This window comes from Nuphar pumila, chromosome 11 (assembly GCF_984573655.1).
Source record: "Nuphar pumila chromosome 11, dmNupPumi1.hap1.1, whole genome shotgun sequence".
Lineage (NCBI taxonomy): Eukaryota > Viridiplantae > Streptophyta > Magnoliopsida > Nymphaeales > Nymphaeaceae > Nuphar > Nuphar pumila.
In genome coordinates, this window is record NC_143259.1 from 12419358 (window position 1) to 12553572 (window position 134215).

At 39.0% G+C, this 134215-nt stretch overlaps 4 protein-coding genes, 1 long non-coding RNA gene and 1 pseudogene across 5 annotated transcripts; 2 read left to right on the forward strand and 4 right to left on the reverse strand.

Annotated features, from left to right (window-relative positions):
• The first annotated feature begins 22170 nt into the window (after positions 1-22170).
• On the forward strand, positions 22171-24665 carry LOC149821989 (pentatricopeptide repeat-containing protein At5g46580, chloroplastic-like). The gene has a single exon (XM_089980628.1). It carries the CDS (start codon positions 22336-22338, stop codon positions 24472-24474), a length of 2139 nt encoding a protein of 712 aa, XP_089836754.1. The 5' UTR covers positions 22171-22335; the 3' UTR covers positions 24475-24665.
• A 3795-nt stretch (positions 24666-28460) lies between these two features.
• LOC149821990 (protein phosphatase 2C 29-like) lies at positions 28461-34627 on the reverse strand. Its single transcript, XM_089980819.1, has 4 exons — positions 32128-34627; positions 31293-31406; positions 30695-30959; positions 28461-29261 (listed from the first exon to the last, which is right to left on the reverse strand). Exons 1-4 carry the CDS (start codon positions 34228-34230, stop codon positions 29140-29142), a joined length of 2604 nt encoding a protein of 867 aa, XP_089836945.1. The 5' UTR covers positions 34231-34627; the 3' UTR covers positions 28461-29139.
• Positions 34628-57359: 22732 nt separating this feature from the next.
• Positions 57360-64118, forward strand: LOC149821991 (glycine cleavage system H protein, mitochondrial-like). Its single transcript, XM_089979962.1, has 4 exons — positions 57360-57576; positions 61725-61813; positions 62045-62215; positions 63826-64118. The coding sequence occupies exons 1-4, from the start codon at positions 57462-57464 to the stop codon at positions 63949-63951; spliced, it is 501 nt and encodes a 166-aa protein (XP_089836088.1). The 5' UTR covers positions 57360-57461; the 3' UTR covers positions 63952-64118.
• Positions 64119-82199: 18081 nt separating this feature from the next.
• Positions 82200-86543, reverse strand: LOC149821992 (ent-kaurenoic acid oxidase 2-like; annotated as a pseudogene).
• A 9378-nt stretch (positions 86544-95921) lies between these two features.
• LOC149821993 (uncharacterized) lies at positions 95922-98983 on the reverse strand. Its single transcript, XR_016426187.1, has 3 exons — positions 98899-98983; positions 98498-98800; positions 95922-96109 (listed from the first exon to the last, which is right to left on the reverse strand). It is a non-coding gene; the product is annotated as an uncharacterized LOC149821993 (long non-coding RNA).
• A 4478-nt stretch (positions 98984-103461) lies between these two features.
• Positions 103462-116561, reverse strand: BSK2 (BR-signaling kinase 2). Its single transcript, XM_089980847.1, has 11 exons — positions 116247-116561; positions 115556-116160; positions 115206-115426; positions 114928-115063; positions 112804-112937; positions 111344-111449; positions 110852-110937; positions 105897-106085; positions 105645-105803; positions 104826-104939; positions 103462-103715 (listed from the first exon to the last, which is right to left on the reverse strand). The coding sequence occupies exons 2-11, from the start codon at positions 115632-115634 to the stop codon at positions 103464-103466; spliced, it is 1476 nt and encodes a 491-aa protein (XP_089836973.1). The 5' UTR covers positions 115635-116160; positions 116247-116561; the 3' UTR covers positions 103462-103463.
• Positions 116562-134215: the final 17654 nt, after the last annotated feature.

Here is a 134215-nt window from a genome sequence, read left to right on the forward strand (position 1 = left end):
CATTAAGTACATCTCATTAATGGAAATACAAATCTAACTATTCAGAGTTTAAACAGGAAACACTGAAAAACTGAGATCTCTTGACTACTTCCAAATACGACGCCACGATGCTCCAACTATGCATTACCTGAAAAATTTTAATGCAGAAGGGTCAGACTCCCCTATCTGCGTAAGAAGTATTATATTTATATGTTGTGCTCAGTGTCCTGTGTACAAATATGTGCAACATTTGCAGATATCATAATTGTAAAGTTCTAGGCAATATAACTTGCTAAGAAGGAAAATTCCACTGAAATAGGCATGCTTTCTACTTTGCTATGAAACAAGAAAATACCAGGTGTGTGTTCATTATTACACGCATTATATGTTTTTAGCATTTACAAGATCCACTACAAGGATTAGAACATAAAATACTCACAAACATCTACGAGAACAATGTAAACTTTTTATGTTTAACTTTCTATTTCCCTATAGATACACATAGGCATTCGACATCGTATCCGACCCTCTCCAAGGTAGATCATGGGTCCGGTAACATACACCGTTCTCTCAGGCGTACCCAGAGCCCGAAGAATCTAGTAACATACACCTTCTTCCAGGTGTGCCCAGACTCTCAAAGGTTTTTATATTTATGTATACATTTAACATTTCTTTAAAACCAGGTGTGAGTCATCGCACAACGAGGAGTCTGGTAACATACACCGTCTTTCAGGTATACCCAGAGCCTTAAAACTTTATGATGTTGCATACACTTTCATTTTTGTTTATTTTCCCGTGTGAGCCATCACACCATAGGGATTTCCCAAAGTCCTGAACCCGCCATTGGATTCACACGACTTGTATGCACTTTCAAGTCAAGGTGCCATAGCACCATCGAAAATTGATATTACACAGGACTCAGCTCAACCCTAGAGCCATAATCAATATTCTAAACTCTAGCTAGGGTGTACACCTCCGCAACCCATGAGCTATGCCAGTCTTGTGGCTTAATTCACTTATTATTATATATATGTATATTTATATATACATATGTATATGTATATTTGTCGCGTATCTTCGTCTACAATCATAGTGACCTATCACATCATGACGACTTCCCGAGTCCTTACGCAATCACGACCACTTTGTTCCCAATATTGAGTCAGGCCATTAATGTAGTTCTTGTCTTGTCACCAGACTTTACAATTAGAGTCAGGTCACTGGTCCTGCCTGCCGTACCCATGTGAACAGGGACCCACTAGCACCTGAAAAGGTTTTTTTTTTTTTTATCGATGCTGAACCTGAGTCAGTAGTACACAGTCACCATCGGGTCCTTCAGGTCATGACAGACCCTATGGGTCCACCATCCGACCCAAACAGTGGCTTCCACCACCGCTGCAACATCACCAATAACCCGTGACACGCAGTTTAGGTGTGATCGATCCATTAGGAGTTTATCATAATAGAAAAATCAAGTTGGGTCCAGCCGACCCTTGCCCATGCCTTTGCACTTGAAGGTTGGTAACCCAGTTTGGTTGGTCTTCGTTACCTTCAACAACATAAAAACGTCAGCGCCCACACCACTAGCATGTTGTCGAAACTGCGAAGGTCACTCGATTAATTAACAGGCCCTGCCGGCAAACACGCTACGCACCACAACTCCAGCCTAACATAGCCCCGGTGCCCCTGGCACGCGTGATGTCTACAACACCACTGGGAACAGTATATGCTGCCCAGCAAAAAGGTTACAATCCTGGATCTGATATCCGACACCCGAACCCACCAAATCGGGTTAAGACTAGTTGATAACAAGGTCCGCATAGACCTTGTGAATGGCTACTAAGCAACAAATTGGCCCAGCAGAGCCCCATTAGTTTTCCCTTTTTCTTAATTAATATATATATATATATATATATATATTCACAGTACAATCCGTTATGAATTTCCGTTTCAAACGCCACTACTTGTTGTTCACGGTTTGCATACTCACCTAAATATGCTTTATCAAAGTTCTTCCTGTCTGATGAAGAACCTAAGGTAGGCAATGGGTACTAGGTTGAGTACAATTATCAACATTTATTATATCTTACAAGAACATGAGACACACAATACACGGTTTCCATTTTGTTTCAAATTTTGCATCCTCATTTCAGAATACACAACGAAATCACAGCAAGTAGTAGTTTATATCAGTCACAACATAATTCCAATATTAATTCTGGAATAATCTAAATCTGTCATTAAGGTTTAAACTTCCATTAGACTTAAATTCAAGGTCCCTAGCATACATCTATTTTCAAAATTTGTAAAGAGACACAACAAGTAGCAGTTTATATCAGTCAACATAATTCCAATATTAATTATGGAATAAACTAAACCTGTCAATAAGGTTTACACTTCCATTAGAACGTAAATTCTAGGTCCCACTTTTTTTTTTGAACTTACCACTAAGATGTAGGTTCACGATTAATAGCATGTACCTATGCAAGACAACCAATATATTAGTTTGTTCTGCAGTTTAATGTTCAACAACCTATGTAGGTGTAACTCCATGTTTAACAACACATGCAAAGGTAGGAAAAAACCAAAAATCTAATTTCTTTAACATCTAGGATATACACCTAATAATAATAATAAGAACCCCTATCGGTTTGAGGTTCAGTCCAAACTGAACCCGTCAATCCCGATTTTGGTTTCATCCTTCTAGATTTTTTTTTCACAGTGATTTGAGAAGACAGCTGAACACGTATGTGTAATTAGCAAGCTAACCATACTACATGAACAGAAATTTTAAACTTGCAATCTTAATGTAAGCAACCCATCCGTGCATGCACCATGTAACGTCATTCACCAAAATTTTCCTATGCTTCACTCAATGTACAAATACTTGAAATGTGTATTAACCTCATGCTAAACACTAAAACAATGACTGTAACCTACCATATTTTACACCTACGGGTAGGCACCATCCACTGCGTGTGGTGGGAAAATTCTGGGTGGTTGGCTGGATTCATATTAACATCTGTAAGTTCAAGCCGAAAACCCATTTACGAAAGGTTCCAAATAGGCCACATAATGGGGATTTGACCCAACGCTATCAATGGTCGTGACCACCGTAGTAGACAAGTTTTTTTCCACTAGAGTGCAGAAAGTGGGATGCAACATACCCATATCCCAGGGCATTAAACACTCACATATAAAAGCAATACCCCTTACCTCTTGGGAGCTTCTTGCCGGCGATAATGGTGGTTCTCTTTCCTTTACGTTGGAGCCCACTTCGTCACAAGGGAGAAGACCGTCGCGTTCGGCTATGGAGGTCAACCACTATGGTGGGAGAGAAGGAGAAAGAGGAAGAACACGTAGAGAGAGAGAAGAGAGAGGGAAGTCCAGCCGTTTTTCCCTTTTTCCCCCATTTAATTTCCTTCCCTACTTAGGGAAGGTTTTGATTTTCAAAAAGAGAACTAATCTCCAGCCCACGTTTTGTGTGGTTTGTTTATAAATTTCCAATATTGCCCCCCCTTTACCTCTTTAGCAAACTGATTTTCAATGTTGCTTTATGGGTACCCCTTCATCCCATTTGGTGGAATTCCACTACAAATGTGGAAACGTGGAATGAAGAAGCCTAAGTAGTAGGATTGGTTAAGATCCCACGTTTTTACCCTCTTCTTTATTTATTTATCATTTTTTTTCCACTAAAGTAAAAATTATCACTTTTCTTGTGCAAAAAGGAAAAATCTGTGCACAGGGGGTTTTGAATTGGGGTCTTCAACCTAAGGGGTAATGAGCCCCACCACTTGTGCTATGTTGTTTTCATTGCAAAGGGTGTGAATTAAATTATATATAACCCTTTCAATTTTGTTCTGGATTTCATAAAAAAAGTAATGTTTTTCACTTCTATGTGAGCGCACCGTGAGTTTTGAACTTGAGATGTGACTCCAAACAATCATGTGCCCTACCACTACACCACACCATCACTTAGTGTTTACTTTTGCAGGAAATTTCCTTTAATGTCATATTTGGACGTTTTACCTTGTTGATGGATTTCTTTCATTTTCAAGTGGGTTTTTCACCCGTTGGTTCTAAACTTGCACTCTCTCACCATAAATGTGCTTCGGATCTCACGCTATTATCTCGAAACCATCGGATTTCTCCACTTGGCCTCGTGAACCGGGTCGGATCATCGGATCTCGCTAAAGTTCGGATCCAAGTACCCTTTCTAGTATTCATTACCAGGTTTGCTCTACTGGCCCGCAAACCTCAAAATCATATTGAATATTTCATAAACCATATTATTTCACATAAACACACGTTTTTATTTCATTGAAAATTTCTTAAAATTCATGGGTTTTACATCCTACTTTCCTTAAAAAGGATTTCGTCCGCAAAATCACAAACATCAATCGACACAAAAGTTATGGTATTTCTTAGTTAATGGCACATCTTTTCTTTCAATGGAGTCGAATCAGCTTAAACTAAATTTTTAGTAGACTTCTTCGGGCAAAACTTAGCAATATGTCCTAGTTGCTCACATTTGAAACACTTGCCATTATAGAGAGGGCAAACTCCGAAGGGATGATCCTCATTGCACCGTCGACAAATTTGTTGAGCCCTTGGCTGTTGCAATTTTCTTTGTTGTTGGCGGTTCGGGTCGCCTTCCTGCCGCATTTTCTTTTTTGTAGGTGGTGTGAACTCCCTTTCACTAGGATTTTTCTCATTAGTACTCACCTTGATCTGTTGCTCAGGTTTATTCCATTGATTTTTTTGCTCTTTGACCCAGTCTTCTTCCAATAGGGTCGCTACTTCGATGGCCTCATCGAGTGATTTTGGCCCTCGGGTGAACACCTTGGTCCTCAAAGCTGGCTTCAATCCACGAGCAAACTTCATTGCTCGATCCTCTTCCATGGTGTATACATTTGGGCAATATCGTTCTAGACAACGAAACTTAGTGATATAATCCGCAAGTGTTGTTGCCCCTTGTTGTAGGTCTAAAAATTCTTGCATTTTCTTACTACGTTCATGCTTAGGGAAATATGCAGAGTTGAAAACCTCAACGAACTCGTCCCAAGTAACCTTCAGATGCTAGAATGAAACAATGCAAAATCTGTCTGCTAGGGATAAATGCGAAATGAGAATCGGAGAAAATATGAAGGGTGATGCTACGTAACCGGTTGACCAACACCTTAGCAATAATACGGTAGATCCCCCCCAACACGAAGATAGGACAAAATCTGGATATGTCTGAAGACGCCGCATCCTTTGGAATAAGAGAAACAATAGCCAGATGAGAATGAATCAACGACCGACAGTTGCGATGAAATTCAGCTAGGACTTTAAACAGGTCAGCTTCAACTCATTACCAAAAGATGCAAAAGAAATCAACCGAAAAACCATCAAAATTGGGTGCTTTCCACCCAGACAAATCTTGAATAGTAGAAAAAATCTCAGATTCAGTGAAAGAGGCCTGAAGGGATCGGAAAATAGTGCAGCTCATGGATCGAACCAAGAGACTGCCAATAGAGCCACCTGTGGACGAGTTATGGGCGTAGAGATCCTTGAAGTAGCTGGTAATAGCAGGAAGGACATGCTCGGCCGAGTAGAAAACCCCTTCAATGAAGATGGAAGGGATGGCGTGCCTCCGATGGCGATGCGAGGCGAAAGAGTGAAAGAAACGGGTATTTCCGTCACCCGCTTGAAGCCAAAGCACCCTGAACCTTTACTTCCAACGGATCTCATCTTTAAGCCTCCAAGAATACAATAGAAGAGACAGCTCAATGGATCTTGCTTTCAAGCCCTCAATACTGGAATTCGAGGGAGCTTTATTAAGAGACAGTGATTGGTGGATGGCCGACAACTCTGATTCCCATTCACCCAGATGCCTGAATTTGTTAATCCTATTTAAAGAAAGCCACTTACGGATGTCGCGGGATAGGCGAGATAGCTTCACCATGCAACGCATCACAGCCCTAGTCGTAGAGCACGATTTTGACCAAGATTGAAGGATGACCGAAGAGAAATATGGTTCCTTAAGCCACCATTGCTCAAAATAGAAATTTTGAGAAACGAAGGAACCATTTTCCCAGCAAGTAACTGTTTGGCTATGGTCAGAGACGGATTAGGGAAGCAGCCGACAGGAGATGTCCAGAATAGAAGCTAGAAGATCAGTCGATACCAGCACGCGGTCGAGAATCCGATAGCATGGACGGGATCTGCGATTGGACTAGGAGAAGACCTCCCCCATGGGCGGAATCAGGTAAAGCTGGTGCAGTTGGTTGAACGCCTAAAAATCATGCATAGAGGCAAGATTGGAGACCGACATGTTGGAGTCGTTGGTGGACAGAAAGCAGTTGAAGTCCCTCATAAAAATGTGCATGTTTTTGAAAGAATGATAATCCCTAGATAGGTTAGACCAAAAGGCCGCCCTTAGGTGTTGACGGTTCGAGCCGTAGACGGTGGTAACCACAGCCGTAGCTGAGGTATATCTGACATGAAAAGGCAAAGAGATTGAGATGAAGAAAAGGCCAACGTCAACTTGAGAGATACCAATAGAGGACTTGCCAAGAATCAAGATACCTCCGGCAAAATAAATAGCTAGCTTAAAAACAAAGTCAGCACCTCTCTAAATCTTAGAAACAATAGAGCTTAACACCTCGGCATCTTGGTTTCGCAAATGGCGATGATGTTTGGCTTTTCTTGACGGATCCAGTTCTCCAGGAAGAGGCGCTTAAAGGGACAGTTAAGACCTCTGATATTCTAGCAAAGGAGCTTTAAAACTGAAAACCAGGAAAACACCTCATGGTACGCGAATGCGTTGACCATCTCGGAGAGAAATAGGATGTGGGTACTATTAGTTGAGGCTGACGACAACGGCTCCCTCGGCAGGAACCACTCGGTGCAGTATAGGAAGTTGACCTCGTAATGCTAGAAGGTAAGATTACGGATGTCTGATCTTGCTCGAAAGAAACCGACGAAGCCACTAGGTCAGTGAAGGAGCTGATGGAAAGTAGCATGGCATCTTTGGTAGACTGAAGTTGCTCTTGAGAAATAGTGATGCCAATAATTCAAGTGGCTTCACCTACACTGATACCCATTAACGAGGAAATGGGACTAAGCGGCGGTGGTGAAGCAGCATCAACAGTGGATGGTGGGATATGAGAGTCAAAGTATGTTTCAACACTCGGATCCTGGTAGGCAACTGAACCAGATGGTGGGTAAGATGGGCAAGAAATTGCAGGATATGGAGGTGGTGGTCCTAGCATGGGAGAGACGATATAGATCGCAGAAGAACCGCTATGAACGAGGATAGCCATAACTGTAGATGAACACCCGAAATGGCTAATGCATGGGAAAAGAAGAACCTTCGAGACCCCACTACACAAGGAATTTATGTCCCATGCAAAAGAGGAGTAAGTTGAAAAGCCAGGCGATGAGGTGGAGCATGTCCTCAATGATGAGTCTGAATTTTGAAAATAGGGTAGAAGACAGATGTGAGTCTTGGAATAGGTGCCTGGAGCCAACAGATAGAGTTGGAAAATTGAGTCATTGCATAGATATCCCAAGACCTCGGTCAAGCACGCCGCCAATGAGGATTACAGTAAGGGGACACGAGAAATGAGAAGCCACCTCTGAGACAATGAAGACCCACCTGCGTGGAAGAAATGCCAAATGAAGACGCGCCACTGCATGGGCCGAAGGTCATTAAATGAGGCACAGATGCCCGGTGCAGAAACTTGGAGAATTGAAGCATGGCTCGATGATTCAACTTCTTTGAGAGAGCACTCCATAGCAAAAGGCGGCGACAAGCACATGGGAGATACGAGGGGCCACCTTGGCCAACGTAAGGAAAAAATTCGAGGCAAGCACTTGATCAAACTGTAGTCATCAACAAACACACGTTGGGAAAGAGTGCTAGAGGTAGAAATCAGATATGGCAGTGGATTACTTAAGGCGGAAGGCAACCCTCGCGCAGAGGCGACTATGGAAGGGGGTAGAAATGCCTCCCCATGGCAGCCATGATTGGAGTAAGGTAATCCAAGTGAAGGCAATCTGATGGATTTGGCTGACACAGATCTCTAAGTAAGATCCAGTTTAGAGGAGCAAAGATTGTCACGTGAAGCATCGGAGGCACTGGTCACAGATCTGTCGGCCTGAAGGAAGAAGGATTTCCTGGCAAAAGACATGGGCGCAAAGGGCGACAAAGAGGTTGGCACACAGCAAGATTTGATCTTAATACCGAAAAACGAGGATGAGATGTCATGTAGGTTAGCCACTTGCACAGAAGCCGAGAAGGAATCCCTACGCTTAGAAGAACTAGGATGGTTATGCTCTCAGATGATGGAGGGCATTGGTCACTGCGCTAAGTGGCCAAAGCGGTGAAGCTTTCGCTTACAGACAAGATGTCGCCTGGAAAGGAAGGAGGAAGCACAACGATGGCAGACCCTGCACTTCCTAAAATTCAAAGAAATACATACTGAACACCACCAGTTGTCGGGCTTAGCAAGAGAAAGCACGGACCAAGCTAAGTTGTCATTGAAAGAACGCTGCCAGGACAGCTTGATGGTTTGCCAAGCGCATGAGCTATCCAGGGTCGGAGGAAGACGGAAGAAGAAGGGGGCGCGCAATGTAGCACCCATGAAGCAAGCCACAAGAGGTTCTGACCTGGCGGAACGAATGAAGAGCCTGATATCTCGGTGCTAAAGCGAGTCAGCGGCCAGGCAAGAGTTGAGAACCTCAGATAGAGAAGAGAACATCTTGAAATAAAGACAGAAAGGGAGGGCAATGACAATGCCATGCTGGCGTAGGGAGAAAGCCAAGCCCCAGTCGTTCAAAGCGTCCTGAATGAAGAGAAGTGTCTGCTGGTTGACACGAAGAGAGTTGGTGCGACAAAGACCCCATAAATAGCTTGGAGAATAGGACATGACGATAGGAGAGGAAAAGATCCACCAGGCAGAGGCAAGGAGAAGAAATTGACACGGATCTAGGGCAGTTGTGGATGCATCTGGCGCTTATTTGCATCTCCCATCTCCACAAAATGACCTTTCTTTCCCAATGATTATCTCTCAAAATCTTGTCAGACTTTCTGCTCACAACCGAACAATTCAGCCAGAGATTCAAAGGAATCATCGCTTTAGTCCTCTCTGTAAATGCCTTCAGATCTGCTCTGGAAGGTGTTTTTTTTTCTCCTTGAATAAAAAGAAAAACTCTGGAAGCACAAGAAGAAGAAGAAGAAGAAAAAGAAGAAGAAGACAAAAGGAGGAAGAGAAAAACGAATCCTAGAAGAAGAACGAAGAATGGGTGCCTTGTTGCTCTGGCTCATCATCGATCGCTTCCCTATTTAGCACATTCGTTCGCAGCCGGCGACGGGTCTCGATGCCAGAGAGAGGGAAAGGGCGTACCTCATTTGAGGGGGTTCTCGATGACGGTTCAGCCTCTGGTGGTTTCGGAGAAGGAGACGATAAGCCTGATGTACATGGTCGGTTGCAAGGAAGAAGACGTTTCGGCCTCCGGCGGTTGCAGGGAAGAAGACGGTTCGGCCTCTAGCGGTTTCGGGGAAGGAGACGATAAGCCTGATGAACACAGTCGGTTGCAAGAAAGAAGATGACCCGACCTTCGGCGGTAGTAGGGAAGGAGACGTCGCAGAGAGAGAGAGAGAGAGAGAGAGAAAGAGAGAGAGAGAGAGAGAGAGAGAGAGAGAGGTGGGCAGATTAGGAGGTGGTAGGCATTGGCCTCCGGCAATCGTCTGACATAGAGGGAGGGTCCTCCGGCTTTGAGGGGGTTCCTGCTTAGAGGATCCATGCTGATTGAGGGGTGGCTCAGGCGTTGAAGGTGGGTCCGAGGTGGAGCGGTTACGAGAGGGTTGCAGAGGAGAGAGAGGGGGGAGGGCGCAAAAAATTGAGAGAGAGAAAAGAAGAAGGAGGCGTAGATGGGTGTCACGACAGTGGCACAGGGTTGGCCTCTGATCAGCGCCCGAACAAGGAAGAAAAGAAGGAGAAGAGAGAGGAGGGGTGTTGGCTGGGGTTTGGGAAAAAGAAAGATGGACTCGGGCTCTACCGATGCCTCACGTATCACACCAGCCTTAGAATCACCAGCATGAAGTTCACTACTATTTCAAAACATAGAAACTATTGCACTTTTCTATCCAAAATGTATATTGAGCCTACTAATTGCATCATTATCAATTTTGGTTGTGCCTAGCATAACGAGTTCTGTCATCGGCCCATCTTCAGCTCTCTGCGGCATTGACTAAACTCAACTACAAAAACATAACAAAAACTTAGAAATGTGTCCACATAAATCTAAAAACCAACAAAAATGTGTCATCACAACAGAAATTAAGCCAAGTAAGCAAACTTGATGAATGTCAAGAAACCCAAAAAAACCCAACAAGGGTCTGTATAAATTCATCAGTTCATGTACTCCTATTAGGGCATTAGTTCAGGTACTCTTATTATGATTGTTTCTAATTTAAAGTTTAAAAGAATAGGGCAAACGAATGTGCAAAAAACTTAAAACAGCTGAAATGCTTTCAAGCATTGGATCCATTCAAAATTATATTTCAAATTAAAAATGATGTGCTAACTAATAATTCAATGGAAGGAAATCAGTAAACAATATGGTTTTGTATGATATCAAAATGTACTGATTTGCAACGCCATGAATTAAGACACCAGACATCATGACCATCTCACTTTTATGCGAGCACCAACACATCAAAATACAAATCAACCTGAACTACTCCAAGATGCTGCAGAACCTTCCAATATGGCTAGTTAAAAAGAATCCCTCAAGCAAAGAATATACTATTTTAGTGACTTGATAAGAAATTAGTTTAGTATATGCTAACCCATCCAAGGAGTTTTATTCTACAATGAAAAAGGTTGATTTAAAAATGGAGTGTAAAACCACCCGACCATCGTCGGGTGGGGAAGGTTAAAAAAAGGGATAAGGGGAAGACGGTTCCCCTATTTGAGGGACCACCTTCTCCGTTTCCTCGCAGGAGGGGATGAGGATAAACCTCACCCCCCACAATCGTCGGGTGGGGTGAGGTTTATCCTCACCCACTGTGAAGAGCCCTCACGGTAAATCTTTCACCCCTCGATACATAGAGCGAGGAAGCGTGAGGAGAGGAAAGAACAATGAGAAAGAGAAAAAAAAAAGTTGCAGAAAGAGGGAGAGAGGCTTATCGAAACCCAGTGCCGACAACAGGTACATCATCTTCTTCAACTTATTTGCTTTTTCGGTTGATCAGAGGGCCGACAACCATGGCAGCCAGAGAGTTGCAGAAAAAAAATAGACAAACAAGCTAGCAACCATGGTTGCCAGCCTTGTTGCCAAGAGAGAGAGAGAGGGTCGGCTCTGGTTGCCAGTCCTTCTGCTTCAAAAAGTGAAAAAATTGGGAAGGGGGCGTGCCCCTTTCTCTCTCTTTTTTTTTACCCAAGCAAACCGACTTGGGTCAGTCTGGGTGTGATCTAGAACGAACCAAGTAAAAAAAAGGTTGATCGTATCGGTCTGACTCGGTCTTAGCAAATAGGACCAAACCAGTCTGGGTGTGAACCATACCAAGTCGGGTCTGACTAGGTCTCAGTTCTCTGTTTGGATCTGGTCTGATCTGAATTGGACTGAATTTGGGTCTAGTTTGATCCAGTCAATTTGAACTAATCTAAATTGAATTGGATCCAAACAAATGTGGGTATGGATCCTGTCTAACAAATTTGGATCCTATCTCATAAATCTAGATCTAGTTCAGATCAATTCTGGATCCAGATCAGAATTGGGTCTGGATCGAGTCTGACAGTTCTAGATCCAAATTAGAGTTGGGTCCCGACCTAACTCATAGCTGGATAGATCAATTCTGGATTCAGATCAAAACTGGGTTTATATCTAATCTTACAGCTTTGGATCTAGATCAAAACTAGGTTTGGATCCAGTCTGATAGTTTTGGATCCAGATCAAAGCTGGGTCTGGATCCAGTTTGTAATTTGTTATGAATTTTGAGAATCCCTTTGGGTTTTTAAACCAAACCCAGATGGGTCAAGACTAGGTTCGGTAAACCTAATACTCTAAATGCAGACCGAACCTATTTTGACCTAGGATAAGACAAGTCAAATCATAAGAGTTGAAATAACTAAATTACCCTTGTGTGTACCCAAATATCTGATTAAGTAAAATGGACATAACTGTGCACTCTAAACTCAGAATTTAGTGAGGTTTGGTGTGTTGGACTTATATCGTAGAGGAAAATCTTTTTGTCCTCTGATTTTGGTCAAATTAGTGACACAAAAATTAAGGTCTAACAAGTCAATTCGGGAGAGGTATTTTGATAATTTTATCAAAATATAAAGAATGTATGTATATTAATATGAACATGCTTGTGTGATGATCAAATTATATTGTTAAAGCCACTTGGGACTCGATTACCACTAGAGTACAATATTCGTATTCGAGGTAAGGGATATTATAAATAATCTTAGTTGTAAACAAACTATTTTATGTTGCATATTATTATTGATGTATATTAGCATGTTTAGAAATGTAGCTCTTGAGTGTAAGCATGATATGCATAAAATGACCATGCATGAGATTATTGCAATGAGATGATTATATGCACACATTAGTCATGATATGTCAAGCATATTAGAATGAGATTATTTTTATGATAACATATCTATGTTATAATCTATAAATAGCATGAATTGTGATTAGCTTTGAGTCCCTTGAATCTAGTCATGTCATATAAATTTTACATTGAGATAAACATGCATAACTCCTTAAATCTCAAAAGTGGTGACCTTTAGAAAGGGCTATCTGGTTCACGACCAGAGTGCAACCATCATGGAGAGTGGGCCGCTAGTGATTTAATGACGTAGAGACTCTACTTCATTGTATGCTTAGTATGATATAATGTGTGAACCCTAATGTCATTCTGAAATTGAGAGTGAGATCCGTCATGATTATTTCACGATATCACTCATAGGAAAATGAGTGAAACACAAACTTGAGAGTAAGGTTCAATGTAATGAACTTAAAATATGACTTAAGGTTATATTCACACAGTATTTGGGACTCTAGACAACCATGGATGGTTGAAAGCCATTATGATTAGGATGTAGTATGAATCATGACGAGATTGAGTTTGAGCCTAACTTCCCAGCTAGTTATCAGTGGGGCCTCTCTTATTGTTTCATTGTAGTACCTGGTGATCTGAGGATCACTAAGAGTGTATGATTCATAGTCTGACCAACATTGTAGAATTGGGGTAATATATGCGGTTGATACACCCATAGATAGATATGACTGGTATAGCTAACCTAGTATTATAGTTTGGTATGAGTGAGTGTTTGATTGAGAGAATTAAGAAGAAAAATTAAAACATACAAACCTTATATGGTGTGTCAAAAACTAAACTCGGAATAGAGGCTTAGAGCTCACTATAGTTGTAAGTTAAAGTCATTGTTTGCTTATAAATATTCTTTACTGAGTTGTAGACTCACCCCTTGTATAATTACAATTGTAAGTTATAGGCACACTAGTATAAGCAGGACGTGATCAGTTACTCCGACTTTACAGTAGAGTACTTGTTAGTTTATTTTTTGTTATTAAATACTTATGTAATCATTATTTCTACATGTTATGAATGATAAACTTTATGAAATAAATTAAGTTATTAAAAAAAATAATTTAATCATACTTTCTCTATGTGAACTATGTATGCTTTCCTTCTGGGAAGTAATAAGTCTCAGATCAGGGTGTTATAAAATGGTATCAGAGTCAGGTTCACACAAAAAGGTTCATTATTCATAACAAGTTCAATGACATAGAATATAGTATAAGTCTATGTTCGCTAAAAACGCAATAGTGACTAAGTTGTTTTGTGAGTAAGAATGGCTAGCAAGCGCGATAATCACGAAAACCCTAGGGTGTTAGAACCTTCTGAGCCATCAGTCGTAGGGAGAGAAGAATTTATCGCTGCAATGGCGATGACTACTGGAGTCATAACAAGTATGACTCAAATAGTGCGAGAGTTGACACCACAACCCCCGTTGATCTATATTATAGCCGGAGAAAGAGAGACATACCGATAGAACAACACTACTTAGGGGCAACGAAAAACTCATCAAAAAAAGTTTATGGCAGCAGGAGAGAGGGAGAGAAGAAAACCATTGTCCCCTTCTTGACGTTCTCTCGAGGAACTAGCATCCCCTTCCTGAGGGTGATGAGAATAACAATGCTTCACATAGCCCAGGTCCTCCGTCCAATCTGAAACATCCAACCAATTCATGGGCTAGTGTGGTTAAAGGCAACAAGTCCTCTGGAGTTTCTCAAAAAGCGTCCTTGGTGCAGGAAGGTGATGGCATGCGTTTGGAAATCACTCCTGAATGCCATGATGAAAAGATGGTGTCATTCAAATGGATCATGTTGGCAATGTTTTCAGGTGGCAACCCTCAAAAGCATATCGAGTACCCATACGCTTTCCAAGAACTCTAATCTTTATGGAAATGGGCATTGCCTTTGAAGTTTTCTTCACTTGGCCAAGGGCTATTTCTGATCCGCTTCAATAGTATGGATGAAATTATGTGTGTGTTGGATGGCAGACCATGAAAAGTGGCTGGAAAACTCTGTGGCACATCAATGGTTGCCCGGTATAGATTTAAAATTGAAAGCCGCCAATCAAGTATCACTTTGGATTCATCTCCTGGGTCTTTCAACCCAGTGTTGGACTAAAGATGTGTTTGAAGAAATTGCTAAGTATCTTCAAGGCACCCTATTAGAAATCGATACTCATACCTGTAGGATGGAACATAGCACATTTTCAGGCATATTTGTCGGTTCCATTGGATTTTATTCCCAAATCATCAATAGAAATAGCTATTCTCCAAGGGCGAACTTTCTGTCAGGAAATAATTTATGAACAATAGATATGCTTTTGGCTTCATGGATCAGCAAACCATTCGCAGTGCACATGGCCTAAACAACAATCACCTCTTTAAGATAAGAATGTTAGTCCCCCTGTGGATGGTTGGCAGCAGGTCAGACTCCATTGCAAACCCCGTCCAATGCCAAAGCGAGTGACTCCTAATTCTGCTTCAAACTGATTCTCAGTCTTGCAAAGCCAGGAGACGATAGGTGATGCTTCCATCTCAAAAATTACTTCAAATGTTGAAGGAAAGGATCCAAATCAAATTGTAATTGAAAAGAAGGTGATTGAGCAATGTAACACCCTGATCTGGGACATCGCGAGTCTGGGTTCGTAGGTATTACTTCCCAAAGGGAAGAGTACAAAGTGAGCACAGTATAAACATGATATAATTTTTTTTCTAAACTCTAAATTCATATCATAGTATCATAACTCAAAACCTTCTCAGGCTACATTATTCATTCATATCATAAGTTCAATAAAATTAAAATATAAACTAAAATCTCATCTTCATCTATCCGCCTAAGAATACCTACTAGAACTGTGGCGACTGTTGTCGGTCTCTGATCAATTACCTGGAACCTATAGTTGTAATTATAAAAATGGGAGGGTGAGTCTACAAATCAGTAAAAAATATTTATAAACAACTGAAGACTTTAAATTACAACTGTAATGTGCTCTAAGCCCCTAGTATTAGTTTTGTTTTTCACACTACATAATACATATGTTTGTTTCTTTTAACTTTTTTCATTAATCCTCTCAAAACTCATAAGTTAGCACCCACTTGATGCTAACTGCTATACTAAATTGGATATACCAGTAATAGCCTACTTTAGGTAAAGCAACCTGTGTAAAATACCTCAATTCTACGATATTGGCCAAACTATGAACCACTATTAGTGCTCTCACAAGAGTTACGATGCATTGCAGTGAAAGATGGCACGTTGGTAGCTAGCCAAAAGTTAGACTAGAGCGCTATACCAGCTCTCAAAGGTTTGTGGTTTATGCTACATCCTAGTTTGCATAGAATCCAAAATGTTGTGTGAAACATAATCCCTAGTATATATTAAGCAACTCAGTACTTTTTTACATGAACTACCTCGAGTTCACTATTTTCTTTGTAACATAGCTAAGTTTCTCAAGCTCTTTCTAGGGTTCTGATATCACCAAGATCTAAGCACGCAGATGATGTAGTAACACTATATCAATAAATCATCGACGGCCCACGATTATGGTGACTCTTACTTTGATAGCCATCAGGTAGCCCTTTTCATCTGTCACCTCTTACGAGAATTTATGGGGATAAGTTTAGCATGCTAAGTTGACTTAAGCTTCAAGTAAACTAACTGAAAGTAGAGACTCTTAAGACTTTCCTCAAGTAGTTAATTTTGTTCTTATGCATGTAGTTGTACATTCTTTGTATGTATTTTTGTCTAAAATATAATATCTCATTAACATGCAACTTGTGTTGAGAACTTATAAATACATGAAATCATTCTTGGCATTACAACAAACTCATATGCATTCATTTTATCTCTCATGTAACATGAAACACATTCTACAATGCAACTGTATCAAATACAAGATACAACTATATTCTCAAGCATAAATGATTTCATGTAAGCTAACTCATACAAGTAACAAGTATACTATGTGTTATTAACTAAACATGTTTATAATATCTCTTACCTCAAAATGTAGATATTGAACTTCTAACCTAAACTTGAATCACTCATTGAGGTATTAAGATATGTTCAATACATAAAACTTACTTAATTTCCAAACTGATATTTCTCATACTTTATAAAATTATCAAACTACCCTTCCTCGTAAAGGTTTATCGTTATTCATTTTTCTATGTTATGTGTATGGAAACAAGACAGTCAGATTCTCCTGTGTTCCGGATCCAACACACCAAGATTTGTCCAATTTTTAGCTTAGAGTGAAGGGTTATGCCTAGATTATCGACAAGAGCAAAATGGTCGTTTCACTTCTTAAATGGGCTTGGATACCTCAAATCTAAACTTCTCACTGACCTAACCCAACACTTGTCTAGTCTAGGTTTAATCTGAAGCTAAACCTTCCTAATTCAGTTATGGATTCCTTAACTTGGATCCAGATGCAAGTCCTTTTTATTATGGATCCCAAACTGGATAAAGATCCAATCTCTGTTTTATATACCGGATTCAGATCTGATAGAACCAATCTGAACCCTAGTTTGCTTCAGGTTTGGTACAAAATAGAACCAGACCGTTCTAGTCTGGGTTTGGATCTGAACTGGATCCAAACCTGCTCCATTCTGATTTGGTCCTACTTGATACAAATCTGACTTCCTCTCGATTTGCTCTAATAAGATCCAATCTATGGTGGAAAATTGAGACAATCCTTGTCTCGATTTTCTCTATTATATTATATTATATTATATTATATTATATTATATTATATTATATTATATTATATTATATTATATTATATTATATTATATTATATTATTATACTTAAACTGCGATTAGAACAAAAACTCACTCAGACTGAGTTGCTCTAGGTGTGAACTCATATGACCCAGTTTGAATTGCACCCAAGTCGAGGCCCATATTGACTCAGTCCGATCAAACCTGAATAGAGTTGGTCGTAAAGCTCAAAAATTGAGACAGAGCTACTCTATCTCATCTGTTCCGTTGACCAGACTCGAACTGGTGTGGACAGAGACAGAGGCACTCCACAGGTGACCAAACTTAGTTTGGGTGAATCCAGACCGAGTCAATCCATTTTGTATACCGAGACAACTGATGCAACAGGCCGAGAGAGAGAGCCTGACTCTCTGTCTCGCCTTGCACTGGAGACTCTTTGGGCTGAGATAGAGAGACTGAGCTCTCTATCTTGCCTGACAACAACCAGACTCGGTCTGCAATTGCTAACTAAGACATGGAGATTTAGCTCCATGTCTTCTACTTCTTTTTCAAAGTGCCTAGACCGAGTTGGGCTTGATTTGGGCCCGCCAAAACCTGATCGAACTCGGTCTGGGCTATTCCAAATTGAGTTGATCCTTTTCCATTTCAATGGAGTTGGCAACCTTTGTGGTTGTCGGCCCTAACTTCGTAAAGATTGACGCCGACAACCACCATGGTTGTCGGTGCCCTCTTTCTCACCACCTAAACAAAAAGGGAAGCATAGAAGGGGGATTTGCTAACCTCTTGGCCAAATCGTGCTCGCACGTACACGATCTCTTTCTCTCTGCTCTCCTCCTCCTCCTTATCCCTCTTTCTTTCTTTCTCTACTACCCTCTTTCACAACTTCCTCTCTCTCTCTCAATCTATCACTCGATCCCCCCTATGGAAATGAGAGAGAATGTAGGGGGTCACCCCTTCCCCCCACTACCCATATTCAATGTGAGAATTATTTCTCTATGAGGAATGAATTCTCAGTGTAACTTTCTCACTCTCCCACTTCTTATCATTGTGAAAGAGTGGGGCAGTTATGGTGGTTTACAATTTTACCCTCCTAAAAAGAAGATTTATCCCAAATCTTACCTAAAATAGATATGCGAACTGTGCACGGATGTCTACCTCATACTCTCAGGTAGCTTCATTTTTATTATGATACTTTCATCAGAGTAAAACCATAGGGTGACTTTCTTCCTTAGTCTATGTTCTTTAAATTCTAAAATCTTGATTGGTTCTTCACTAATACTTAGGTCTTCATGAATGTTCAATATTGATTTGATCATATCTAATAGATATGAGGGATTTGACACCTATTTTCTTAGCATCGATATGTGAAACACATTATGTATTCTAAACAATGATGGGGGTAATACAAGTCTATAGGCAGTGGGGCTCACTCTCTATAAAATCATAAAGGGCCCAATGTACCTCAGACTCAATTTTTCTTTCTTTTCAAACCTTATTACTCCTTTGAAAGGTGATATTTTCAAGAAAACATAATCACCTTGTGTAAATTCTAACTGTCGTCACCTCTGATCTGCATAACTTTTTTGCCAACTTTAAGCTTTTATTTTTTTATCATGAATAAACTTGACCTATTTTTTTCATTTGTTAAGCTAATTCAGGTCCCAACAACTTCCTCTCACCTACCTGATCCTAACATAAAGGTGTTTTGCAATGCCTTATATAAAGAGCCTCATAGAGGGGCATATCAATGCTAGCTTGAAAGTTGTTGTATGCGAACTTCATTAGTGGTAATATCTCATGCCATGAGTCATGATACTTCAATACACAAGCTTGTAACATGTCCTCTAGCGTTTGGACGATTCTCTCTGACTGTCCATTTGTAGGAGGATGAAATGTGGTACTTATCTTTAACTGTGTCTCCACTGCTTCTTAAAAACTTTGCCAGAACTTGGAGGTAAACTTCGAATCTCTGTCAGAAATGATAAAATCTGGCACTCCGTGCAACCTTACTATCTCTTAATATTTAAAGAAACAAGTTGTCTTACATGTGAGGAAATGCACATATTTTGTCAATCTGTACACAATAACAAAATTGCATTCAATTCCGCTTTGGTCTTTAGGAATCCAGTGACAAAATTCATCGTAATATTTGCACACTTCCGTACTGGAATGGGCAATAGTTGCAACAATCTTCTAGGTCTTTGATGCTCGATTTTCACTTGTTAACATATCAAGTATCTGTTGACAAACTCAGCAATATCCTTCTTCATTTCATTCCATTAAAAATTTTCTGTCAAATCCCTGTACATTTTTGTATTGCAATGATGGATGGAATACTTGGACTGATGTGCTTCTTCAAGCAATAATGTTCTAAGTCTTTTGTTTTTAGGAATGCATACACGGTTTCAAAATTTTAAAATTTCTTAATCATCCACCTTATAATCTGAAATTTTCTTATCTTAAATTTATGTTCTTATCTTTTTCAACTCTAGATGTAAGAGTTGTTTCTCCTTAATTTGATCCTATAATTCAAATCCTAAGGTGGTTTGCATGAATAATATCCGACCTAGAAAGCACTGCACCTTCACTTTCTGGTGAACCATTGAGGAAAATAAATTCATCCCACTAATCTGGCTAAAGCTCCTGACTTTCTACTAAGGGCATCAGTCACCATGTTTGCTTTATTTAAGTGATACTTTATTTCAAAATCATAATCTTTTAGGAACTCAAGCCATCTCCACTGTCTCAAATTAATTTCCTTATGTGAAAATAAATACTTTAAGCTTTGATAGTCAGTGAACACTTTAAATTGTTTGCCATATAGATAATGCCTCCATATTTTTAGAGCAAAGACTACAACAGTTACTTCCAAGTTATGTGTGGGGTAGTTTACTTCATGTATTTTTAGTTTGCAAGATGCATAAGTTATCACCTTATCATTCTACATCAGAACGCACATTAACCCTTGATATGAAGCATCACTATAAATGGTGAAACTGCATGTACCAGAAGGCAAAACCAAGACAGGAAAGATGGTCAATCATTTCTTAATGTCCTCGAAGCTCTGCTCGCACTTATCATTACACTCAAACTTACAAAATTTTTTGGTAAGCTTAGTCATTGGGGCTTTGAGCATGGAGAAACCTTTGACGAATCGCTGATAGTATCCAACCAGTCCTAAAAAACTATGTACCTTGGTAGCATTCTTAGGTCTAATCCAATTCATGATCGCTTCAATCTTTGCTGGGTTCACCACGATTTCATCATTGGAGACAATATGTCCCAAAAAAGACACATGTTCTAACCAAAAGGCACACTTTGAGAACTTGACATACAACCGATGTTTCTTAAGTATATGTAGAACCATCCTTAGATGTTCTTCATGTTTCTTCTTCGTAGCCGAATAGATAAGGATGTCATCGATAAACACCACTACGAACTTGTTCAAATATGGCCTAAAGATTCTATTCATTAGATCTATGAATGTAGCCAGTGCATTGGTCAGCCCAAAAAGCATGACCAGGAACTTGTAATGGTCATATCTTGAACTAAAGGTTGTCTTAACTACGTCCTCTTCTTTGATCTTTAGTTGATGATATCTCGAACACAAATCCAATTTTGAGAAATACATTGCGCCTTGCAATTGATCAAATAGATCATCTATTTATGGTAATGGGTATTTATTCTTGATAGTCATTATATTTAACTCTCAATAATCAATACACATTCACAGTGATTTGCTCTTCTTCTTGACAAATAGTATTGGAGCGCCCCACAATGATACAGATGGTCGTATGAAGCCGCTCTCCAATAGTTCTTGAAGATGCTCTTTGAGTTCTCTGAGTTATGCGAGTCCTATTTTGTCACAAGCCCTTCAACGAAGGAGTCGATGCTACTTTCGTGGTAAATCTCTACAGCAAGCATTGTTAGTATGCTTTCAAATCAATACTTGGAAGCTCTGGAAAATTCCCAATCAGGTTATTTTTGAGGAAAAAGTTACACAAATAACCAGATTCTCAAGTTCAGTTTCTTATCAGCAAGAGAACATGTTTTACTGATATGTAAGGGTGCTAATAACCCAGTTGCATGTAGATGGGGCTATGCAGGTCATTGGTCGCCTCCTCCTTACCAATGGATCAAGATCAATGTGTTCGGCTTATACAGGACTTTCTGGAAAGTGAGATATGTGATTAGAGATTCGTATAGCAGAATCGTTAAAGCAGGATGGGTCTCTGATCAAGCAGGAGTTTCCGATAAGTATAGATGCTGGTTTAAAATTCTGAATTACATCCCTATGTCAGCAAGGGTGATCATAAAGGCTTCACGCAAAGACTTGGTGTGTCTTATTAATAGAAAAATGGAAGGCAGGGGTCCATCTCATGAACAATTAGATGTTTTAATAAGGTGCCTTCTTAGTTTTGATAGATGTGTGGTAAAGTATGTATCTAAAAGTTCAATCACATGGTTCAGCCACTTCTTTGGAAGAAAGGCACTGGTCCCATATGAACCCAGATTGGGTTCCTCCTTTGTAATTTTGTACAGATTTACTTTTGTTTTCTCATAAACTGCCTAACCCTAGCTTTTTTTGTCGAAAAAAAAACGTGTTTCCTTTTTCCCTTTATATTTTTATTGTATTTTTTTTTAATGAAGCGTTTAACGGCGTAACGCTGTTAGCTCTGGTTGACTGGGAGAAACTGTCGACACATGGCACGATCTTAGAATGTCCTTCAACGGTCAGGATTGTCAGATGAGAGTTCAGTTCATTTGCCAAATGACCTGAACTACTTCAACCCTACTACATGACAGTGAATTGTCTCCCTCAGATATTTCATAATTTTCATTCATCTGTTCTTTGCCTGCCTGATGCATCACACGAAGATAAGGTTCTTCTCTCTCTCTCTCTTGAATATGGGCCTTCCACTCTACACCCTATAGTATAAGAAAGGGTTGAGAAGAATTTGGAAAAGAAAGAAGAGAAATTCTGTAAAGGGGGACCTCTCTAGTCCTCTGCAGAACTCCCAACTCCAACTAGTCATGGCTTCAATCCCAACATTCAGGGATACCCATTTCCCATCTTCCTTCCACTCACCCATAAAACCCTCCAAAACCCCTCCAAACCCCCTCAGTCCCACCATCCTCTTCCCCTTCCCCTCCACTGCCTCCATCAGAGTACTGTGTCAAGCAACCCCAAGTGAGTCGCCTCCAAAACCTCCTCCAAATCTAGCCGAGCAACTCCAGCCCCTCTACCACAGCCTCCTCTCTGAGAACACCAACAGCCCACCTCCCCAATCCCTAAGGAAACCCAAGTCCACATGGGTCAATCCCTCCAGACCCAGGCACTCTGTTCTCACCCTGCAGCGCCACAAGCGCCTTCCTTATGCGTGGAATCCCCACCTCAAGGAACTCAAGGCCCTCGTCAAGAAACTCAACGAGTGCGACCTCTCACAGGCCTCTCTGGACGAGTCCCTTGCCGAACTCGAGCACCCACCATCCAAAGAGGACGCCCTCTTGATCCTCAATGGCTTGAGGCCATGGCAGAAAGCCCATCTCTTCTTCAACTGGTTGAAGACCCACCACGGAGACTTCGCCGCGGAGACCGTGTTCTACAATGTGGTGATGAAGAGCTTGAGGTTCGGGAAGCAGTGGGAGATGGTGGAAGGCCTCGCCCGAGAGATGATCCAGAGAGGTATTGCCCTTGACAATGTTACTTACTCTACCATTATCACTTGTGCTAAGAAATGCCGCCTTTTCGATAAAGCTATTGAATGGTTTGAGAGAATGTATCAAACTGGTTGTATGCCTGATGAGGTCACCTACTCTGCAATCCTTGATGTTTATGCTAGACTGGGTAGGGTAGAGGATGTCTTGACTCTGTATGAGAGAGGTAGAGCAGATGGGTGGCAGCCGGACGCCGTAGCGTTTTCGGTATTGGGGAAGATGTTCGGCGAAGCCGGAGATTACGATGGTATCAGATATGTCCTGGAGGAGATGAAGAGTCTTGGCGTTCGGCCCAATGTGATTGTGTACAATACGCTTTTAGAAGCACTGGGTAAGGCTGGAAAACCAGGTCTTGCTAGGAGTCTTTTTGAAGAAATGATTAGTGTAGGATTAACGCCGGACGCGATAACGCTTACCGCCCTTGTCAAGATCTATGGGAAGGCAAGATGGGGTAGGGATGCTCTGCAACTGTGGCAAAAAATGAAGTTGAATTTGTGGCCAATGGATTTTATTCTTTACAATACTTTGTTGAGTATGTGTGCTGATCTTGGGCTTGAAGATGAAGCAGAGAAGCTTTTCGAAGATATGCGCCAATCGGAGATCTGTAAGCCAGATAGTTGGAGTTATACTGCTTTGCTTAATATATATGCTAGTGGTGGTAAAGTTGAGAAGGCTCAGCAGTTGTTTGAAGAGATGCTGGGCTCTGAAAATAAGCTCAATGTGATGAGCTCTACCTGCCTCATTCAGTGTTTTGGCAGAGCAAAGAGAATTGATGATGTAGTGAAAGTGTTTGAGGTTACACTGGAAAGAGGAATAGTGCCTGATGATAGGATGTGTGGATCCCTCTTATCCATCATTTCATTCTGTGAGAATGATGAGGTAGATAAGGTTCTCTCTTGTTTGGGAAGGGTAAATCCTCGGCTGGTTCGATTTGTTGAAATCATCGGTGATATGGATGTTGCTTTTGATGGGGTTAAAGCAGAATTCAGAGCAATACTTAATGAAGCTGCTGTCGAAGTGCGTAGACCGTTCTGTAATTGCCTGATAGATATATGTCATAACCGCAAATTCACTGAGAGGGCTCATGAATTGTTCTATTTGGGAGTACTCTTTGGGTTGTACACTGGACTGCACACAAAGTCCAACAGTGAATGGTCTTTAGATCTCAGGAACTTGTCAGTGGGCGCAGCTTATACTGCACTTGAGGATTGGATGAGAGCTCTGTCAAAAGCCGTTCAAAGACGTGAAGCTTTGCCCGAGTCCTTTGCAATTCATACAGGTGTTGGATCTCATAAATTCTCAAAGGGTTTATCTTCTATTTTTGACATGCACTTGAAGCAGATGGCTTCACCTTTCAGTCTGAATGAGAAGAGATCTGGGTGGTTCATCGCTTCACGAGATGAAGTGGTTTCATGGGTACAATCTGCAGACTTGTCCATCTTAGCTACCTCATAATAGACACACTTACATCCTAAAGTAAAAGCTGTATCACTCTTAATGTCAAGTTTATACTTGTCCAAGTGCTTATTTTCTTTTGGTATTGTAAAAGTATATTGGAGTAAATTTTGAGTTACTCAGTCGAACACTTTGTACCATAACGGGGCCTTATTCTTTCAAATTGTATTTCTCCATAACGGCCTTTCAAATTGCATCCATTCTCTAATGTGTTTGTGTTGCTACCATGCATTTGTCTGTTGCATTTTAATTTTTCCAGATCCACAGGTAGCTTAGTGCCTTGAAGTCTCTCTCTCTCTCTCTCTCTCTCTCTCTCTCTCTCTCTCTCTCTCTCTCTCTCTCTCTCTCTCTCTCTCTCTCTCTCTCTCTTATACAGTAAATAATCAGCCAACAATGTTATGTATTCAATATGTTTTTCTGTTTGGCTGCTTTTAATGGCAGTTAGTGATGGTTGCAAGTATAGTGTTGAATCACACTATACATGTGTATGGTGTTCTTGAATATATGTTCCATGATATCCAGTCAATTCACATCACTTCTATGTTATTTAGAATTGTCATAGCCTGCAAGTATGCTGCGACAATGGAACCTAGCAATCTCTATCATTTTACATGTATTTGACCAAACTGGGGATTTAGCTAGCGGTTGTAGGTGTGGGTCCTTTGTTTCCCAAGAATCTCTGCTGGCATTATTGAATTTTTTTATCCTGTGTTTTATGAACAATATTTGATGTACAGAAGCTGGCAAAACAAAATTGTAAAATCATGTGGACATTTCAAGAATGAACCTATTCCAGCCTCTTGCTCTTATGCGGTTATCCTTACCTATGGAGGGGGCACCCTTTTGTGTATTAATGTTTGTAATTATCATTTTTCAAGGACATTGTTCACTTTCTTCTATTTCTGATATGCAAATCTTTTGATCTCAGGTTTGCTTCATTATTTTTCTCATGTTCATCTTAGAGTCACATGTTTGACTGTGGTTCCTATTCCTACATGGTTAGATACAGGTTTAAATTCATGTGCTTTGTTCTTAGTTGCATGCCTGTTACAGTCACTAATACACATTAACTAAGTGTTAGTGTAGCACTTCAGTTAGGGCTTGCATGGTTATACCTTCCACGTTTAGTTATTTTTATGTTATCTTATGTTAGGATTATTGAGGAAAAAAATCTTAAACATGGCCAATATTGCGCCTTGAACATAGAGTGTAGCTTTTGGTTTTGTTCTTCCATGCTCATGCCTTATTTACTAATGTTTATATTCTGCCCATGACTATACATTTTTCAATCTCTCTATGCTATGATCCCTATGGATAATCTGCTTGATTTCGGTGCTTTAATCATAAATAAGGTTTTGAACACTGTGTGATGGAGCAGCTTGTGCACGTCACCTTGTGTTGGGACGTTGCAAGTTCAAATCCCAATGGTATCATTGTATAACTGGTAGGGGTCTGCCTAACCCCAGCTTGCCTTTGAAAAAAAAAAGGTTTTGAACACTGGTAAGTCTCAGTCATTGCATTGAGATTGTGCCCCTTCTTATCACTTGGATGTTGACTGTAGCTCATACTCACGTTGAGGAAGAAGTCATCTTTCTTCCATTTCATGAAGTATAATTCATGTTCAAAGAATGAAAAGTTTCATGTTCTTTAATGGTTGTTCAAGGGGATTGAAAGAAAAGACGAATGCTAGGCCCATCATTCTAGGACATTGATGATCCCTTTGAGTGTGGCAATTGAGATGAATGCATTTGATCATCATCAAGCCTTAACCCAACTTCATGGGATCTGCTTTATAAGTCCTGTTTCTTTATGATTCAAATTTCATACTGTAGGACGTTGTTAAAGTTTAGTGGTCATCTGTCGTTGATGTCAACCCTCCTTTATCCAGGCTTGGGAGTTGGTAGGGGTGGCAATCGAATCGGGTTGGCGGGTCAGCATACCTCAACACAAACCCGACCCGTTTATTAAACGGGTCGGCTGTGGCAAACACGAACCCGACCCATTTATTAAGTGGGTAACCCGACATGACACGGTTAACCCGTTTAATAAACGAGTCGGGTCTGGTCGGGTAAACGGGTTAGTGGGCGGGTTGGCGGGTTGGGTTCGGGTAACCGGGTTGACCCGCCCGCCTAACTTCTCCCTCCAACCAAAACCCTAACCCCTAGGGAGAGCGAAAATGGGGTGGTGCCGATGGTTCTCCATAAGGAAGGGTGATGCGCCGCAGTCCAAGGACGGCAAGGGGAAGGAAGGGTGGAAAACGGATAAGCCGGCGACAGACGCGGCGGCCGGAGAGCAGGAGGTCTTGGGGATGAATGGCTCCATGGAGGTGTCGAGGCTCGACATCGTTACTGTCTTCGAGTTCGGCTCCGTCGCCGCCTTCGACGACAAGATCACAATGTCCGGTTGCTGCCCCGTCTCCAACGAGCTCGAGGCGTGACACTGGGAGATCATGTCTTCTGCGGGGTCGAATGCTCCGCAGTTTCGGGTGGTCTTTTGAACGGTCGATGTCGCTTCAGGGTGGGTTATTGGTTCTATACTCTTTTGTATGAAGGAGATTTTAGGGGTTTCTAGGGTTTTTCGGTAAGGATTTTGGCCGGAGAGCAAGAGGTCTCGGGGATGAATGGCGCCATGAAGGTGCTGAGGCCCAACGTTGTTACCGTCTTCGAGTTTGGCTCTGTCGCCGCCTCCGATGACAAGATCATACTCGCCGGCTAATGCCCCGTCTCCGACGAGGTCGAGGCGCGCTAGTGGGAGATCGAGAGAAGGACAATGAGGAGGGGCTGCTTCTGACAGGGTTGGTGCCGATTGCCGATGGAGAACGCCAACCTGTGACTAAAATATTGCGATAAACCGATCGGGTTGGCGGGTCGGGTTCGGGTAAATGGGTTGACCCGCCCGCCTAACGTATTTATTAAATGGGTCAGACGGGTTGGCATACCCCTAACACGAACCCAACCCGTTTATTAAACGGGTTAAGCGAGTCAACCCGTTTACGACACGAACCCGTTTAAGCCAAACCCGAACCCGGCTAAGAAGCGGGTTGGCAGGTCGTGTCAGATTTTGCCACCCCTAGGAGTTGGGACTGGCACTAGTAAGGTCATACCCTCCTGATGGTGGAATTGGGATGAATGCATTTGTTGTCATGATTAAAAGTAATGAACACCCGGGTACCATCAGAGGTAACCCTGACCTGATCTGAACTCATGCTTAAAATTGAGTATGGTCCTCAAAGTGACCAAGCTTATCGGTTCACAATAGATATGCTGTGTGATGGAAGAGATAAAAGTATATAACCTTTCCCTTTTACATAATCAGATGCGAGAAACACTAGTAAGCCCTTTTTAAAACCAAAATAGTGAAAACATCCACATGGAGGCGTGGTTAGGTGATCAGGCCGAGTACTTTACAAAGTACTCAGGCCACACAAAGTGACAAAACACAGAAAATCACTACCGCGTGCAGCCATTTTTTGTGTACAACACAGACACAGAAAATTGTTACGCAGGCAACGATTTTCTGTAAAACACAAAATACAGAAAATCACTACACCTGAGTACTTTGTAAAGTACTTGGGCAAAAAAAAATAAACAAAATAAATAAAATAAAAAAATAAAGCCTTCCAAAAAAAAAGTACTTGTGCCCAATCACTAGATCTGCTCCCAACCCACATGAGCCTTCCAGCTCAACTTAAGAACATGAGAGAGGAACATTAAAATCTGACACCAAAACAAGATTACCCGAGTGTAGATGGAACACCTAAGAAAATCAATTTTCAAAGCAGGTGAGCACCACCAAAACGTAACGGTAAGCAACCGAAGCAGAAGCAAGTTTGCCAGTTACTGTCTTGTCCATTGATCCATGCATTTCATGCCAACAGACAAATTTCATACAGAAGCTCAACATGATTGTTGACTAATAAGCCATTTCAGCTCAAAATAGCCCAAAAAGAACAGCAACAACATGATGAACAGAAACAATACCCGGTGGTGGAATTCATTTCTGTATGAATTGAAGAATCCTCAGTACAACGGTATATAGTAAATTTTACCTTGATTGGTTAGTATTCATATCATATCATTTTTTCCCATTTTGTACATGGGTGAACAGTGTTCTTCATCCCTTCATATAGAAGCTTTATGGCCTTGACACACAAAGGAAGATTCAAAAAAGAAAAGGAAGACAAAATTACATCTCTGAAAGCCGCCTGCCTTGGTGCTCATGCAGTCGTTCAATAAACAGGAACCCACTGAAGATGTGCATTACTCTACATTCTGAATCACTCAACCAAATAGAATAACCAAGAGCAGTAACCATATATCATTCATCACCTCTTTGGATTTACAGAAAAACTTCATTCACCGAGTGGCTCAATGAGATCAATACACACTCTGCTTGAGTTCAGACCTGAACCAAAAAGTTTTGTGAGTTACAAGTCTCAAACCTGTAAAGGTGGGCACCTGTACTGGTTAGCTTTGAATTCCATGGAGATTTTTCTTGCCACAGGTGAATACTTCGAGGGTACTTCAGCACCACTCTGAATTCTGAGGATCACAGATCAGATTTTTTTCTCGGACATGAAGCTGGTCACACAGCCAAATTAGTGATGCCAGTCACTGAACCCTGAACCCTGAACCCATTAGAAGAAGCTGTCTGCTGATACGGTCACTAGTATTTCCCTGAGGACTTCCATATTCTTCCTTCAAGAGATATGATCATGACTGTAACATCATCATGATATTTCCTGCGGTCGCCTTGTGGTATATCCAATAACTCATGGAATTCCATGCCTGAAAGAGAGGATGATTAGTACAGCAGGTTACCAGGACCAGTGGTTGAAACTAGGAATTCAAGCCTTTGGCTCCCATGGCAGTTAAGACTCACTCATCAATTAGAGACAAAAGCTGTGCCTTTTAGGATGGGTTGGATTCAGATAATTTGGTGGAACTGGAATTTAATTCTACTGAATCCTTTGGCCATCTTCCAAGCACAATAGAGATGCAGTTGAGCCAATTCCAATTCCACTGAATTCTCCAAATCTGAACACTCCTTTTTATGAGAAATCGGAACACACTCTTACTGACTAGAAAAGCAACACAAACTTGACTTGGACTGTGCAGACATCAAGTAGCCAAGTCTTGAGTCAATAGAGACTCTTCAATTCATCTGTTACTCAACCAAAGCCAGACCATCTAACCCATGTCAAGTCTTCAATGTCAAATCACAAGATAACAATCATTCTAATTGATGATTTAACTTTAAACTTCATAACAAATTATCAAATGTGTGTTGCACTGTGGTAGACCAGAGAACTGACAAAAAAGATAATTTCTTGTAAAAATTAATTTTGGCCCATGAAGTTCAATCAGACTTTTGATTTGATCTGAGCATGATCCAATCACATTGGAGCATAAAATCCTTTGTAATTTTGCTGAGATCTGCATAAGAAATTGCAAAATTCATTTAAGGTACTCAAAAGCATAATTTGACAACTAAACAAGCGTGTGATGTAAGTCTAACAGTGAAGCAGATTCAGTCTGAGTACTTGGATCTCATCTGAGACAGATCCAACCAGCTTGAATACAGACCATTTATAATGTAGAAGAGGATCTGCATACAGATCATAGCGGATAATAGGTTGGAATCTTATACACAGAAATAGGCACCATTAAGGGGTGTTTGGTTGAACCCTAAAAATGCACTATGGATGAAACACAAAATTTACTATATTTTGCAAGTTCTCCCCATCTAGTAAGTTTTGTCAGCTGACATACACAAACATGTTGTCATGTATATGTAGTATGTACATCTATTTTGAGTTTAATTTCAAAAAGAACATTATAACACTGATCTCTCATGTTGCTGTGAATGCATGCATGTCAAATCATGGTCTTCCATATCTTTAAAACTCCCATGTTGTGAAGAAGACGCTAGCTCATACATGATCAGATAATCTGAGGACATGATATTTGTATTTTAATTCTTAGAATGAAAAATTCTTACCGTTTTAATTTAAAAAAAAAGGTAAATTTTGAGTACAACAATCCATGTAAAATGATTAACACAGAGCTCTAAAATGCATTTACTCCCACGAATAAAGCCATATCCACATTGATTTCACGTTCCAAAGCAACAGAAGAAGAGATGGAAGAGATATATACATCAAATTACCAACAGAAATAAAATTTAGAAATTTTCGCATGGGGTAACATGTTCATCTTACCAGCTTTCTTTGCAGCCCTGAAAAGAAGTTCCTCAATTAAATACTGTGCAGGATCTCCATCAGGAAACTTCTCCATGAAATTCTCAACATGAGAAACCACTTCCTGGTTGCTTAAATACTGATACAGTCCATCAGATGAGAGGACCAAGAATTGGTCATTTGGACCAAGTCTATGATGGCAAAGAGAAGGTGAACAGGAAATGTATGGTGCAGTACCAATATATTCATTCCGAAACATTCCAAGCAGTGTGTTATTCCACTTTGGCTGAAAATATATTAAGTAAACAGTAAATACTAAGCCATCTGATCTCGATTGTTAATTTGAAAGCATCAAATAAAGGCATTCAGCTTCCTTCTCCTAACAGACTTCAAAAACTACTTATGGATTAAGTCGTACAAAAAGTGATGCATTGATAGCTGAAGCCACTGGAAAAGAATTTTTGCAGCATGAGAAATTGAGATAACATAATTTACAAATAAATAGGGCAAAGTATTTTATAAAACAAGAAAAAATTGCTTTAGTTTTCGAAAAATAACCTTGACAAGAGGCAAGGAAGGAACATATATTGTCAGGGTAAAAGATTAGCACTGAACAAACCTGTTTGAGAAAGCCAGCACCAAAGGCCCGAGTAACCTTCAAACGACCTTTCACTCTGTCATTGACAATGCATTGGCTGTCATCCGGATGTTCTTTCTTGATTCTCATTACTTCCTAAAGAAGTCAGAGGTATCAAATTTTCAGATAGATGACAGTTAAGGCGAACCACAGAAATTAATGAATTGCCGACAGTAACTCCATAGATAATATTCATACTGGAAACAACTAAGCTTGGAATTGCTAATTATTACCACTGTCATACTACTAGGTACACATCATTAGAAAAAGTAACGCATATGATCAAATTCAACAACAAAGAAGATATCATGCTCCAATATCCAAGACACATGAAATAGAAGTCCATAATCAATAAATCTTAATCCCTTAAAGAGTGTATCAAAGGGTAACAAAATCAAGCCCAACTAAGAACTAAGTAACACCAGTACCACTTTGTTCTACGAAAGAGAAAACTTTTGATGCCAATACTGTTCAGCAATAAAATATTTCATTTTATGGACAGTTCAATTTCACAAGTTATAAGTCCATAGTTACAAATTTAGGCTACAAGAACTATCACCTCCCATCCGCATTTTCATGAGGAAGTGTTTGAGAGCTTGGCTCTCAGATACTCAATCTGAGCTGGGGTCATGCTGATCGGCCATGGGTCCCAAGGCAAGATCCGAGCTCTTCCAAATGCCAGAATTCAGATCCTCACTTTTGAGGATCTGGGTGCATTTGCAAGGGATAAAGATATCCAAACAGTAAATGAAAGTGTTAAAAATTCAACTGAATGCACAAACATAAGCAATGTATTATGTTACTCCTGAATTCCTACTTCGTCCATGCTGGTACTGTGATCAGTGGACAACTGCAAAGCTGTCAACTTCATCTGTTGAGCAGGAAATTCAACCTCTCCATAGCATTTGCTTCCACTACCATCAGACTCCGAGGCTGACGCACCATTCTTCCTTTCCATCAGTGTCCTAATGGAAGCATCTGATTCTGGTTGATACTGCGCCACTATAGCACGGCTATCACCAACATTCATCGCATACACATCCTCGTCCTTCATTAAAACTGCCAATAGACAAGAACCAATTAACGCCAGCTCAGGATTCTGATCAAGTGCCTTGTCGGTCATATCCAGATATGCAAGCTCAGTGGTTTGAAGTGCCTTGGAAAGAGCCTTCAAGACAGCTTCATGATCAGTAGGACCAGTTTTATATTTTCGGCAACTATGCTTTGATCTTTCGTCAACTTGGTTCTCAACCTCAATTTTCTCCTTATCGAAATCGCATGACCAACTGGATGATTTCCTCTGATCCTCCTTGTGCTTCGTAAAACTAAGCTTTAGCTTTGAGAAAAGCAATGACCTCCCTTTTCCATGCCGGTGCTGTGAATCAGAATGTGTGATTAGTGTAGGTGCAGATACACCATTCCCATCCCCCGCATCTTCTTCCTTCAACTCCATTGCTGCTAATGATAACCCCTCACAATCATCATCCTTAGCTATCGGCCGACCCGCAATGGCATCACCTATACGAAAACCACCACCAGCCCAAAAGTTGAAGGCATTATCGTCTTCTTCAGCAAGAAGTTCCCGCAAGAGCTTCCCTCTTTTCACCTCCACTGCCTCATCTTGGAAGGTCACTCTTTTCATGGACCCATGAACCATATGTGAATGAGGTGGTCTCTTACTGCACTCTGTAAACTCAGAATCTTCTCTAGCCACCCCATTTTCCTGCCTCGCATCAATTCTATCCCTATTCTCAATCAGATTGCCTTCTTCCGTCATTGAACCGCTGCAAACATCATCTTGCAGCCTCTTCTCATCGATTTCCAAATATGGGTCTTGCTTATTACAGCCTAGAATCAAATTCTCCGTCTGTTCACCCATCCTTTCACTTACCTCCACACACTTTGAAGAAGAATCCTCTCTGATCTCCCAAAATAATCCCTCGAGTTCGTCGAAAATTGCCTTGTAAAGGTTAGACATCAGAAATTCAGGCGCATCCGGCCCATTGAAACCATCATAAATCCCAACAAAGAGCCACCCATTCTCCTCCGAGACGACCACATGCACCCTATCTTCCCCTGCTTTCCCATGAGCCCATTGAAGATTGTCACCAAGATCCCTACTCCCACATTCTTCTTCCATATAATCACAGTACCTCCTATTACCGTAATTGTCGTTACTATTCACGGTACCACTACAACTAACACCATCTCTAGATTGATGAAATCCTACAAAATTCAGCACGGGGAAGACCCACGGTCTCTTCTTCTCCGATAAGTTACTATAGAACGCCCTCTTAATCGTAACCCCAGGTAAACCCCTCCTCTTCTTCTTCTTCTTCTTCAGGTTGTACCCACCTAGAGGAGCTGAGAAGTGGATGCTAACCGAATTCTCCAACGGCCCGGAGAGGGCCCCTCTCTCCAATGGCCCAGACATGAAGCCCCTCTCGAACCTACCGGAATTCCCCAATTCCTGGCTCTGCTGAACAAGCACTCTAGAGATCGGCTGCAGAGGAATCGAGCTAAAGAAAGAGCTGCCAACGAAGAAATTATCTCCATTCTTACCGCCCACATTGAATCCACAATCTCCAGTGGCGGCAGAGAAACCTAGACTGCCACCACCGTCGTGGTCGGGGCGGCCTTGCGAGAAGACGGCGATTGGAGCGGAGGAGTTGGCACTCACGGAGGCACCGGAGATCGAGCGGAAGGTCGTCTCAGCGGCGGCGGGGGCGGCAGCAAAGTGGCCGGAGGTGGAGGGGGAGAAGCGGCCGGAGTCGGAGGGGGAGAAACGGGGGGCGTGGCGGACGTAGCAGAAGGAGTGGCCGAGGGTCTCGTCAAGGGGGTCCTCCGAGAAGATGAGGTCGGGGTGGCTGCCCGCAGAGGCTCTGATGCAGGGGAGGAGGGCGGAGACGCCGTTGCCCATCGCATTCAGGGGTTGCCTCCAGCGTCCTCCCCTCTCTCTCTATCCCTCTCTCTTTGTGGGTAAGGTAAGCTTCTGGAGGTCCAATGGCGAGCTAGGGGTTAGGGTTAGGGTTTTTAGAGAGAGAGAGAGAGAGACAGAGGAGTTTTGTTTTGGCTTCTGTGTGTTTTTGTTTCGAACTCCAAAACCGCTCCTTCCCTCTTTTTTTCCTCTCTTTTTTATTTGTTTTCTCTTTGATGGGTAGAGAGAAAAATTGTCTTCTCTTTGATGGGTAGTAGACAGAGAATGGGAGGGAGAGAGATGTTTCCTCTCTCACTCTCTCTTCTTTCTTCTTTTCATCGTTTTCTTTGATGGGTAGGTAATCAGATCTCTCTCTCTCTCTCTCTCTCTCTCTCTCTCTCTCTCTCTTTCTTTGATGGGTAGGTAATCAGATCTCTCTCTCTCTCTCTCTCTCTCTCTCTCTCTCTTTGATGGGTAGGTAATCAGATCTCTCTCTCTCTCTCCTGTTTGCTGTGTTTCCTGCGATGGGTGGAGAGAGTGTCCAGAGAGAGAACTTGAGACGCGGGTTGCCTCTTTCCTTCTTCCACCGCTGCAGCCATTTTTTTTTTTTTGTCCTTTTTAAGTATTGGGTGGGGTCACGTGACACCCACTAGGATCCAAGTGCCAGGTCATCTCCATGTCAGTGTATGAGTCTGAATGCCACGTTGACACGTGGTTGATAGTGCGGAGTGAGACATTCGGCTGGCTTTGCTTCAGCTCAGCTTGGGGTTTAGTAACAGTTTTCTCAGCCCCCCAAACCCGGCCGTAGTAACAAGTGCCTTCCCGCAATAAACATAATCACAAATCTCATCCTCCAGAAAAAAAAAATTAGAAGTGCAAAACTCATGGTATTTTTTACAAAACTTGGTTTTTTGCAAAAATTATTGGTTGACAATATATATATATAGAAAGAGAGAGATATCACTTTTTTTTGTATAGGAATGTTAACAGGTCAGATATAATCCGGAACCAAATCCCAATAGTCAGATTTGGATTCGCTATTATTTTGCATTGAAATCCGAATTTGAATTCAAATATGATTTATAAGTATCAGGTTTTTAGACTAGTTGGATCCTGATTTGATTTTATCTTTTTTCATTGGACTCCTAATCTGATTAGGTTGGACTGTAATCAACGCAGCAGGGTTTTTGTGTCGTGAGAGTCGGCTCAAGCCGAGGACTCCGTGGCAGCGGCTAGGGGGCGCCGGAGAGGTTCGGACGGCCTGGATTCCGGTGTTGGGGACCGTCGTTTTGCTCAGCGGTCAAACCTCTCTCTCTCTCTCTCTCTCTGTTTGTCCTTATGTGAATGAGTGCTCAGTGGGGGTTATCCTTTCATGACCAATTACTGCTTTTATATCAAAAGTCAAATTACACTTTCGTCTTCGCTCCCTCATACCATTTCTGGGGTTTCAGTAAGTCAAATAAGTTGGTTCTCGGATTGTGAGTTCCCCACGTTACTTTCTTACAAATCACAACAATTGACAGCCGATTCATACTTTCTCTCTCTCACACACATCTATATATATATATATATATGACTGACCATTAAATTTATTCTCAAAATTTGATTTTAAAAATATTTTTTTGTCCAATATGACCTTCCATGATAAAAAAAAAAACTTAAGAACCGGCTTTTGTAGTAAACTTTTTCGATGTGTACGATAAGATTTTATAACAGGCTAAAAATCAATGGTTTGAAAATTTTGAAGTTTTCTATATCGTAAATAGGATGGCAGTGGACGGGGGGAGCGGGGCCCCGCCTCGCCCCGTTTGGACCGGGGATGAAGGGTATGAAAAGGGGATGGAGGCGGGGACGAAGGTTAAAATCCATCCCCGTCCAGGGGTGGAGGAGGGGATGGACGTGCACTTTTCCCCGCCCTGCCCCGTCCCCACCACGATCCCCGCCCCGACCACTTTTCCCCGCAATATCCCCGCCCCGCCTCATCCCCGTTTGAACCGGAGATGAAGGCGGGGGTGAAGGATAAAATTCATCCCCGCCAGGGATGGAGGCGGGGGTGGAGGATAAAATCTTGAGGCGGGGCAGGGGTGGACCCCGCCCCAGTGCCATCCCTAATCATAAAAGTCTAAACCTTGCATAAAAAAAGTTTGCAATAAGAGTGGGTTCTTAGGTTTTTTTATCATGAAGATTACATTGCTTTGATTGGATTTGCCAAAAAATGGTTTTAAATATGATTTTTAAAAATGATCTAAACAATTTGTACCTTCTTTTGATTGGCTGATTTTGCTTTTATATTATATACATAGAGAGAGAGAAAGGGATGGTCTTATCATTTTTTCGTTAGGTTTCATTAGGACCTAGAAATTATACCTTGAAGTGTTTTTTTTTGCTTGATTTGAGCCTTTAGATGTGTTTATCATTGTCTATTTAATAGAGAACATGTATCTAATTAAGATGTTTTATGCTCATGTATATTTTAAAGAGGTAAAAACAAATCAACTGTTGATATTAAAATTTGATGATAAAATATTTATATTTTTACATTAAATCAATTTCAAAGAAAGTTGTTTCTTAGTAAATAAGCAATGATAAACACATTCAATGGTTTAGATTGAACAAAAATTACATGAAAATATAATTTTTAGAAAGTTTTAACTGAACCTAACCATAAAAATGGTAGGACCATTCCCCTTCTTTTATATATATATATATATATATATATATATATATATATATATATATATATATATATATATATATATATATATATATATATATATATATATATATGACAATTGAACATATTAGGCTGTCTTTTCTCATTATGCCTCATAGTATGAAGTGTTTTATTAAAGATTTGAACGGTTAGATGTTTTTTTTGACAAAAAAAATGTATTTTTAAGCACCAAAAAATTTGATGCCTTCATAGCCATTGATTTTGGATTACCATAAAAACTTGCATATAGGTCAGATTCCAGTGATCCAAAAGCCTGTTTCCACTGAACAAAACCTATAGATCATACCTATGGTGTTAGATGTGAGGAAAAAAATACCAACTATTATTTTGAAGGGGCAGAACAAGAAAGTGGGCAAAACCAGCGCATTATTCTCTCTATATATATCAAGTCATGTGCTTTTGATGAAAGGAAGGATATTTGGAGCCTCAAAATGTATGAAAGTTTAGAGGCATCCATTTTTCAAACCTTATAGGAACCTATACATGCATCAGAATCATGTGCTCTAAGAGCTGATCCCTATACAATCAAACATGTAGATCACAATTATTTAATCAAATTTTAAAATTAAAAAAAAGCACAAAAAAAAACATTTTGCATGTTTTATTTAACATATTTCATTTAGCATGTTTGCATCACTCATATATGATATAGTGAGAAAGTGTGGTTCTATAAAATAGGTTGAAATGGCTTTTTCAAGACCTTTTTTATGATTTTAACTATGTAAATGTGTTCAACATGATCAATTTGCTCAAAATTGACATTGCATCATGTTTTAAATGAAAAAAAAATGAATTTTGAACATCAAACATTTAAGAAAATTTTGAATTCTTTATTATTTAAACCATATAAAAACCTATTCACAAATTCACATGTCGGAATAGAATGATCCAAAAGTTGATTCCTATAAAATCGAGCACATAGATCACATATGAATGGTCAAATTTTAAAAAAAGATGAAAACTCTGAAATACTCAATTTGCATATATATTTAATTTTGTATGTTACTATCTCTCTCTATAAGTAAAATCCATTAAAGTAAAAAGTTGGGGAGTTTTTAAATGTAAGATAAAAGAGGGGAAATATCTAAGAGGAAATGCGAGCCACTGTATTAAAGTTTTAGTGAAAAGAAAAATGAGGAGAAGCACTAAAAAGAACAAAAGGGACGAATTAGTTTGGAGTTGAGGCACCAAGGGACCAAGTTTTTCAATGACAATATTTGCATAAGACAAAAAAGGGCAGAAATACCATAAAATATTTTTAAAAAAAAAGGCTAAACAGGGTATAGTTATATTTTGTGACCCCAATACCTAAAAATAATAAAAATTGAGAAAAAGAAAAATTATTATAACACAATGTTCTCAAACATAAATTGCTGAACAAGAATGAATATAATGAGAAGAATAGAAAGAAAGAAAAAGAATAATAATAATTTAAAGTTCTAAAAAGAAATGTGTATACATTGGTGGCCTGCATGAGTGGAAGGAAACACGTTTCACCGTGAGCATTAAAAAAAAAAAAAGGAAGAGGCAAACACCAGGAAAGACAAACTCATTTCTCACATTTCATGTCTAAACATTTAAACCCTAACCCTAGGTTCTTCTTTTCGTAACATATTATATTCATTAGATGCAATGTCAAACCCTAACCCTAGTTTCATTCTTTCCATTTTGTTCTGCCATATATCTAAAAGCCATGATAGTTTAAACCCTAACCCTAACTGCATTATCTTTTATCAGGCGAGCGTACACATTCATCTTTCTCAGTTCATCAAGAGTTTGAAACTCACAAAATGTGTCTCTCGGCGTACAACTGAGGCTAATAAGTATTATCTAGTGGACAAGGGAGAGATGAGATTTTGTGCCCACAGATACTGGGATTAAGGAGCTACACAATCAATTGTACTTTTTTCTGAGGAATGGAAAAATCACGCCAGGATCAATGACGTAGGTTATATGTCCACCCCCCCCCCCCGAACAGGGCAGTTAGCTACATCTCATGTTCGGGGGTCCCAAAGAGCACCACGTATGTAAGCATGTGCGTCTCGTATCCCCATGTTTGTCAGCATTAATTAGCGTTGGAGTTTGATGCGATTGCAAAGACTTAAGTACCCTCTCTTCCATTGGTGTAAAAAAAATGACGATTCTTGAAAAGGAGTGGTTGTAAAGACTTAAGTGCCCCGAAGATGATTATTTAAGACCCAGTCTCTGCACTGCAGGATTATCCAAGAAAGAAATCTCTCCTGGAGGAGGCCATGAACATCAACCCTCTAACTCTCTCTCTCTCCCTTCTATTTCTGCTTATGTGCACATCCATTAGAAGATCATACATTGCTCCATCAAGCACCGACTGACCTGCACATTGACTGTTGTGGAGCCTGATTCAGAGTTTTTACCCTTACAAGAGGAGGGTTTGGGGGCTCATCCCAGCGTGGGTAGCATCATTCAACTAAATGAGTTGTAGATCCTGATTCAGAGTTTTTACCCTTACAGAAGAGGGGTCTGGGGGCTCCTCCCAGCGTGGGTAGCATCATTCAACTTGAAGAGTTGTGGAGTCTGATTTAGAGTTTTTACCCTTACAGAAAAGGGGGTCTGAGAGCTCCTCCCAGTGTGGGTAGCATCATTCAACTTGAAGAGTTATGGAGTCTGATTCAGAGTTTTTACCTTTACAGAAGGGGGGTCTGAGGCTCCTCTCAGCGTGTTCATGGAGTTTGATTCAGAGTTTTTACCCTTACAGAGTTTTTACCCTTCTATTTCTGCTTCTGTGCACATCCATCAAAAGATCCTACATTGCTCCATCAAGCACCGACTGACCTGCACATTGACTGTTGTGGGTCCTTACTGATGTGTTGCCTCTAAATTTATTCGACTCTGGGTCCTTACTGCACTTGAAGTTGAGTCGTTGTATTTTTTGTTGTTCAGTGGATGGTGAGGCTCTTCTCTACTCTCTCAAGACTCTTAGCTTGGGCAATCTTTCTTTTGATGATTGTGGTTGTAATGTATCGTTGAAGTTAAAATAGGGAATAAAATGACAATAGAAATCGCTGAAAATTTACAGAAATAAACTAGACTCAATAATAAAGACACCACTTTTTACGGATTTGGAATATGACCTCCGGTTAGGGAGATATGGCCCTAACAAGTTGGTCCTAATTCGGGTAGCGATTTGCTTACTGGATAACACTACAAATCGCTATAGCGATTTGCGGAAGACACTAAAAATCGCTATAGCGATTTGCGGATAGCGATTTGCGGAAGAATCTACAAATCGCTATAGCGATTTGCGGAAGACACTACAAATCGCTATAGTGATTTATAGTGTCTTTCGCAAATCACTATAGTGTTTCGTTGGAGACCCGAAAATACTACAAATTGTTGTAGGAAAGCCCGATAATACTACAAATCATTGTTGGAATGCCCCAAAAAATTTGGTTCGGAGGGCGCTGCCCCCCGAGCTCCCGTCAGGGGTGCCCCCCCCTGGACCTCCGCCCGCTGACCGCGCAGCGAGATCCGCACCGGGGGGAGCCCCCTGACCCCCCTCTTGTAAGAGCAAAAACTCTAAATCAGGCACATAAATAGAGAGAGAAGGGAGAGAGAGTGAGAGGGTTGGTGTTCATGGCCTTCTCCAGGAGGAACTCTTTACCTCCCTTGATTTCTTCTCTAGAGAGAGAGAGGGTTTTACAGTGTTTTACGAAGAAGGAAGAAGAAGAAGATGACGATGGAGCAATGTAGGATCGTCTGTTGGATGTGCACAGAAGTAGAGAGAGAAGGGAGAGAGAGTGAGAGGGTTGATGTTCATGGCCTTCTCCAGGAAGAACTCTTTGTCTCCTTTGATTTCTTCTCTAGAGAGAGAGAGGGGGTTTTACAGTGTTTTACGAAGAAAGAAGAAGAAGACTTTGAAGAGTCAACATCATCCTCGACTTTCTGGATAAAAGACATGTTTGTCCTTTTTTTGAACAGAGAAAGAAGAAGACTTTGAAGCGTAACATCATCCTCGACTTTCTGGATGAAGAACATGTTTGTCCTTTTTTTGAACTGTTTGTTTTTTCTTTTTTGAATGAAGGGCATTTTTGTCATTTTCTCAAACCATCACTTTATGAGAAGAATAGCAAGAAAGGGTACTTAAGTCTTTACAACAACACCAGAGTCTGATGCAAAGTTATGTCAACATACACGGGAATACGAGCCCCATGTGCTTGTATACGTGGTGCTCATTCAAAGCCCCGAACACAGATGTGGGATTCAGTGAATCATCGGGGGCGAACATACACCACCCTCTCCAGGATCAAAGACCTAGTCGCGCTGGTATTGTCATTTTTCCCATCTGTGTAAACTCATTGCCGGAGGGGGAGCCAGAAATTCAAATTAGAGTGGGCACAGATGTATGTGTGCACACAAACATATATATATATATATATATATATATATATAAGAAATCCAAATTAAGGTCCACAGATATGTGTGTATACATGAGCATATATGTATGTGTGGAGAGAGAGAGAGGTTGGGCGGGGAGGGAGGGAGGAAGGGACAGACCACCCTAACCTAAACCCTGTTCTTGTGGATATCAGGGTCTGGGTGGGCAGTTGCCTTTACCTACTCTAGCCTGTATGTAGCTCAGCCATTCCTCGTGGTTCACACCATCTTTTTGTGTGCATATATATACACACCTAAATCAGCTTTATTTATATATTTGTTTTACTATGATCAATTGTAAGTGCAATCTAGTTGACGATTTTATTTATTTTAAATTAAATCCCATATATGCGATTCTATGTTATTCTTTTTAGTAAGAACCAGCTTTTGGAAACAACGGGGGCTCGGGTTGTATGGTAAGAGCAGCTAGTGCACGTCACCTTGTGTTGAGACGTTGCATGTTCAAAACCCAATGGTATAGACGCATAACTGGTAGGGGTCAGCCTAACCCCAGCTTGCCTTTCAAGAAAATAAAAGAACCAGCTTTTGGTTAGAACCTGTGTATAAATTTTTTGCAACAAAAGCATTTGCATTAGTATTTTTTTTTTCAACTCAAATAAATATATTATTTCATCTACATAACATGATCCTGTGGCTGATTTCTACTAAATCAACCATGTTAAATACATCTATAAGATTAGATTAAGTAAAACCAACACAGAGATCACAACTAGATTGCAGGCATCGACTGTGGCAAACATATATTCACTTTATACAAGGGATTTATTGGTTCAAAGCATATTATTTATTCCCCTAAGCTTTGGTTAATGGAAAATGACTCGATGGCACACCAACCACTTGGATGCAGCTCATGTTACCATCAAGTTTGAAAAATGGAAACAGTGGGACCAACCCCTTTTTTTTGTTCCATATAAGAACGGGAAAACCAGCCAGGGGGTGACCCCAGAGAGCCACAGCCTTTGGCTTACACAAGGGGAGTAACGCCCACAGAAATCAAAAAGTTTATGTAGCACCAAACTTTTTTTTTTCTTTTTATAATCTCCATTAACACCAAAATCTAGTGGCACACACTAGGGCATCTATCCCCATGATTTATTTAATTATGTTTCCTCGTTGATTTGGAGGGCCTAAATCCAACAATGGGGGCATGGCTTAGTTAGATCTACTGTGTATCCATATGAATGGAGAGATGGTGACTGAGGGTCAACTGAAGGACAGCAGCTGTCAGAGGAGTTGGCTGACCATAAAAATTGGGACTTGGGAGTTGATTCCATCGTTAGCCTTTTCCTTTTATACCTTTCTTTCTTTTTATTTCTCCTAAGTTTATACTATTAGACTAGTTGAAGGTCATCGGTTTAAGCATTGTTTATTTGGATTGTTTCATAAGGTGATCAGGTTTATTATTTGTTTATGTTATGTGGATTTAGAGATCATTGATTTGTTGATAAAATATGGTGATGCCACTAAAATAATTGGTTTTAATAAGAAAAAGAAAGCAATAAAAGGAAAGTTGGGTTCACACCGGTTCACATTGATCGATTGCAAATCAAGGTGGGAATTCTCAAAACCCACTTTCCTCTGCTCGTTTCTAGATTTAACTTGGACTTTGACTTTGACTCTCTCTCTCTCTCTTGTGCAGTTGCGTTCATGTTTCTGACCCCCACCACTTTGTTTTTTTCTTCTTCGTAGCAAACTTATTCCCATATATAGAATGTGATCTTTACCAACGGGGTTTCCGTAAGAGCAGCTAGTGCACGTCACCTTGCATTGGGAGTCATGATACAAGTTCAAAACCCAATGGTATAGTTGTATAACTGGTAGGGGTCTGCTTAACCCCAGCTTGTCTTTAAAAAAAAAAATGTGTTTCTACCTAATTGGCAATATAATACCAATGGGAGCTCCGCTTGTCTGCTAGGATCAGCTAGTGCAAGTCTCTGAGTTTTGGAACAATGCAGGTTCAAAACCCAATGGTATTGTTGTATAACTGGCAGGGGGTCTGCCTAACCCGTGCTTGCATTTGAAAAAAAAAAATGGCAAAATTAAGGGTATGTTTGGGAGCCTTGAATTGGAGGTTGTGTTATGGTTTCAGTCGTACCCTCGTGTTGTTTCTGCGAGAAGTGGCATTGCTGAAACAATGCCTTGAGATTAGTGTTGGCAGCAGTGGCGGAGCCAGGGGTGGGCATGGGTGGCCGGTCGCCCACCCCAGAATTAGAAACCGAGTTGAAATATGATACGACTCGGGTCTTCTTCTTCATTCCCCACGATTTGGAGGTTGCATTCTTTCCTTGCGAATGCTTGTCGAAGAAGATCAGAGCAGGGTCGTGCAGTAGTGGAGATCACGCCCAGGGCCGGACCTGTAAAGAGGCCAATGAGGCTTGGGCCTCAGGGCCCCTGGGCCCAAAAAAAATTTAGGGGCCCATTTTTAAGGCCCGAGCTCCCCTATTTTTATTTAATATAATATAAATATTTGTAATATTATATTTGTTTAATGTGAATGCAAATTTTATTGTTATTTTGATTCTTTAAAAAAAATTCGGAGGCGCTGCCCCCGAACTCCTACTATTAATAGGGAGGCCATTTTTTCCCTCCGCCTCAGGCCCCATAAAACACAGGTACGGCTTTGATCACGCCTCCCTGCGATACGGAGTTGCTCTGCCTCGATGCTGTGGCGAGGACCGTCCCCTCCGAGAGAGAGCTGAGGAGGCACCTCAGTTGGAAGACCTTCGGCTTGCCGCTGGATCACCACTGAGAAGGAGGTGGCTCAACTACCAAAACAGGCTTTCGATCTCGATGTATGATCTTCACCACCATGGAAGCTTCGTGCCACTGCGCCACCGACAGAGGTCGATGATCACCACCCGAAATCTGCCCACCCAACAAAAAACTTCTCGCTCCGCCACTGGTTGGCAAGCCTAACACAAGAAAATGTTTTTGAGAACTCCATCTCTCAACATCCAAAATAGATAAAATGATATTTTGATAACACTGAAATCGCGTTTTCATCCCATTGCAAGGCTTTCAAACATAGCCTACAACTAGGAAAGGAAATCGAAGCTGATGGTTTTTATAGAAAATGTACATGACAGAAATGTTTTTCTTTTTGGTTCATATCGCCGACCCTAATTGTTTGGTATGAAGGCGTTGTTGTTGTACATGACAGAAATGTTTTTAAGTTTATGTTGAATGACACCTGCTTCGCTACGTCATGGGGACACGCCACGCCGTCTGTCCCTATCATGACACTACCACGCTATGACATGCCAAAACAGTCATCGACATATTACTGAGATTGTTAATAAATTTTAATAATGTTTAAATAAAATAAATTTTAAATGTTAAGATATCAAAAACAATTTTTATTAATTAAAAATAAAAATCTATTCTTATGTCCTATTTTGAAAAAAAAAAAATTTGAACTCACGTGTCAGGTCGTATCTGTATCTTTGTGATACACTGCTTAGACAATGAACAAGAAAGAAAGAATGGTTTAAAGACACTCATGACAGAAATGTTTTATGAAAGTTTCTATTGAATTACCACCGAGGTGGTATCCCATGTGGTAAGCGGGGTCCTGTGCCAAGCTTAAGCCCAGGTTCGAATCCCTCTGCCACATGGGGCTTAAGAATTATATATTAAATATGATAAACTTGACCTTTCTTGATTAGGTAGAATCTTGCAAACGTGAAGTTAAGCCATCGCCTCCTTTTGTTGACAATTGGTTTTGTTTCAAGTACCTGTAACTAACTGCCTGTATATTTCTTTGCAATAAGTCTTCTTTTTTTCTTTTTTTTTTGTAATGTCTTGAAGGTGGTGGAGCTGGAGAAAGATGGACGCTCTACCATGTAACCTATCTCCAAATGTTGTCCGTATCGTTGCGTTCGGCCGGTATGCATCGTATCTGGCAGAAAATTGACACGCTTCACTCTTGAATCGGTTATTTTTTAATAAATATAAAAATACATAAAAATATTTTTTATATTATTTTAATAGCTTTAGCATGTGTCACCTTCTAACATGATATTTTTTAGCCAATTCAGAACGATTCACTTGAGTATCGGTATTGGTCGATTCACCTGAATAATTCGCCAAATGATAAGGAGTCGATTCCGATGCTGACATTGGTTGATCACCTCCCTTGCATTGCAAGGGATGTGCATCTTAGGGCATGTTTGATGGCTCGTCTCGTGCATCACACAGAAACAGACATTTAGAACATCTTTTTTAACAAACATTGGACGCGGCAGACGGCGTTACGCATGTTCGCCGCATCCAATATACACGGTAATTGTTGATCCATCTCCCCCCCTTTGTTACGAAAAGAACGGAGGGAACAAAAAAAAATGTGCATCGATAAGCATGCCTATTTGCAGTCAATATTTTTATGCTATGTTTTATTTCAATGTTATGTAACTGTTCAAGTTGTCCGCACATTGTCATCAAACAACGGACATTTAGAACATAGCATTTGAGTACTTGAACCAGTTACTACGGAACGAACAGAACATCCGTTCTTTTTGTTCATTTCGTTCAACCATAGACAAATCATCAAACATACCCTTAACGTCCAATTAACATTTAAAACTAAAAGCAACCCACTAACCAGGTATCTGTAGGCCTTATACCAAAAGAGCGCCATCATCATTACCACCACCACTACGGCCATCGTAATCACCATTACTCACTAATATTCTTTTCTTATTCACTATAATTTAAATAATTGGTAATCCAAAGATTCCAAACATTCACTTAATTAAGATTAGACACATATCTTTTTTATAAAATATGCTTTAATATATTTTTGTAAACAATAAATAAAAACAGATCAAACAGGTCTTCATTTTCTTTAAAAAAACAGCATTTTTCACCTTACTTCTCCTTCCACTTTTTCTGTTGGTGGTCCAGACCAATGTTGTAAGTAGCATTCGGCCAATACGATACAGAAAATCAATACGCTTCACCCTTGAATAAGCTATTTTTTAATTTAATAACTTTAACATGTGTCAAGTTCTGATTGACATCGTAATAATTTTTAATTATTTTTTACCGATTCAGAACAATTCTATTGGGCCGAACTCACCTGAATATTTGGCCAAACGATAGAGGACCGATACTGACAACATAGTCAGCACCTCTAATCATGAAGCATGATTTCATGCATTATTTGTGACAACTTCAACATGCACATCCATAAATGATACAGAAATACCCTTTAACGAATATTTAAAATTACAACATAACACAACTCTTATATGAATACGGGTCTGGATTGGATCCAGATCCACAAATGATTCTTTTCACCCTCTCTCAAGTTGTACATAATCTTGGATCACGAACAACTTGCCGTTTAACATCCAAAACATGTTTGTTGTTAATCCTTTTGTGAATATATCTGCAACTTGTTCTACTGTTCGAACAAAATTGGGTTCAATTTTTTTTTTACCTTTTCCCTTACAAAATGTTGATTTATCTCAATGTGTTTTGCTCGACTATGATAAATAGGATTGAAGGACATATTGATGGCACTTTGGTTGTCACATAGTAAGAGTAATCGAGCAATCGATTCTCCTATCTCTGTGAGATGTCTTATCCATGTATCCTCTGCAGTCGCGGAAGCCATCGATCTGTATTCGGCCTCTGTGCTCGATCTAGCTATGGCTTTTTGCTTTCTACTGCTCCAAGCGACCAGGTTTGACCCAAGAAAACTGCAATAACCAGATATCGATCGGCGTTCATCTGGATCCCCTACCCAATCAGCATCAACATAAACAATGATCTCATGTGTGCCTTGATTCAGCCCACTTTTTTTGTACACAAATCCATCGCCGACAATGCCTTTTAGATATCTTAGTATTCTCTTAACGGCCTCCATATGTGATGTACAAGGTTCATGCAAAAATTGAGATACCTGATTGACAGAATACACTATATCGGGTCTAGTGAATGTTTGGTATTGTAACATACCTACTATATTGCGGTATCTAGTAGGATCTTCATATAAGTCTCCATCTTTAGAGCTCAGTTTCTGATGTATGACACTTGGGGTTGTCAAGGGTTTGCAATTCATCATACCCGCTCTACTGAGAATATCCACTGTGTACTTGTGTTGAGTGAGAGTAAGTGTATTGCATGTCTTGTCGACTTCCACCCCAAGGAAATATCGTCGATCTCCGAGATCCTTCATTTTAAATCTTTGATTCAACAATTTATTTACTTCCTCAATATGAGTTTCGCAGTTACCCGTAATGATGATGTCATCTACATATATCAATAGGAGTGTGGTCACACTCTGCTTCTTGTAGATGAATAATAAATGATCAAGAAGAGACCTAGAGAAGCCATGTCTCTGTATTTCAAGCGAAAAAACTCTCGAACCAAGAACAAGATGCATGTTTCAAACCATATATATATCGCTCATTTCAATTTACACATGTATTGATTAGTATTTTGTTCTGTATATCCTGCGGGCTGCTCCATATAATCTTTCTCCTTGAGATCTCCATGCAGGAAGGCATTTTTAACATCTAGCTGACTTAATATCCATCCATGTTCAACAACTAGATCCAGCACAATTCGAATGGTCCCCATTTTCACCACAGAACTAAAAGTTTTATCAAAATATTGCCCTTGCTCTTGTGTGAATCCTTTGGCAACAAGTCTAGCTTTTTACCTTTCAATACTCCCATCAGGTTTATATTTAATCTTGTACACCCATTTCGATCTGACTACATTTCTATTTGGTGGTCTGGGAACAACCTCCCAAGTACCACATTCATGTAGAGCTTCAATTTCTTTATTCATCACTTCAATCCACTTCTTTGAGTTGGCAGCTTGATAAAAGGTGAGAGGTTCATCTTCTTTGGTATAGCTGTCAAAAATAATTAAAAATCCAGTGAAATTTTTTTGTAGCTGACCCATTTGTCAAGTGGGTGTCGAGCCCGAGTAGACCTCCTGACAGGCAACATTCGTGAGGAAGTAGGAGGCATATTAAGGTCCGGACAGAGAGTAGAGATAGGTGGAAGTTCTTTCTCACGTTGAGTGTAGACGATGCCCTTACACCTTCCTATTTCCAAGGGTTGACCATCAACCTCTTCTGATTGTGATGCATCTTTCGACTCCTCACATGCTTCCTTCTAACTGCAGTCCGGAGGGCATTCAGTATTAATGTTGGAGAAGAGTTTGGAGCTTAGCCATGGATAATATACCTCAACATTGGATCTTGATCCAGAGAAGTTAGTTGGTTGATTATCAAAGTTCATCTTATAAAAAATAACGTTTTTCGACACTTTGATGCATTTACTTGAAGGATCATAATACTTGTACCCCTTATATTCATCCGCATACCTCACAAATCTATACTTCAAGGCTTTGTCTTGAAACTTATGCCTTAATGAGCTGTCAATGTGCACATAACAAACAGATCCAAAAACACGTAATTCATGGTAATTAGGATGAATGCCAAAAAGTGTAAAGTATGGTGATCTGTTTTCCAACAGTGACATAGGCAGGCGGTTTATCGCATGCACTGTAGAGTGAAAAACCTTTGTCCATAAAGTAATAGGAAGATTACTATCATGCATCATGCTCATTGCACTCTCAACAATATGTCGATGCTTCCTCTCAGCAATCTCATTTTGTTGAGGTGTGTGTGGGCAAGACACTCTCTTTCTTATTCCATTATGCTGGAGAAATTCAATAAAATCACTAGAGGAGAACTCTCCCCCTCCATCACATTGAAAATGTAGAATGTGTCCCTATTAGCAAGGGAAAGAGTGCAGTCAACGGGTTGGATATTCGACCCATTTAGGGCACCCAAATTCGAACATATTGTTTACATCTGGGTTTGAGATTTTGATCATTTCTAGAGGAGTGTACGAAGCTGAAGTCAATCCGTGAAAATCTATTACTTATTTGGCATTGAAAGTATGTATTTAAGTTTAAATTATATGAGACATATTTGGATCCAGTGGACACCCATAAGAGATTGCAGCTCAAACTGCAACCATGTATTAATTGAGATGAACCAAGTCTCATCCAGGTATTATTTGGGTCTTCTCTTTGTATCCATATCTGAAGACCGTAGTATTGGATCTAGTCGAATAGGGTACCCAAAATTGAGTCGAATGTGACAGCGTTTAGATTAAGTAAAATTGATCGGTAACAACGGGGACTATGCTTGACTGGTAGGGGCAGCTACTGCACTATTTTGATAATCCAAAAGTGTTGCTTGTATCGCAAGTTCCTATAAGAGAGAATTATTCAATATAAAAGTGGGTGATGTCTATGGTGCTTAGTGACAAGAACAAGATGGGCTTCATCAATGACACCATCATAAAACTCGTAAACCCACTAAAAATGGTAGATGCCTGGAAGAGGTGTAACGATATGGTCCTCTCCTGGATTATTAATGTCATTCATAAAGATTTATCGAAATGTATTATATATGCTCAAAACATCACCCAGGTATGGAAAGACCCAAATGATCGATTCTCTTAATCAGACGTCTCAATGATCTATCAAATCCAACATCAAATAATCAACACAAAGCAAATGCAATCTTCAGTAGAAGAATGCTTCACAAAACTAAAGAACCTATGGGATGAACTTAATTCACACACTCCCCTTCTTGAATCGCCTACGGTACCATGATGACCATGCACGATTATCAACAATTAGATCGCCTCATCCAGTTTCTAATGAAACTAAATGACAACTATAGCACAATTCGTAGTCAAGTCCTTCCCATGCAGCCACCTCCGACCGTATCGAAGGCTTATTCTCTAATCATGCAGTAAGAGCAACAACATAGTATATGCATCGTTCCTAATGTTGTTATTGAAACCCCTCTTATGCGGCAATCAAGATACAAGAAAGATCACATCAAGGACAGCCTCTACCACACTGCGATCACTACAGAAAAGTCAGTCACATCAAGGCTAAATGCTTTCACTTACACAGTTTTTCTACTTGAGAAAATAACAAGGGCATGAATCAAGTGAAATTAGGAGATGGGACACCCAGTGCAAAATAGAAATCCTTGGCCTATGCAAGCATAGTCAATGAAACCACACCAAACCCGTCGTTCACCAAAGACCAGGTCGAACATTTTTTGGTATTTATCAATCAAGGTAATCGAGCAGGTCCACAAATGAATTTGGCAGGTAATGTTTCAAACTTCACTACCATTGCTTCTCTTTCACAACAATGGATTCTTGACACTGGTGCAACCAATCATATGACCAATTTTTTTCATAATCTCACCTCACCTATATCAACATCTTGCACTCCTGTTAACCTTTCAAATGAAATTATAACCCATGTCTCTCATATCGGGAATGCCACAATCTCTTCCAAAATTAATCTTTCAAATATTATGTATAATCTTGAATTTAAGTTCAACCTAATCTCCATTAGCAAACTCACTCAAGACCTGGATTGTATAACTATATTTGATAATGACCATTGTTTGTTGCAGGATTGTGTCTCGAAACGGACGATTGGAGAGGATAGGAGGTGGAAGAGACTCTATATTTTTTAGACTACTTGTAAGATAGCCTTGGTTGCCCTTACACTTGTCCACATTTGGCATTCCAGACTTGGTTATATTTCTAATAAATGTTTGCAAACTTTTGTTAATTCCAATAAGATAGATGTTTGTTCATTTGATGATCATTGTGATATTTATCATTTTGCCAAACAATCTCGTTTACCATTTTTCATTAGCTCTACCTCAACTAGTGCTCTTTTCCAATTGATACATTGTAATTTGTGGAGAGGATACCAAACCCCTTCTACTTCGGGTGTTCATTATTTTTTAACCATTGTTGATAATTTTTCTAGAAGTACTTGAGTTTATCTAATGAGATATAAATCTGAAACCTTACAGCTTATGCAAGATTTTTTTTTATTTTCAAAACCTAATTTGGTATCTAAATACAACATCTTTGAAGTGACAATGAAACTGAATTTTTTTCTAACATGTAATATTTCCTTCATAATCAAGGGATAGTGCATCAATATAGTTGCATCTATACACCACAACAAAATAGAGTGGTAGAACGCAAGCATCATGATGTCTTGAATATGGCACGTGCCCTACGGTTCCAAGGTAATCTTTCTATAAAATTTTGAAGAGAATGCATTCTCATGGTTGCATATTTACTTAACCGAGTTCCTACCAAAGCCCTACTTGGTAAAACTCCTTATGAGGTTTTTTTTGTCAAAATTTTTAGTTATAAGCATTTACATGTATTCAGATATTTATGTTATGCTAACAACATTCATCATTTGCATAAGTTAGACACTCGTGTGAAACGATGCGTGTTAATTGGATATCCTTATGAACAAAATGCTTATCGGGTATATGATCTTGACAATCATACCATTTTCACTAGTAGGAATGCTATTTTTCATGAAAATACTTTTCCCTTTTACAAAATTCTTGATGCACCAAAAGATGATGGTGGTGTGGTTTTACCTATACCAATTTCTGATGTATCTCAAGATCCCAATAGAGACCAAATTTCCTAAAGTGATACCATGATCCAACTCTAGATCTAAATAATAATGTGCTATATGACCAAGCCCCTGAGCAAGATTCACCTCATGACCCAATCCAAGAGCCATATACTGATTCATATCCGAACCCAAGGCATTCGACCAGGCCAAGATCTCAACCTGGGTATCTCAAGGATTAAAGATGTTGCACCGTCATACAAGCTTTTTTGTCCAGGATGGACACGTCCAAAGGAACTCGATACCCTCTCACTCATTTCTTGTCTTATGATAATTTTTTGGATTCTCATAAAGCCTTCTTAGTAGCCATCACCCAAACCATTGAACCTAGATCTTTTCTTTAAGCGATTCAAGATCTCAAGTGGAAAGATGTGATGACAGTTAAAATTCAGGCATTAGAAGCTAATAACACTTAGACGCTTGTTACATTGCCTATTGATAAAAAGCCCATCATCTACAAATGGATTTATAAAGTCAAACATCGTTCAGATAGATAAATTGAGCGATATAAAGCCTGCTTAGTTGCCAATGGTTACACTCAAATTGAAGGGCTCGATTACGATGAGACTTTTGTACCAGTTGCTAAACTTGTCATTGTATGTTGCTTCTTAGCCCTTGCCGCCATTTTCAAATGGGCTATCTACCAATTTGATGTCAACAATGCATTCCTCCATGGTGATTTAGAGGAGAAAGTCTATATGAGTCTGCCTCCGGGATTTTCGAGTTAGGAAAAGTCGAAAGTTTGTCGCTTGAACAAGTCTATTTATGGACTCAAGCAATCTTCAAGTAATTGGTTTGTGAAGTTTTTATCATCTCTTAAATATCTTGGTTTTACATGATCAAAGGCAGACTACTCATTATTTTTTAGAACCACTCAAGTTTGTCGTGTGTTCATCCTTGTTTATGTTGACGATATTATTATCATCAGGGATGATATTGCATACATTGAGAGCCTCAAAGCAATCTTAAACAATTTATTATTAAACTCGACAATGAGCATGACAATATTTTGTATGATGCCACCACATACCGACGACTTGTTGGACGACTTATTTATCTCACCATCACCAGGCTCGACATTGTCTATTCAGTGTATATTCTCAGCTAATTCATTAATCAGCCAAGAGTACCACACATGCAAGCAGCCCTCCATGTGTTAAAATACCATAAAGGGATGCCTCGCTAAGGTATACTCCTTTCTTCTTTTTTGTAGATTCATCTGACCGGTTACTGCAATTCAGATTGGGCCTTCTGCCTGATGACCCGGCGATCCGCATCAGGTTATTTCATTCTACTTGGAGAAAGTCTCATCTCATGGAAAATAAAGAAGCAGACCATAGCCGCTCGGTCTTCGGTTGAAGCAGAGTACAGAGCCATGGCCTTAGCGTATTGTGAATTAACTTGGCTAAAATTGCTACTTACTGATCTTGGCATTTGTCATTCACAACCCATGATGTTATATTACGATAATCAAGTTGCTCTATATATTATAGCTAATCCAATGTTCCATGAGCGGACGAAACACATTGAGATTGACTGTCACATCATTCGTGACAAGATCCAGTGTGGTGACTTATGTACTCAGTTTGTTCTATCTGCTTTATAATGTGCAGATGTCTTCACCAAGCACCAAAGATCATGCTCTGTTAGGAAAGCACCAAATCAAGCTAATCTCTTTCCTTATCTTGAGGATAAAGATAAGATCCTATCATAACCTTTTTCACACAGTTTTGTTTCCATATATAGTGTGTACAATGTAACAAGCAGGTCATGTAAAATCAAATATCAATTAACCTTCTTCACTGATCTCCACATTCTCTTTCAATCTCCAAAGGGGTTTTTGACCGCAATGGGCTGATTTTTGGAACCAATAGAACTGGTCATAGGCTCCCCCCTCCCCCCTTTCAACTTGTTAATGCTTAGATTACTACTAAAGTTGGGTGAAGTTAAAAGGAAAATCTTGAAGTGAAGCAAAGAATTAAATTGGAGATCTTCCCATAGTTGGTGTTCTTCAAAACAGACCTAAAATGCAAAAGCAAAAATATAAAACGGTAGACGCCATGGATGAAACTAGTATACACGGGTGTTCGGCATTCTCCTCAGCCTATTGACGTCCACGATGAGCCTAGGTTGTCAAATAGATGGTGAGCAGAACCTTGAACCCAAATGAAAGAAAGAGGACACCCCTTGGTTGTTCTTATTAAGCAACCATGCCCCTTCTTATAGACTTTTGAGAGAAGCCTGTAGTGGGTGGTTACCCTACATGGGTAGTTGTACTAATTGTCCTGTAACTCCCATGAGTTAAGTCATCCTATAATATACACATGTCAAACTGAGTCACATCAAGTTGGTTATGATCCATATTCCAACATTATCCCACTTAACCCATTGACATAGAAAAATACTTCATCAAGGTTTTATTGTTATCTTGATTCAATTTTCATGTGGCTTCACAAGCTTTCCTGTATCACAAGAATGAATCATACGAGTCATGGAGATGAACACCCCTTTATGAAATATCATATTTTTATGCACTACAATATTATTCGTTTTTAGTGTTTTAGCATGTTAAAATTACCTTTATGAACATGTTGATCTCTGGCCCATTTTATTGGTCCTTTAACATTGTTATTATGTTATTCTCTCTACCCAAATGAGAGATCCTTTATAAAGAATCAACAATGCACAAAGCCATAGAGAATTAATTTAGTTTTACAAATGTAATCACATATAACCATAATGTATTATCATACATCAGAAGGAATCAAACAAACTCATCCCCTTTATATGTTGAGAATATAATATCAGTGCTAGCTCTTTAGTAAGGGATCCATAGTCATTTCCTTTATACTAATTGTATCAATACATACTAAATAATTCTCAGTCATTTATTTAATAATAAAATATTTTTAACTCCATGTGTCGACACGATGTTGGCTACTTGTTGTTATTTGAGGATACATCAGCTTCATTATCAGAGAAGATCTTTAGTAGTCTCTTAATAGAGTCTATAGTCTCAAGACCCATAATGAAGTTTCTTATCCAAATGACCTGAGATGAAGTCTCGTATAGAATAATGAATTATGCCTCCATGGTATGAGTAGCAGTTGTAGACTACTTTTCGCTTCTCCATGAGACAACACCACCTGCTAGTAGGAAGATGTATTCAGTAACGAACTTTCTACTGTCGAGACATTCTCTCAAGTTCGCATCAGAGTATCCAATGACCTCTAGGTGGTCAACCTTTTTGTAGGTCAGCATATAGTACTTCGTTCCTTGCAAATAATGCATGACCTTCTTTGCTGCATTTTAATACACAATACCTAGATTGGACTGACATCTACCAAGCATTCTCAAAGCAAATGCAATATCTGATCGGGTGCAGGTCTGCGCGTACTGTAAACTCTCAACTGACAAGGCATATGTGACAGTTGCCATTAGAGTCTTTTCATTATCATCTTGAGGAGTCTTTTAGACTCAATTTATTCCCTTTCACTATAGGTGTTGAACCAAGAGAACATTTTTATATCCCATATCTTTTAAGAACTTTAAGGATATAAGATTTTTGAGAGAGGTCAAGGGCACCCTTTGTTCTATCATGACGGATCTCAATTTCAAAGATATATGATGCCTTACCCATGTTCTTTATGTCAAAATAAGAGGAAAGAAAATTTTTTGTCTCATATAATATGATCAAATCATTAGTTGCAAGAAGAATATCATCAACATATAAAACTAGAATTATAAACTTACTCTCACTAGCCTTAAGATATATGCATTGATCAACAATATTTTTACTGAATTCAAAGTTCAAAATTACCTGATTGAACTTTTTATACCATTAGTGAGAGGCTTGTTTAAGTCTATAAATTGACTTCTTTAATTTGCAAACTAAATGATTTGAGTCATCTACATTGAAACTAGGACATTGTTGCATATATATCTCCTCTTCTAGATCCCTATTCAGAAAAGTAGTTTTCACATCTATTTGATATATTTTTAAATCAAAATAAGCTACGAGAGCTATGATTATCCTCAATGATTCCTTAGTTGATATAGAAAAAAAAATTATTATAATCAATATCCTCCATTTGTGTAAAACCCTTTGCAATGAGCCTAGCCTTGTACCTCTCTACATGCCCTTTAGAGTCTCTCTTGGTCTTAAAACCCCACTTATAATCAACAGGTCTTACTCCATTAAGTCGAGATACAAGATCTCACACTTCGTTCTTTGTTATGACATTAAACAGTTTCTTCGATTAAAAAAATAACATGGGTGCTAATAAAGGTCTTTATTGACTTTACTAACGGCTAATTTAAGTTTGGCTTCCTGTAGTGAATGTAAAAAGTAAAAAATCATAAATGAGTAAATATTAAATAAAAATGCTTTAGATTAAAAGTGTAGATTTCACAAAAAGAGTGACAACAATTTTAGCACATGATCGTACGATTATGATGTAATATTATTCACTGCTAAGGGTTTTTTAACAAAATAGTTCCTGCATTATTGGCTATTTACAATTTAGTTCCTGCCTTATGAGATTTTGCAAATTATCCCTTGCCTTTTCATTAACCCTTGCAAATCGGTCCAGCCGTTATTCTTTCTTGATGGAAACCATAAATTGACAGGTCTACCCTCACAAGAGGACCACTTTGCAAAAACTAAATAAGATAGAGACTAAGTTGCAAAAAAGGGTGTAAATAGATATAGATAGAGAGATGGGTTGAACAAATGAAACAAAAGTAATCATCGATAACCAATTTACAACAAAAGATTATGGAGCTGTAAATTGCAAGAAGCTCACAAACCCAAATAAGAAATTTCACCACAAAAAAGAGAACACATTAGAAAGAGAAAAAAAAACTTATATCTCCTCCAAGAAAAAAAGAAGTTTTGCACGTAACACTATCATGTTTTTACATGCACTCGAGTCTATGGAGCAAAACCCGAAGAAAAGGAGGGTTGGGGTAATAGGAGAAGAGGGGTAGGACGTATATAAATCATTTTGTTGAGAGGCATTTTGGGTTTTTTGCCATGCATTTAACCATTGTCAAGATCTGGCCCCGGTTAAATTGACGGCATCAACCATAGAAAAGGCAGAGACCAATTTGCAAAATTTCATAATTAAAGCAAGGACTAATTTGCAAATGGCCAGTAGGGTGGGGGACCATACATTGTGCTCAAAACCCTACTATTAAATGAGGTAATAAGAATGAGTGTGTACATGGGATTTAGCCAAGGTACGTAGGTGAACAGTTAGATATTATCGATTTATTGTAAAAAAAACAGAGAAAAGGGATAAAAAGAGCTCCAAGAGCCTCCAGAGCATGTGGAGTCACATGTTGTAGTTTTGCATATGACAAATACTAAAATGCTGGTTCCTTTGGAAAAATCAAAGAGAGAGAGAGAGGATGGGATATATTTGAGGATGAGGCTCTTGATATCCACCAACCATCCATCCAAGCCAAGAACCAAGCACAACTTTGAAATCTCAAAGCTATTTGTGGCCCATCTCATCTCACTCCATTGTTTTGCTTGTAGAAAGAGAGAGAGATGGCACTGAGGATGTGGGCATCTTCAACAGCCAACGCACTAAGAATAAGCTGCGGATCTAAAACCATTTCATCTGCATTTCCTTCTTTCTACCTCTCTAGATATTTCTCAACTGGTAACTCTCTCTCTCTCTCTCTCTCTCTCTCTCTCTCTCTCTCTCTCTCTCTATATATATATATATATATATATATATATATATATATATATATATATATATATATACCTATCCTTTGTCGCAATCTGGGCAAGCGGCTCCGGCGTGAGCCCATTTTATCTGTCTACTGTTCTTTTCTCTTGTGCTTTCTTTTTGTTTTGGCTTTTGTTCTTGTTCAGTTCATGGTTCAACATTTTGTTGATCTTCATGAGTGGTAATGTTGAATTACTTTCGTCTCTCTCTCTCTCTCTGACTTTCCGGATGTGGGGAGCTAAGAATAGCAGAAACTCATGATACTGCTTTGTAACAATCAGTGTATGTTACCTCAGAAAATCTTTACACGTCAATCGCTTGTAGAAAATGGAAAATTTTAGTATCTCAGTAGTACGTGTTCCTTAGTTAATGGCTTCAAGTAGATAGTTTTCAATAGGTTATTTTTCTTTTTGGAAATAAGCATCTTTCTTGAACAGCACCTAATTGTGAATTTAAGGGAGGGGCGCTTTTGTTAGACACCGTGGGATTAGAGTGCTTTTCTTAAGAAAGGGCGAAAGTTTCAGAAAATCACCGGGTCAGGCGGGGAAACCCTTCCCCGGGGGGGGGGGAGGGGTGAAGCTCCATTTTCGCAGGTAATACAGCATTTCCTACGAAAACGGGTGGGGCCCACCCGACCGTTGTTTGTTCACCCATTGTGACAAATAGCCGGTTCACACAATTTGGGATGAAAGTGTTAAACAACCGCTCAGGGGCCATTTGTTACCCACAGGGAGTTGGGACGCCAGTTACTTGCGATATGGAGCTTCATGCAGGAAAGTCATTCCCCAAGGGAGGGGTATGACCCACTTTTCACGTGAAAATGGGGGAAAGGGCATATTGACAAATCTCACGAGATATATGGAAAATATCACGAAAAATATAGTGAGAAATTACCTGAAAGTTAGAAATGGTAATTTCTTGCGATATTTTCAATTTGTCATGAGTTTTTGTCAAAAACATAAATATTGTGTTTTAAACGCGATATTTATGTTTTTATCGACTATTTATCAAGAAAAAACCGTGTGTTTTTATTTTTAAACATTTTTATTTATATTTTCTTTTACATTTTTTTTTTACTTTTTAATTGCCGAAAAATATGAGATTTAAAAAAATCAATTTCTCTTAAGTTTTTGGCTGCCGATATTTTTTGGTTTTTAACTTTTATCGCAATGGGAAAGGGTTTTGCGTGGGCCCTGCACACATTTTCCTGAGAGGGCTGAAAGAAATTAAAAAGAAAAAAAAAAGATCTCAGCCTGGATCTGAGATCCAGCATTTGCTAGACCTTGGATCTTGGTGTGGGGGGCCATGCCACATCAGCACTCCCACACCATCTCATATCCCAAAAATATGAGGTCCGAGGTTGTCAAGGGCAAACGCAAATTCAGATGTTTTCCCTTAGCTTTCAAACCAAAATAGGAAAATATTTGCATATATATATATATATATATATATATATATATATATATATATATAGAGAGAGAGAGAGAGAGAGAGAGAGATTCTGTGGTGCTCTCCCACGTACTAGAAATCATGGCTGTAAGTTGTATCTTCTCAATTAAACCTTATGGATGATACTCAACATAGTTTATTTGATATGAATTATGATTTAGATCAATTTTTTTGACATAAAAGTAGGATTGTTTAAGTCATAAAATTTTGATAGATTGTGAGTTGTTGATTTTTAAAGGTCTTAAAAAACATACATATATGCTATAATCACATGATCCAAAACTTGTTTTCTACTATAGATCATATGATCAACTAAAACAGTTTAAGAAATTTGATAATTTAAAGCTTCTTTTAGGTGGGAGTAGGTACTCCGGCAGCACCAGTATCATTACTAATATATATACTCCTTTTTTTTGTTAGGTCACATTAGGACCCTCCAAAAATCATAGTTTTAGGTGTTTTATATTAGATATGAGCAGTTATATGTGTTTATTATTGTTTATTCATTAAATTTTTTTATTAAACATCTTTATTATCAGATGTGTATTTAACAAAATAAAAAAATCAATGGTTGGTATTATACTAAAATTTTATGATAAACTATTTACATTTTTGCATCAAATCAATTCAAAACAAAGCTTGTTTCTTGAGAGAGAAAGAGAGAGCACCTCTATTGTGGTATTGCACCACTACTACCACCATAGCGCATATTACCACACTTGATTTACATAGATCTAGGCTCTAAAAGCAAATTTTAACGCTTAGACCATTTTTAACATATTTTATTTATTATTTGCATGTGTTAAAATTTACTCAAACATAACACTTTATGTCATTTTTAAACCAGCTTTATTTTCATGATTTGTGAGCCATTAATTTTTACTGACTCAAAAATGAAATCTTATCGTGTATTAAACATGATAAAACCTTCTTTTATACTAAATAAATTATGGTTAACACATCTGTATGGTTAGATTTATCATTTGGTCGCTAGATCTATGCAAACAAGAGTGTGTACTGTATGGTATCATGTAATAGATTTAAAAACTAGGGTTGCAGTTTGGATATGTAACAGCCAAAATCCGCAAGGCTTCCATCCTAGATCCGACTCATTTGCATTTTTAATATAAACACGATCTGACCCATTTGCTTTTTTAATATAAATACATCTAGATCATCATAGGACGGGTTGTTTTTTTTTAAATAAGAATGCTTTATATTATAGAATAAAAAATTACAAAAGATCACTCACGGGGGTAGACAATCCGAAGGCTTATGTTTTCATAGCAAATTATTACAAGATCGAAGCGAGAAAAGAAAGACCCTTTACACAATATCTTCATAGAAAAAAAGATTTGTCAGAAAAACATTAGATTTGAAGTTTGACGTCCTTCAACAACATCCTTTACGGTTCTTCACCACCGCTAGTTATTTGAAACCACGCAAACATGAGTACCATGTTGAAGGGGCGACAATTGGTGCAGACACTCAACTTCAACAAAAATAGAGTTTGGAACTCTGTTCATACCCCTAAGTAAATAAATTTGTCTTTGTCATAAACAACAAAGGAGAGAAAATCCCAACCTCTATAAGAGCACATTGCAAATTTGATCACATGTGTAATGGATTTCAATAGTAAAAAATTTTCTACCATCAATCCAGTTTTTACAAACAAAGAAATAAATTTTACCTTAGAAACCGGCCACCTTATCACAATTGCAGTTCTACTTGAAAGTACACTCGTGATAAAATATATTCCTCAAGGCCTGAGCCATAGGGGTGAAAGCACGATGTTATCCACCATTTAAGTTTCTAAATAAAATCAGAATGCAGAATCCACTTCTTTATAAAAAAATCTGCACATATGTTTTCAAATCAATTGAGCAATAAGACACAAAAACAACAAATGAGATTGTGATTCCTCATGTTTGAAACATAGAAAGCATCTATTTGATATGAGGAATTCGGCATGTTCAAAATAACAGGAATCAGCTTTAGAATTGTGTTTTTCTGACTAAAAAGTCAATTTTTAAGGGAAAGCACCACACATTATAACCATTGATTTTTTAAGCCTTATAAAAACCTGCTTGTGTTATAATTTTAAGATCTAAGAGCCCATTCTCAGTAAGAAAAATATGTAGATCCCATTTGTAAGGTTAGTTTCATAAAAACAACCAAAAAATAAAAAAATAATGGCATTTGTACCTACTGTAACAAATATGCACCCACCAAAATATATAAGACAAGTTCAAAGTTTAGTTGGTGAGCATGTGTCCCAAGTTACAGACTGAAACACGCATCTCCCTGTGTGTCTACGCGTGCATAGAGACACAAATACACACATGTATTAGCATGTTTGTGTGGATGTGCACGCGCAAGCATGGACATTTTACTATTGAAGTACATGAAAAAGAGCCTGATTGCTGATAGGACCATCCTCGCCATTTTTTCGGTTTCTCAAGCTACTTGGCATTATTTTCAACTGAACAGCAGCCCAGAATTACGAGACCTGTTTTTCTTTAGTCTTCCAGCTTTTGTTCTAGATGAGGACAATAAGAAGGGCCCTGATCTTCCTAGTAACCTGGCATCTATGATTTGAAGTACTCATTTTGGTTGCTTCTTTTCAGTTCTTGATGGATTGAAATATAGTGAGTCACATGAATGGGTGAAGCATGAGGGATCAGTCGCCACTGTTGGCATCACAGACCATGCTCAGGTTGCTCTCCAGCCATGGCTAGTAGACATGTTTTTGATCAAGTAATCGATAATTTAAGTTTGTTCAGATATGCCATTGACTTACTTTCTAGTTACCGGCTTCAATTTGTTCGCAGTTTAGTTTCGTATCTGCAGACTGTTTTCTTTTCTTAGACGACTCTTTGTGTGCTTTAAGATTTCTCACAATTAAGCTCAAAACTGGAATTGCTTGCAACTTGTGCATTGTGCATAGGATCATCTTGGGGAGCTTGTTTTTGTGGATCTCCCAGAAGCTGGTGCTTCAGTTTCAAAAGGTGCAAGCTTTGGAGCAGTAGAGAGTGTTAAAGCAACCAGCGACATAAATTCACCTGTTTCTGGAGAGATTGTTGAGGTCAATACCAAGCTGAGTGAAGCCCCTGGTTTAGTAAGTGTTCAAAACTTCAAATCCTATGAGTTTCTTGCATTTACTTCACCAGATCAAAATACTTATGCTTTGCATGCCAGAACACAATCATGAATAATTACCAAATAGTATGTCAAGTTTCTTTTATCTTTTGTTCTTCTGCTCTTGCATATAGTCTGTTGATTCCCAATAAAACAGGCAGGTTCTATCACAGAAATGTATTAGTCTAAGATTTACACTTGACCAAGGTGCTGAATAGATTTACAATTTAGAAGTGAACTGATTATTCAACACTAAATCATATCCACGTAGTTTTTTATTATGCATTCATAATATGAGAATTTTGATTGCTTTGTCCAAACCGAAGAGCATATAACAATCAGATCCTACTATTATGGGGCTGCTGTGGGTAATGAAAGAGAAAAAATTTACTTCTGTACTTAAAAGGAATATAAATGAGATGCTCATAACATAAATATCAAAACAATTCTGGCAGCTTCAGGAGCTCTGTTCTATTAATCTAATTAATAAAAATATTGATTTCATAGGAGAAAAGGTTTACTCCAATGATATCAGAAATTTAAAGATTACTATTCAATTGTTCCCATTATATATGCCTACTGAAAACCGACTCATGTTGTGACCCCAAACTGAGATCAAGATTCGGTGTCCAACACTCTCTAGCCAGCTAGTGCACCCCATTTAAGGAAAATAGCAGGGGCGATCCTAGCTCCTTGGCTGAGATTGACCCCTTCTGGTGGGCTTCTGATGTAAATCAGAGGTCGGAATTATGATAACAAGACTAAGTTACGCCTACTCCTATGAAAGAAAGCTTATAAAACTAAGAATAATGAAAAATATCAATTCAAATTATAAAAATTCAGAAAAAAATATAAGGGTTCAATCATCCAACTCTAATCCCCCACATAACAAGTATTTATAGTAAAAACAAAACCCTAATTCTACTTTTGGATCTTGAATATATCCAGTATCCAAATATGACTTCAAAACCAGATCCAATTGGATCCCAGATCATCAGTAGTTCTGCAATTTCTTCTTGCCCTTCTTCTTCCAGGCGGATCATCCTGGATCCGGATCCCAGGGTGCATTAGCTTCGGACCCTAGGACGCCTTTTTCAAGTTGTTGAGATGTCCGAGAAGGGTGGCAGATGCTGGAGGTACCCCTGGTGGCTGGTAGGACCGCCAAAAGTGCTAGGATGGGCCTGTGGAAAGTGACCAGGTCCAAGGAGGGGCTCGGCACCCTTTGCTCGGTTTGGGTGAGCTTGAGACTCCACCCATGAGCAGCTCCTCAAGTGTTGTTGAGCCAAGGTGAGCTCTGCAACTCAGGGATGATGGTGGTGATACAAAAAGAAGTGGACATGGAGGAAGGAGGAGAAGAAGAAGAGAGAGAGAGAGAGAACGTCAACTCCCTTATTAACTAATTGAGCCAAGTGGAAAAAAGGCCCAACCAAAGTTGGAGCGAATTATGGCTTGACCCAAAAATGCAACGTAGGAAAATTTCAAGCCCGTTTGAATTTAGGCATGCACCACTCATGTTCATGGTTGTACTTACATTTTCATTTCTGCTACCATAACATCCTGTAACACCATCTTTCTACCTTTCTTTACCAGATCAACTCAAGCCCATATGAGGAGGGATGGATGATCAAGGTGAAGCCCAGCAACCCATCAGAACTGGGATCCTTATTGGGACCTAAAGAATACACTGAATTCTGTGAGCACGAGGATTCTCACTAGAATCAAAGCTGCGTTCATCAATCAGTGGTTCTAGATTAATGATGCCACGGCAAATCTATGGTTTGCTGTTGAATTGGCTCTCAGATAAATTGAGATATATCAGTGTTTTGTTGTATGTTGTGCATTTTCAATTGAATGGTCGAATCCCGTTTTTTTAACGAGCTAAACATGTCAGTCTTTTCTTTTCATTTTCTGTGACAACAAATAAGTTGTCTTTGTCGTTGAATTTGCTCAAGTAACAAGTTGACTGGGACAGCTTTCACTTACATGGCCATGTTTGGAACTGCCTTGACACACCGAAACTGGGGAAACTGTTTCAGTGGGAAGAATGGTCCTTCATGATTCATTACGGCCATCTTTATAAAGTTTTCAATATAACTGGTATATAAAGGGATACAGAACGAGTCAAAATGGAGTACCAGTGTGACATAGGGCAGAATAAGAATTCACACATACAAGAAAAACAGACAATGTATTAAAATCCATTAAGAAAAAACAAGGAAAATTAGGCTACTCTCATCATGCAGCCCTTCCACTATTTATTGTTTGTGTGTGTGTGTATGGGGGGGGAGTTACATAATGTGAACACTTTCACATTCATGTAACCCCTTCCCCACTAATTGCCCACTAATCTTTCATTAGTGTCAAATCAGGTTATACTAAGGGTTGGACCCAAATCCAAATATTCAACATTCTACCACTTAACCTTTTGACACTAAAAAGATACAAAATCGAAGTTTATATTATTATCTCGACTTAATTCTTCATGTAGGTTCACATGCTATCCTGTATCACAAGAATGAATCATATGAGTCATGGAGATGATCATTTTTATAAAATATCATATTTTTACATACTATAATATAATTTATTTTCAGTGTTTAGCATGTTAAGATTATCTTTATGAATATGTTGGTTTCTAACACATTCTATTGGTCATTTACTATTGTTATTATGTTATTCTCTCTAACCAGATGAAAAAACCTTTATGCACAATCAATAATACACGAAGCTATAGAGAATCAATTCAGTTTCACAAATGTAATCACATATAACCATAATGTATTGTCATACATCAAAAGGAATCAAACAAACTCATTTTCTTTACATGTTTGTAATACAATCCTTGTACTAGTCCTTTAGTAAGGGGATCCACAGTCATTTTCTTTATACCAATTGTATCAATACATATCAGATGACTATCAGTCCTTTCTTTAACAACAAAGTACTTTAATTCTATGTGTCGACATGAGATTAAGCTTTTGTTGTTATTTGAGAAAGACACTACTGCTTCATTATTACAAAAAATCTTTAGTGGTCTCTCAAGAAAGTCTAAAATTTCAAGACCCACAATAAAGTTTCTTATCCAAATGGTTTGAGATGAAGTCTCATATAGAGCAATAAATTTTGCCTCCATGGTATAAGCAACAGTTGTAAATTGGTGCCCACTTCCCCATGAGACAACATCACCAGCTAGTAGGAAGATATATCCACTAGTAGACTTTTTACTATCAAGACATCCTCCCAAGTCCACATCAGAGTATCTAATTACCTCTAGGCGCTCAACTTTTCTATAGGTCAACATATAGTTCATTGTTTATTGTAAATAGTGCATGACCTTCTTTGTTGCCTTCCAATGCACAATACCTGGATTTGGTTGATATCTACCAAGCATTCCTACAGCAAATGCGATAACAGGTCATGTGTAGTATGTACGTACTACAAACTCCCAACTATTGAAGCATATGGAACAATTGTCAACTGAACTTTTTTATTATCATCCTAAGGACAATTCTTTAGGTTCAATTTTATCCCCTTTCACTATGGGTGCTAAACCAGGAGAACAATTATTCATCCCATATCTTTTAAGAACCTTTAGGATATAGGATTTTTGAGAGAGGCCAAAGACACCCTTAGTTCTATCATGACGAAACTCGATTTTAAGGACATATGTGGCCTAACCCATGTCCTTCATATCAAAATGAGAGAAAATAAAATTGTTTGTCTCATGTAATAGGCTCAAATTATTAGTTGTGAGAATAATACCATCAATATATAAAACCAAAATTATGAACTTACTCTCACTAGTCTTAAGATATATGTACTAATTAATAATGTTTTCAGTGAATTCAAAGTTCATAATTACCTGATTGAACTTTTTATGCTACTGGTGGGAGGCTTGTTTAAGTCCATAAATTAACTTTTTCAATTTGCAAACAAAATGATTCAAATTATCTACACTGAAACTAGGAGGTTATTGTATGTATACCTACCCTTCCAAATCCCCATTCAGGAAAGAAGTTTTCATATCCATTTAATGTAGCTCTAAATCAAAATGAGCTATGAGAGACATGATTATCCTCAACAATTTCTTCGTTGAGAAAAGAGAAAATTTTTCATTATAATCAATGCCCTCTATTTGTGTGAAACCTTTTACAACAAGCCTAGCCTTGTACATTTCTACTTGACCTTTGGAGTTTATCTTGGTCTTAAAGACCCACTTACAACCAACAGGTCTGACTCTATCAGGTTGAGGTACAAGATCTCATGCTTGGTTTCTTGCCATAGAGTCAAGCTCTTCTTTCATAGCATTGATCAAATGTATTGATCTTTCACTTTCAATAACTTTTGCAAAAGCGAATGGATCATCATCAATGCCTATGAAATTATTGGGTTCTTGCAAATACACCACATAGTCTAAATGGATAGCAGACTTTTTAGTTCTCGTAGACCTCCATACAGGTGCTACAGGTGATTCAAAATAAACTTTTGTATCCTTTTGTTGTTGTATATCATTATCAACACCTTATTCTATTTGGGATTGATGCTCGTTAACCGAATTTTTTCTGACATTATCCAAAGGAACAATGATAAAAGAAATAAGGTTTTTATCCTTCACAAGTATGAAACTTGAATCCTGCATTTTCTCAAATTCAATACTTTGAGATGCATCTATCCCAATAGAACCATTTTTAAGAAATCTTGTTTTATCTATTTTCACTATCTGTGGTGTATGAGATGGACAATAAAACCTAAAGTTCTTCGATCTTTCTAGATAACCAATGAAAAATCTACTAATCGTCCTAGGATCAAAGGCTTTTATATATGGGTTATACAATTTAGCTTTAGATAAGCATCCCCATATGCGCATTATGACAAAGAAAGTTTTCTACCAGTACATAACTTGAAATGAGTCTTTTAAACAACATTCGTAGAAACCTTATAATATACACTATTGTCCTAAGAGCTTCACCCCACAAGGTCAAGGGAAGGTTTGAATGATTCAACATCACTCAAACCATTTTTTTAAGGGTACAATTTCTTATTTTAGCTACATCATTCTGGTAAGTACTACCAGACATAGTATACTGAGGTACAATACCTTCCTCTTTTAGAAACCCCACTAATGACCCTTCATTTTGTCTCATCTTTATGAAATGATCATAATACTCATCACCTCTATCAGACTTGACCACTTTAATAACTTCACTGGTTTATTTCTTGACTTCTTTCTTGAAGTTCCTAAAAACTTGAAAGACTTCTGATTTTTCAAATAATAAGTAAAGATATATATACCGTAAGTAATTGTCTATAAAGATAACAAAATATTTTTCACCGGTATAACACGGGGAAAAAGAACCGCAAACATCTGTATACATTATCTCCAACTTTTCATTGTTGCGTTTGACATCTTTCTTATACGTGTTAAATTGTTTAGCCTTTATGCAATCGACACATAGTTCTATATCTGTAAAATCAAGGGATCCAAAAATTTCTTCTTTCACAAGTCTTTAGACTCTCTCTTTCGAGATGTTTCCTAACCTTTGATGTCAAAGCAAATAGGATTAATCTTTCTTTAAGCCATGTTTATTGTCAATCATTGTATTCTCAACAGAGTGAGATTTTTGAATTTGGTTCATAAATGATACAAACCATCACACACATATGCAGAACCTATATTAATAGAATTTGTAATAATAATAAGCTTGTTAAAAATAAAACCAAACTTATCAAGTTTAAAAATTAAAATTAGGCTTCGACTATAGGATGAAACATAAAATATATCAACCAAATCCAAAATGAATCTCGATTCCAACACAACTCTATAGGTACCAACGTTCTTGACATGTGAACGCATCTTATTTTCTAAGAAGATGTGTTCACATGCTCTGTTGGTTTTCTTTTGTTCAGAAATGCTTGCAAAGAGTTCATAATATACATCGTAGCACCAAGATCAGTCCACCAACTATGTAATAGAATATGGATCAAATTGCACTCGTAAAAAATGAATGACTTATTATCTTTATTTTTGAGTCATTTCTTATGCTTCAGGCAGTCCACATTCTTATGTCTCTTCTTCTTGCAGAAAAAACACTTTGCGAGCCTCCTGCCTGAGATTTGGCTTTCGTTTGAGAGTTTAGACTCTCCCCAGAGGTTTTCTTCTTGTTATTCTTTTTTAGGAATTTTTTCTTTACCCCCAACCTATGTTTTTCTCATAAGAGGTTATATACGCACTCAACACTCTCTCACATTTCAGTCTTTCTTCTTCTTCAACACACTTAGTCAAGAGGTCATTAAAAGATCATTCATCATTATGTGTGTTGTAGTAGATTTTTAAGGGTCTATATTCAGTAAGCAATGAGGTCAAAATCAGATGGATCAAGAAAGAGTTAGAAATGATGAATTTCATGTCATTAAGCTGAGATGCAATATGTTATCGGATGTGACTCTCATCAAAATATTTCATAGACACCAATTTGGATATCAGTATACTGACCCTTGCATTATTAGAACTGTCAAATTGAACCTCAATGACTCTCAGAAATTCTTTCATTGTTCTATAGTAAGGAATGTCACCTCTAATGTTTTTAGTTATTCGAGATTGCAAAAGCAATAGGTAAGTCTATTCGAGCGCTCCCACTTTTCAAAGGTAGCATTCTGTTCGACTGTACTCTGCTCTGTAAGAGTGGGAGGTTTGTCAGTCTTAAGGGCTAAATCCTGGTCCATGTAACCTAGAGTGAACAACATTATTTCTTTTCAATCCAAGAAATTTAATCTGTCTAACAAGGGAATGTTACTAGAATCATCAATGATGAAAGAACCTTATATAACAAGAAACGAAAGAAAAGACATTATTATTGCTCAGACGAGACTCGTGATAAAAAGGTAAACATTGAGACTCTTTATTATTCACCTTTCTAAGACAAGTATAATTGAGTCATTATCGTTCTACTTTGGTAAAAATGATAATACTTATAGCTGTTTTGTCTCCTCAATTCATAAGGAATTAACTTCAATTGGTAAAACTAGCAGATCATGTAACCATATGCAATTCAGCATTGTACCTTTGGGTACGAACATGCTTCATAGACTAATATACACATATACTATTATACCCTCTATGAATTTGGAGCACAATGACCTATCTTTGGGTGAAATCATTGTTTTATAAAGTCACACACAATTATAATAGAAAATTTTAACACAGTCTAAAGAATCCTTAATCAACACAACTCAAATCACTTTGGTGATTGCATGAATCAGTCAATTAAGATCTTTTACCAAAAATATATTTGTATTATGAAGCATGTTCATGCATACATAATAATACATGTATATTCATGATGAAATATGCATTCTATCATCAATTATATGCATAAACTAGTTTTGATAAAAACACATTAAAAAATATCATGAATTCATGCTTAAAACATTATGCATAACTTAAATAACATAAAACATATGTATTAGACATGCATAAGTCATGCTTCCTTAACAATAAGTACTTATAAAGCATGAAAAATAATAAAAACTTACTTTTATGGCTAAAACCCAGGGTCCACAAGCTGAAACCGGTCTAAAGTACCATGAACTAGTTTGAAACGGCCTCAAACGGTTTTGAAACTAATGAACCAATCCAAAATACAAACAAAAGCTCATAAAACCCTATAACCGAATGAGAAATCATTATTCTTTCATGGATTCATGAAAACATGATCTCTAGATCTCAGAACCAGTAAAAAACTAATAGAAACCGGTTAAAAATGGCTCTAAACCGATCCCACGAGGTGTTGTATCGGTCACAGAACTAGTTCAGGTGTAAATAGTAAACATACCCCTTTTCAGATCTGATTCGATCTGATTCGATCTAATCCGAATCCATATCAAATTTGAATGAATCCTAGGTTGGATGCCCCCAAGTCCGAATCCAATCTAGATCCAAACCCATAGAGATTGGGTCCCGGATTGGATCCAATGATCCAAAACCAATCCAGACCCATATCTGATCCATAACAAGATCGGGGATGGGTCCATAAGCCATACCTGATCCAGACTCGAATTTTGTTGGATCTGGATGTCGGCCCGGTCTAACCAGATTAGACCCAGTACATGTTTGTAACCGAATTCAGTTAGAATTGGATCACGACCCGATTCATTCGAATCGAACCAGACTCCAAACCCAAATGGTTCGATTCCGATCCAACCAGGTCAGATCCGATCACTGACCCGTTGTTTGGGTCAGACCTAGACCCGAAACCAAAATAGGTTTGGGTCTGGTCCTAACCCTCACAACGAGTCCGGCCCAACTTAGGGATCGGGTCCAGATGTCGGGTCAGGATCTGGGCCTGATCCGCCCGAACCAGAGAGCGATAAAGATAAAAGGGGCTTGTTTCTGTTTCTAAGAAACAGATCGTTCAGTTTCTCAGAAATCGAAATCCACAGAAAGGGTAAAAAACCCTTCATTTCAAGGGATGTCACCGGTGAGGCCGCCGGTGAAATGGCGACCACCGGCGAAGGTCACCCCCCTCCCGGTGACGACCCACGACGGAAACCCCCCTTCCAACGAAGGAGCTCCAGCTTACGTCCATTCACTCCATAGGCCGGCCGAAACACCACCGGCAATGGCGGTACTCCAGCGACCGTCCACTTCTGCCAGCGGCGTCGACGATCGTCGCCCCCCCTCACCTCCCTGGCGTATGCCACCAGCGAAAGGTAAAGGGTTTGCTCTTTTTTCTAGGGGGGTTGTCCTCTCCACCGGCAGTCGATCATGGTTGTCGGTCATCGACCAAGGCAACCTACCTCTACGGTCGATCGATGGAGACAGCGATCACCGTCAACCATCACTGACCTCCCAACGTAAGCAAAAAGGGGGAGAAACCCCTTTCAATGTTAAAATAAAACAGAGCTGCCACCTGCCACCATGCCATTTGCAGAGGACGGCTCCGGCAAAGGCCGACAGCGACGGTCGCGGTGATCGACTCCCGGCTCCCACTTCCTACCTCGGCGAAAACCGTTTCTGCGAAGGGGACCAGTGAGGTCGGACCTCCCCTGCGATTCAGAAATCAACCTTTGAAGCAGGGGAGATACCGGTACTGAAAACTGCCGGCCATCGCGATTGGCAAGACAGCCAGTCACCAATAGCAGACAAGGATTTCTGCATGCAGGCCCAATTCCTGCTACCCGCCATCACCGGTACCTGCGACTGGCTGTGAAATGCCACCGGTGATGGTGACTTCCTGTTGCCAGTCTACTTCCGTCGGCAGCACTGGAAGGGGTCCGTTGGCCAGAGCCAGCCATCGCCAAAGTTGCACCTACTGAAAACAAGCAACCAGTGTTGATGTGGAGAAAAAATGCCGACATCAGCGTGTGTCGAATGAACTCTCCCGACGCACCCACACGTGCAACGTTTCAGCGCTGTAGTGGGCCCGTATTGTAATGAAATATGCGGAAAAGCAAAGAGTGCACTAAGCACTTACAACATTTACTAATGAACAAACAAAGAAGGGATAATACCCAAACCCACAAGAGACAACACAACATAAAAATATAAATGCCTCTTATTGAAAGAGAGAGAACTCTCAAGAGTGAAAAATACAAGAGGGGTTCACCCCTATTTATACACAAGAGAAGGAGAGGGAGAGGGCCAAGAGGCCTTAAAAGGAGAGCCACCTAGGGGGCTCCCCATGTAGTCGTTGGGAGCCCCCAACGGTCACAAATGTGACCGTTGGGGGCCCCATCGACTACATGGTGGGGCCCCTTTTGTGTGAGCAAAAAAACAAAAAATAAAAAATATATTTTACAAAAATTAAAGAGAAAAATAAAATAAGAAAAACAAGTACCCCTATCGGGTACTTGTGAAATGACAGAAATACCCCTATCGGGTATTATATATATATATATATATATATATATATATATATATATATATATATATGAATTGCATATATTTTAACACCCTCCCTCAAGCTTTACGGGGATATAACCGAAAGCTTGTTAAGGAGAAACAAAAACCGAGGAGCCGCAAGAGCCTTAGTGAAGAAGTCCGCCAACTGGTACTCTGATGTGACGTAAGTGTTAAAATATATGTAATACCTATATATATATATATATATATATATAGTTCTCATTCACTACCCGATAAGGGGTAGTTTTGTAATCTCGCCCAATAGGGGCATTTTAGACTTTTTTCTTTTCTTCTTTTTTCCTTTTTCTTTTTCTATTTTTTTCTTTTTCTTTTTTGTTTTTTTTATTTCTTTTTTGTGCATTTAATGCACAGCCATTGGGGGCCCCAACAAAGAGTCGTTGGGCCCCCAACGGTCACAATTGTGACCGTTGGGAGCCCAACGACTCCTTGTTGGGACTCCCAATGGTCCCTCTCTCTTGCTTTTCTCTAACTCTCCCTCACTCCTCTCTTGCCTATAAATAAGTGGGGTCTCCCCCTTTGTAATGTGTGCCTTCTTCAAGCCCTTTTGTGCATTTATAAGATTTTATGCTTTCTAGCCATTATTGGCTTTTGTGTATGTCCTCTTTTGGACTTGTTCTTTGATTTCTATGTGTGAATGTCCATTGTAGGACATACATTTCTTTTTCGCATATTTCATTACATGGTATCAGAGCCTTGGTTGTGCTCTTGATTCATATTGCTAGTTGTCTTGTTTTATCTCTCTTTGTTTATCCTCCATTCTTGATTATATAATGGAAGGAGAACAAAAGATTGATCTCTCCTTCAAGCTCAATGGTACTAACTACATGATGTGGGCCGCCGCCATGGAGAACAACCTCAAAGGTAAAAAGCTTTGGGGATACGTTATGGGCACCATTAGGGAACCTCAACTTCAACTTACGAAAATTGATGGTGATCAAGAAAAAGCTCTAGAAGGAAATGCTCGCATGAAAGCTATTGAAGATCACCAATCCAAGGTAGAAGATTGGGAAAGTAAGCATGCAAAAATTCTTGCATGGTTCATGAACAACGTGGAGTTAAAGATTTGCGCCAACATTGCTAAATTCCGCCTAGCAAATGAAGCATGGTTCTTTATGAAAGGTATGTATACTCAAAAAGACCTTGCTCGTCAATTCTTCATCCAAGAAAAAATTCGTACCATTAAGCAAGGTGAAATGAGTGTAAGAGATTACTATAGCACTCTTGGCCCCTTGTGGGATGAGCTATCCCTTCTTGAACCCAAATGGGTATCAAGTGAAGATCTTGAAATGAGGAGAGAACAAATGGAGAAAGAACACTTTTTCCAATTTTTACATGGGCTTAGGCCCGAATATGAACAAGTTAGGTCCTCCCTCCTTCATAGATCCAAACCACTTCCATTGGAAGATGCCATAGCCGAAATATGCCAAGAAGAAACACGTCTTGGCATGATTAAAGGAGGAGATGAAGTTCTTGCCGTGTCTAAACCCGGCAATCATATGAAAGCATATAAGCCTCCACACTTTGGGAGGCAAAATAACTATAATGGCAATTATAGGAAAGCCATTTGCCATCATTGTCAAGAACCGGGTCATATAAGACCTAATTGTCCAAAGATAAATGAACCTCCAAAAGGTAAAGTTGCTATTATTGAAGAAATCCCATAAAAGGAGGAGACAATGAAAGGGAAAGAGTCATTCTCCCTTGCTCAACTATCCGAAGCACTACAAATTCTACTCAAGTCGCCATCAACTTCGGGAGCCGTCATTGCCTCTTCTTCTCCTCCAGGTATGCCTTCTTGGATCCTTGACTCTGGAGCATCTTTTCATATGACCCCTATTGAAAATGGACTATCCAATGTATGTAGCAACTCCAAAAATTCCTTTGTTTCCACCGCCGATGGTACCTCTTTACAAGTTAAAAGTTTTGGAACCTTAGATTTTTCAAAAGATTTTTTTGTGCCAAATGTAAGAGTTGTACCTCAACTTAATTTAAATTTTTTATCGGTCTCCCAAATATGTGATCATGGATGTGAAATCTCCTTCTCAACCAAGGATTGTTCTATACAGGATCTCCAGTCCGGGAAGCGGATTGGGCAAGGCCATAGGAGGGGAGATCTCTACTACATGACCCACTTGAAACTTCCTACTAACTCATTTTGTAATCATGTCCAAGATAAAAATATAGAAACTTGGCATCAAAGACTTGGACATCCAAGCTTCTCAAAAATGTACTCCTTTCCCTTTGGAAAGAAATTTTGTAATGAAAAACATTTTGTTTGCAAGAGTTGTATTTTTGGAAAAATGAAATCCACCCCATTTCCAAAGAGAACATTTGTGTCAAAAAGACCCTTTGAATTAGTTCATTCGGATGTTTGGGGTCCTTCTCCGGTCATATCAAAAGGAGGATACTCATATTATGTTACTTTCATTGATGATTTCACTCGATATGTGTGGATCTATTTTCTCAATCTAAAATCCGAAGTTTTTAACTTCTTTAAAAAATTTCATATGATTGTCAAAAATCAATTTTCAACTAATATCTCCATTCTTCGATCCGACTCCGGTGGAGAATATCTATCAAATGAATTTCAAGAATATTTGGAAACCAATGGAATTTGTCATCAAAGGTCATGTCCTAGGACTCCCCAACAAAACGGTCTAGCCGAAAGAAAGCATAGACATATCTTGGAAACCACTAGGACTCTTCTTATTTCCAAAGAAATTCCAAAATGCTATTGGGTCGAGGCCGCCTTAACCTCTACTTATTTGATAAATAGAATGATATCATCATCCCTACAAAATATATCTCCATATGAAAAACTTTTTAAAAGAACACCCGATTTTAATAGATTAAGAATTTTTGGGTGTAAGTGCTTTGTCCTTACACATAAAAGAGATAAGTTATCTCCCAAGGCTATCGAATGTGTGTTCTTAGGATACGGAGAGAATCAAAAGGGTTTTAGGTGCTTCGATCCCAAAAGCAACAAACTATATGTATCCAAAGATGTTACTTTTTTAGAAAATGAGAACGGTTTTGAGAAAAATAAAGATATTGATGAAAGCGAATATGCTTTCTTATTTGATCTTCTCTCTCAAGAAGATGTGACTCCTCATGAAGAGGATGTTCCTAATGATTTAGAGGATACTCCTCTTAGTAATGTTGAAAATGCAAGTAATGATGTTGAAAATAGGTCCATTCAAACCTATGCTAGGCGTGGTCAAGAAACTCCCATTAGCGCTTTAGAAAAATATTCTCAAAATTCCAACATAGAAGAAACCTCTTTAAGGAGATCTAGTCGGATCTCCAATCCTCCTAATAGGTTTGTTTCCTATGAGTCCCTAACACCTAAATATAGGGCATGCCTAATTGCATTACACTCTTATCATGAACTGTCACACTATAATGAAGCCAAAAACATTCCTCAATGGGTTGAAGTCATGAAACTTGAACTTAGTGCCCTTGAAAAGGCTAAAACTTGAGAAATAACCTCATTACCCACTGGAAAGAAGTCTATTGGATGTAGATGGGTCTTCAAAATTAAAACTAAAAGTGATGGGTCATTAGAACGTTATAAAGCTAGGTTGGTAGCCAAAGGATATGCTCAAGAGTACGGAATAGACTATGAAGAAACCTTTGCTCCCGTAGCTAGAATTACTAGTGTTAGGACTCTTATTGCGGTTGCATCCGTTAAAAAATGGCCTATCTATCAATTGGATGTTAAGAACGCTTTTCTTAATGGCGAACTAAGTGAAGAGGTCTATATGGATCCTCCACCAGGAGTATCTATTGGTGAAAACAAAATTCTTAAACTAAAAAAGGCACTATATGGGTTAAAACAAGCTCCGAAAGCTTGGCATGACAGATTTAGTACTGTAATGACTAGCTTAAATTTTCGTTCATGTTATACTGACACTGCGTTATTTGTGAAAAGTGCAGGGTCCTCTGTAGTTATTCTACTACTATATGTTGATGATATGATCATCACTGGGAGTGATGAGCAAGGAATCCATGATATTAAGAAAATTTTAAAAGAAAATTTTGACATGTTTGACCTTGGTTTCTTAAGATATTTTCTAGGTATTGAAGTTGCATATTCACCTCGAGGGTACATCCTCTCTCAGATGAAACTTGCTGCTGACATCTGTGCCAAGTCTGGAATTTCGGATGATAAGAAGACAGAAACCCCTGAGGTTATCAATGCAAAGCTGAGACTGGAAGATGGGACACTTCTTGAGAATCCTACTCCCTACCGTCAACTCGTTGGGTCTCTGACATACTTATCCATCACTCGGCCAGACATAGCTCATGCAGTTCACTCTGTCAGTCAGTTTCAACATGCACCTACAACTGTGCACATGAGTGCAGTCTTAAGAATTGTCAGATATATTAAAAACACTATAACTAAGGGAGTTTTTCTTTCCTCTTCATCATCCCTTGATTTAATTGCTTATACAGATGCTGATTGGGGAGGAAATCCCAATGATAGAGTCTCAACCACTGGTTTTTGTGTTTTCCTAGGTGACTCTATGATTTCTTGGAGATGCAAGAAGCAGCATAAAGTATCATTGTCCTCAACTGAAGCCGAATATCGTGCAATGGCCACTACAACCATGGAGCTTGTGTGGCTTAGGAGTCTCCTCTGTGATATGGGCATCATCATCTCAATTCCTTCGAAGATGTGTTGCGATAACAAGAGTGCTATCTATATTGCAAGCAACCACACCTTCCATGAGCGTACTAAACACATTGAGATGGATTGCCACTATGTTCGAGATGAATACCTAAAAGGAACCATAGCACTGCCCTATGTCACATCCGAGTACCAGTTGGCGGACTTTTTCACCAAAGCTCTTGCTGCTCCTCGTTTCATGTTTCTTCTCAACAAGCTTTTCGTTGTATCCCCGTAAAGCTTGAGGGAGGGTGTTAAAATATATGTAATACCTATATTTATATATATATATATATATAAATATAGTTCTCATTCACTACCCGATAAGGGGTAGTTTTGTAATCTCGCCCAATAGAGGCATTTTAGACTTCTTTTCTTTTCTTCTTTTCTTCTTTTTTCCTTTTTCTTTTTCTATTTTTTCCTTTTTCTTTTTTGTTTTTTTTATTTCTTTTTTGTGCATTTAATGCACAGCCATTGGGGGCCCAACAAAGAGTCGTTGGGCCCCCAACGGTCACAATTGTGACCGTTGGGAGCCCAACGACTCCTTGTTGGGACTCCCAATGGTCCCTCTCTCTTGCTTTTCTCTAACTCTCCCTCACTCCTCTCTTGCCTATAAATAAGTGGGGTCTCCCCCTTTGTAATGTGTGGCTTCTTCAAGCCCTTTTGTGCATTTATAAGATTTTATGCTTTCTAGCCATTATTGGCTTTTGTGTATGTCCTCTTTTGGACTTGTTCTTTGATTTCTATGTGTGAATGTCCATTGTAGGACATACATTTCTTTTCCGCATATTTCATTACAGTAAGGTAGTGCTATAGTTCCTCTTAGGTATTCATCCCGAACGTAATGGCAGTCCATCTCAATATGCTTAGTACGCTCATGGAAGGTGTGATTACTTGCAATATAGATTGCGCTTTTGTTGTCACAACACATCTTCGAAGGAGTAGAAATGACAATGCCCATATCACTGAGGAGGTTTCTTAGCCATACATGTTCCATGGTTGTAGTGGCCATAGCACGATATTCTGCTTCCATCGAGGACAATGATACTTTGTGTTGCTTCTTGCATCTCCACGAAATCATAGAGTCACCTAAGAAAACACAAAAACCGGTAGTTGAGACACGGTCATTGGGATTTCCTCCCCAATCTGCATCAGTATAAGCAATTAAATCAAGTGACGAGGCAGAAAAAAGAAAAACTCCCTTAGTTATGGTATTTTTGATATATCTGACAATCCTTAAGACTGCACTCATGTGCACGGTTGTAGGTGCATGTTGAAACTGACTGACAGAGTGGACGGCATGAGCAATGTCTGGCCGTGTGATGGATAGGTAGGTTAGAGACCCAACAAGTTGCCGGTAGGGAGTAGGATTCTCGAGAGGTGTTCCATCTTCCAACCTTAATTTTGCATTGATGACTTCTGGGGTTTCTATCTTCTTGTCATCGGAGATACCCGATTTGGAACAGATGTCAGCAGTCAGTTTCATCTGAGAGAGAATGTACCCTCGAGGAGAGTACGCCACTTCAATTCCTAAAAAATATCTTAAGAAACCAAGGTCAGATATATCAAAATTTTCTTTCAAAACCTTTTAATATCATTAATGCCTTGCTCATCACTTCCTGTGATGATCATATCATCAACATAAAGTAGTAAAATAACTACAGAAGACCCTGCACTTTTCACAAACAAAGCAGTGTCAGTATAACATGAACGAAAATTTAAACTTTTCATTACATTACTAAATCTATCATGCCAAGCCTTTGGAGCTTGTTTTAAACCATATAATGCCTTTTTAAGTTTAAGAATTTTATTTTTACCAATACATACTCCCGGTGGGGGATCCATGTAAACTTCTTCATTTAATTCGCCATTTAGAAATGCATTCTTAACATCAAGTTGATAGATAGGCCATTTCTTTACAGACGCAATAGCAATAAGAGTCCTAACACTAGTCATTCTAGCAACAGGTGCGAAGGTTTCTTCATAATCTATACCATATTCCTGAGCATATCCTTTAGCTACTAATCGTGCTTTATAACGTTCTAATGAACCATCACTCTTGGTTTTAATTTTGAAGACCCATCTACATCCTATTGATTTCTTTCCAGTGGGTAACGAAGTTATTTCCCAAGTTTTTGCTTTTTCAAGGGCACTAAGCTCTAAGGTCATGGCTTCAACCCATTGGGGAATATTTTTTGCCTCATTATAGTGTGAAGGTTCATGAAATGAATGCAACGCAATTAGACATGCTCTATATCTAGGAGTTAGGGACTCATAGGAAACGCAATTAGACGGCTCCCCATGTAGTCGTTGGGAGCCCCCAACGGTCACAAATGTGACCGTTGGGGGCCCCATCGACTACATGGTGGGGCCCCTTTTGTGTGAGCAAAAAAACAAAAAATAAAAAATATATTTTACAAAAATTAAAGAGAAAAATAAAATAAGAAAAACAAGTACCCCTATCGAGTACTTGTGAAATGACAGAAATACCCCTATCGGGTATTATATATATATATATATATATATATATAAATATATATATATATATGAATTACATATATTTTAACACGTATCCCAGTGATGGCCTATTTTAAAATTAAAACCGAAATGTAAAAGCGATACATACTGATAAACAAAATGACGTACAGGTGCTCGGTGTTTTCCTCAACCTACGATGAGCTCAGGCAAATAGATTGTGAGCAGTACCCTGAATCAACTGAAAAATAAGAATGAAAACAATTAAGCTACTTTCATCATGCAGCCTTGCCTCCAGTGAAGGGTTACAAAACCTACTTGAACCCTTTCATATTCAGGTAACCCCTTTTCCAGTGACTCCCACTAATTACCTAGTAACCAGTGGCCGAGCCCGGGGTGGGAATGGGTGGGGGGGTCGCTCACTCCAGAATTAGAAACCCAGGCAAGGGCAGTGGGCATGGGTGAGCCAAGCATTTCTTCAATTCCTTGTTTACCACGATATCTTAGACTTTCTAGTCCTCATTATAATTTGCCTAATTTACAATGACAATCTTCTCATTTGCATAAACCAACATTGAGAAAGGTCAATATCTTAAGAAAGGCATTGTGTGTGTGCACACACGTGTTCTAACTTGTCAGTCACCATTCATCAGTATTGCTATCAGCAACATTCTTAGTTGAAAAATAGTCACTCTTTTCCAAAGATCTTGTAAAAGTTTTGGCAAAGAAAATTTAAAGAGAAATACCTTTTGTCTGATTGAAGTATAATGCATCAACAGCACAAAATATTTTTTAAAAATAAGTAAAAACCACACACAAAATAGATACATGGTACAAACTACTAAATATGCAATTTGGGTACAAACTGGATATTTCCTATACTACTTTCACAAATCTGGCCGCACAGATGTGTTCCACATAGCACATTTGCTAGGAACCAACACATTCCAGACAAAAAAATATAACTTTTCGAGGCTTGAATATTAATGAAAGTTCTAGGTCATTTATTTTCAAATGCTAAAAAAACTTGCTCTGCGAGCCCTTCCCGACCCCCCCCCCGTCCCTCGATTGTCGGCCGGGACTCTGCTTCCCCTGCCTCCTCTGATTGTCGGTCTTGTCCCTCGAATAAATAGATCATCCTTCAAGACCATAGCATTGTCCCCGAGACCCAAAGTCTGCTCACCCAACGAAAAACTTTTGGCTCCGCCACTGCTACTAACCCTTCGTTAATGTCAAACCGAGTCATATTAAGGGTTGGACCCAAACCCAAATATCCAACACAAACAGTCAATCTACAAAACTTTCTTCCAATGGTTTAAGAGACAGAAAAACAGGGGCTGCAACTTCATCCATGTCTTATGGTAAGGTGCCTAGTGAATTCTCTAGTTTTTTTTTTTTTATATTTTGGAGAGGCCAAGGGAAAACCCCCTCCATCATCACCTACTGCATATTGGCTTGCCCCTGCCCACTGGGGAGTACACCCAGCTTCAACCTTATGTCAAGGGTTCTCTCATGGGTGCTACTCTTGTATGACCTTTTGGTATTATGTATGTAGGATGTAAACGGTTTGGATTTAGGTTGGATATGACCAATACCATATCCAAAACTAATTTAATGTTGGCTAAATGGATTCAGATGGTGAAAAGCTCATACCAGATTTACATAGGGATGAAAGTGGACCGGGGAACAATGGGGCCCCGCCCCATTTGGACTGGGGATGAAGGCATGAAACGGGGATGGAGGCTGGAATGAAAGTTAAAATCAATCCCTGTGCGGGGATGGACTTACGCTTTCCCCTGACCCGTACCCATCTCAATACTTGCCTTACCCCGCCCAGTTCCCAATCCTTCAAGGGATGACTATAGATCGAGAGGAAACGGGGCCCTACCCCGTCTCGCCCCTGTTTAGACCGTGAATGGAAGACATGAAACGGGGATGGAGGCGGGGGTGGAGGTTAAAATCCATCCCTGTGCAGGGATGGAGGTTCGGATTTTGAGACAGGGTGGGGTGGATACCTTGTCCCCCACCCCGGTCCACTGCCATCCCTAGATTCACATTTTCACGTGTAAACGAATTCAGATATTCTTCGTAACAATCAAAACCATATATGCATCCTATTATAACCAGATATGGTTTTAGCTTACCTGGTGCAAACAAATGGAGTCGAATTCAGTCAGATATTGCATAAAACCCGATCCATTGATATCCCTATCTGTATAATGTATACTAAGAAGCAACACTGGGTGGGCACTCAGGTTTGATCGAACTTGTTTTCAGCTGGTTTGCCAATCTCAAACCAAGCATCGATCCGGAACTTCCAGCTTGATTAGGATTTCACCCGTCAAGATCTGCTCATGGTTAAAAATCTTCACCAAGTTAGTACTGGCTACAGAGAAGATGGATGCAATATATATGGCTGCCGATAAATACTTCCATCTCTTCTGTCAAAAATTTGGGCAGTAGGGCTTTTATGATAGGCAAGATGGGGGATAACCCCATGTGGGATTCGAACTAGAATGTGCCCATCTTTTTAATATCTTTCCATTCAACAGATGGATAAGCAATTAAAATACCTCAACAATTGTAAGAATTAGTTTTCCTACTCCATTGTAATTCATATGGCAGGCAGAGCCAGCGCAGCTAGGTCTCTGATCCTGGGGGCGGTTCCTCCATGTAAATATCAAAAAACATCTCATTAGGTTTGTATATAACAGTTATACATCATTAAGATGCTAAGAAAGTCGGCTCTTTTTCATTAATTTGGCAACTTTACATGAAAGCCCTAGCCCAACGGGAGGCATGCTACTCATGCAATTACATCATGGTATTCATGTATACATAAAAGCAAGCACTTATTTTGTACTAACAACAGAAAGAGCAATATAGAATAGTAGGCATCTAAGACAGCTTGCTTATTTTTGCCATGCAGTTGTCCACAGGCAGAGGATGCGGTAAGTGCATAAGTATGGAGTCAGGGTTAAGCCTCTCAATACAGCACATCGAGGAACATCAAACAAATGATGTATATCATTAGGAAAATGGAAATAAACACACCTTGAACAAGTCAACATAAATTGAAAAATCTCAAATTTCAGAAATTACCCGACTATATTTCTTAACTACAGATGTGCATGCATGTCTTAAGGCAGACAAATGTGCAGAACAGCATACCAAAAAGAATACTGAGATAAAATGGTGAGAACTTACCGATAGCCAAGAAGAAAATAATGGAGGAAAACAGAAATCTCTTTCTTGGCAAGATCATTTCCAAGGCATAGTCTGCTTCCTGCTTCAAATGGAATGAAAGCTCCAGCCTTTGGTGTGAACCCCTGAAGAAGAATTATCATTAGATGGATACAAATAGTGGGGAGTTGTAGGGCTTAGATGTTTAGGAGACTAGCGGATGCCAAGCAGATAGGAAAATTTCTAATGCATAAACCAAACATATGGAGAGACAGAGAAGTCCTCAAGACTGTGAATCCCTGACTTGTGGATCAAAATAGAAGATTTGATCAATTTAAACCAGTTTACTTGGTCCAAACAGGGCTACTTGTCGATCAAGAGCCAACGGGCTCAGCCAGATCGTTTGAGTCCACAAGCCACTCAAGTAGTGTACTAAAATCTTTCGTAAAATATGTATGTAAAAAAAACGGAAATGTAGATGTTTTATGGAAGCACATTGCTTACATCCCATCTTGATGGATCAAACCAAGTTGGTTCTGCGTAAACGTCCTGATCCTTGTGAACATTCCTGAGCCAAACCTGCACTTTCCAGCCTTTGGGTATGGTATAACCTGAGAGGGAAATAATGGAGGTTATTAAACTTTTGTCAGTGGTGATTACCTTCTCTATCTCTCAATGCATTTCTTTGCAAGCATTTCTGAACTACTACTATTCAATTAATTGTGCACAGCATTGAAAAACTTTTTCTGGATGTACTTTAGTCTTTCCTGCAGAAGTGACAACTTTCAACAATAATCTAGCATGATTGGTGTACGGTACACCAGCCTTGTTCCAGATTAAACTAATATTGACAATTAACAGTTGACCAGTCCAAGTCAAGATTACTACTGACAATCCGGTTAATGAGTGCAGACAGTAAGCTAGCTCAGCAAGTTGACATTAGCAATGAAAGAACAGCAAGATCCAAAGGAAAGAAAAGGAAATACCATTAATTTTCACATCATCAATTGCCTCCCGGAAAACTAAAGGTGAAAAACTAACCCATCGGAGAGCCTCATCAGTCACCTGCAGACCATCTCCATGAGCCCAGTTTTAACAGCTCAAATAACCATTACAAAAGAACAAAAGGGTGAATACAAACCATATTTAGATATCCCATTTGTTTGATCTCATGCATAGTCAACCCCTTCTGCCCAGTTGGCCTGCTTTTTATGACCTTCTCCTGCTCAGCCTGAAATTAAAACCCCAAGCTTAGCAACTGAATATTCAAATTCAACAGCTTATGGTAACTGGCAATTTGGAGGATTGAGATTTGACCTTAGCTTTTTGGTAAACATCAGGGTGCTCTTGTAGTAGCAGTGTACTCCACATGGTGACATGAGCAGAAGATTCATGACCAGCATTCAAATACATGACTAGAATATCGATGATCTCTTCATCGGTTAATTTACGACCATTTTCATCCTCAACTTCCATCAGTCTATCCAACATATCTTTCCTTTCATGATTTGGACTCCCAGATTTCCGCTCTCTCCTTTCATCAGCAATAGATTGAAGAACTGATAACTACCTTCTCCGGGCCTGGAAACAATCACAATTTTATATATCAATTGGTTGCAGCAGACAGTACTTGACCAAGGTTTTCCACATTTTTGGATCTTTTTGATAGCCAAGCTGTGGCTGTGGTATAGCCCCTTGTGGGACTCAAACATGAGACTCTATGATGTGAGTCCAACAGTCACGCTATTGAATTCCACCTATCCCTTTGATCAATGAAATGGAAGAGAAACACAAAATTTTCGTACTTGCTAGTTGCTACTTGGCAATATGAAATTGAAAACAAATGCTAAAAAAATTGAAAATGAAAAATAAAAACCTTAAGTGCTTTGTGATAAGCAAAACCCGGGAAATTGATCGCCATAGCTCGTACACCATGGTTCAGACTGGTGTATTCACGTTCTAAAGCCACAATTCTAGAGTCACCCTCCAAGCCGAGGAAAATGTGCATAATTATCTTGAATGTGAATCTTCTAAGTTCAGTGAGGAATTCGATTGGTCCAGAATCTGTCCATTTCTCCAAAGAAGATATCACAATCTTTTCAATAAAACCCAGATAAGTGGACAACGCTTCAGGTCCATTCACAGGTGAAGCTGTTAGGCGCCGTAAACGCTTGTGTTCTTCATAGGAAATACCAACAAATGACTTTTTTCCAATGAGTTCAACAGTAGAAACAGGCCATCCAGGCTTGAAGTGCTGATCGTCCATTAGAACTTGTTTGCAGGTTTCAGGAGTTGTAACAAGAATCGTTGGGTTACCAAACATGAAAGATTTATATATCCCAGTTCGCCCAAATCTGAAGTTCACACACACAAGAATACCGAGTTCAGATGAACAGCATATTAAGAAGCACTTCAACTGAAATCTTAGAACAAGAAGGAATAATTTAGGTGACCACATGAATAAAAAATTTTAAAACATAAAAATCAGGATACTGGGTCTGACTTACACTCAAAGTTAAGGATGTAGGAGAGTACTGATGGTACACAAAATAGGGGAACGATAAAAGTTAGAAGGGAAACAACTGAAAGCCAGTAGGGGATCTTCAGAAAAATGTAATAGAGCTTGCAACATCTTTGACGATGAAATTTTGATATCTCTGTCAAGCTGGAAACGATTAGAAAATATGAAAAATGTAGATAATAGTGACATTTTAACTGAATTTGAAAAAGTATAATAAATCATCAAACAAGCGCGGAAAGCAGCTTATAATGATAAGAAACCAAAGTCTGCATCCAGGAAAAGTTTCCAATTATTTCTTGAGAATTTGAAAAAGATTATTTCAAAAGACAAGATCTCAATGAAGAAACCTGAGACAGACCATGCAACCCATGACATCATACTTAAAAATTTTACACACAAAAAAAGAAAATTTTATCAGATGAAAAGTTTCCATGATTTCAACGGCAGAAGACCTGCATGTAGAAATTACAGCGATCTTTTCTTTCTTTCTTTTTAATTCCCCTTTGCAGGTGTTGAAGATAATAGTTGCAGCCACACTAGAACGGAGTAGCATACTGCATATGATTGTCAAGATAAAAAGGAGGAAGAACAGATATAGTTTTGTACAAAGATGTTCAATGGACAAATAAAAATGCAATTTTAATTTTAATGCAGCAATTTTAAAATGACCAGAGAACAAAAAACAGGTATGTTATCTACCACTAAAATTAAGAAGAAAAGAGGTGGTTCAAAGGTAAACTTCAGCACTTCTAATTCTAAAAGCTTGAAACATGGGAAGACCAAATTAGCAAAAGTGAAAGAACTAGCTTCCTAACTTAGCCATTATTCTAAAATCATAGAGGTGAACATAGGAAATTCCAAAGACTGCCGCTTTTTTATAATTTTCCAATATGATAATCATTCGATGCAAGTGTTGCTGTCGTTCCCTATTAGTTTATATCAGCCAACGCATCCATTTATGGGAAAAAGAAAAAAATAGATGAAAAAGCGTACCAGAAAAAAAAAGAATGTATTTTCCACAAGAGGTATCCATGGTTCTAATATCAAATTATTGCAACACAGAAGATACCATTAGTGACCATCTTTCCTTCCTTCCAAAATTCCATTTTCCTAGTAACAACCATCGTTACAGAGAGAGAGAGAGAGGAGAGTCGTTGATTTGATACCAAAACAAGACAACAGACAAAAGAGTCCCTCCCCATCACGACCATCCACAAACCGACCATTCCCACTACTCCAAAACAAACCATAAGAAAAAAAACATTTGTTTTTCACAAGTGGTGAGATGAAGAAGGTGGTCACCTTGAAACAAAGCTGTTAATGAAGGATTCAGGATTCTCAGACTTGAAACACCGGAGAAAGAACCACATGTTCCCGACGAAGGGCCAACCCATGTCCCCCGGTGGGAGAGAGGACCGGGCTGCACCGACCCTTGACTCATAGTACCACCCGTTGAAGCACTTCAACCACTTCAGGACAGCACCAAAACCGACCACCACCAACGAGACCACCACAGCGAGACCGCTCCAGTTCTCCATCTGGAAGGCAGCAGCAGCAGCACAACACCAACTTGGGTGGGACTAACAATGCATGGTACGGAGGAAGGGAAGCAGCACAGGCACAGTTAATACAGAGAGGCACGAGAGTAAAAGGTTAACAAGTATAGGGGCACCACAAGGTCGGAGTCTTCGAGACAAGTGTGGAGGGATGGAAAAATCTTTGTGAAATATGGAAAGGCATGCCGGCCTAGATTCACCACGCTTTGTCGTTTTGGGGTTTAATGGAAATCTTAAAATGAAGTGGTGCACTGCAGATACCCAATCTCTCTCTCTTCCACTTTTTTCGATGAACCTGTGCTCCAGTTGGTTCAAACTAAATCCAGGATCGAATTTGGATGTTTATTAAAAGAAACCCATCTCTCTCCCTCGAGCTAAACTTGTGCTCGAGTTGGTTAAAACTCAATCCAGTCTCGAGTTTGGAAGAGTCTCTCTCTCATCTCACTTTTGAGCTCAATTTGTCCTCAAGTTGGTTCAAACTCAATCCAGGCTCGAGTTTGGAAGAATATTTGAACTCTCTCTTTTCTAACAGGTAAAGATAAATACAATTATGAAAAGTTTGGACTTTGTTGTGTAAGACTAATGCCTTATACATATCAACGGGAGGTCTCCGTTGATGGGAGCTGTCAGTGCATGTCTCCGTGTGGTGGGTCGTTGCTGGTTCAAAACCCCAGTGGTACGTTGAATAGTAACGGGTGGGGGTCTAACTAACCCCAACTTGCCCTTAAAAAAAATAACTAATAACGCATACAAGGATCAAAACTCAATGGAGAGAGAATCAACTCAAATGGCATTTAACAAGGTTATTGTAAAACGCCAAACACAGGATATGACGTCTTTTTAAATTAGCTGGAAGGTCCCACTGAATAGGACCTGTCACTTTTTGTATGTATGTTTTACGTCCCCTAACTAGACTAGAGCTGGTAAACAAAATGAACTAACTGAACAGGGCATGTTTAAGCTCGGCTCATTTACTACTAAACCAAGCTCGTGAGTCAGCTTGTGCTTGTGTTTAGTGGAGCTGAGCTCAAGCTCAGCTCATCCATGAATAGACAAGCTGAACACAAGCTGGCTTGCGTAAAAAAATTATTCATGTTTTTTTATATAGAATATATATATTTTTATATATTGCACTTAAAATATATATATTATATATTAAGCTTAATAATTCATATTTTACATGTGTATTTTTCATGCATCTTATATATACCAGCCGAGCCGATCTGATCGCCATGTGTTTGGGGTCAACTTGTTTAAAATAAATGAGTTGCATGTAGGTCGACTCGCCAACTGAATGATCACGAACTAACTGAACCTAGCCGAGTCACGAGCTGTTCTATATATTCACCAGCCCTACCCCTGACATCTCTCTCTCTCTCTCTCTCTCTCTCTCTCTCTCTCAACTGAAATATTAAAAGAAACTTCAAGAGCAGTGGCTGCTCTTGCTATGAGTTTGACACAGATTGGGGGTGAGACGCAATTGGGTTCAAAATTCAAAGGATCCATTTCGATCCATTTTGATATTTGGATTTAAGTTGGTTGCTGAATCTATATTAAGTACATCTTAAGATTAAGTTTTTTTTTTCCTATAGACAGTGGCTACAGAGACTTTTCAAGGGGTTCTGAGCTTGAATTGACTATTCACGGTTATTTTCTATATTTTTTGCTAATTTTATTTTAGTTTTTAGTGGATAATAGGTTATCTTATAGTGCAAATCTAAAAGCCAAGCCAAAGTGAAAATGAGACATGAAAGTGATGTGAATGAAAATATGAAGCCTTATTATGGGGTCACAAGGAAACACCATGAAAAGGAATTGAAAGCAAATGGGGAAAACAATTTTTATCATATAGGAAGCCTGTTTTCTACCATTAGGATCATGGCTTAGCATTGACTATAAATCTCTTTGACAGTAGTCCTAGACCGGATGGATCTGTGACTTCATCAGAAGTTCCAAATAGTAGGGCAAGCATCATGATCTCTATATCAGAACCACATCTTGTGAACCCATATTTAGTGCCAAAACTGGATCATATATGAATGGGTTCAGGCCCGGTACAGTCCACATTCACATCCCTATAAGAAAGAAGGATGTGGATACAGATTGGTTATACACTTTCATAACCAATTAGGTGAAACCATATTCGACTTCATATATTGCATAACTGTATATGTAATAATGCAAAAGATGTGAGATATAGGTGGATATGGATTCGGTTAGAATTTCGGCCAATATTTCTTGTCTCCAAGTCTATATCCATATAATCACGCAGTGCATCTGACATCCATATCCTTTTATGAATGCTAATATAATCAACGTCGCCCTTAAAAATTGAAGATGGTTTAGATGGGTAATGGATTCATGTCCTACCTGTTTCAGCCTAAAGTTAGAAGTGTGGTCAACTCCTTACATTAACAAAACAGCATTTATACTGTATCATGCAAGAATGAACCAAGATCTACAAAAAACAAAGTAGTTAGGTAGCTTCTTCTTTTTTTTTTTGCAAAGTTACTTTCAACACTTAAAAATAACAACAAACTTTCAATAATACAATTTTTTAATGCTCCATTAATAATTTAAGCTAGTTGAACACTTCTAACTTTAAACAGAGATAGTTAAACTTGTATTGGCGTAGTTTTTTGGACATTGAGGAAAACTAAAGGCCTCATTATTGGCTTGCTTCCTGTTCATGAACATTGATATGCCAACTAGATGGACAGACATGAGATCTTGAAGTGTTCACACTATATGCAGCGTCTTTCTCGAGATCGGTGTGGTGTCCATCTTCAAAAATGTTGAGATGGATGGTCATCAACAGCGGAGCTGCATGCCAACGTCGCTGCATAAAAAATGACCTTTTTTCGAGAGAGAAAGCTGGGGTTAGGCAGACCCCTACCAGTTATACAACTATACCATTGTGAGTGCACTGACTGCTCCTGCCAGACAAGCGGAGCACCCGGTTGGTAAAAAAAAAAAAGTGACCTCTTTTGGAAATAAGAGAAATGCCCTTTTTGCATTAAGTTTCCTTTATGTGAAAAATTAAATACACTAGACCACTGGTCTTGTAATGTGGGGTTTGGAGACAAACTAATAACATGAAAGACATTTTGGCTGTCCCCAGTAAGACAATGCACTATGCATAAAATTCGTTAGTTGAGCAATCAACTTTTTCATTAGATCCCAAGAGGCCATTGAGAAGTCCCATTTGGTATCTCTCATGCTTCAAGTTGAGCAATTTGGACTTGGGACCAATTATACGCCAGTTTCAAGATTCACTAAACTAGAGCATGCTGTTAAACGCTGAGTGATGGCATTTCATGGGATCTAAATTGTGCCAAGATTGGACTTACAACAATTACATCTAGAATTTGCAGGTTTATGGGTTTAGTTTGGTATTCAATGAGTATACCAAATATTCTACTAACAGGTGCTGTATCAAAGGTTTTCCATCAAGCGATGAACATTTCCTACCTGGTATTCCTTCATCTCATATCTGTGATAGGGCCCAAGGGGGGGATTTGCATACGTATCCATGAGTGCCCCCGTGCAAGCCGAATTGCTGTTCATGGGACATAGGGGTGGCCTTGCCTAGTTCACCTTGCCCACTCATTTCAAAAGTCCCCATGGCGAGCTGGGGAATGTATCAGGCCCACAGTTTGCAAAACTCCATTTAGAACATGTTCCTTTAGATAAAACTTTGAAAATGAAAATAAAAAAAAAAAACAGCTGAAACTGTCTTTTTCAAAAAATCAGCCAAAAAAATGTGTTATTTTGAGAGATGCTTTTAAAATACAAAAGTTTATATTTAAACAAAGTATTTTTTAAGAAAACTCATGTAAAACCACCTGACGAATTCATCGAGTGGGGAAGGTAAAAAAAAGGGGCCAACGAAAGAGGAAGACGGTTTCCCAACCGTCTCCCTCAATCGCCACGCCCTCCTCCACCCCCCACCCCCCTTAATACATAGAGAGCGAGAGAGAGCCGGAGAAGAAGAAAAATGAGAAAATGAGAAAGAGAGTTGTAGAGAGGGGGGGAGAGAGAGTACCATAGCACACCGCTGGCGACCATCGCAGGTACACATTGTTTCTTCTTCTTTCTTTTCGTTCGTTTAGAAGGCTGCCAGCACGTTATAGAAAAAAAAAAAGAGCAAACAACAAAAACCGGCAGCCATTGTTGCCGAGAAAGAGAGAGAGGGTTGTCAACCTCTACCGCAAAGAGGGAGAAGGTCATAAAGGGGTTGTGCCATTTCTGCCTTATACCCAGCTATTGAGCCCTAGGTCGGTTTGGGCGCGACCCAGATCGTTAAAAAAATGTTTGACCGAACCGGTCCAGACTGAACCAGTCTGACTCGATCGTATCGGCTCAGATCGAACCAGTCTGAGTGTGAACCCAGACTATGTCGGGTCTGACCAAGACTGACTCAGTCTGGTTCAGTCCAAACCAAGTATGGTCAACGGTTTCAAACTCGACTCGATTGACCGAACCGGTTCTGACCGAATCAAACTGAGTCGGGTCCAACATGTTCTCTATTCTTGAATCGGTTCTGACCGTATCTGGTCTAGTTCGATCAAATCAATCTGAACTAATCCAAGTTTAACTAGATACAGAGAAAAAATTGAGTCTGGATATGGTATAGGATAGATAGATCAGTTTTGGATCCAGATAAAACATTGAGTCTGGATCCTTTCGAAATTATACAGATCAATATTTGATTCAATAAGTAACTGAATCTAGGTCCAACCCATAGTTGTTTGGATCAGTTCTAGATCCATATCAGAACTGGGTCTAGATTCAGTCTGACAGTTCTGGATCAAGATAAGAGCTAGATCTGGATCCAACTCATAGCTGGATGAATCAGTTCTGGATCCAGATCATAACTGAGTCTGGATCCAATCTGACTGTTATAGATCTAGATCAAAATTGGATTTGGATCCAGTTGATGATTTATTATGAATTTTGAGAATTCAGCTCAGTTTTAAACTAAACCCAGACGGGTCAAGACTAGGTTCAATAAACCTAGTACTCTAAACTTAGACCAAACCTGTTTTGACCAAGGATGAGTCAGGTCAAGTCAAAAAAGTTGAAATAACCAAATTACCCTTGTGTGTACCCAATATCCGAATAAGTAAAATGGGCATAACTTTGCACTTCGAACTCGGAATTGAGTGAGGTTTAGTGCATTGAACTCGTATCATAGAGGATAATCTTCTTGTCCTATGATTTTAGTCAAATAATGGGTACAAAAATCTAGGCCTGATGAGTCAAACTGAGAGAAGTATTTTGATAATTTTATCAAAATATAATAAAGGCGTGTGTATTAATATGAACATAATTATGTGATGATTAAATTATATTGTTAGAGTCACTTGATACTTAATTGCGACTAGAGTACAACATTCATATTCGAAGTAAGGGATATTATAAGTAATCTTAGTTGTGAACAAATCATATTGCATTGCATGTTATTATTGTTGTTATATATTAGCATGTTAAGAAATGTAGCTCTTGAGTATAAACATGATATGTATAGAATGATCATGCATGAGTTTATTCCAATGAGATGACTATATGCATACATGAGTCGTGATATGTCATGCATATTATAAAAAGATTATTTTATTATAACATATATATGTTATAATCTTCAAATAACATGCATTGTGATGAGATTGTGATTTACCTTGAGTCTCTTTTACTTAATCGTGTCATTTGAATTATATATTGAAATTAGCATGCTTAATCCCTTAAATCTCAAAAGTGGCGACCTGTGAAAAAGGCTACCTAGTTCATTACTAGAGTGCAAACACCATAGAGAGTGGGTCACCGGTGATTTAACGATATAGAGATTTTACCTCATTGCATGCTTAGTATGATACAAAGTATGGACCATAATGTCATTCTAAGATTGAGAGTGAGATCTGTCGTAATTATTTCATGATAGTACTCGTGGAAGAACAACTGAAACTGTTGAGAAACTCGGTTTGATGTCACATAATATGATACACTGTCTCATTTGATTTTATATGATATGATAATATGTTCTCTTGAAATAATGTTATATTATGACTGAATATGTTTTGCCATAAATCTAACGAGTATTTGATGCAAGGATATCTCACCCAATAAGGATGGAGACTTCCTGTTCAAGTACAACTATGGTGCAATCATACTCCTTGAAGAAAAAGCTTGATGAGCCATGCTTTCCTAAAGTTCAAATGAAGAGATCGGCTACCTCAAGATGAAGATTTTTTTCTTCTTTAGAGTCATATGTAACAGAACCTTCAGGAACTTGCATATTGCATATTACATACTCATTCATAAACACTATATCATAAAAGTATACGATAGTTTCAAAAAGCTCCTTTTTGAAAACCAATAAGTGTACCTTCTTACAACCTTTTATGAAAAAGATATTTTGTCATATAATAATTGTACCTTCTTACAACCTTTTATGAAAAAGACATTTTGTCATTGTACCTTACACTATATACAAGACAACATAAAAAAAAAAGAATGTAGGAAAAAGACAAACAAACATAACATCGACTACATGGAGAAAACAAATAAAATATGTTTTTGAAAAGACTTTAGTTATCTTCTTTAATGAAATGTTTCTTAATACAAGAAGAAGACAAAAACATAAATCGGCTACACATAAGAAAAACAAATAAAATATGTTTTTAAAAGGACTCTAGTTACCTTTTTGTATAACCATAGAATGTCGACTTACTTGAAGTCATCATTCTCTCTACAAAGCATTAAATGCCTTCTGTAACAAATCCTTGTTAAAAATCCTTCTCAAAGAATGTCGACCTTCTTTTGGTCTTTATTCTCTCTGGAGACTTTGAAATACACAACATAAAGAAAACACTTGACATGACTATGTACAAATAAATATCTCAAAGCACTCATAGTACTTACACTCATTTAAAGTAAAGAAGTACTAATGTACCTCAAATCATTAATTAGAATAAAGACAAAACTACAACCCAACGTTCAATGTACTATTGTAAGAAATAGACTTTTTACATAAAATATGTATTACCTAAAATATTACAACGACTAGTGTACCCTCTATTTCACCTTTATGGAAAAAGGCATTCTCGAACTTCTCTAAAAGATGTTTTTGAAATGACCTAACATTTCACATTTCAAAAAGTTACAATTCCAAAATGTAACGACTACTTTTTATAAGCTATATAAACACACACAAATAAACTATTCAAACAATGAAATGAAATAGACGTGTGAGCTTACAAAGAGAAAAATTTCTATTCGTGATTTGAAAAGAGAGCCTTGAAAAAGAAAGAGAAAAAGAAAAAGAAAGAAAAGAGAAAAAGTCAAGTCCAGCTCTTTGACAAAGAGTATCCTCTGAGTGACAAACAGAACATTCTTAGAATCCTTCATTCGTGCATTCATATCATTCTGAAGGTTCTATAGGAAGTATTGTAACTCTGTTATTCACTGTACTCCTTCTTTGTTTAAAGAAGTAGACCTCTGTGAAAGAGGGTGTTGCCCTTCTCTGTTGAGAGAAGAAGACCTCTTGGGAAGAGGGTGTGTCCCTTCTCTGTTGAGAGAAGAAGACCTCTTGGGAAGAGGGTGTTGTACTATTTATCCGGTAACTCGGATGTTATAGTGGAATCTCAAGTGGTTTGCTTGGGGACTGGATGTAGGTCTGGATATTGACCGAACCAGTATAATTTTTGTGTTTTATGTGTTGTGCCTTATTGCTTAATTATTTTATTTTATCGATCATTATCATATTTCACTATTCACCCCCCCTCTAGTGGAATTTCAGAAACACGAGCTTAAGAGTAAGGTTCAATGCAATGAACTTAAAATATGACTTAGGGTTATATTGACATATTATGTGGGACTCTAGACAACCATGTATGGTTGAGTCATTATGGTTAGGATGTAGCATGAAACATTCCGAGTTTGAGTCTGATCTTCCGGGTAGCTACCGGTCCCCCCCCCCCCTTTGTTGTTTCATTGCAGTGCCTAGTGATTTGGGGATCATTGAGAGTGTATGGTTCATAGTCTGACCAATAATATAGAATTATGGTGTTTTATCGGGTTGCTATGCTCATATACCGTTATGACTCGTATAACTGACCTAGTATTATAGCCTGGTGTGAGTGAGTGTTTGATTGACAGAGTTAAAAAAAAAATTAAAACATACAAACCTTGTGTGGTGTACCGAAAACTAAACTCAGATTAGGGGCTTAGAGCTCATTACAGTTGTAAGTTAAAGTCATTTATTACTTATAAATATGTTTTACTCAGTTGTAGACTCACCTCCTGTATAATTACAAATGTAGGTTCTAGGTATGCTAGCGCAGACAGCGAGTGATCAGCTACTTCGACTGTGCAGTAGAGTATTTGTTAGTTTTATTTTCTTGTCATTAAACACTCACGTAGTTATTATTTTTATATGTTATAAATGATGAACTTTTTTTAAGAAAGTAATATCAACCAAACTTGGATTCTCGAGATCCCAGATTAGAGTATTACAAAGTAGTATCAAAGCTAGGTTCACACAGAAGGTACATCATTCATAACAAGTTCAATGACATAGAATATAGTATAAGTCTATACTCGATAAAAACACAATAGTGACTAGGTTGTTTTGTAGTTAGAAATAACTAGCGAGCGCAATAATCATGGAGGCCCTAGGACGCAAGGACTTTCTGAGCCACCAATTGTAGGGAGAGAAGAATTTATCGTTACAATGACGATGGCTATAGCTATTGAAGTCATGGAGATAATGACTCAAATAGTGCGAGAGTTGACACCACGACCCCACTGATTTATATCATAGTCAGAAAAAGAGATGTATACTGACATAACGACCCTGACACTACTCAAGGGCGACAGCCACAGCCCTACAAGCAAAGAACTTATCAGTCCCACCATCAGAGATCTCGGTCAGTGAGTGGGCGAACAGTGAGAGACTAAATGGTAGCTTGAAAATGAGTTGTAAGGAGAGCATCCTTTATCGCGAACTCTGCATCTCAGGAAAGGTCTAGTATGGCTAGTGCACGAGAACGACATATGTCTTGGACCAGATATATGGTTGCCATGACTACAGCCATTAGATGAGCTTCAAACCTGGCCATGAAGTTTCTTACTGAAGAAACCAGGAGGGCGACAATTCAGACCGCAGAGGTAGCATGGCACACCCAGGACTAGCACAGGAATGAGAAGTATAACGCCCCAATTTTTTAAACAAAAAATTGTAGATATTTTTTTTTAATCCCTTTACACAATTTTTTTTAACACAACGAAAACTCTTTTTAAGAATGGTTCCAGCCTTGGGCGTATTACAGTTACCAGCACACACTTGAAAGACTAAAATAATATAATCAAATCATCAATTAAATTGCAATCAATCAAATACTAGTCTTCCAAATATCAAAGTTTACAAGACTAAAGGAAAAATAATAATGTAACTAAAATCAGTTAGTCCATCCAACAAGTCTAAAGGAATGTGACATTCTCGACGCCACCGCGAGCCTTTAGTCATCGCCTTCTAGCTTATTCGTTACCTGAAATATGAAAATATAGGGGCATTAGCCACAGATCCAGTAGAAAAACACACTACACATAAGCATGGAAAGAATACAAGTACATAAAACATACATCTTTCTCAATGCAAATAAATCATAGCATGTCATACTAGGGGTGGCAATCGGGTCGGGTCGACGAGTTGGCGGGTCAGAATACCTCAACCCGAACACAACTTGTTTATTAAACAGGTCGGATGTGGCAAACATGAACATGACCCGTTTATTAAACGGGTAACCCGACACGACACGGTTAACTCGTTTAATAAACGGGTCGGGTCGGCACCCAATTACACGATGTCGATAGGGGTTTTCGAGTTTTTTTTTGTAGCTGCTGACAAAAAACCCCTTTTGTTGGAAAGGGGTTTTCTGATAGGATGCTCGTCGGGGCTCACTGCCTCGCCGGCGATGTCCTATGTCTCACCAGGGTTCATCGTCGTGCCAAGGAAGTTTGCTATCGTCAAAGATGCAGAAGGAGCTTTTCCTCTCTTCGGTCTCAACGATGGTCGGCCATCAGGCTGCCATCGACAGAAGGCTCGAAGGACCTCTTTCAAAGGCTGCCATCACAATGTTGTCGGATGGTCGCCGGTAAACGATGTGGGTCACCAAGCATTGGCCGACATTTTCTTCTTTTGACCTCGATCATGATACTAATGGGGGACAGTTGCTATCGTCAGTGGCCTTTCGGCTGGCTGGCGGTGCCGGTGACCTCTGGCTGCCGCTCAGGCAACATGGGTTGGCTATTGCTCTCTTGCAGGTTGACGAGTTCGTGTAAACGAGTTGACCCGCCCGCCTAACCCGTTTATTAAACGTGTCAAACGGGTTGGCGGGTTGACATACCCCTAACACGAACCCGACCCATTTAATAAACGGGTTAGGCAGGTTGACCTGTTTACGACAGGAACCCGTTTAAGCCAAACCCTAACCCGGCTAAGAAGCGGGTTGGCGGGTCAAGTCAAATTTTGCCACCCTTATGTCATACCATATAAAGTCAACATAATCAAATATCAAAACAATAATAATTTAACCATGCAGGATTCCACAATATTTCATTTTTACCATCAAGTAATATATCTGCATAATAACATTAGTATTAAAGATAATAATCAAAAGGATTCATGTATGCCAATAAATGCAAGAACTAGAAGTTATACATGACATGTATAGAAATTTATGCCAATATTCAATGAGTTATTTAACCACTGGTGAACCTATTTAATGCATTATTTTTTCTTTTCTTTCTTGAAGAGTACACACTCAAGACCGAATCCTGACTCAGCAATCAGATGAGGGTTTATTTTTAATTAACCCATCGATACGAAGAGCCAAGTCAAACATCTAGTGAAGTAATCTTTAACCGAGTGAGAAACTTAATAGTAGTCCAAGGAATTGATTCCTACTCTGCAGAGCCTGACTATCTACATAGGATAAATTGACAACCCCAGCCCCCTACATTAACGACTGAGAGACCAAGAGGTAGCAATGCTCTCAAAAGGTTTCAGTCGATGAGTATACCTCTTACTTTCTCCAAGGTAGGTCACTAAAATAAATGAGTGATTAGGTGTTATTTACAATAGGTTCAACTACACATTAGATGCACTTTGTACCAGGCTCAACAACCCCAAGCTCCACTATGACTGGCTCAAACTACGGTCTCACAAGGTAAGAACCAGCACCCCTTATAGTCACTCAAGTGTCCTAACATAGCTCATTTGAACCCAACTCAAGGCACGTGCTCTCTAATAAAAAGCAACCAAGAGTCCAGTTAAAATGTGTGTATATTAGCATGTTTAACATAACCAAACCAAGTACTCACAAACACTTCATTGGTTCCACTAAACCTGACTCGCATTCGAGCCACATGTATGCATGCTCATGTACTTGCTGCCAACTAGAGGTGGAGGGGAGAGATGATGCGGGTTGGGTTTCAATGCCTGATGGATTTTCGTAGACAAAAGTTCATTCAAAACAATGCAAGCCAAGACAAATCACTATCTATTGTGGCGTTTATCGTAGACAGCACACATTAATTCTAGTATATGTAAAAACCAGTGGAAAAACTTGATGGATAAAATTAAAATGTGTGCAACCATATATTTGCGTAAAGTTTATAAATTCGTGTACATCTATATTCATGTAGATATCAAGATTTGCATATGTATTTAAACAGAAGCTATGCATTCCAGTATACAACTTTAGAAGCTATAATTTAAAAACTTGCATTTACAAGCACAGAAGAACAAAAAAAACTAACATTTTATGCATGAATAAAAAAAAGAACTCCAACTCACTCACAATAGCTATGTAGGGCACACAGAAGCCTTACACTTATTTATCACAGACAAAAATAGTGAAAAGACTGCATATTACCAACTTTGCAGCCTTAAGTAGTGAGGCTTTCAATTTGAGAAGGTATGTTGATGACATCTGGTGAAATATAGGAAATTGATATCAACTTCATCCTATATTCTTCAGCTTCACGGCTGTTTCCAGTCTCCACACCATTAGATTGAGTCAGATCATTGGATGTTAATTTTGAAGTTATGCCTTTAACTGGATCTAACTGTGAGATTTGGATCAGTGATTGACGAGTTTCTTCCTCAAAAACTTCAGAATTAGGTAGCTTAGGATCCATGTATTGATATGGCTATGCTTGATCCAAGAAATGCTTCCCTGTAGATTTCAATATTCAGAAAAAATCATCATTGAAACTTCAAAGGGTAAAAAGAAAAAAGAAAAATGACAAAAAGAAACACAGAGAAAGAGTCAACCTGTATCAAAAGTTTTGGGCTATGGTGTCTATTACTGGCTGTAACAAATCAATTGAAAATTGAAATCAATGCCAAAAATGATGACTCCCTTGGAGTCTATGCAGGAACTGGCCCAACATGAGCAATATCCAAGTGTCAGCTCGTGCATGATACTAAACTTTCACATGTACTTTTTAAACTAAAAGATCAAAGGCATTTGTTTCCATGATAATGAAACAACAGAATTAAGAAACTTAAGACAAATGTAATAGTTATGGAAACTAGTGAGTTGTGAGATGAACACTTGCTTGGTATGTCAGAGTCGACAACCCAAATTTTAATGCTAACAACAAATTTGCTTTTATTCCAAGAGTTAATCTCATATTATGAGAAACAAAGAACACTCAACGTGTATGAGTTAAAAACATAGTAGAAAGATGCAAGATATTGTTTTACAAGCAAAAAGACAATTCAGCTAATAGGCTCATCATGATAGTGCAACTTAACCATTCAGCCATCTCTTTCGACCCCTGGGGTTGGATTACATCTTAGAGACCAAATTAAACTTTTATCCATGAACTTTGAGAGGATGGATCATGCACATAAAGTCTCACCAAAAACCAAAGAAAACTACAAAATCATAGATTTACATGGCCTAATCTGGACAGAAGTATATAAAGAGAAGGGTCAGAACAAAGCTGAAGAGTCATAATTGAGGTCAGGGTTTGAAAATCAGATCTTTTACAGGCAAAAGCTCATAGCTTCAAATATCATATCTTGACTGTTCAACCTTTACCTTCACTGATTTAGATTTGTTAAAATGGAGCAACCGAATAATGAAGGAGAGAGAAGGAAAAGAGAAACAAAATAATTAATGTGGTTTGTCATCATAGCTTACATCCACAATGGAAAATCTCACCTCTCACTAATTTTACCATTGCTTCAGGTCACACACACACAAAAATACATGATGAGTAACTAAATGGAACCCACCCAATGAGGAAAGATACGGGTTAATCACATACCCTCGGTATTGAAAGATAAGGATATTCACAAAGTAATTGAAATATAAATATAACGCTAGCATCCCAAGAATCACACTAATATGATTCAACAAAATAAGTCATCTCTTAAAAACCTTTGATAATTCAGATGGCATTTTTATTCTTAGCAATAGTTTTATATACCACTCAAAGGTCGAGCTGTGGAAACTACAGTGAAATGCTTGGATTAGAGAGCACTCCTTATATTGAACGTCATATTGAGGTTAATTATTTTAGATCTCTCATGGTTTCTAAGTTTTTCCTACAACTTGTGACTTGATTGTTATCTTGAGGGAAGATACTAATAAATCTAGCCAATGTTGAGTCTTTCTGTGTTTTCAATTAGTGACATCCAAAAGAGTTACCTCTTGAATATAGAAAGACCATGTTTCTTTCTTCAAGCTCTACATAAATCATCCAAAAAAAAGGCAATCCAATTTCTGTTGTTAAGACAGAATTCACTTACTACAACCAAACAGTCAGGTGTGCTATCACTTTAATATGAATTGTGAAAATAAATACTAACATTGGCATTTATATTATCACCAACCTAACGTGGTGGCTGGTGTTCAGTTGCACATGTTACATGTACATAATAAATATGTAAAAGAAAACAATTGGTCAATGATCAATTCAGTAGCATATTATACATATTGAGGCAAGATAGAATTTGATGCTCATATATAACAGAGGAAAGTTTTCAGTGGTGGCTGTTGTTCAGTGCACATGCTACATGTACATAATAAATATCTAAAAGAAAACAATAGGCCAATGATCAATTCAGCAGCATATTATACACACTGATTTAGGCAAAATGGAATTTTATGCTCATATATAACAGAGGAAAGTTTTGCTAACCAAATAATGGAGGCGCCTAATTATTATCATTCTCATATATAATTCTCTGAAGCAGTTCAGTTTTCAGTTCACTCAATTTATCTCTACACATTTAGCAACCAGTAGGATAAGAATCATATGTTGGTGAATGAGCCTCACCTTCAACACGCATTTTGTGCATGACAGATAATTTCTGTTCACAAGTAACATTCCAATACTAAAACTTGATGTACCAAGAGCCAGAATGACTTGCATTCAGTAGGTTCAAAATCTCAAAAGCTGTCACTATGCTACCAAGATACTCTGTCTTGCTTCTGGTGATATGCATCTTCTCAAACACCATAAGAAAACCATTAGATATAAACTCTCAGGTGTAGCTTTCTGCTATATAAACTTCTTCCCAACCCATATCCTAGTGAAATAGCTGCTTACACACCAAATCCAGAGTCTTTTGAAAAACAAATCAGCTGTCTGAAAAAAACAAATAAATCTCTATTTGTCCAACACACAAAATACGATATCGAAGAACAGTAAAATCAAGAAGGGGAAGCGACTTCAAGTCTACTAAAAACAAAAGACTGCTAACTGAAGAAACAAAAAAGTACCTAAAACGAACAACTCGAAGAATCATGAACCCAACTCAGGACTGTATACAGAAGCCATAATCAAAACACCCATCAGAAGCCACTCAAAAGAATACCTCACCGAACTAAAGGACTGCAGAGATAAATCATATCAAAGCAATAGCTATCACTGAATCAGAAAAAACCCAACAAACAGAAAGAAAAAAAGGAAAAAACAAATCAAGTTCCTGGCATACAGTGTTACATATGAGTGAAAGAACCTGAATATGCACAAAGAAAGGCAAAGAAAGGCAAAGAAAGAATGAGAAGAACACCCAAAGAAAACTCACACAAGAAAGAGAGAAAGAGAGCCAACTGAAGCTCCAGGATATAACAACTATGGCCTTTCAAGGGTGTTCTGTTGTTATAGTCTTCCTGTGAAGAGAGGTCATGTCAACGATGGGAGCCATCTTGGAATAGTAGTATCAATTAGTATGCACTGCCACTCATGGTCATGGGTCACCAAACTATCCTTTGTCTGAGAAAATGACACAAATATCCTCACCGTCTGACGAGCAACTTTCTAAATCAGTTTAGTCATTTAGTATGAGATTTTTATAAGCAAACAATAGTCGTCGCTGTCGCTGTCGCTGACGTGGCTGATGACCAGCTTCGATGGTGCCCTGTCATCATTCTCCAATCAGGACGTGACACGTCGGTTTGGTTTGGCGGGTCCCGCGTTTTGGTTGTCAACGGCGAGCTAGAGATGTCTACGGTCTGGATTTGGGTCGGACATCCGATCGAGTCCGAAACTGTTTGTTTGGATTCGTACGACCAACTAATAATCAGATCCAGATTCTGTTTAGAGCTTTCAACTCCAAATTCAAACAAGCTAAAAACTGAATCGGATTACATTTAGACGGCATATCAGACCAGCTTTCTCCATCCAAATAGAAGCCAGACTCTGAATTGATTCGATTATGAAGGATTTAGCAACTCCTACTTTACCCAAACTGGGTCTTACTCGTCCACATCCATATGAATGGCCCGGAGGCATATATAGGCTCACCAGACTCAGCCTGATCGTGTGTAGCATTTGAGGCTGGGTTCACGGCTCAACCGGATAGGATCCTCTACTTGAATATGTTTAGGTTTTAACATGTTGGGGTTTGAAAACTCAATAGGCCAAACCTGACCCGTTTTATCCAATAGGCTCCAACTAAGATTACCAAATCTGAGGCGGATGGATTAGGGTTAGGCAGATTCAAATGGTGTAAAGAGTGGAAAAGGGAGCTGAAGACGAAAAAAAGGATCACAACCTTTGATTGTCCAGCAGAAGCATCTAGACAGCCAGGATCAGTCCACATCCAGGTGAAAAATGTAAACCAATACTAGCCATTGATTGGACAGCTAGGATCGAATGTAAGATGAAACCCATCCTATGTCAAATGATGAAACCCATCGGATGAAGATGGGCCATTTTCAACTGCATCCTCCCAATGATGTAATCAGAACTCCAGGTCCATCCCCCATTTTTTTTCTACTCCCATCACCCCTCTCATCTAGTCTCCAGATACCAGACACCGGCTCCCAAACAGAGCCCAAATCCAAGTCTTGTTTAGAGATTGATTGATGATACTGTATGGGAATTTGGGAAGAAAAGGATGGGGGGCAGGAACTGCCTGGCCTAAATGATGGACAATGCTTGGCCCCAAGCCATAGCTTAGTGGGTTGGAGATGGCCCAGTACTGATTATTTTGTTATTCATCAACCCTGTTAGAGGCTCTCGTGAACCCTAACCAAGACTCAGCACGTCCACCCCTAGCCACAACCCCTCGAGAGCAACCAAGTTGGCAAACGTCCACACTTAACCTGTCCTGGAGAGAGAGAGAGAGAGAGAGAGAGAGATCCTTGTAGTAGTTGTAGGTTATTGATATTAAATAGTTGAATTTGTACACTTCCCATGTTTCAAGCCAAAGGATGGACCCGCCACATCTTTGTAGTTAAGTCATCGCCAGGGAAAATTTTGCTATTACCATCTACCAGCCAAACATCCCCTCAGTCAGAATCATGCATTTTCTTCCAAACCCCCCGAGTGCCGGGAACAGGCAAAGGGGGCACTCATCTACTGGAAATGGGCTGATTAACTGCGCCAGCAGTTCTGCTTCTTCACTTCAAGGGCAGCCCCATCATTAAGCATGTCCTGGGCATCAACTTCCATCCCCAGCTTGGACAGCGCAAGTGCCTGCATGTAGAAGGCTGTTGGCCATTCTTGCTGGCAGACCTGTGCTTGCATGGCATCTCGTAAGGCCGACTCCAGCTGCCCGTTCATCAAGTACGACAATGACCGACGCACGAATAAGGTAGGAGATGGAGCAGACATCAATAGGAAAAGCTGCAAAGCATTGCCATGTTTGAAATAAGCCAAGGAGTTAGCTGTGTCAGTTTTATCTTGTGTGACATGGTTGCTTTGAAGTCTTCACTTGCAAGTCTTCACCATGCAGATATGACCCCTTCTAATAGAGACAAAGCTGTCAAGCCTATAATGCCATCTCCCTAACTTCCCTAACTTCACCTACATCTTTTCTTGATCTTGGTCATTTATTTTGTAATTAGTTGAGTGCATTTGTGTTCTTAATGGACTTAGAGTTTTGACCAAGGTTACAGGAAAACTCTACTTACATGTGGGTAACTCTCCTGAGAAACCATTTCCGAAACTGGAAACCCAGCATTCCAACAATTTGTGGGAAACTTTTCAAAATGCATGAGAAACCCATTTACATCACATGGAAAGCCTACTTACTTTACGGGGGGAACTTGTTTTCTTTATTTAGGAAACATGTTTTCTATATGTTTTTTGCATGTTTCCTTTAAATAAGAATTTTTCAATAAAAAGTTGAAATAATATGTTATTCAGAATTGTAATTATTTATTTTAAAAACTGAATTTTTTATATATTTCTAACAATAAGAAGGGCATAATGTTCAATGAAATTAAGAAATTTCAAATTTTAGCATAATGCATTATTTTTTTATTTACTAATTCTATCTAAACATGTGTTGCATTTAAAGACTTTATTTATGATATTTAATATTTTATTAAAATTAAGTTGATCGTGCACTTGTTTATATAAAATAAAACCAACTCTGTAGTAGTTTTATAGTTATAATCAATGTAATCATGTATTTTATAAAAAAATAAATTTATTAGTTCTTCTTAGTTATCATAATGTCAGTAAAAAGTCAAGAATGTAAACTTATAATAATTTTCATGCATATTCTCAATATTTGCACCTTTGCTCCACACACACAAAACACTATATATATATATATATATATATATATGCATGGATTTTGGAAAGCATCGGTTCCCATCGTGGCAACATTGGTTTTGACAGTGGTAATTTGTGATTATGCAATAAGCTTGGTGTTTGTGTGTACAGACTACTTTGAAGAAAGCTAGAAACCCTAATTTAAACAAATATGAAGGGGTAAAGAGAACACACCTTAGAGTAACAATCAATGGCAGTCTTGAAATCCTTATCTCTGAAAGCAATGTCTCCAAACTTCTTTGTATTTAACATCTCTTGAACTTGCTGAGTCCATTCTTGAAATGATAGCTATTACCATCACAAAATTTTGATTTATCCAGAAAAAATTGACAGTCAAGTAAATATTGGGATGCACCTGCCTATCTAGCAAAATAGGCTAAGTTGCAGTACAAACCAATTCACAAGCTTTAGCTTGATTTTCTAGATAAATCAAGCAATCAAAACATCAAAAGTAACATTTCAGGGGCACCATTTACACAAACCTTATTTGTATTTGAATCACCACAACCATAAATGAAAAGTAATTTCCAGATAGGGCGGATGAGTGTTTAGTCCAGCAACAATCAAGTTGACTTGGGTATATTAGAGAAAAAAATAGGCTTACATAGCAGCATCAATTCTATCCTAGCCTGCGTGGCCTATCCCCATCAAGTTTCCTGGTTAAAGTTCTGAAAACCTATGACTCAATCAAGACGAAGAAAATCCTACCAATGGTAAAATCCTGGAAGAATATCACTCAAACATTCTTAGACAACTCCACTGCTAACCAATATTTAAAACAAGTCCATGCAGGAAATCTTGAAATGGGCCAGCAACTCCAATTCATCAAGTTTGAGATGACTCCGGTCAAGCCTAAAAGAGGAGCAGAAGTAGGGGTCTAGGACTAGGTATAAGTTGGCTTAACAAACCAGATTACAAAGTGCTCATCATTATAATCCTTCAGAATCAACACGCACACACAAAGCACTAATGGAAAAGATATAGCAATAGTACCTCATTTTCTGCTCCTTCATCATCCTTATAACCGATTTTAAGCAAGATATCATGTACAGCTGTAAGATCCATTTTTGCACAAGCCTGTCCAAGAGGAGAAAGGAAGGTTGGCAGCACTGGTATCGATTTTGCAAGGCCCATAAGAACCTGTGATGCCACCTACTCAGAGGGAAAAGGCAAAAGCACTCAAATTATGCACAATAATATGTACAAAACAGAAACTCCAACCAACAAACTTGACTATTTCCATACATCCGCTTGTCTTTGAAGAGGTGCAAGGGATGTAAGAAGGAACTTATTGTTTGGTCGCTCTCTAGTTTCATACTGAAGACATTTTGAAGCCAGTCCAACCAGCTTGGTGGCATCTTCATTAGCATACTGTCCCTCTAATGATGAATCCATCAACACTAACACATTCTTACCGCGTATTAAATCCAATGCCTGCAAAATAATAGAAATTGATTGGAATGCTGGATCTAATGAACACCAAATGTCCACAAAGCAAAAAAAGAGTGTTCTTTCTCAACATGATTTACTTGGAATATACAAAATAGGGAACTTGATTAAGGCTCTGTTTGGGAGCTGGTGTTGGAGAGGAGATGAGAGGGGTGATGGGAGTGGAGAAGAGGTTGGTGATGAGAGTGGAGTTGTCAACTACATGCTTGTGAGGATGTAGTTGAAAAAAAGCCCATCTCCACTCCCATCACTCTTCCCATCTCCCAAAATCTGGCTTCCAAACATCAACGAGGCTAAATGTGGTAGGTAGCGTTTATTAAACCCCCATCTCCAGCTCCCAAACAGAGCCTAACTGGCTCCCAGTAATCCACAAGACCAAGATGATCTTCCACAAAAACAGCATAGAAGGGAAGCCAAGGGTGTCAAACGAGTGAAGGTATTGATTCAGAAGACATAAAGCCAAAGAAACATGACAACGTGTGAAAGGCAACCCTTTTAAGAAAAGAAGGCATACTATACTATAATCAAGTATGCGGAATTACAAAAACAAAGTATGCAAGAACATACATAAGTCCTACTAAGACACAACACAAGAGCACAAAGGCACTACACAAACACAAAGTGAATAATAATGACTATAAAGAGTCAAATAGGAACACAAGAACACAAAAATATATCTTTTATTGATAAGAATGCTTAGAGAAAAGCATTAAAAACAAATGGGGACCAAAGGTCCCTATTTATAGAGTACAAGTGAGAGGAGGGGTTCCAAATAGAGTCATTAGGAGCCCTCCAACGGTCATATTTATGGACCGTTCGGAGCCCCAACAACTCTATGGTCATTTTGACCATAGAGCCGCTAATCAAAACAGAAAAATGCAAAAATAAATAAAATATAAAAATAAAGTGTAAAAAACTCCCTAGAGGACAGTACCTATTATAAATGGAAAAGACCAAAATGCCATTGATGGGCATGACCTATTACAAAAAGGTATACATGTTAAAGAATATATATATATATATATATATATATATATATATATGTGGATGAAGAGGTAATTCAACAACAGTCCCACCTCATTTATTTTGTGCAGGTTCATGCAAAATGCAAAGAAGACAACAGAATAATAGCAACAATAAGAGCAAAAATTGTAATGAAATGGATTAAATCCAACACATGTCACTTATGGACTTGCAAGAACACACTTCAATCAAGTATAAGACTTTATTGAATAAGCCACACCACCCACACAAAGGTCAAATATTCTTGTTATTGAATAGGAAAGCTCACTTGAGAGAGTTGGAAAATACAAGGCCTTGAATGGCCTATTTATAATACATGACAAGTTTTTGCCTTTTTTAAGGCTTCTAATTCAACATTCATTGCCTTAATCCATTCTTGATGATTTTTAGCTTCATAGTAGGATGTTGGTTCTATATATGAATATATGGCCGGACATGATCTATACCTTGGTTCAAAAAAAAATCATAAGATACAAATCTACTAGGAGCTTTTAAAATTCTTAGGGATTTTCTAATACTAGAATAATTTATATCTTGATTTTGAGAATATCTTTCTAAAGCACATGGTAGACGATCTTCGGTACGTCGAGTATAGGTTTGTATGTTATTATGAGATAGGTCAATATTATCAAGACTTTCATCTACATTTCCATTTGCATCATGAGTGGTTTCATTTTCACTCTCATGCACATCGTGAATATTTTCACACATTTCATGTTCATTGACAAGACAAAAAAGAAATGAATAATCACAACTCTACTGGTTTTTTTTAATAAAACCATTTTCATTTTCAAGAAAAGTAACATTTCGTGAAACACAAATTGTTTTTTTCAATGTCATAACATCTATATCTTTTTTTATTTTCGGCATAGCTTAAGAAAATACAAGGAGTTGCTTTTGGAGAAAATTTGTCATTTTTATTAAGGACAAAACATTTACATCTAAATACTCTTAACCTAACTTTTCAATAGGAGAGACATTTTCAATATTTTTTGAAGGCATTCTTTTTATCAGATAAACTATCGTAAGGGCAGCTTCGGTCCAAAAACTCTTAGGAACATTTTTTGATACAAGAAGTGTTCTAGTTGTCTCAATGATGTCTATGCTTCCTTTCGATTAGTCCATTTTGTTGAGGAGTATATGGGCAAGATTTTTGATGAATAATCTCATGTAGACCAAGGTAATTTTCGAACTCTTTTGATACAAATTTTTCTTCAGAATCGGTTCTAAAGATTTGAATATTAGTTTTAAATTGAGTCTTTGTATAGCAATGAAACCTTTTAAAACAATCAAATACTTCTGATTTTGTTTAAGAAAAAATATCCAAAAGTGTTTATTATAGTCATCCACAAACACAACATAATAAGATACACCTCCTTTAGATACAACAGGAGCTGGTCCCAATACGTCGAAATGTACTAACTCAAATGGATTTTTAGATATAAAATGTCTTAGCCCAGAGGGTAAGGATTTCATTTTACCAATAATGCAATCTTTCACACACAAAATCCTTTTATTTATAACTTGTAAAAAATGAAAACAATTGTAATTTGGACACACTAGGATGTCCTAGTCTTTTGTGTCAATCTTCTATATCTTTATTTTCCACAAAATTACAAAAAGTATATTTTGATAACTCAAGATTATCCATTACATAAAGATCTCCCTTCTATGGCATCGCCCAGTCAGCTTTCTGAATTGGAGATCCTGTATTAAACAATAATTAGATGAAAATAAGACTTTGCATCCATGATCCTTAATTTGATAAACAGATAAAATATTTAAATTCAATTTTGGTACTACTCTAATATTTGGTATATGAAAAGTTTGTTGTTTTTTAAATACTCCAAAACTTTTGATTTTCAAAGATGTTCTGTGGGTGGTTGAAACATAAGAATTATTTGAGTTAGTTTGACATTCGGATAATATAGACTCATTTGGAGTCATGTAAAAAGAAGCACCAGAGTCAAGTATCCAAGAAGTCTTACCAGAGTCACCACTTGTGGATACGGCCGCTTCCGAAAAGAAAGAAGTTTGAGCTTTGAGCAATGGTTGTAGTGTCTCCATTAGTTGAGCCAAAGATAGTGAGCCGATACACTTGGAGTCGTCTACATCATGGCTTTCAATTGAAGCAACTCTTTTATCATCTCTATGATCTTCTTTCTTTCTTTTGGGACAAAAAAGTTTTATGTGTTCCGGTTCATAACAATGATAGCATATGATTTTGTCGTCCTTTTTGTATTCATGATCACTTCTTTTCTCGCTTCTTTCATAACTAGAGTCTCTTCCATTTTCATTTTTCACAAAGTGAAGAGGTTTATAACTCCTAATGCCATTACCGGGCTTTGACATATCAAGCATGAATTATTCTTCTTTTAGACCGGATGGTTTCTTCAATCTATTTTCCTCCATAGTTAACTCAAAAGTTTCGACTATGGCTGGTACATCTCCTCTACGAAGGAGAGGAGACTTGGTCCTTTCAAATTTGGGTCTAAGCCCATTAATAAATTGGTAAAAATGCAACATTTTTATTTGGTTTTCACGAAGTTCTACATCTTGGGGACAATGTCATTTTGGCTCAAAAAAAGCCAATTCATCCCAAGAGAGAGAGAGAGTGCATTGTAATATTCAGTAATGCTTATCTCTCCTTGGGTCATAATTCTTACTTTGTTTTGAACATTCCGTGAGCAATATCTTTAAGACAATACGTGTCTTTAAGATATTTTCATGCATCACTAGCGAAATTAAATTTTACTAGGCTAAAGCACCTGTAAATGTCCACACTATTGATGAGTCATCCAATGATCTTGGAATGACCCATCCTCCATTCTTTTCATTTCTTTTCATAATCAGATTTGGCTTTAAACATTTTTTCTTCTTGAAGAGCAACTTCTTTTCCATTCTCAATTTTGGTGAGAATGAGTTTAGGCTCCTTTTCAGAACTATCCACCAAACCCCATAGACCTTTTTCCCATATTTTGTGTTTTACTATGGATGCCCACATCACATAGCTTGTATCATTTAGGCACGGGAATAGAGACGATTACTTCACTTTTATTTTTCATTTTTTTACCATGAGAAGAAAGGAGAGAGAGAGAATCAAAAGAGAGAGAAAGAAAGATAATACACAATTGATTGAGAGGTAGTGCGCTTCTCGATGCAATGATCCACGCTTTGATGTTTTACGAAGCCCACGATTCTCCGCTTGGTATTATCAAGATCCTCCTCTTGATATTATAGGAGTGTTGCCTCAAGAGCACCAAAGCTCAGATACCATGTAATGAAATGGATTAAATCCAACACAGGTCACTTGTGGACTTGCAAGAACACACTTAGTTGTTGGGGGTTGTCATATTTATGACCGTTGAGAGCAGATAATTATAAAAAAGCAAAAGGACTAAAAAAGTACAAAAAATAAAAAGAATAAAAAAGGTGGTCAGCCCCTAATGGGCTGACGCCTATTACTGTGAAAAGACCATGGGTATTTCGGGTATATATATATATAAACAAAAATAACAAAAGAGTAAGAGCCAACTAGATGGACCAACTAAATCATGTTTCTTCACACAATATGCTTATTAACTCTTTAACAATAATTTATACCAAAAAGAAGTTTGTCCATGTAAAAATACTTGTTTTAGGTTAAAAAGGAATACAGAACCAAGATACTACACTAGATCAAATTGATTAGCACCTAGCAACATGATCTGCAGAAAAGATACTCATACATGGCTGGGAGGTATATGCTTTCCACTCAAAAGATCCAGGAGAACAGTTCCATAACTGTAAATCACACTTTCTGGGATTACCCTGCCTGCAACAAATGAATGTCCATATCAATTTTGCTGAAATGGCTGAAATAATTGTCTTATCTATGAAAGATGAGCAATAAACAACATGATATATACCTAAAAAGAAAAATTCTTGGAGATACACATCCAAGTTATCAAGGAAATTAAATCATGAAATTATACAACTAGAATTTCTTTGGAATTGCCACAATCTTGCAATTACTTTTGCCTGGAGTTATGCTTAGAGGATAGATCAATCACAAAAAAAATGTAAATAGAAGAATAACTCTATTAACCAGATAAAAATGCACAAGACAAATATTATGAAATTTGCTTGCTAGAATCACAGACATAAAAATACCATGATAAACAGGATTCAGTAATTTTGAATAGGCAGCAAAGTGCCAAAAGCAATGAGAAAAAATCTACCCGTCCGCAGAAATTCTGGTGGTGTATACGCCAAGTTAGTACTGTAGCTTTTCCCATCTCTGCTGTTCTTCATAAGACCAAAGCTTGACAAACGGGGATCACCATCCTGTGAACGAGTGAACAGATAAATGGCTGAACTAGGAGAAAATGGGCAAAAAAACAAAGCCTCGATTATGTTTCGTAGTGACTTCAAATGATGCTCAGAGTAAAAGTGGTCATCAATAGTCTATGACCTACAACATCAAATTTCAAAGAATCTGCCTAAGCTCGCAATGCAAGAAAAACAGAGGGCTATGTGAAAATGTGCATCTCTTGGTCAATATGGGCAAGGGGTCATTACTTTGCCTACGGATAGCCCAGGGGCAAGTCGAGGATGGTTCTTGGTTGAGGAATCAAAATATCCCAACAAAAAGAAAAATCTTGTTGAGGCTATCCTACAAAATTTTGAAATCAAATAATTCTAGAATATCTCAAAGCAAGGAATAAGCATTGATAGAATTGTTGATGAGTATGAAAGCTTAGTTGTCAAAGGCAGCACCTAGGCGACCTAGGCGCGGCCCCACCACCTAAGCGACCAGGTCTGGGCGGTATGGCCCTATTTTGCAGCCTAGACTGTCAATGCCTAGGCTTTTTTTTAAAGCTTAGGCTTTTTTCAAGTTTTTTTTTGTTAAGATTTTGTTTTCGAATACATCATTTGTTTTCTTCTTCGAGGAGGAGGAGAAGACGTGTTATTTGTTTATTGTTTGCATTATGTCTATTGTTGAGAAGAAATTGAAGAAGACATATTATCTGTCGATTGTTTGTATTATGTTTATTGTTGTTAATTTTTTTGTATACATGATTTTATTTTTTGTGTATTGTTCATTCACATTGTTAGTTGTATGGTTTGTTTATTCAATTGTTAATTTATTCTTAATTTGTTTGACAAGGTTAAGGTTATGTAATATAATTGTTTTACAGTGTTCAATGACATATTATTTGTCTATTGCTTATTATCGATTGATTTTATGTTGTATACATGTTTCTTATTATGTTTTTTATAGCTTTTTAATTTTTTTTTATTTTGGGTACCGCCTAGGACTTTTTAGGGGCTCACCGCCCAGGCTCCACCCTATAAGAACTAAGGTATGAAGTCACAGACTGATGAATTTAGAAAAACAATTTATCATCCAGTTTAACCCCAAGAAATTTCTGATAGTGGACTAGTCATATCAAAATACCCAGTAGGGGCATAAAATTCCACAAACAAATCTGCAAGTCACAAAACAGAACTGGACAAGCAAAAAGTTTTAAACCTCCATTGATACAATGTCATTTTTCTGGAACAATGGGCTACAATCAATAAAAGATATGTGGCCATCGTGTGAAGCAAAAACATGCATTAAAGAATTTAAAAACACATGGTCGGACATCAAGGAATAGATATTTTTAAAAAAACTGACAATGATATATCAGTATACCTCATCAAAAAGAACTCTATAGGCATTCAAATCGTGATAAATTCTTCTATTTTCAGTGTTACAGTAATCTAGTGCCTGAGCAATATAATATGCAACCCTCAAGCGCATCTCCCATGGCATCGGCTTCTTGTCCCCTATGACAAAGCATAAAATCACAATAAAAAACATTTACATTAACAATAATTTTTTTATTAGCAGCATTTTAGTTTGTCCCCAAAAGATAACAACCTTCAAAAAGCAATACATGTCACCATAAACATCAGTACTGCTGTGACAACAAAGCCAAATTTCACACAGCTTAAAGGCAGTTTGTTGCATGTGGTACATGAATATTTGCTGTGAGTTTATTTCCTTATGGAGAAGTCAGACAATACATGCCTGCATTGCAGAAATAGCATCTATGCAAGCCCACTTTTTCGCTGAAGCTTTTCCATGTTTGTACTCAGAGGTGGATGACAAAATGCCCAAATGCCACATATTTTAGCATGGAAATGCACATTCCCCCACATGCAAATTATGCTACTAAAACATAACTGAAAACAACACAAGCACAAACAAATGGACAAGGAGGGGCAAAGGTGAATTCCCATTTATTGGTAAAACGGAAGGGGAAGAGACCGGTAATCGCTTCAAAAAGGAAGAATAAATGCTGCAGAGTAAATACATAAACTGGACACTGGCCAAACGTCATACTATGGGCCATTAAAAAATTACATGACAAATTTACCGAGATTTAAAAAATATTAGTAATTTAGTACATTTCACTTTGCAAGCACATGACAGACATTTGAGAGATCTAGGAAATAACAGCATTAACGAAACGTTTATAAGACAGATAATTTCACATGCAAGTCCTTCAAAACCTAAGTACAAAGAAAGAGGACTTGAGGAAATCATGTTTCTACATTTTAAGATTATGTGACAAAGTCATTCCAGAAAATAGGACCCAACCATGTGATGGTTCTATCATGACTGAAAATTGTAGATTTGGAGTGATTCCTCCATGTTAACTTGTTTCAGACATGAGCTTGGTGATGTAGGTATTATTTTCTTTCTTCTGCAAGTAGAAACACACCAAACTACCTATATGTCATGCCTGAGATGAGGTCCTAAAGTTTCTCTGGAAACATTATAGGCATAGATTAATAGATTCTTAAAGTTAACACAGTCATTGTCTGAGCTTCAAGAAATTGGAGAAATTCCCCATGTTGACATTTGAAGCTTCACAGTAACTCTGCAGCATCTTCAGAATGAACATGAATCCAAGTGTTGCGAGCAGGATATGTTTATGTTCATCAAACACCCCACAAGTTTGATGAAGTAAAAAAAAAAACGCAAAACATCAGCTCAATGATGTTAACATTTATTAAAAATACAAATAAATCAACATAAATCATGTTTCTCCATATTAATACACTGATTTCCAGGACGCCATTGAACATTTCCCAAATATCTGACCTCCAATGCCTCACTGATTCAGTACTCATTTCACATGTATCACTCTTCCAATGTTGTGAGACTCGTGACAGAATAACTCTGGATTGGAGCATGTAACTGTGGTTTGATGTTTCAGAGCAAAATTCAGAAAATTCTTCTCCCCGTTATTTGAGAATACATGGTGTTCAACTGTACAGTGAATTAAATTACAAAAATCTCCCAATACCAATTTATGTAATACAACAAATCAGTCAAGCAAAAACTGGATATCAGGCAAACGTCAAGATCAACACCATTTCGAGAGTATGCATCAAAATTTTGAAACGCTTGGCAATGAATCTTTGATTATTTGCTGGTTTTGCAAGTGATCTCAAAATCAAAGAACCCAACAAAGTTAGGCTCCCGTCAGAACGCGATTAAGAAAAAAAGGGTCAAGTGAACACCAAGAAGACATTTATTTACCACATTAATCACACAGAAATATGCACATGGGAGGAGAGAGTAACGTGATACTCTCGGTCTTTCTTTTTTTTGACGACTTATTAGACCAGTCCAACAATCCAACTCATTTTCCTATTTAGAGTATCTAACATCACTGCCGTGCGCTAAGTAGCTTGACGAGGACAAGTCTGTATGTTAAAATTTATTAACAGAAAAAAGGAAGCACTACAATACTGAAACGCGTACAGTGAAAAAGGTGCTTGGATAGCGTATCATTAGGCATATATTCCGCAACCAAGAGCCGTTCGTCTCCCTCAGCGCAGCACCCAATTAGATTCACTAATCGTTTATGCCTTAGCTTTCCGACGCCCGCAGCTTCCGTCTGCAACTCCAACGAAACCCAAAGAAGAGAGAAGATCATAGCTTTAGGTAAGCAGCATCAATAATTATCAACATTGAGAAAATATTCCTGCACTACGAATGAGAAAAGAAAAAACAAGACCGAAAATCTACTGTTTGCGTACCGCAAATTGTTGAGGATCAGGCCACGATTGCTTAGAAAAGCGCTTGACAGCAACCCACCGATTGTTCTCCAACTTCCCTTTATAAACTACATTCGGGGCCTTCTCTCCACTCTCAGACACAATAAACTCGCTGCTGAACCCGCCCGTCGCATTGCGAAGCTCCGTCAGGCCAAACTCCTTGTAGACGGGGACTCGATCTTGTTCAACATCGTCTCCGTTAGCTAAGAACAATGAAATACATATATATACACGAAAAACAGAAAGAAAGAAAAATCAAAGGCTCCAAAAGAAGAAAGACCATGCACCACATTCTCACAGAAGTATCTTCTATAAATGAGAGAAAGCGTTACCTTGATCAGGTTTTTCCATTTCCACCGACGCCTCATCTGGACTTTGGACATTGCTAGTTTTAGACTGTAAGCACCCCATATCGGAAGCTTAGGCCCCAACGCCGCGGCCGAATATGCGCCACCAAACCTTGCTATATCAGCAGCTTTCTCCAAACCAAAGTTCAAACCTTAAAGGCTAAGGTTGAATAGCTCTGATCGCCCAAAAGCAAGAAAATGTTTTTTTCTACCTCATCCTTCAACAATGCACGAAAGCAGAAAACAGCATGCAGCTCAACAATCAAAGTTTCTCTTCGATAACATCACCGTCGCCCCTTTTCCGGCGATGACTCAATAAATTCTCATGAAGAAACCGATCCCTTGCAATCGGCTGCAAGAAATGTGTTTCAGATGGAAGAAAGAGAGAAGAAAAGCTAGCCCTCTCTGAAGTTTTTTTCCCTGTTTCGCATGCAGTACGTTTTTATGGATACTTTGGTCGCATGGGGCACTTATCGCTCATCTGCATTCCAGTACAAAGTACACAGGTCCATCAGAGAAGCTCTTCTCAGACGTCCTCAGCGGGCTAAGAAAACCCCAATGCAGAAACTTCCGTCACAAGATACGTTCATCTAAGAAAGAAAAACCCAAAAGATTTTTTTTATTTCTGCGTCCCTACAACACAAAGGCAACATTCAAGCAAGGAATCACTTCGTACCGAACAGGAACCCAATCTTCAAGTGTTTCATAAACGATCTCCCCGTCAAAGACGATCAAGACACGAAATCAACCATTCTCCCACGGCTCTGCAGTAAAAAATCTCAGCCGGGACTCTGCCGCCAGCTCCTCGAGAGATCAAACATCAGAAAATCTGCCTTTCGACCCCATTCCGAGCACAGAGAGAGCAGGATTCGACTTGGATCACCGCCAGATCAAGCTCAGAAGCGTCCAGAATCCCGAGTCGCTCACAGAGACCCGCCGAGACAGCAGCGATCGCCGGAAATAAGAAGTGTCCCACCGAAGACGGCGCTTCGTCACTGCGACAGCGAGAGCTCCTCTTCCAACCGACTCTGCTGACAGCTCAAAGCCGCGATCAAAACCCTAAGGAGGTTAGGGGGGGCAAGAAGGATTCGTTACGTACAGAGAGGGAGATGGAAATGATATAATAAGCACAGAAACGGGGGGCCGCAACGAGAGAGAGTGTGTTGTGTTAGCAAATAGGCACAGAAGGATCACATGATGCATCCATCACGATGCATGTGACTCTCTCTCTCTCTCTCTCTCTCTCTCTCTCTCTCTCTGCGCAGAGTGCTTTCCTCTCAGCTCGTCTCGTCCAGGAGGGAACAGAGTGATGCGTTTAAATAATTTGGCGCAGGCTTCGGAATGCGGACCTCCTGCCTGAACACCCCTTCTATTATTAAAATATTACGCTGATACCATTCGGAGCGGATTTTATTCATTTGTTGCGGCCTCTCAATGGGCCGTGGTGGGGCCCATGGGCCCCGGCATGTTTCCTCCCAGACCCGCATGAGGGTCCAGCCCGGCCTGGTACTAATGGACCCAGCTTGGACCCGATGTCAGCCTGCCCCACGCCAGTTCACACCCTTTTCCAAATATGGATGGGGATTTAATGATGTCAACTAGGGATGTAAGTGGGTCGGGTTTAGGGATTACCGACTCCAGCCTAATCGGATTCAGTATCGGATGGAATCGGGTAAAACTAAATAAAAACCTGACTCTCTTAAAATCCGATATTTAAACATAATTGGATTCCGAGTTTAGTTTGATTCAGACTCGAATTTGGATTTAAAACTCAATATCGAGTTCGATCCAGTTATTAATCCAATCCAAATTTAGCTACCGTCTCTGACTAATCAATGCGGATTTGGGTCTGATGTCAGATTAAACCAAACTCGTTGACATACTCAATATGGTCAACGGTTTAGATTGGGGTTGGATATCCAAATTCACTGAGTCAAACCCAATAAAGAAAAGAGTATCTATATCTAATTAGCGATTGGATCTAGATTTGGTTTAAGGTTTTACATCCCAATCCGAATCTGAGTTTAAATTCAGTACCAACCCGATGGATTTCAGAATACAGTTATAGCTAAATATGTATCTGATTTGGTATCACCCATTTTCATTCAAATTTGAATTCAACTCTGAACCCAGTCCTGCCTCCCGGCCCAGTTAAAAAAAAAATTAAAAGCCCAGTCCTAACCCAGCCTTGATTCCATATTAAATAGATTTTTATCCATTTTTGTAGCCCAGCCCTGACTGCAGCAAATAGTTTGATTTGTCCAAATAAAATAGATTTTTATTAATAATTGTAGCCATTTTTTATTTTATCTCAAAAAAAAAATTGAGGGCACTGCCCCGAACCCCAAACTATCACACCAATTTATTTATTTAAATTAAAGATCCTATCTTGTCACTCATGTTTACATTCCATCTTGTTGTAGATGAAATTATGAATTATTTTTTGTCAAACACGGCACCATGTACATCACTATGCACTCCCCTCACATGAATCCTAGTTACGCCCTTGGCCAAGGCCGAACTCAGTTAAATGATAAACGAGCTGAGCCTAAACAAGATGAGATCGTACCAGCCATAATTGTGGCACTAATAAATCTTGAAAAAAATGAAAATATACGTTTTTTTTTTAATGAGCCAACTTGTGGCTCAGCTCAGCTAGTTACTAACATGAGCCAAGGTTGAGCCAAGTTAAATGATAAATGAACCGAGCCTGAATGCGATGGGATCGGCTCGTTTACCAGACATACTTGTGGCACTAATAAATCCTGAAAAAAAAAACTAGAAAATAAAAGTGTAGAAGCAAACCTGACCAAGAAAGTCAAGCTAAACAAGACCGGAGCCAAATATGCATTCAAATCTTATTTCAAGATCCATATTCTATGATAAGTTATTGGATTATGATTGACGATTCAAGCGAACCCGAATCATTTGCCCTACAACTTGGTGATGATGTTGACTGAGCAGCTGGTCGGGTTGGCCTAGGTTATCTTTTGACCAAGCTGGGGTTAAAAATCCAGCACAAGCCAGTCCGAGTCATGGGCAGCCTGTGAGCTATACCTGCCCTTTTTGTGAGTTTGACCGAAATGATCAGTCGGTCAACGGGTCACAAACCAATTAAGCGGCATGTGGACTATCAACAGGTCAATCTTAAGCGAGCTTGGGTTGCGCTAGGACTCGGAAAACACGCCCTAGGCTCAAGATAGACTGATCCGGCCATAGTTATTAGAAGTGCCTTTTCTACCTGAAGAAGTGTGCTTCTGAAGCATCCCCCGGGGAAGCATGGGGGAACTCATTTCCCAATTGTGGGAAATGCGCTTCTCACTCACTTTTCTCACACATCAATTTCGTTTCTCACTCGTTTTTCACTGGATTTTCCTTTTTTGTGTTTTTTTTTTTTGTACTGGAGCATTTTTTAAAATATGATTTTTATAGAAAAAATGCCCCAGTAGAAGAATTTTTCTTATAAAAAATTATTTGTATGTTAGGGCAACCATTCACCCACAACATGTCTAATTCCATGAGTTGTCACAACAAGAGCTTTCTCCATCTTCATCTTCATCTTCCTCCCACCCACCATCATTTTCATATCTCTTTCTCTCTCAACTTTATTTTTCGCATGCTAATCAGACAAGCAAAATATTTTTATTTAAAACAATTATCATATCAAAACCTCTTATAGGCAATTTTTTTTTTGGTAGAAAAAATTTTCTTGCTTTCAAACATGCCCTATGATACTTGATGGGAGGGTTTTTCCTTAGTTTAGCAATTAAAAAGTAAAATTAAATAATATAAAAGTAGAAGCAGAGGTACTAAGAGACAAAAATTAGATGATTCACATCTTTTGTTTTACAGTTACATCAATTTTGTGTCCTTTTCAAGAAATTGATTGGTGGGTAACATATTATCACTAGAAACATGCAGGCATTTAAGAAGTTTTTTATGGTGGTTTCGAGAGTTGAATTTAATCTCTTCATATTTTTTCGAGTATATTTTCATGAATTATCCACGCTCCTTTCTCGAACCGAACCGATAAACGAAATCGATTGGATCAGACATGACTCCGAAACCAATAGAACCAATGAGTATTGAACCAATTCAAAAAAAAATAAGAAAATAATGATTTTCTACTCATTAGTTCCTTACTTCCATTAGTAGCTAACACTAACCCTTAAGATTTTTTCTTCGGTTTTACTCTCTTTACCCGAATTAAAATCGACCCACTTAACATGCTACACTAAATCAAATCTAATTTGTTTAAAAACCCCAAACCGACTTTGTCACACCTATTCTAACCCAAACTGTTGGAGATACAACCGATTAACATTTAAAACAAAATCGATCCACCCATTAAGGCATTGTTTGGATGAAATCATGACACACAGAACTAGGTTGAAAACCTGGTTTTAGGCGTTAACCAACTTTTCAAAGGTTTTTGGGCTGTTTGGATGTAAAAAAAACAGTTGGGTTTTAGTTGGTGACGGATCGCCCACCGCTGTTTTTTCATGGCTACTTTCCGGTCAGGCGGTGGTCGGAAATTAGTTGGGCGGTACCCTCTGGCATAGACAGTACCGTCCCGGTCGTTTTCTGACCATCAGGTGGCCAGAAACAGCCAAAGTTTTTCTTTTTTTTATCCAGCATGTTGTTCGGCCATTTTCCAGGCAGCCACCGGCCAGAAAAATGGCCAGATCGCGGCACCATCCCGATCATTTTCCAGCAGGTGGATGGTCAAAAAATGGTGGGCGAGTTTTTTCAAGTCATCCAGTCATTTTCTGGTCGGTGGGTGATCGGAAAATGGCCAGCCATTCATTTTCTTTTTTTTTTATAGTTTCTAAATTTCCAACCACTTTCCGGCACACCATCGACCGGAAAATGGTCGGAAAGGTGCCGCCCTTGCTGATTGACACCATCCCCGACGATTGCTGGCCCGGAAATGGCCGTATTTTTCTGTTTTCATGATACAATATCTAGTTTGGTCACCCAAATAGGTTAAAAGCGTGATTTTTTTGGCAAATCAGGTTTGATAAAAAACAGGTTTGGGGCAAAACCTGGTTGTCTCGTACCCAGGTCTTGGCCCTTGTGATCAAAACAGGCCAAACTGTATTTGCCCAACCTTTTTATACTCGTCCTTATATGTCCTCAAACCAAGTAATGCATACCAAGATCGAAATCTGATATTATCAAGCCCAAACCAGACTGATCCACGCGTCGCCTAGTACTAGGGGCTATTGTTGGGCCCTACAGGTGGCCCAAATGGGTATTGCCCTTAACGACCAATTGGATCCGAGACTATTGAGCGTATAGGGATCCAATTCAAATGCAGCTCATTTACAAAGAGGAAAGTGATTTCTTGATGTGCTTAGTAGTATTATATCTAGATCCAGGTGAGGCAACCTATATAGACGTGGATCTAAGTAAAGTTAGAACGGTTCCGAATCCTTTGTGTCAACCATTCCCGATGCCAAAGTAATCTCCGGATGCCTTTTTTTTTTTTGACAAACCATGGGAAATACCCTCCCAAAGTACCGGCAGCCGATTGGCTGGCCTCTATACCAATGGGGCTCCGCTTGTCGAGCAATTAGTGTAGGGGCAGAGCCAGAAGTTTTTCGTTGGGTGGGCAGACTTTGGGTCTCGGAGACAATGCTATGGTTTTGAAGGACGATTCATTTATTTGGACAAGTGGCAGAGCCAGATTTTTTCCGCCCACCCATCGTCAGAAGAAATTTTGGTTGTGCGTGGTAGATCTGACATGCTCTTCTAGTAGCGGCCTCCCTGGCCTGGTTTCATCATTCTGAGGGCCTTCGTGGCATCGGCCTGCCCGTGGCCAGGCTATAACAACACTTTCAATCTCTCTTTTCCTCCATTTAGTAAAGCAAACATAATGTTTTGCATGGCACCCATAACCACATTTAGGTTTCAGTCATCCATATCTGATGCAAGTTGTTTTCATCAAATTGGACCATATGTGATCTACATCATCAATTTAGTGAAGATCGATATTTGAATAGATAGAATCCGACTTGTGTGCAGGACTTTTTGCTGATTCAAAAATCAATAACCATTAATAAAAAACATGGTTTTTTTTGTTAAAGAACACTGTCAAAATAAATTGAAAATCATGTTTTTTTTGTTAAAGAACACTATCAAAAGATTGATTTCTATTAAATCAACCATGTTGAACCCATCGATAGCACTAGATTGATCAAAACAACTTAGTACCAATGAGATCCCAGAGAAAGTTATGACCACAGAGGATGAAATAGGGATGAGTGGACCCGGGTTCCCCATAAATGTAGGTTACAAGGTTTCACAAAGAACAAATGACAAAAAAAGAAGCTGGAGGAAAAGCACACAGATCTTCGCAAGAGAGAACTCCAACTCCCACGAACTAATAACCCATCTCTTCTGCAGTTTTTACACAATTCAATAAGGTGAAAAAAAATTAAGGAAAAGGAATAGCACTACCATCGTCAGAAGAAAACACACATGCACGCATATTCTTTCTTTAACATCGTCAGAAGAATTTTTTTTCCTGGTTTCTAATTCTCTCGGCCAGTGAGTTAGTGCAAGTTCGAATCCCAATGGTATCGTTGTATAACTGGTAGGAGTCTGCCCAACCCCAGCTTTCCTATAAAAAAAACATCAGGTGCCCCATCTTCACTGGGAACTATACCAAGCTTCTAACTTGTGACAAGGATGCCACCCGTGAGTTTTTAACTTGGGACATTCACAAGTCGTCCCTATGTGAGAGACCTGTGGAGGTCAATAGAAGGTTCTTGAATCTAGATGGCCTTCTACAATACCACGTGAATTTCATGTGCATGTGCCTTGTTTGGTTGGAGGTGGAGATCTTCTGTCCATAAGACAACAGTTATTTTCTAATACATGTTGCCTTATTTAAAGGCCTTTAATTTCCCGTTAGTTATGATACTTTTAATCTATACTGGGCTGTTATTATAATTGCATATTGCAAGTGAAGGAAGACTATATCCAATCCGTACATTTTTTAAAGGAACAAACTTTATGTAATTTTAGCTTAATTGAACTGATCACGACCTATTCAGATTGGTAGGTGCAGGCGTTATATATATATACATATGCTAAATGTTTTTTTTTTTTGCTCGTCAAGTGTTTTTTTTTTTTTGCAGTTTAGACCCGATAAATGTGTTGGCATAGTCGATTTTAAAGGAATTCACACCTGGATCATGTGTTTTCAATGAAAAAAATGATATTTGGAGCCTCCAAAATTTACAGATTTTGGACATTTGATTTTCGAACCTTGTAAAAACTCACCCATGCATCAGAATTGAACACTTAAAACGCTGATCCCTGTAAAATCAAGTACACAGATGTGATTTTTTAGGTCAAACTTTAAAAATAAAATGAAAAAAAACTTTAAAAACACATTTGACACGTATCATTTAGCACCTCTCTCTCTCTCTCTCTCTCTCTCTCTCTCTCTCTCTCTCTCTCTCTCTCTCTCTCTCTCTATATATATATATATATATATATATATATATATATATATATATATATATATATATATATAAGAAAGGTGGATCATCCAATCAAAGAAGCTCCAAACTCTATAGTTAAGGATGATCAGATGGTGTTTATTCTTTAATCATTTGAGTTTTTCACAGATGGTACTCTATATAATTATATTTTATCATTTTAGTAAGCAGCATATCTTATATTGTGATTTTTTATATTTAAATATTCGCAAGCATAAAATTATCAGCCTTATAATATTCTGTTCTTTGAAAATTCAAATGCATTGTAAGCTATTGATTTTTTATAGTTTGAAAAAATATATTTATATTATATCACCAACTTAACTATAAATAACAAATATATAAGATTTGGTCCATAAAATGCTCCCATATCGATAAAGTAAAGTCGCTCAATATCATTGGTGGATTTTAGAATTTTCTTTGGTTGGATGCTCCCTTCAGGTATTTGCTTAATCCGAATTTATAGATGTATTCTTCGTGACTTAGTAGAAACACAAAGCATGTATTGGATTTTACATTTTTCATGTATAGGTGCATTTAAATTTATTGAAATTTGATGTCTCACAATATTGCACAAAAAGCTTGTTGTAATGGAAATCAAGGTTTCTCATTGAATGCATTAAACTAAAAGCATGTTTTTTAAAGAATAAGCATTGAGAATAACATATACAAGTTAAACTTAAGAAAAAAAAAGGCACATGCAACTATGTTTTTTATAAGCATTTGGGGTGATTTAGGATATAAATTATTTAAGTTGATTATTACTAATTAGATACATAAATAAACAAATACATACAAACACGCGCGCACACACACACACATATATATATATATATACACACGCAGGGTATGCGCTTTTTTTTTAAAGTGAATGCACACTTTTTTTTTTTCAAAAACAGGTCCAGGGGTTCTTTACCAGCAGCTAAGTCGGCCACCAACAACCTCAGAACCTTTTGCATTGACTTAATGTCAAATGAGGGCTGATCAAGTGCAATCACATTGCCGCTGCACTTGATATGACTTTCCTCTTCTGTTGTCGTGTCGGGTTACCCGTTTAATAAACGGGTCTGGTTCCTGTTTGCCACAGCCGACCCGCCGGGTCGACCCCCCAACCCGATTGCCACCCCTATTGACAGGTACCCAAGAGATGAAGGGCAGTCAAGGGAAGTGGCACACTCAAAGCATGCAATGTGATTGCACATGCTCCACCCTCATGTTAAAGCTGGTAACGCCACCAAAGGGGCAGGCTAAGGACACGAAGACACGTTCCACATGGTGTCTTTTTATTGCAAAGGTGAATTTCCCTTGCATTTGAACCTTTCAAATCTGGATCAATTGGAGCGTGCACTAAATTTGGGTGATTCATGTATCCAAATATTTGGGTTTTGGAATGCATAAAATCTTTAGCTGTGGGAGGTTTGTGCTAAAGATTCATAAATCTAAAGTGCATGACCGAATCTGAGAATCAAGCATTTGCCACTCACTCATTCAAGGTAGGGGTGGCAATTTCTGACACGACCCGCCAACCCGCCTCTTAGGCGGGTTCGGGTTGGGCTTAAGCCAACTCGTTTAATAAACGGGTCGACCCGTGTAACCCGTTTATTAAACAGGTCGAGTTGGGGGTATGCCAACCCGCCAACCCGGCTGACCCGTTTAATAAACGGGTTAGGCGGGTGGGTCAACCCGCCAACCCGTCTGCCCGACCCGTCAACCTGCCAACCTGACCCGTGAACCTGAAAACCCGTTTACCCGACCCAACCCATTTATTAAATGGGTTGGCGGGTCGTGTCGGGTTACCCGTTTATTAAACGGGTCGGGTTCGTGTTTGCCACAGCCGACCCGTTTAATAAACGGGTCGGGTTCGGGTTGAGGTATGCTGACACGCCAACCCGCCAACCCAAACCGATTGACACCCCTAATTCAAGGATCTATTTGGGAGCGTTAAATAAATGAAAAAACAGCATTTTTTTGTGAAATTGGGTTATGGGAAAGGACTTTCCCTCCAAAGTGAACCTTTCAAAGGAAAAAGTCTTCCTTTGATGGGCAAACGTTTATAGTAGGGCTGGCAATTGGGTTGGGTTGGCGGGTGGTGTCGGCGGTCAGCATACCTCAACACTAACCTGACCCATTTATTAAACGGGTCGGATGTGGCAAACACGAACCCGACCCATTTATTAGACGGGTAACCCAACACGACACGGTTAACCAATTTAATAAATAGGTTAGCGGGTCGGGTTCAGGGTTTTACATTGAAAAGTTTACGGGTTGGCGGGTTAGCGGGTCGGGTTTAGGTAAACGGGTTCACCCGTCCCTTAACCCGTTTATTAAACGGGTTGGCGGGTTGGTATACCCCTAACACGAACCTGACCCGTTTAATAAACGGCTTAGGCAGGTCGACCCATTTACGACACAAATCCGTTTAAGCCAAACCCAAACCCGGCTAAGAAGCGGGTTGGCAGGTCGTGTCAGAAATTGCCACCCCTAGTTTATAGCAAGGGCATAAATATGGAAACTACGAACCTGCCCATTTTGATCCATATTCCACCTGTTTCCAGTTGTCACAGGACATGCGATTTTAGGCTGAGTGTCCCCATTGACACGTCTAGACACACAACCATACGTAGAGATACTCTTTTAATAAATTTTAATAGTATTTTGATATCTAAATATTAGAAATTATATTTTAAACAAGACTAATGTGTTCCTTAGGCCTTCTTTTTCAAAGCAGGTTATATGTTTCCCCCCCGAACAGGGCAGTTAGCTACATCTCATGATCGAGGGTCCCAAAGAGCACCACGTATGTAAGCATGTGCGTCTCGTATCCCCATGTTTGTCAGCATTAATTAGCGTTGGAGTTTGATGCGATTGCAAAGACTTAAGTACCCTCTCCTCCATTGGTGCAAAAAAAATGACGGTTCTTGAAAATGAGTGGTTGTAAAGACTTAAGTGCCCCGAAGATGATTATTTAAGACCCAGTCTCTGCACTGGAGGATTATCCGAAAAAGAAATCTCCCCTGGAGGAGGCCATGAACATCAACCCTCTTACTCTCTCTCTCTCTTCTATTTCTGCTTCTGTGCACATCCATTAGAAGATCATACATTGCTCCATCAAGCACCGACTGACCTGCACATTGACTGTTGTGGAGCCTGATTCAAAGTTTTTACCCTTACAGGAGGAGGGTTTGGGGGCTCATCCCAGCGTGGGTAGCATCATTCAACTCTCACTCTCTCTCTCTCTCCCTTCTATTTCTGCTTTTGTGCACATCCATTAGAAGATCATACATTGCTTCATCAAGCACCGACTGACCTGCACATTTACTGTTGTGGAGCCTGATTCAGAGTTTTTACCTTTACAGGAGGAGGGTCTGGGGGCTCCTCTCAGCGTCGGTAGCATCATTCAACTTGAAGAGTTATGGAGTCTGATTCAGAGCTTTTACCCTTACAGAAGGGGGGTCTGAGGGCTCCTCCCAGCGTGTTCATGGCCTTTTGCCCTTACAGGAGGGGGGTCCGGGGGCTCATCAACCCTCTCTCGCTCTCTCTCCCTTCTATTTCTGCTTCTGTGCACATCCATCACAAGATCCTACATTGCTCCATCAAGCACCGACTGACCTGCACATTGACTGTTGTGGGTCCTTACTGATGAGCTGCCTCTAAATTTATTCGACTCTGGGTCCTTACTGCACTTGAAGTTGAGTCGTTGTATTTTTTATTATTCGGTGGGTGGTGAGGCCCTCCTCTACTCTCTCAAGACTCTTAGCTTGGGCAATCTTTCTTTTGATGATTATAACCACAATCATCAAAAGAAAGATTGCCCAAGCTAAGAGTCTTGAGAGAGTAGAGGAGGGCCTCACCACCCACCAAATAACAAAAAATACAACGACTCAACTTCAAGTGCAGTAAGGACCCAGAGTCGAATAAATTTAGAGGCAACTCATCAGTAAGGACCCACAACAGTCAATGTGCAGGTTAGTCGGTGCTTGATGGAGCAATGTAGGATCTTCTGATGGATGTGCACAGAAGCAGAAATAGAAGGGAGAGAGAGAGAGTTAGAGGGTTGAGATTTCTCCAGTAAGATCCGTAGTCCTTGCTGCTAACTCTTTACATTTGCAGGTTGTTTCTTCAAATGATTATAATAATGACAAATATGCGAAGGAGTTCAGTATCAGTGTTTCTAATGCGCTTGCTACTTATCCTGCTCGGGTTTTGCCAACTCCTCGTGTGAGTTGATCATATGTAATTTATTGTTTTGTTCATTATTCTGATCAACTCACACGAGGAGTTGGCAAAACCCGAGCAGGACAAGTAGCAAGCGCATTAGAAACACTGATACTGAACTCCTTCGCATATTTGTCATTATTATAATCATTTGAAGAAACAACCTGCAAATGTAAAGAGTTAGCAGCAAGAAGGACTACGGATCTTACTGGTGGAATCTCAGTAATCCAACCGAGATGAGCATGAGGGCCAGATTCTGCTTACTGAGAAGCACTTAAGCAGCAAGCAACAAACACAAACAATCAAAGCAAGAAAGAGATGCTTCAAACATTGCAATCAAAACAGATTCAACTAAAGCTGGCATTATGATAAATAACCTTTGAAATGTTGTTTTGCCTATCAGTGGGACGTTGACATGTTGCTCTGAGCATAGCTGTTTGGAAGGGTGAAGCCCAACTGTTGCAGCCAATCGTTGGAGAGGTGAAAGAAGAAGAGGAGGTTGCGGCGTTTGAGACGTCGATAAAAATGCCACCCCTCAAAGCCGAAATCAAGTCCGGCAGGGCAGATTGGTCCGGAAATTGCAGATTAGAAGGTGCAATGAGGCCGCTGCCCGGGCTGTCCGACTGGTTCCGGCGACTGGAACCCAAGTTCGGAGGAGGTTGGAATAAGGTTGGGATCTACGGGGCTTTGAAGGCATCCTTAGGGAACATAAAGTGTCAGGCCAACGTGATAAGGGCTCTGTTTGAAGCATGGTGCTGGAAGACCAACACCTTTGTGTTTCCGTGGGGAGAGATGACGATCACCTTGGAAGATTTGACGATGATGGGACTCCCATTGCTTAGAGAGCTCGCTCGAGAGGACCCCAACAATTTCAAAAGCAACAGTGCAGAATCCGGCAAGGCTTGGGCAATCTTTCTTTTGATGATTGTGGTTGTAATGTATTGTTGAAGTTAAAATGGGGAATGAACTGACAATAGAAATCGCTGAAAATTTACAGAAATAAACTAGACTCAATAACGAAGACACCACTTTTTACGGATTTGGAATATGACCTCCGATTAGGGAGATATGGCCCTGACAAGTTGGTCCTAATTCGGGTAGGGTTTTACAGCGATTTGCTTACTGAATAACATTACAAATTGCTATAGTGATTTGCAGAAGACACTACAAATCGCTATAGCGATTTACGGAATTATTTACAGAGCCGGTACTGAGATCTCATGTTCGGGGGTTCCAAACCGCGCCACGTATAAGATGCAGACCGGCATGTATCCCATGTGGGTCGCCATCATATTGCATCGTAATTTGGTGCCGCAGCAAAGACTTAAGTAACCTTTACCGCTATTCGCTTTCTCTTCCTCGGACAGACATAAATGCCCTCCTTCTAAAAAACTGAATCGTCGGTTCGTGAAAATGACAAAACTGCCCTCCATCGATATCGTGGGAAAATATTCCGCAGGTGGTTGTAATGTATCGTTGAAGTTAAAATGGGGAATGAAATGACAATAGATATCGCTGAAAATTTACAAAAATAAATGCCCTCCTTCTAGAAAACTGAATTGTCGGTTCCTCTTCCTCGGACGGACATAAATGCCCTCCTTCTAGAAAACTGAATCGTTGGTTTGTGAAAATGACAAAACTGCCCTCCATCGATATCGCGGGAAAACGTTCCGCAGGTGGTTGTAATGTATCGTTGAAGTTAAAATGGGGAATGAAATGACAATAGATATCGCTGAAAATTTACAGAAATAAATGCCCTCCTTCTAGAAAACTGAATCGTCGGTTCCTCTTCCTCGGACGGACATAAATGCCCTCCTTCTAGAAAACTGAATCGTCGGTTCGTGAAAATGACAAAACTGCCCTCCATCGATATCGCGGGAAAATGTTCCGCAGGTGGTTGTAATGTATCGTTGAAGTTAAAATGGGGAATGAAATGACAATAGATATCGCTGAAAATTTACAGAAATAAATGCCCTCCTTCTAGAAAACTGAATCGTCGGTTCCTCTTCCTCGGACGGACATAAATGCCCTCCTTTTAGAAAACTGAATCGTCGGTTCATGAAAATGACAAAACTGCCCTCCATCGATATCGCGGGAAAACGTTCCGCAGAGTTTGCGTATGTAGCAAGCATTATGTTGTATGATACAAATAGTTCAAAAAAATCCTTTCTCGCTCTAAGCACTCTACCGGAGATTCTTTGCTTTCATCTCGAGTTGTCGGAGCATCCTTTCCTTTTTACCAGAGCATCTGTTTCTGTCTTACGCGCAGTCGCAGCATCGTTGCCATCTTCTGTTGCGTATTAGTTGTTACTGTTGCTTACTCTACAGTTGGAATATCTAAATTTCCATCGTTTCGGTGAGTTTCGTGTAAGTTTTCTTTCTTCAATCTGAAGATTGGTTCTTATACAAGGATTTGTATTATGAACCCAAATATTTCGACGATTTCTAATGATGATGATCGTGTATTGTGTTGTGCAGGTTAGCAATGTCTGCGCCTCATCAGATTAGAGATACCCCGTCGTTCTATGGGTTGTCTATTAGAGAAGTGATCCGCCAGTCCCATCTATCTAAAGTTTTTGAAAGATACCAAAATATACTTAAGATTGAGAACGATGAAGACAGGGAAAAAGCCTTGGAATCGTATTTTGCGGAGGATTATCCATCAGATATCGAGGCTGCGGACCAAAAGAAGAACTCTGAAGAACGAAAGATGCAGAACAAGGATGACGAAGAGAAGGCAAAGGCCAGAAATATTGAAGAGAATATAAATAGAAGGTGGAGGATTAACGCACAGCAGATGGAAAAGAGGAAGAAGAAGACGGAGGAGTGGGAAAGGGATTTTAGCAATATGATGGCGGAGGCTCGTAGGAGAAACTTGGAGAGTAGAGCAATGCGACACAAGGAGGCGGAGGAGAGGCGAAGGCAAATGAATAAGGAGGAGGAAGAGAAGGAACAGAATATTCCTCAATTTGAGGAAGAAAAGGAAAGGCGAAGGAGGGAGTTGGAGTTCGAGGAAGCTAAGGAAATGCAAAGGTAGCAGAAGGAGAATGAGGAAAAGAAGGAAAGGCAACGAAAGGAGAAGGAGGAGGAGGTAGAGAAGGAAAGAGAAAGGAAGAAGCAGGAGGAAGAATTGCAGGAAAGAAGGAAACAACAACTGCAAGAGAAAGAAAGGCGGCGAAAGGAGAAGGAGGAAGAAAATGAAAGGAAAAGAAAGAAGCAGGTGGAAGAACTGCTGCAAAGAAGGAAACAAGAAATCGAGGAGAAAGAAAGACGGCTGAAGGAGAAGGAGGAGGAAGAAAAGGAAAGGAAAAGAAAAGGAAGAAGCAGAAGGAAGAGGCGAAAAGGGAGAGACAAAGGAAGCAGAAGGAGGAGGAGATAAAGGAGAGAGAAAGGAAGGAGAAGAGGAGGATGCGAAAAAGGAGAGAGAAAGGATGCAGGAGGAGAAAAGGGAGAGAGAAAGGAAGGAGAAGGAGGAGGAGAAAAGGCAGAGAGAAAGGAAGCAGAAGGAGGAGGAGGAAAAAAGGGAGAGAGAAAGGAAGGAGAAGGAGGAGGAGAAAAGGCAGAGAGAAAGAAAGCAGAAGGAGGAGGAGGAGAAAAGGGAGAGAGAAAGGAAGGAGAAGGAGGAGGAGAAAAGGCAGAGAGAAAGGAAGGAGAAGGAGGAGGAGAAAAGGCAGAGAGAAAGGAAGCAGAAAGAGGAGGAGGAGAAAAGGGAGAGAGAAAGGAAGGAGAAGGAGCAGGAGGAGAAAAGGGAGAGAGAAAGGAAGGAGAAGGAGGAGGAGAAACGCGAGAGAGAAAGGAATCAGAAGGAGCAGGCGGAAAAGGAGAGAGAAATGAAGCAGAAGAAGGAGGAGGAGAATAGGGACAGAGAAAGGAAGCAGAAGGAGGATGAGAAAAGGAAGGCGAGAGAAAGGAAGGCGACGGTGGAGCCGGTAGAGATGGAGATTGAAAGGCAGTTCGAGGCAGTGGACCCACCAGAAAGTCCCAGGTTGGAGCGAGAACAGCAGAAAATAGCGACCAAGGTAAATATATATGTCCTGTCTGCGAAGATTTAATAATATGTTTAGCGATTTTGGTATAGCGATTACTGTGTTAGGTATTGATATTTATAGCGATTACTGCAATAGTATGTCTGCAACCGATATTATTTATAGCGGTTAGTAGAATAGTATTTATAAGTACAAATGGAAGTAATTTACAATTTGTAGGAATAATATGTTATTTTGTGTTACAAGGAGGTCACAGGAGAAGTAGAGCACCAGGTGAAAAGCTCGGAGGTCGTTGTCAATGGCCTGTAGTTTTGTCTTGGTATGGTCAACTGAGTGCATATCAGAAGGACCGACTACGAAATATGCACTTCGGTGGCCTTTTGGACCAGCAATATTTTGAAACTTGCTGGAATACCATGACTCACTTGGTAAATAAGTGGAATGATAAGACTAACACATTCCAGTTTGATTCTTTTGAGATCACCATGACTCTAGAAGATGTGGCGAGGATCACTGGCCTTAAGTGCGATGGCAGTGCTGTCCTATTACGGCATTCAAACTATAACGCAAGGGAAAACTGCACTGCCCTTCTAGGAATGTCGATGGACGAATGGAGTCAATGTATTTCTGGTGGAAGCAATTCCACATCAATGAAGGTCTTAGTTTTTTGTAATAAATGGGAAGGCCACTCCGCTACTTGTGCATCTGAAACAACTGACCAAGAGTTGCGCAGCTTTCTTCTATATTTTTTTGCTCTTACATTATTTTCCGAATGTTCTGGTTCGAGAATAAGTTCCATGTGGCTGCAGTACCTGACAGACTTAGACGAAGTCGACAACTATGCCTGGGGTGCCGCTATGCTCGCACACCTGTACAGTCAACTCCATCGTGCGAGTAATGGTACGAAAACAGTTGGCGGATTTTGGCCATTTGTTCAGGTATTTGTTGATTACATATTTAGTATTTGTAGACAAATCTCATTGCAGTCTGTGGCGTTGCTAATAATATTTTTTTTGTTAGGCCTGGGCGTTGGAACATATTATCCCATTGCGTCCACGGTGTGGCCCTCCGATTTGTGGTTTTCCAAAGATCGGTCGCTGGGCCAGAATAAATGTCGCAGTTTATAATGCTAAGTCCATTTTATATGGGCTGCAATTAAACGAGGTAAACGTTCTAAAATTGTTTACAATCGCGTCATCATTTACCATTGAGTATTATAAGTCGTTGTAATGTTCAGCATTCTTAAGTATACATCGTTGCAGGATTGTCTTCCGTAGTGCATATCGTTGTTGCCATATCATGCGTAAATAAATTTGAATATATTTATCATTCGTTATTAAAAAGAATTACCAATGTACAGGTTTTGTGGAGACCTTATGGAGATAGGGGCGATGATGAAGACGTTGTTGCGGAGGCTGCCAGATTGTCTGGCCGCGATTTGTGGCTATTCTGCAATTTTGAAGCCGAGATGCAGCAAGGTAGTCGAGTTCTTCTACAATCTGGCTTGGGGCAGTCTATCCCAAATAAGCCTTTGGAGGTGAGAAGGAAGATGAATAATGGTGGGGGCAGGCACGTGAATTGGAGCGATCGGTACATGGACGAATTATTTAATTGGAACTCAGGTGGTGTCCCTGCCGTACCGTATGATCATGAAGGACGACAATTTGATCCCTTCTATTTCGAAAGCTATTGGGAACCAATGCGGCAAAATCGGAAGATTGAGAAAATTGTCAACCCATGCCTCCCAACTGTCCCTTCTCATGTTGTAGCCCAACCTCTACAACCAAAACGTCGCCTCGATCTGGTTAATACGACTAGTCCATCAGTAACAAATCACGAGGAAGACCGAACTCTTGCTCCAAAAGAGAAGACTGTCTCTGCCGCAAGGTTCAAACTTATTGAGAGGGAGAATAAGAAATTAAGGACAGAAGTAAGCACTATAGGGACCCAATTGAATGCAGTGGTGGACATAATGACCAGTCTTCTTAGGCAAGGTTTCGCAACGTGGAGGCCACCCAGGATAGACGGTCCACCAATAAAAAGTGAGAGACAAGTCTATGAAATTTCATCAGATTCGTCCAGTGACTCGAAATAAATCCTAGATTTTCATTTTTATCACGCTATACATTTGTTGTAATTGTATAATGAGTTGCGGTAACGTGAAATTCTTTTACTTTTTAATTCTTTATTATTACATCTTTCCGACTTTGGGTCTCGGTAATAAATAAACTTTCCTCTATGGGAGGATTAGTAGGTTGATAAGAAGGATGGTTGTCTTCATCTATATTTTCTTTTTTACTAAACTAATTGAGTTCATCATCACTAAAAATATCATCATTTCTAGATAGTAACTTAAACAAGAAAGAGTAATCCATATTCTCTTTATGGGATTCATCCTTCTCAAAACCACTAACGTTATCTAAGAAAGTCACATTCCTAGAAACATATAGTTTGTCGTTCTTAACATCATAGCATCTAAATCTTTTTTGAGTTTCAGAATATCCAAGAAATGCATAAGGAATGACTTTTGGTGAGAGTTTGTCATTTTTGTCGGTAAGGACAAAACATTTACATCCAAAGATTCTTAACCTATTTTAGTCGGGTTCCTTTTGGTATAAAATTTTAAAAGCTGAAGTTTTGTTTAGATTTTTTGAAGAAAAGTGATTTGTAAGATAAACGGATGTAAGAGCCGCCTCGGCCCAAAAACTTTTTGGAATGTTTGAGAAATGAGTAAAGTTCTAGTTGTTTCAATAATATACCTATGTTTTCTTTCAGCTAGACTGTTTTGTTGTGGTGTTTTTGGACAAGATCTATGATGAACTATTCTATGGTTTTCAAGATAGTTTTTAAAATCATTTGAAAGATACTCTCCTCCGGAATCAACTCTAAAGATTTTTAAATTATCATTAAATTGATTTTTAATCATCATATGA

Coding starts and splice junctions, on each gene's coding strand:
- BSK2 (XM_089980847.1), bottom strand. CDS start 115,634: ATGGGGTGCTTACAGTCTAAAACTAGCAATGTCCAAAGTCCAGATGAG. Junction 115,427..115,555: donor AATGGAAAAACCTGATCAAG/GTAACGCTTTCT, acceptor CATTGTTCTTAG/CTAACGGAGACGATGTTGAA. Junction 112,938..114,927: donor ATCCAAGCACCTTTTTCACT/GTACGCGTTTCA, acceptor GCTTTGTCATAG/GGGACAAGAAGCCGATGCCA.
- LOC149821990 (XM_089980819.1), bottom strand. CDS start 34,230: ATGGGCAACGGCGTCTCCGCCCTCCTCCCCTGCATCAGAGCCTCTGCG. Junction 31,407..32,127: donor ACAGTACCAGCATGGACGAA/GTAGGAATTCAG, acceptor TGACTTCTTTAG/GAAGTAATGAGAATCAAGAA. Junction 29,262..30,694: donor CAGGGCTGCAAAGAAAGCTG/GTAAGATGAACA, acceptor CCTCTCTTTCAG/GCATGGAATTCCATGAGTTA.
- LOC149821991 (XM_089979962.1), top strand. CDS start 57,462: ATGGCACTGAGGATGTGGGCATCTTCAACAGCCAACGCACTAAGAATA. Junction 57,577..61,724: donor CTCTAGATATTTCTCAACTG/GTAACTCTCTCT, acceptor GCTTCTTTTCAG/TTCTTGATGGATTGAAATAT. Junction 62,216..63,825: donor TGAGTGAAGCCCCTGGTTTA/GTAAGTGTTCAA, acceptor TTTCTTTACCAG/ATCAACTCAAGCCCATATGA.
- LOC149821989 (XM_089980628.1), top strand. CDS start 22,336: ATGGCTTCAATCCCAACATTCAGGGATACCCATTTCCCATCTTCCTTC.